At 41.1% G+C, this 144,179-nt stretch overlaps 2 protein-coding genes across 4 annotated transcripts; both read left to right on the top strand.

Annotated features, from left to right (window-relative positions):
- The first annotated feature begins 11,088 nt into the window (after positions 1-11,088).
- CNOT2 (CCR4-NOT transcription complex subunit 2) lies at positions 11,089-107,832 on the top strand. Of its 3 annotated transcripts, none has more exons than XM_076332864.1 (16): positions 11,089-11,139; positions 67,830-67,952; positions 69,301-69,348; positions 80,709-80,775; positions 84,086-84,233; positions 84,855-85,037; positions 87,865-87,944; positions 89,101-89,226; positions 91,825-91,949; positions 93,542-93,662; positions 93,774-93,930; positions 97,749-97,810; positions 97,907-97,956; positions 98,801-98,901; positions 99,470-99,614; positions 107,338-107,832. In XM_076332864.1, exons 2-16 carry the CDS (start codon positions 67,842-67,844, stop codon positions 107,422-107,424), a joined length of 1,611 nt encoding a protein of 536 aa, XP_076188979.1. In that variant the 5' UTR covers positions 11,089-11,139; positions 67,830-67,841; the 3' UTR covers positions 107,425-107,832. The 3 variants fall into 3 exon arrangements, with proteins under 3 accessions (XP_076188979.1, XP_076188960.1, XP_076188970.1); XM_076332855.1 differs by lacking the exon at positions 69,301-69,348 and adding an exon at positions 47,910-47,982 and having other exon boundaries at positions 11,096-11,139; XM_076332845.1 differs by lacking the exon at positions 69,301-69,348.
- Positions 107,833-115,155: 7,323 nt separating this feature from the next.
- Positions 115,156-142,213, top strand: KCNMB4 (potassium calcium-activated channel subfamily M regulatory beta subunit 4). The gene is made up of 3 exons (XM_076328658.1): positions 115,156-115,494; positions 128,149-128,276; positions 141,853-142,213. Exons 1-3 carry the CDS (start codon positions 115,156-115,158, stop codon positions 142,019-142,021), a joined length of 636 nt encoding a protein of 211 aa, XP_076184773.1. The 3' UTR covers positions 142,022-142,213.
- Positions 142,214-144,179: the final 1,966 nt, after the last annotated feature.

Raw genomic sequence — 144,179 nt, forward strand, 5'->3', positions numbered from 1 at the left:
TCTGCAGTCCCAGTCAGCAGCTTTACCCCTGCACTGGAGCTTGGGAGAGGAGACTATTACATGACTTTTAGCAAGTCACTTCAGCTCTTTTTTATCATCTCCTCCATTTCTGTCTTGTCTGTTTCGATAGTAAGTGCTCAGGAAAGGACTGTCTATAGCTATGTATTTAAAACACTAGAACCTTGATCTCTGGAGCTCAAAACAGCTCTTTATGCTGGTGAATCTGAAAAAAAAATGCCTTTATACTAAAAAAACCCAGAAATAACTTAATCAGTATGAAAACAGTGGATGTTCGAACTCCTACTTACATTTTAAGCAGCTAATAACAATTTCACATTAAAAAATTGTTTTCCTGCAGATGATTTTTCCAGCCCTGAACAGTACAGGGTCCTTCTGAAATTGTTTTTAGGAATATACTTTAGGATTACATAGTTTTATATCTAGGATCTTCCTATTAAATTAAATCTCGCAATCAAGAGAACACTTCCCATTCTCTTATGCCAACATACTACTTCATGACCAGACTTACTATACAGTGCATGAGAGAGACCTTCTTGCATACTTTCCAAACAAAGGTCCTGAGCAGAAAATCTTTATATTTGTGCACAAACTTACATTTAGTAAACACCTCCTAAACATGCAGAACAAGTAATATTCAGGCTTCCCATTTGAGTAATCAGGCTGTATAAGGCAGAATTCCTCCCAGCTAGCGCTAGCCATCCGAGTGCCACACATCCCATCTATGCCAGTCACCTGCAGCCAGCAGAGAAGCCCACCCTCAGGAGGCATCGGCGGGAGTAAAAATTCCCTTCTCTCTCCATTGACTTGCAGAAGACTGGATGAATAACTTAGATTAGGTGCCTAATTTTCAGACAGCTAAAGGTGGTGAGATGAATCGTATCCCTAGCTTTCAAATTCATCTGACAACATCAAAGGAAAAATATAAAAAGTAAAATATATTAGCTTATGTGAGATACATGACTCCTGCCAGTACGTGATACCATATCGTTTCAGTTACCAGTGGGAATCAGTGTTACACCATTGCTTAGTTATAAGGGGAAGTGCATATACCCCATGGACTTGCTGTAAATATAAGCTTGCTGGGACCATATCTAGAAAAAAAAGAATTTAAAATGTGCAGGGTTGTCTCGGTAGGTCTGTCCCTGTGTGCAACCCAGGCACCACCTGCCACAGCTTCTGCCTGAGAAAGTGCTGCAGAACTGGGGCTTTAATGTTTTCATTTGTAGCTATCACAACGTGTAATGAAATAGGAACCATCCTGGATGTAGTAATCGTAATTGTAAGTTTTGCACAATATAACCTGCATGTTTCAGGCCCTTACCGAAATTTGTGGGTCTCCCCAACAGGCGCAGCAGTTTGTTTGTGCAGGAGCCACAGCAGAAATGGTGTTAGTCTCTTGTACTAACAGATACTTGTACTTGTACAGATTTGGCTGCTTATTGCAAGAATATTTATATCACTATGCATGTGATTTAAAAAAGACAGCAAAAGAGACAAATCAAAAGAGAGAGAGAGACACGAGAGAGAGAAAGGAAGGGAGGGAGAGAGAGAGAAAGAAAGAGAGAAAGAAAAAGAAAGAGAGAAAGAAAGAGAGAAAGAGAAAGAGGAAGGAAGGAAGGAAGGAAGGAAGGAAGGAAGGAAGGAAAGGAAGGAAGGAAGGAAGGAAGGAAGGAAGGAAGGAAGGAAGGAAGGAAGGAAGGAAGGAAGGAAGGAAGGAAGGAAGGAAGGAAGGAAGGAAGGAAGGAAGGAAAAGAGGGAAAGGAAGGAAAAATAAAGAAAATCTTACTTTTCTTCTCTGAAGATGCTGCCACTTTTCTCAGTGCCAACCCAAGCAAGAAGCAGAGCTAGATGAGGAGTAGGGCTGCAATAGGAACCACGGGCTCTGCTGGAGGTCATAGGAGCACAGCAGGCCACTGAATTTAAAATTCAGCTTATTTCTGCTGAGAGACACGTCTGACTGGGGAAGAAGCAGACTGCCTTGGTCAGTTGGTCCCCCCATGCAGAGTGGCTCCCTTGCTCTCAGATGTGGGCAGTTCCTCCACTAAGGGTATTGAAAATGATGAGCAGGATTGGTGTGGGAAGAGGTGGGAAAGGTTCAAATGTTTGAGCATGCAATATTTACAGTTGAATTTCTGCATCATGAGATTTCATAAATAGCTTGGCTGCACGGTAAACAACAGTCTGAATTTGTGGTCCTGAATGGGACAGGAGTAGGGAACCATCAGTGGCATCCAAGGCTGTGGGTGCAGTTTTGTAATAAACCAGCATCCTATTAGAATAGAATCATTAAGGTTGGAAGAGACCTCTAAGATCGAGTCCAACCGTCAACCCAACACCACCATGCCCACTAAACCATGTCCCTAAGCGCCGCATCTACTCGTCTTTTAAATACCTCCAGGGATGGGGACTCAACCACTTCCCTGGGCAGCCTGTTCCAATGTTTAACCACTCTTTCAGTAAAGAAATTTTTCCTCATGTCCAATCTAAACCTCCCCTGCCGCAACTTGAGGCCATTTCCTCTCATCCTATCGCTTCTTACTTGGGAGAAGAGACCAACACCCACCTCGCTACAACCTCCTTTCAGGTAGTTGTAGAGAGCGATGAGGTCTCCCCTCAGCCTCCTTTTCTCCAGGCTGAACAGTCCCAGTTCCCTCAGCCGCTCCTCATAAGACTTGTTCTCCAGACCCCTCACCAGCCTCATTGCCCTTCTCTGGACACGCTCCAGCACCTCAACGTCCTTCTTGTAGTGAGGGGCCCAAAACTGAACACAGGATTCGAGCCGGTGTGGCCTCACCAGTGCCGAGTACAGGGGCACGATCACTTCCCTACTCCTGCTGGCCACGCTATTTCTGATACAGGCCAGGATGCCATTGGCCTTCTTGGCCGCCTGGGCACACTGCCGGCTCATGTTCAGCCGGCTGTCAACCAGCACCCCCAGGTCCTTTTCCGCCAGGCAGCTTTCCAGCCACTCTTCCCCAAGCCTGTAGCGCTGCATGGGGTTGTTGTGGCCGAAGGGCAGGACCCGGCACTTGGCCTTGTTGAACCTCATACAATTGGCCTGGGCCCATCGATCCAGCCTGTCCAGGTCCCTCTGCAGAGCCTTCCTGCCCTCGAGCAGATCAACACTCCCGCCCAACTTGGTGTCGTCTGCAAACTTACTGAGGGTGCACTCGATCCCCTCATCCAGATCATTGATAAAGATATTGAACAAGACCGGCCCCAAAACTGAGCCCTGGGGAACACCGCTCGTGACCGGCCACCAACTGGATTGAACTCCATTCACCACAACTCTCTGGGCCCGGCCGTCCAGCCAGTTTTTGACCCAGCGCAGAGTCCACCTGTCTAAGCCGTGAGCCGCCAGCTTCTCTAGGAGAATGCTGTGGGAGACAGTGTCAAAGGCCTTGCTGAAGTCCAGGTAGACCACATCCACAGCCTTTCCCTCATCCACTAGGCGGGTCACCTGGTCATAGAAGGAGATCAGGTTGGTCAAGCAGGACCTGCCTCTCATGAATTCGTGCTGGCTGCGCCTGATCCCCTGGTTGTCCTGCACATGCCTTGTGAGTGCCCTCAAGATGAACCGCTCCATAATCTTCCCCGGCACCGAGGTCAGGCTGACAGGCCTGTAGTTCCCCAGATCCTCCTTCCGGCCCTTCTTGTAGATGGGCGTCATATTGGCAAGCCTCCAGTTGTCCGGGACCTCCCCAGTTAGCCAGGACTGCTGATAAATAATGGAGAGTGGCTTGGCGAGCTCCTCTGCCAGCTCCCTCAGCACTCTCGGGTGGATCCCATCCAGCCCCATAGACTTGTGAGCATCCAGGTGGCGTAGCAGGTCGTTGACTGCTTCCTCTTGGATTATGGGGGGTTCATCCTGCTCGCCGTCCCTGTCTTCCAGCTCGGGGGGCCGAGTACCCTGAGGATAACTGGCCTGCCTGTTAAAGACTGAGGCAAAGAAGGCATTAAGTACCTCAGCCTTTTCCTCATCCTCGGTGACAATGTTCCCCCCCACATCCAATAAGGGATGGAGATTCTCCTTGGCTCTCTTTTTGTCATTAATATATTTGTAAAAACTTTTTTTGTTGTCTCTAATGACAGCAGCCAGATTGCGTTCCAGCTGGGCTTTTGCCTTTCTTATTTCCTCTCTGCACGACCTAACGAGATCCCTGTACTCTTCTTGAGTCGCCTGCCCCTTCTTCCACAAGTAGTAAACTCTCCTTTTTTTCCTGAGTCCCAGCAAGAGCTCCCTGTTCAGCCAGGCCGGTCGTCTTCCCTGCCCGTTCTTCTTGCGGCGTATGGGGACAGCCTGCTCCTGCGCCTTTAAGACTTCCTTCTTGAAGACCGTCCAGCCTTCCTGGACCCCTTTGCCCTTCAGGACTGTCTCCCAAGGGACTCTCTCGACCAACGTCCTGAACAGGCCAAAGTCCACCCTCCGGAAGTCCATGGATGCGGTTTTGCTGCCCCCCCTCCTTACTTCACCAAGAATCGAGAATTCTATCATTTCATGGTCGCTAAGCCCAAGACGGCCTCCAACCACCACATCTCCCACCAGTCCTTCTCTGTTTGTAAACAGCAGGTCGAGCGAGGCACCTCCCCTGGTAGGCTCACTTGCCAGCTGTGTCAGGAAGTTGTCTTCCAACATTGGAATATTCCAACATTCCAATATTGGCTGCAGCAAAACTGAGACCCAGGAAACTGCTGGAGGGCCCTGAGCTCACAGGTGCACATAGTTATATCTCTTGCTGGGCAGCGTAGTGAAGGCAAAGAAGAGCTCAGAAGTAGCTCCTGTTGCTCTGTTACAGAGCGCTATAGTCCGTGCTTCAGCGGGGTTGTTGCTCAGCTGGGAAGGCTCAGTCTCAGCCCTGCGATGGTAAAAGCTATTGGAGATTCCCAGGCATGCCAGGGGTTGGTTTTATGCAAGCCAGAATGAAAAGTAATTAAATTCAGGGTACTGGCTGCAGACACAGATTAGCTTTGATGCAGTAAGTTCCCTCTCTCATCAGCCTAGCAACATGTCGCTGCTTGAATTGGCTAAGGAGGTAAGCTTTGGACTTATGATCTGGGTTTCAGCCTTCATCAGGATGAACAGGCAGATACACCAAGGCTGGCAAGAGCAAAAGGATGTGCTTTTTGCTCTTCCTGCCTAAGTTTGTAGCAAACAAGTCTCAATTTATAACATGAGCTGATGGTGGCTTTGGGAAATGAGGCAGCTCAAGCCCTTCCGAGCCCTTGTAAGCCTCATTCTGACCTGGATCTTCAATCCAGTAACAGAAACTGGTGCCATGCCTCGTGGCTGGCCTTTGGCCTTATCACGGGAAAAATGTAACAGACTCTCTGCTGATGTTCAGAGTTATCCAATGTGGTGATCAGGACCCCAGCAAGGCTTTCAAAGTAGTTTAACAGCTGACTCTCCTCTTCAAACAAGCACAAAGCCCAGACAAATGCTTCCACAGTCAGCAAGCACTCCCAGGGTCTGTTCACAGATGAAACCATTTGCAGGCTGTGGTGCCGGCGTGAGACACAGGTAGCTAACAGCACCGCTGGGGAGCTCAGGGACCCTTCTCCAGGCACCACCAAACTCCTGCCAAGTGGCGTGAGTTGGCCTAATTCCTGTAGCTGCATGCCAGCGACTTGCTGGAACAGGGCTGGGGCCATGCTCCCAGCACTCTGCCCAGTGGGACACTGATATTGGAGTCCTCTGACTGCTGGTGGGATGGCAGACTATCATCATCTGCTGTAGCCAAAGTTCATTTGCCGTGCTTATTAACACTTATTTAGGGGAAAGCACCCTTTTGGAAATAGGCCTGACCGTCAAACCTGAAATACTGTCAAAAAGCAAGAACAAGTATCCAGCACTTTCCAGCCCCCCAGGCTCTGTTCCCTTGCCAAGCTGAGACCTGTTGTCTAGAAACTAATCCCCCTTTTACCTTAGATACTGTGATTGCTTTCCCCAGGCTGCTGGTTATATATTTGCTGATCATTTTTTACAAAGCCATTGTAATAGCTCTTACTTCCTAGCTTAACTTTTAATTACAACTGTCTTAAACACTTAAGTTTATGTTTTTATCAATGGGGACTGCAGCTTAATGGAGAGACTGTCCTACATAGCACATATTCATAGTAACTACATCAGATAGTCACATGGAAAAATCATGCCCAAAAGCCCACAACACCCAAAATAAAACATTGTCGGTCTTTTGACATGATTTAATAGTTTCAGATGAGAAACAGCATTTCTTACCAGGCAGCTCTCCAATGACCACCAACAAGAGCACCGCTGACTGCAATCTTGAGAACTGAGATAGGAAGGGCTCCCCTGTCACCACCGCTGTAACTCCTGTCTCTCCAGGGATAATCATGCTTGGGAATATCAGTCAGCACCTACTCTGGCACTGGCTTGTGTTTCTCTAATTCTTTCTCTCCTCTGGAAAACATATTTCCGTCTGTAGCATTATTCTTCTGTCTTAAGAAACACTTGAAATCGCTGCTATCTCCAATTCTTGATTTAGCCTCTCATTTACTAGCATTCTGGCAGACCTCTTAGTTGCTATACAGCAGCGTGAAGCATCTTATTTTTGGAAGATTTTACATTTTATCTCCTGTTTGGGGTCATACTATTTTCCAGAATTGGCGGATTTCTTTTTAAACTTGGTAATCTTTTTTCCCTGATGCTCTGGTATAATTAGCACTAAATCAGACACTGAAGGCACTACAGCAGAAGGCTGAGATAGGGTTTCCTGGTAGTAAAAATATATGAGAGACTGAGATAAAGATACTTCCGCTCCCAATATTCCCTCCTGGAAACTACAAATCCAGCAGATGATAGGCCATCTGTGTGGATACCTTGTGATACGTTTTAACACTAAAACAGTAATGGAGCTGCATTTCTAGGGCTTCCCTTGCCAGCAGCCATCCCTGGAAATCCCCTGTAGGAGTGAAAGGATAGGTAAGGACAGTGCCATGAAAACAGCTGATCCTTCCCTCACCTTTCCTAAATAAACTAGAAAATGGAGACTAACTTGTAAAAGTCATCCTAACTAACCAAATCCTCCCAAATCTAAGTATTTTGTGCTCCATTTTAGTGTAATAATTAAGAATTATGAGAAAATACAGTAAGAAAATGAGAGGTCTTAGAGCTTTTACTCTTGAAAAAATGTTTTAACACCTCTTCGTGGTGAAATCTTTAATATCAGATTTGGTGTACACTTTGACACACCTTTATCCTTGTGTTTTAAAAATATTTAAAAAATTAAATAGGCTGTATTTATGAAAAAGATCTGCTACGTTCTTCTAGGGTAAAGATTAATGCAGAGCAGTGCTGTAACCCTACAACCTTCTTCCAAAGAAAGCAAACTAACAGACTTTTGAACATCAGTCAGCAAGAAAGACATCTGTGAGAAGCTGCCGCTCCCAATTCATGAGTCTCACACAGTTGTGAGTTCAGCAGAAATCAGAAATCTTTGCCTCCTTCAGAAGCGGTATTTCACTGTTTTGGCGAATCAAGTGCACCTTGCAATCGAGGGGCACTATCTTCTGGTTCCAGCTATTTCTTCCAAGGGACTTAAACCCTAATCTGAGAAAGAAAAATACAGCCTGTTTCACCACTGCTGAAAAGCTCTAAGCGATTGCTCTGTATTTGTTTTTCCTGAGGAATACTGGGACAATTTGTAGGTGGGAGAAGGAAAGATCCTTGCTGCGCTCCAACGCACTTTTTTGTTCTATTTAAAAATGACTTATGAGGTTGACTATTTACCATGTTCTGCCTCTACCCATGATCGATGATGGTGGTCTTCCTATGGCTAATTTAATTCTATGTTTTGGCAAAGTGGAACACCCTAACTGTGCCCTGCACATACTCGGGGCAATTCGCCTTCCTCCCACTTCTGCAACTGCCTTGCCCACATCTATCAGTGACCCTCTGAATGGAGCCAAGGAGCATCCACAAACTCCCTGGAGCAAAGGTTCAGAAAAACTGCAGAGAATTTCCAGTGAACACTCAGAGCCATGACAATAAAGCATTTGGGGATTCTGAGCACGTTCACCTCTCTTGAGGACCTCTTCCCAAATTTTCCAGCCAGATGCTGTAGGCTTTTAGCCCTCTGTGGGCATTAGCAGAAGCAATAGCCAGCTGGAAATCCAAATGCCTACCAGATGAGTGTCATGACTGCTTCAGAACATGCATATAAAGGCCCCAGGCTTTCAGGCAGATTAGGTAGAAGACTGTGTTGATTCACTTTAACAGCACCACATGAATACATGACTGCATGGGCCTGCACATGCAATCAGCTGCAGGACAGGTTTTCTGTAGTTGCTGCCATCATGTATTAAAGTTCCTTCACCTGTGCTATCATAGACAAAAGTTTGCAGATTGACTCCTATAGACATTCTTATATTGATTAAAAGCTGACATGTATCAGCCTAGTCTGTGAAATAAGTCAAGAAAAAACCAAGAGACTGTTGATTAAATGAGATTAAAAATAACAAATGCATATCTGTTTGTAGACAAATACTTACACAAGGAGGTCAAACTGTACCATACAAGGTTCAGAACGGATTAGGAGTGTCCACACATGATTAGCAGCCATTGCATTAAATGAGCTCAGGACACCTCTTTAATTAAGCAGGTGCAACTATGCGAAACAGGCGTCACCATTGTAGAAAAATGTATTGAGCTAAGACTAAAAGTAGCAAATGTATGAACATATACATGACGACACATCCTCTTTAGTGGCTTCAAAGGTTATTTTGAAGCATTAGAATGCTAACAGCTTTCACTTTCTTTAAGAAAACAAACAAGGAAGTCGAATACACACCTACTACAGCCACAGAGACAAAGTTCCTCAAGTAAACACACAGTTTTAGGCAGAAAGGCAAGTTAGATTTTTTTTAATTAACAGAATTTAAATCACAGTTTATACACATTGTGATTGCTAGTTAGGTTGTTATCCTAAGCGAACCAGTCTAAGACAAGAAAACCTATTTTTTTTCCATTCCCTAGCTCTGTTGAACTATACAGGCTTCTTGTCATATAAATGCTAATTGATTTGCATGTAAACTGTAATTTTGTAATGGACAGAGAGATCCGTCCACATAGATGCAATGGCAATGTCAGGTGCTTAGTTTACTTGCATCATATCGAGTAGTAAGCCTTAAATGGCTTCTCTTTGGGGAAATAGAACAAAAATTAGCTTTTCAAAAAGAAACTCAGACCATTGAAGTGTAAAATGAAACATAATGAAGTAAAATATTTATAAATGGATGTAAAACTCAGTAAGACTATAGAAAAGCTTACTTAACAACAGTAAAGATTAGTAAGATTTATTACTGTTCTCAGTCTAACAGTACTGCCTTTGTCCGTCATGCGGTGTAAAGAATTTTTTTTTCAGATTTAACAACAAAAGTACCCCAGAAGTTCATAGATGCTCTACTTGAAACAAGGTGTTATTTATGGTGTTTTATAATGATTTGTTTATAGCAAATGCATGAGTATTTGAGTCACAAAGGAAAGGTTAAAATAGTAGAATAATAAAATGCAGTATTTTCTTGGACAAAGTCTATAGACATTCATTTCAACGACATGGCACTCATGCTCAGCATGTAACTGTGCTGCACAAAAAGGTGGTGGCATTAAGAAACTGGTCTCCTATGTTAGCTGAAAGACTGTGTTCTTTCATCTTCAAAACATGTTTATGGTGACAGACATGTTGCTGTAGGTACTAACGTTTCTATAAAATATCCTTGTGTAACCTACTGAACACTTAAGTTCGGTTTGGAGCTCCAAAATCAAACTTGAGAAGAAAACATGTGGAATTATTGAAAGAAACATGCTATTTCTGGCAAAGTATTATACGCTCATCTTTTTGTTTGAGTATTTTAAACTTTATGATGATTTCGTAACCAAATTAAGGTAGAAGCGCCATTATTTTTCTTGATGGAGCAGAGAAGCCAGTTCACAAATAATGTTGGCCTCGATCCTGTAAACTCTTGTGGACAGGCTTAGCTTTCGTACCACTGATAGTCTCGTTGAATTCAAGGGGATTATTTGCATTATGAGTGTTTTGTGCATCAGCATTTGCATTTGCTTGAGCCATTGTTGTAACATACATGATTTCAGCGTTGATAAATTAAAGAAAAAAGTCCAGTTCTGTCATCTTGGTAATGCTTTTCCATTTTAGTAACAAAGTGGATGGCAAGGCCTGCCTGCCCAATGCTACCTCACCGACAGAGAAAATATGAACTTTCACACAATTTATCTAATCAGGACAGTAGTTCCTGACCTAGATCCTCCACAGGCTAATGCACAGCCTACAGCAAGGCCAGGCCGTTCTTTCCGCGCTCTCTAACCCAGGGAGAGTTGACAGTCCGGGGTCACAGGTGATGGGACACCCCCTCCGGAAGCTGGGGCGCTTCATGGCGGAGCGCAGCCACCCGGGGTAGGTCTCCACAGCCCCCCGGCACCCCTGGGAGCTCCTGCCTCCGCAGGGTGAGAAGAGGACCGGGGAGCCCCGCTGCTCCCGGACCCTGCTCGCCCCCCACACTCCCTCTCTGCCCCGGCCTGGCCCGGCGCACCCAGCCTGCGCGCCGCCCGGGCCGGGCCGGGCCGCCCTCTCCCCTCACAAAATGGGGGCCGGACCGGGTGCCGTCGCCCGCCGCCCCTCATCCCCGGCCAGCAGCGCCTCTGTCAGCACCGGCGCCTCCGGTCCCGCTAGACTCGTGGAGCGCGGCGGGGCCCGGCCGCCCCGCGGCCTACGTGCCCCGCCGCGGGCCCGCCGACGTACGCGGCCCCAAGCCCTGGGCCGCGTCTCCCGCGGGAGGTGGAGGGAGCGCAGCCGAGCGAGCCTCGCTGCTCCTTCTTCTTCTTCCTCCTCCTCCTCCTCCCCGTCCCCCTCAGCCCCTCCGCGCCGCTCCCCGCGGGGCCGTTCCGTTCCGCTCCGCGTCGCGCCGGGCCGGGCCGTGCCGTGCGGCAGCGCCTGCCCCCGCCCCTCGGCGCTGGCTGCCGGGCCGAGCGGCGGCGGGGTCACGGCGGCGGCGGCGGCCGGGTCAGAGGGTAAAGGTTGCTCCCCCAGCATCCTCCGTGCTGGATACTCAGCCATCTTGGATCCGCGGGACAAGAAAATTCATGCGGTGAGTCCGGCCCCAGCCGCCCCCTCCCCGGCCCCCGCCGCCGCCCCGGGCCCTGCCGCCGTCCCGGCCGCGGACCGATGAGGGAGGGCCAGGCGGCGGTGCGGCCCGCGGCGGGGCCCTGCGGGCCCGGGGCCGTCCCGCCGGGTTTCCGTTTGCTTTTGTCTCCGAGGGGGAGCGGGGGGGACGCGCGGCTCCCGAGCCGGGAGCGCAGCCGCAGGCCCGACCCGGCCCGCCGCCCCCCGCCCTCCTCCGCGGCCGCGGGCGGCGGCGGCCGCCGGGCGCCGCTCCGGGGCCGGCCGAGGCCGCGGCCCAGCGGTGCCTGGGCCCCGCATCCTCCGCGGCCGTCGCTGGCAGCTCGCGCCGCGGCCCGCTCGGCCCGTCCGGGACGGCTCCTTCCCGCCGCCGCCTCGCTGCCTGCCCCAGCCCGGCCCCGGGCCTAGCGGCGGTCGCCTCCGCGCCCCCCGCCGGCCCCGTCTCCGCGCTGCGGCGGGGGTGCGCGGCCGCCTAGCCCCCGCCCGCCGCCTCCCCCCGGGCCCGGCGCCGGGACAGCGAAACCTGCCACCCACGGCCGGGGCTGCCGCCGGCCCCGCTCCCGGGCGGCGCCGGGCTGCGCGCCTCGCTGGAGTGGCCTTGCGGCCTGCTCCGCCGGTCCCCGGGAAGGCCCGGGGTGAAGAAAGGGGGTGAGACAGGGGTACTGCTGGTTGGTTTTCTTTCGAAAAATATCTGTTTTGCCTGCGCCTCTTCCACTCTCCTCCTGGCGGCGGTTAAGGTGGTGTGTAAACAGGTTCTGGTGTTCCCTCGGACGTGTTTGTAAAACAAACTTGAAGCGGACCGACCCGCTTTCCCCAGCGCTGCCCCCGGAGGAAGCAGCCGGCCTTCCCCTGTCCGCCGGGGCGGCGGTTTGAAGCTTTGGCGTGAACCTGACCCGGGGGGAGTGTGCAGGTGCGGGCTGGGGGGGGGGGAGGTGGCAGAGGGTGACAGGTTAGGGGTGAGAGGGGGACACTAGAGCGGTGGGGAAGGGTGCGAGAGGCGGTGTTTACACGCTGTAGTTAGTGTACCTGTGCTCCTGGCGGAAACAAGGATTTGCTTACCAGGTGTCCTAGGTTTAGCATTTCTGTTTTGGGGTGGTTTTTTTTCTGAAGTTACAGGTAACTTTGTTTTGGAGGTTTTGTAATATGAGAAAATGAAAACATGCTGGTGTTAGATGTGCTTCTACTGCTGATCCACATCTAACACCAGCATGTTTTCATTGCTGCTGTAAGTCTGTTTTATCGGGGAAAAACTTGTTTCCACCTTTGCACTATTTTATCCCCAGGGGAAGATAAGAACTTTTTGTGTCTCCTTCTTGTATATGTACGTGTGTGCGTGTGACTTGAGTGTGTGAAGCAGACATTCCTGTGTGATTGCACGGCAGTAACATCTGGTGCTGGTGACTGGCTGCTAGTCTTAAACTCCCTTCCCCCAGCTGAAGAGTTAAGATGATCAAACTTGCTGTCACATCAGTTAGTGGAAACCTTCATGTTTCTGGAAACTTGGATGTGTTTCAGACTGTTAAAACTTGTAAAGACCTGCAAGAGCAAAATAATTGTTTAGGTTTATATTGCAAAGGCATCTTTCCTTGGACCTGGAAGAATTGTTATGTGTGTGTTGATGTACTTCGAGTTCTCTTAGAGTGGTGGTGTGTTAATAGAACACAACTCACAAGATCCAGTTTTATGATCCTGAAGACTATGTATGTGTCCAATGCCTTTTTTTTTTCTTTTCCAATTTCCACTATTGTTTATGTTGAGAATTCAGCCGGCATGCTAAACTTCAAGGTGTTGACTGCTTCTGATTTTAGGAAGGGATTTGAATACTTGCTATCATGAGCTAACTGACTTGACTTGCAAGTGTATTTCCATTTCGCTTTCAGGAAGCTGTTGATAAAGCTAAGAGTGTAGTAGTAGATAAACCTTGTCTACACGTCTCTTCTAGAAACTTAATATTGCTGTCAAAGTTGTCATTGTTATTGTAACCCATTTGTGTGTCAGTTCTACCAACAAATGAAAGCAAAAGCCCTTGGCTAAGAACTGAAAATAAAAAAAAAATCCCTGGAATTTATAAAAAATTTGATTTGAATTCTCTTTAAAAGAATCTAATTTTAGAGCATTGGTATTCAGTAGAAAAAATAGGGCTGTTAACATGTCCTGAAGTTTGATGCTAAAAACTGGTCCCATAAGTGGCTGTTTGCACCTGAAAATCTTGGTGTGTACCTCAGTCCCTTCATATGAAAGTTGTGTGTGGCTGCAGTGGAATGCTAGCTCTCAGAAAGTATTTCTGCTGTATTTGCTATACTTCTAAATGTATTTCTGTCTAGATAGAGATTAACTCTGAAATTAGAAACATTATTGCATTTTTAGCCTCTGCTGTAGCTTTTTAAAAAATTTTACTTATTTTTGCGTTGGTGCCAGGGTCTGTCTGTTGCGTAGTAATTGTGAAGTTGTAAACTCATTATAGCTTTAAAGCAGTCTTGTATCATAACTTTGTTTATTCAAAAATATCTTGCACCTCCTTGTTGTTATTGACTCAAGAAGTGAATAGTACTTAAAAATACACCACAGTGTATTAAGTGAATTAAAATAGAGGTTTCTTGCAGCTGGCTTTCTGACTTGATGTGGAAACTTAAGAGAAACATTGAATTGCTTGTTTTGTTACGAGGCAGTATAGAAAGTGCACCTAAGCTTCCAAGTACAGAATTTTGTTCTAAAGTAAGTAGATCCTCGTATTTAACTTTTTTTAATTATGTCTTCCCTTAAAGCTATAATGTGCTTGAATACAGATTTTTAAAAGGCACCTTAAAAAATGTGTTCTTAAAAAAAAATAAATATAAAAAATTCTTAAATTCTTGGCAGAATACTTGTTGTATTGGTTGTGTGTGTTTCTAAATGTTAGCTCAGAAAGCTCTGTGCCAGTTTATATAGAGGTACAGTACCATAGTAAGTCAAAACAATTTTTTTTTTTGCCACAGATTTAAATGATTGCTCTCTAAGTGATAGTCTTTCTCATTTTTTAAAATTATTATTAATACAGTGTATACATGAATTACAGTGGTTGTTGTCAAAAGCCACGAAGTTCAAGTTAGGTTAGCTTTGCTTCATCTGGGCTTTTGAGGTATAAATAAATAAAAAATTGTATGTAAACATTCTTCTACACAACAGAGATCTGCTAATATTTTTGCTTGAAATTTATCCTGATGTCTCAGATACACTGTACTGAGTAATTCAAAACAACCTGTTTCAGTTGTGTTTCCTGAATACGGCTGGCTTTTTTCTTTTTTCTTCTCTTTTTGTTTTTTTTTTTTATTTCAAATGTGCTTTAGCACATATGTTCTGTGTTTGTGTGTGTTGTGTTGGTCTCCTGACCCAGGTTCCTGTAAAAACATATGAACAACTGAAAGTCTGTGGGTAGTCTCGTTGACTTAAAAGCACCTACTTGCATGTTGACAGTTAACTTCGTGTGTGAGTTTTCAGGATGGATGCTGTATGTTGACAGCTAACTATGCTTTTATTGAGCATTATAACAGCATAGGAAGAGTTGTGTCAAATGAAATTATTGCACAGTAGGATGTTTAAAATTGTCCTTATAGAATTATTTTCTTTTTAGAGAAGGTGTGTGTATACCAAACATGGCCTGTGCTAATCGGTAAGAGATTTCTACATAGGATTTAAAATCTATTTGTGTTTGTATCAGCAAAAATTAAAAAAAAACCAACCCATAAAATGTTCAGATTGCTCTTAATTTATATTTTATCTTTCATTTATAATATTCTGCTGAAAATTGAATATTTGTATTGCGGTAGTGTGTACTAGCTCAGCTTCTGGTCTGGTTGTGTAATAGGCCCCAAATCAAGGTATAAATGATCCTTGCCCAAAGAGGTGACTGAGCCCCCCCGATTTGTCTTGAGATAGCATTGGTTATCAGCACTGTTACAGAAAAGCATGTGTTATTTTTTCCCCTTGACTTGCTTGCTCTGCCATCTGACCGCTCTTTGCACTGCTAATACGTTTAATTTCACGACTCTACATTTCCTAGGAGGATTCCTTTCAGATGATGCTGGTAGGTTAAAACTTGATTATAATTGAGACTTTTTTCAGATGCATCCTTCTCTTCTTGAATTGCAATGTGAGAGTTGTTGGTCAGAAATTCATTAGTAAGTAAACCATTGTTTCCTCCTGTTTTCCTTTTGATTTGGGATAATTTTTGGGGGGTATTTTTAAGTATCATCTTGTACTCCATGTCACTCAGGATTCTTTTTGGTTGCAGTGAGTAGTTTAATGAACTTCTGAAGCATTTTCAAAGTTCTCCCTTCAAATTTTTTATGCATTTGAGATCAATGATGGATGAATATAGTTGGCTGAGGTCAAGTTATTTGTATATTTGTTACTATACCTGTAAAAAGGTATAGTTTATTTAAAATGAAAACTAGTATAAAACGCTGGTGTATTTGTGGGAAGTAAAATGGAAACTCCTACTTTGTGTTACTCTCACTTGAGCAGACAGTAATCCAATGGATTGAGCGTGAGCATAAGAATTGGAGCACACTTTCTGTCTTTCTCAGATACCTACTGAAGTGATGGGTGACTGGGTAAGTCATTTAACCAATTCGTAGCTGAGTTCTAGTCTGTAGTAAGAGGATAGTGCTTTCCTGTGTTTTAATTGCATGGTTCAAGGCTTCTGTGGAACTAGATACCGGTAGCAGTTAACATACATAGTTAGAGAAAGCAATGTTAAAAACCCAAAAATGGCCCTATACCAAATTTGGTAGGCGGCAGTTGTATTGTTTGTCCGTACGTATTTTAGAATTGTACGTCCACAACATTTTTCATTACAATCTAAATGTGTGTATTTGAAAACAATAGCAAGGAGTTTCCAGGCACCAAAAACAAGCAGTATGACTAATTACATTAAACTAACCACAAGTATTTTAAATTATAAACTGTTAGTGTTGAGATTTGTAGACAACTTCTTGACAAACAAGTTTTTCTAAGGCTGCCTTCCTAACACAGACGATAATGTAATAAAATATATATCTTTTCTGTCTAAGGATTGTAGGAAGATGCCCATCCTAGTGCAAAATAAGTAACTAATGCTTGCGTCAGTGGACTGTGTACTTGTCATACAGTCTATATGACTGTGTGAGTTTTTTCTTCAAGCTTCACTGGAATAGTATTTTTCCCCTTCCAGCCTACTAAAACCTTGCATTGTTTGAAGTAGACTGACTATTCTTTGTAACTATTTTTAATGCATTTTTTTGTTCTAATTGTGAAAACTGTTCTTGCAAAGGAAGTGTTGCCAGAGAATTATAATGATGGAAAAAAGGTCTGCCAACCTTCCTTCTGTTGCTCTGCTGTATAGGGGACTTGTTCAGGTATATGCTTGGAGTATTTCACCATTCAGTAGTAATGCAGTTTGTGAGAAGGTACTTGTTACATATAAATATATTTAAAAAAAAAAAAAGTATAAAGCAGGAAGATAGCTGTGAAGCAGGTATTTTATGTAATGACTAAGTAGGTGAAAAAAATGTATAGAAGAAGGTCTTCTCTTCTTGAGAGTTTATACCATGCTTTGTGGTGTGGAGAAGTGGAAATCTGAAAGGTTTTAAAAAATAAATCAGAGCTGTATGCAGTGTCAACTTTTGAAAGACTGAAGAGATGATGAGCAATTCTGAACGTTAAAAGTACCTTGCAATATTGTGTCCGCCTGTAAAACTGTTTGCAGTAAAAAATCTTTTTATATGAGATATTTGATTAATTTGTTGCAATGTCGGTACTGTTCTTGTTACTTTGCTGTGTGGTGTACCTTTTTCAACATGTCAAAAGCATCATCATAAAGTATAAAGGTATTGCTGACTTACTGTGGACACACATTTCTAGTGAGTTGCTTCTTCAAGATCAAATTGATTAAGATCAGCATTATACATGAGAATAAGTCAGTATCTCTTCTTATTTCATGGCAGAAGTTGAAGTGTGCTATTGTGATACGGAGTTCACTTTTTTTAGGAAACTTTTTGGCAATTTCAGGATGATATGTTTTGGGCAATAAATACATGATTTGTTTTCCCCCTACTTCTGGAAGTTCAGTTATATAAGAACATGTATATTGTGGGACATCTATGATGAAACAGGAAGTATTCCGAATTTCTTGAAAGGGCAAAATGTAGCTTCCAAGAGACTGGTGCTCTTCTGAGCCCTCCTTATCACAGGTAGGTGTGTATTGTGGCTACTAGCAGTATATGCTTGATAGCAAGTAGTATTTTCATAACAGTTTAATTAGGAATTTGCAAACTGTGAAGTTAGCTGTGATCTTTTATTTGTCTCCAAAAGACATGTAACTTCAGTTTAAATGACCTATTTTTAATTTTTTTTTAAGGCATCTGGCAGTTCTTTTAGGGTCCTAACTGTAGATTCAATTTCAAGCTTCCCTTTCTTAAATACGCTACTAGACTGAATTTGTTTTTATAGGAGCAGGTCAACAAGTCTTGAAAACTGGGATGGCGAAATGTAGGTCTGGTTGGCAACCAGGAATGACCGGCATATTTGACTGCCCCTTAACCGCAGCAGGTTAATACAGCTGCTGGATTTTTCTATGTTAGCGGATACCTGCATCTGCAGAGTCTGTTTTTTAAAACAAAAACATTTTGTGAGGTGTGTTTTAAAACTCAGTAGACTAAGTGTAGTCCGCAGGCCACGCTGTTAATGTACTTAGCAAAGAGCCTGAAGAGGAATAGTGTAGGCTGCAAATGAATAAACAGTGGTAGTGAAATCTGTTGATAGTAGGATACGCTTAATGGATTGTTTTATGTCTGTATCTGCAAGAAATAGGGGAAGCAATATTGATAAATTCAGGTGGGGTTATTTTGAAGAGCAGTGTGATGCATGACCATGAAATTAGCTGTAACTTTTTTTTTTAAATTTTTAAAATAGGTAAAAATGAGAGGAGCGGTGATAATCAGAGATAGTGAGGGAAGAACGAAGTTTAATCTAGGCAAATGCATGCTGAGTTAATTCTGCAGTATCTAATACTGTTTGAAGAAAGCAAACACCTAGGAAGCTTTGATTCAGTTTTTCTCAGGAGGTGTGATTTATGAGATTATTTGGTTTGTCTGTCCTTCCCCCCCAGTGAGTGTATATATGTGTATGTATATATAAAAACTTATAATACATGTATACAGTGTATATAGGTAACCCAGCTTTTGAGTTAACTCAAAATTTAAGCATTTAATTTATAGTTATAAATATATTTATATATGTAAACTTAAATCTGAAAGAGGAATTAAAACTCAAATTATGGTCCTACAAAACTCATAAAATTGTGACTAGGTAGAGGAAGGAAGTCCAAATTAGTGCACCCTCTTGGAAAAGAGATAGTCAGACCTGATCTAGTATGTATTCTGTAGGATGGCAGCTGGTCAGGCAGCCTGTGAGCACATGTAGACTTCCAGAGTGTCTGCACCACAACTCTTCCCTGGAGCAGTAGGGAGAGTCATGAAGAGATGTGGAAAAGGGGGAAGTTGAGGGTTATCGTGGTGTGGGAGAAGTATTAAGAAACAAAAGAACTAATCTGTAAGAAACTAGTTTTTATTCTGCTGCTCATAAAAATGAATATGTCTGTATTTATGATTAGTAGTGTAGTGTGGTTTTTTTTGTTTTTTTAATGAACCCAAATTATCTTTCTTAGTCTCAGATGGCTCAGTAGTTTTTGGGATTGGCAGGAGAGAACTCTAATCTGAATCGAATCTAATATTCTGCTCCAAGTGAGCAGTTGTTCTTTGTGCACATTGATGTAACTGTCCATGGCTCTGCAACAGATTCCAGTGCAGTACTTATTTTTAGAAGCACATTACAAAATTAAGTGCATAGTCTTATGTAACACTTCTTGTATTGTTAGCACCTAGAGGCTTCATCCCCACTGGTATGAAGCAGAACACATCCTACATAATTTTTGATTGTGGGTATTTACATCTGAAATACTTTCCCTGTCAGTGTGGCCAAACAGTAACTTTGCTGGTGTTTTAGGAATATCAAATTTCTTGTTTGGACAGTTAGATATGTTACTCCTCTGCATTTGCAGAGTTTTACAGTATTAATTTGGCATATCTGAGCAAACCAACAGTTTGAAAGTACTGTGTAGTGCGTTAGACATTTGTTTCTCTAATTCAAAGAAGCCGGTGGATTCCTGCTCACAGGTATGTGCACTTCATATGTTACATTTTCTCACAGACCTCTCATATAATCTGGCTCTGCACTCTAACTGTGAGAGTTCTGAAAGTCTGTGGATGTTGCAGATGTGAAAAGGAGATGTTAATTGCATTAATGCAACTTTGAGGGCAAACTTGAAATATGCTTAAAAATAAACCTCATTTTTCTTTCAGTATTTTAGGTGACGTTTATGATCAAATTATACTATTCTCTGAGCTGTTGTACATCTCTTGCTGTAGTCTTAGCAATGTTTTGATCTCTTTAATGTGACTTTTCTCATGCTTTTTGAATTCGGGCTGCAAATAACATGTTAAATTAAATGATAGAATGCATCATGTCTTGCTGATAGGATGACACCTGTACAGAACAAACTTGTCATGTAAATAATTTAAGGGACAGAAATTGGATTTATGAAGAATTATAACTTTATTAGAGTAACTTGGTTCTCATTTTTTACCACTTCTTGAAGTAGGTACTATATTTTTATGTTAAGAGCACAGCTGAAATTTCAGAGTAGAGGATTGAAAGTTGAGAGTCTCAAAATCTGAGGCCAAAACAGAGACATCCATTGTTTGTTCTATTACTGTCCTTATAAAAGTTAATTTTCTCTAGTGTTGTTTACTGATATCCCAAGTGCTTCATTTTACAAGGCCCTTCTCTTTCCCTGAGGGATCCTGTAGTTCAGTGAAGAGTGAATTCAAAGGGATCTGAAATCTGAAGAAATAGATACTTGCAAAACTAAACAAACAGGTAGTCTTTTCATTAGGTTGCAGCTTTAAGAATAAATGAGATTTTGTAGATGCTTTTAATGATTGTTTTACCTGAACAATTCAAATTATTTAATTTCGTAGCAGTGTCTAGGTCAAGTATCCAGAACTTTGGAGCAGGGGAAGTACTGTCAGCCCTCAGACTTCCTTGTCAACCATGGAGGTCATCCTGAAAGACTGAAAAATTTGTAAAGCTTGGTATTTATTACCTAATAATTTATTTATTATAAAGGCCAATGAACCTGGTGAAGGGTCTAGAGCACAAATCTTATGAGGAGTGGCTGAGGGAACTGGGGTTGTTTAGCCTGGAGAAAAGGAGGCTCAGGGGAGACCTTAATGCTCTCTACAGCTACCTGAAAGGAGGTTGTAGTGAGGTGGGTGTTGGTCTCTTCTCCCAAGTAACAAGTGATAGGATGAGAAGAAACGGCCTCAAGTTGTGCAAGGGAAGGTTTAGATTGGATATTAGGAAACATTTCTTCACCGAAAGCGTTGTCACGCATTGGAACAGGCTGCCCAGGGAAGTGGTGGAGTGACCATCCCTGGAGGTATTTAAAAGATGTGGAGTAGATGTGGTGCTTAGAGACATGGTTTAGTGGTGGACTCGGCAGTGCTAGGTTTATGGTTCGACTTAATCTTAAAGGTCTTTTCCAACCTAAATGATTCTATGATTTATAACACCAGAAGCCCATGCTTCAGTATGAGGGTTACCCTTGGCAAAGTATGGGTTACCTTTGTCCTCCTGAGGCCAAACAGCATATATACGTATTCAGATAGGTAGATATGTGCCATTTCTACATGGATAAGTTTTGTTTCTAGGTTGGACTCGGGCTGTTCAGTGGGAGAGTGGGTAGCAACAGTAGGTGTCAGCCTGCTGTAAGGCCTGTCATCCTGTGCCTTCTCCATTTGGTTGTGGATCTTGGGAAACCCTCTTGACCCAGCTTGTGTACTGGGGGGAAAGAACCACAAAGCACTGCACCACCCTTCCTGGAGGCCTGTGGACACCATCCCCCTTATCCTGGTGATGAGGAGACAATCCCTCCTGTTCTTGAGGAACTGATGAGTATGCCTGTGAGGGGAAGGAGCAGGATGTCCAACACAAAATCGTTGCTACTCAGCTTTGCCTTGTGAATAGCTATGTTTTGCATTTTTCTCAGTTCTGGGCTCTCTAGAGAGCCCTGGGACACAGCTAGAGCACTGTGGCTCTGGGAGAAGGAAGGATGTTCATCTGCTGGTGCTGAGGGACTCCCAAGTGCCATGTTCTCTGTGTAGAAAGCCTGGGACTGTGCCCTAGCCACGGTGGAGCAGGCATGCACCTCTGGTAGGCAAGGCAAGGAACAGGAGGGCAAGGGTGGGGGAAGCACCCCAGAGAGAGAGCGCCTGCGCAGGTCAGGCCATGTTGTTCTGTGCCTGGTGTGTCAGCCCGGGCCTAGCCTGTCAGTTAATACTGCATTTGTACAGGAGAAATGCAATGTTTTTGTAGTAAATATGTTCCTCTGTTCTGTTTGGTATTGTTTCCTCTTTTTCTAGAGTAGTAATCCAGGGAGCCAAATGCAAGAATAACACATTGGTTGTGTATTTCAGCATTTATGTGCCCAGTCTTTTTTTAAGAGTGTATTCCAAAGTTTTCTCACCACAGCTGTCTGTCATCTGTCTGTCCACTGGTAAGAGAGGACTGCTAATGTCGAGGACGCCCTGGTGGTTGTTGGCATTTTATCTCGGAGTCTTCTTGGCCTGCTTTGAGCAGGGTTGTGTCAGGAAACTGTTGGTATCACTAGGTTCACAGGGGTTGTTAGGAGAGGGGAGTTTTGTGAAAAGAACTTCCTATTTATTTTTGTGTAAAGAGTCAGTACACACTATTTACTTTAAGTGCTTAATTGTCCTGTTAATATAATTTAATTTTGTGAAGTTAGTTTGTTTATCCTACGCTCCTCATATAACTTGCTATTTATGAAAAGTTTTAGATTTTTGTGGAAGATGGTGTAACCCCCCTTCCCTCTGTAATTAAGTAAAACTTTGAAATTTTATGTCGGGTTTCTTCAGTGTCTGCCTTTTTGACTTGCAACATATAGAATGAATGGATAGTCTTTTCATTGACTAACTCAGGGTCAGAATGAGCTCACATCCCTCTAACGTTGCCCTTGCCATGGCACTCTCTAAAACTGCGTGGGTATGTTTTGATCCTTCTGAGGCATGGATATTTTGGTTGTGAACATGTTTTCTGTGAAAACTCTTAGTCACTAATAATTGTAGTGACACTTTAAAATATCTGTTACTGTTTTTACTGGAAAGGAAAAAAAAACATAAAACCACAAGAGAATGACAGATTTTGTTTAGAAGGTAACCTTCTGAAATTGTTATGCATGAAGAACACTTAAAATAATCCAGTTGTCAATGTTAAACTCTAATACTGAAACAGGAAAAAAAAAAAGTGAAAATTGTCTTGCCTAATCAGTTGCCCTCATGCTTTGTAGTGTCAAACCCAGAAGACATACCAAGTTTTGCCTTGGTTAACAAAAGAAAATTCCCTTTGGTGGTGTTTCTTCTCTCTGAATGCAGCTACCATGGTTCTGCCCACGTTATCCTTTTCTCTTTTCCTTTTTTTTTTCCTCTCTCCTCTGAAGAACAACTCAGTATTTTTCTCTCAGAGGTGACAGTCCAGCTGTGTCAGGGTAAGGGGGCTATCTTGGAACAAGATGGACAGCCGCTGATAGAGCAGGTTTGGTTTGGGTTCCACGGCAAGGTCTTGTCTTTCACTGGAAACCTCACCAGTTCCTGCTCTTGTCAGCAGGCTGACCTCTGTGGACACTGTCAAACTGGCAAAATAAAATCGGCAAAAAATCAGAATTACAAATGGCTAGATTACTGATGGAAATATGTCCCTTGAGTAAGAATGAGACTCCTAGTGGTACTTTGTAATTGTACATCTGTTATGAGGAGCTAATTTAAATTTGGGGTTGATGTATGAAGTGATAGCGATAAAAATCTATGCAACACTGCTGAAGTGGTCATATCCCTCACATATTCATTTTGTAATATTTCCTTTACATTTTTTGTAACATCAACTATGCTTTGAAATTTTAGCTATTAGTAGTTTAAATTTTTTTCACTTAGTGTGAGAAGCTTTGAATTGGGTTACTATATAAATCTAGAGAGGAGCAACTATGTTCCGTCAAGTGATGAAGGCATTCCCAGTGTTAGTATAGGCACATGATGCTGTGAACTTAATTTTTATCCGAAGACAGGGTTTTAGATAAATGCAGAACACTTTAGCTAGCCTTTTTTGTCTCCTGGGCTCCCAGAATGCCTCCTTTTTCTACCTTATGTATTCTTACAGTTTGTTTTTTTGTCCCTGTACTTTTCTTTCTCTTTTTCATCTATTCTTTTCACTCTGTTTCTTTGCTTCCCCAGCAATTTGAGATTGAAAAGCGAAGTTTTGGATTACCTCATTGTTCTTCGTGATACTTAGTCTTTGTATTGCCACAAATTGTCTGATTTTCAGTTCATAAACTGAGAGAGATGTAGGTCAGTGTTTATATGAGCATTTGAAGTTTTTTTACAAACAAACCCCTCCCTCAGTCGGTACATAAAACCCTGCTTCAGTGAATGTTAAAATTGCAAAAGCAAGGCAATCTGAATTTAAGAAAGGCTGGAATAAAGGTTTTCTTTCCTGTCTTAAGAGGTTCCATCTGCATATCACTATTATATAGTTTTTTGATCAAATGCTGTTTTTCCCAGAGGACTCTGGCCTCATTTGCTGGACAGGATGCATGGTGTTTGCTCACTGAGGTTTTTCTTTTTTAATCCCATTGTTCAGATCATGCTATCCAAAATTGTAAGTAAATTCTGGATTAATGTTTTCTCCCAAATTTCCTCACTACAGTTTCATGGAAGTGCTTTATAATACATTTTTGAAAAAGTTATATTTTTATATTGCCTCACTGAGGTGACAGCCATGCATTACAAAGAGAAACTGAGGCATTGGCTTAATATTTCATAACAGAAATACCTTTCATTTAATTTGCAGCTGTGAATGGTTAATGCTTCTGCATAGGCTCTTGAAATTTTTCAAGCAGAAGGCACTTGTGAAAATCTTCATGTGGCTCCCCCAGCATTGTTAAAATAGAAAAAAAAAGACAAACCTTAAGAGACAGGCGTAAAATCAGTTAACATATGAGACATTTAAACATCTTAGCTAGACATGTTTTCTTTCTGTAGTCTCTGCCTCATTAATTAGAAGAGGGTAGAGGTACATCTTGACAGTAGTCCCTGGTCCATTGACTGTACACCAAAAGAATGAGGAAATCCATGTGGTGGATCTGAGCCCAGGGTCTGCTGCTCTGCATGCTGTAGTGGCTGGGTCTTTGGGACTCTCTGCTTTCAGATGCATCAGCATCTTATACGTCTGTCTCTCTCTCTGTGCAGTTTCTTTTTCTGTTCCTGTTCTGAACTCTAGTTCCTCTTCTGGTTTCCTCCTCCCCTCTGTCCTAGCTATCCTCCTAATGGCACCCAACTGATTTTTAAGAGAATTAAAGTATTTCTCAGTCCTAGGATGAAGTGTCCTTAGCTGTCCTGTGGCTAGGCTTACATCCACACCGTTGCACGGAGGTCTCATGCAAGAAGGTGAAACGTGCGTTGTAGATCAGCAGAGAGAAGTTGTGAAATTGTGTACGATCTCAGCGTAGCGTGTGAGCGGGGTGGTGTTGCAGAGCCTTACAGCTGAAGCAAACTTGAGCAGGTCTTCCTTGTGATGGTACACAGCGCCTTCCTAAGACAAGACATGCCCTGCTTGTCAGTGTTGCACAGTGTTCAAGTCCTGGAGCATCCCAACAGACTAGATTTTAAAATGTTTTCAGCTGGAGGGGGGATGTTTTCCTGTTTAAAAACATTCAGAAATGATTGAACTATCTTAGCTACTTAAAAAAAAAAAAAAAAATCTGATCAGTTCGGCCTTAAAGATGGTTAAAGGAGGTATTTGGGCATAAAAGGCTTGTGCATTCTGCAATTTGGCCAAGTGAATGAATATGGGGTCTTAAAAGCAATGACTGAAATTATCTAACACAGTATTACTGCCTGTGCTGTCTGTAGCAATGTAAGTTGCTCTGAAGAGTAGAACCGAATCTGTATGTTTTCATAGCTTTTTCTTCTTCCAAAGTAGTGCATTTGAAGGCAATTTTAAACAAGGCCCAGATTAAAGTGCATTTCATGTGCATGCAATTTACTGTGCAGTTCTCTGAATATGGAGTATAAGAAGAGCTATAGAAAATTTCTGTAAAATTGTTAGTCTGGAAGTGTTGGATAAACCCTCAAATTACAGAATTGTTTTCAGAATTCCTAACTTTAAAACATGATATGGTTTTCAAAGTGAGTTATCTGCCCAAGATTTCTTTTGAAAATAGCACTGGAGTTAAATGCTTAGAAAAAGTATTTTTGCACTCTCAATTTTTTTATTTTGTTTTTTTTTGTTTTTTTTTTCTGAGAAGCAGCTTCACTTGAGGAGAGAAGTTGTATCCATAGGAAGATTACTGGCATTTATGAAAATGGACTGGAAAGCAGGGGTTAGCTATAACTTGATAGTTAAGGAATGACTACCATTGCTACATTAAAAAAAAAAACCAAACAACTTTGTTTTAAATGAAGATACTTCAGTTGTAAGGGTATAGGAGGATTATGTAATGAGGAAAAAGGGTGAAGCAATTAAAAGAGAAAGTGTTTGCTACAAGAGGAGTGAATGTTCTCAGGTGAGGTGAAGGTTTTAGTTTTATTTGGTGTGTTTGCCTACGTTAAAACTATCGTGAAAATAGTAAAGATGTCTATTCAAGTAATATATGACTCATTTTCTCCTCTTCTTTGTATTTTACAAGTGAGGCGGTTAATACCCAGACTCAGCTATAAATCTTTGGGTGTCAATTTAAGATCCAGATTTATCTCACACATCTTCCTCCACTTAATTTTAATGCTTGAGGTGAAATTTCTCTCTTCTGACTTCAGCGGGCTAAAAGGTAGGCATCTAGGCCTCTGGAAGTCCAGGGAAAGAAATGGAAGAACTTCTATGTATCCTTGAAAACACATGCATATACCAGAAATGAGCATTTGCTCTCTGAATGAATAAGCATAACTGAAGAGAGTGCATGTGTTACTGTAATGTGTATAACAGATCATACAGTCAGTTTAAGTGCTGCTGTACCCTTTTCCTCCTTTTCAGGCTATACTTGTGGCAATACACATAGAGCAAATCTATATGTTATGCAAGTATGCTGCAGATAATGAACAATCAGTAATTTTCACTAGGATGGACTTAAATGTGTAACTGTGACATTGTGAGTTGCTAGAGTAAAACTTTCCTCCTTTATGCTTCAACTTCCAGGTAGAGGGATTTTTTCTTATTATGTGGATCTTGTTTTCTGCCTGTAACCCAGGGTTTTGGTAAAAATCTTCCTATATAAATACGCAGTAGCGATGCTAGACTTGTGCTAAAGCATAAGAACCTAAGTCTTGTATCACTATAGCAATTACAGTATAATGTATTAACAATTGTGAAACCTTTGTGTTTTTTTTTTTTTTAAAAGCATGCAGCAATGTATAGTCAGTAGAACCCCTGTGGGATTATGCATTTTTTTGAAGACTGCCTCCGTGTGCCTGTTTGAGTAGTGTTTATTGAGATCACAAATGAGAATGTGGTTAGCATAGTTTCCTGTGAGGGATCAGTTCTGGACTCATACTTTCTTCTCCCCGCTTTGTCAGGCCTGTGTTGTGGTGCTTGTCCTTCTCGGTGAAGGGCCTGTATTGAATTATGGTTTGTTTATTGGCTCTTCTGACTCTGGGACCTTTCCTCTTAAAACTTCTTTGTCTGGGAAAACCAGAGTCTGTAGTTTATAAAACTTATTTAGATTCTTTTGGCTGAAAAGTGTGATAATCTTTTAATGTATAATTTTATAATGATGTGCAGTGTTAGTGCATAGTTCCGTTAATATTGCAGACTCTTCATGTGTGCTTCCCCCTGCAGATGCATGTATAAATCATTGCCAGTTTTGACTAAAATATGTTTAAGTTACAGTTTTGTGCTTACTTTTAGAGAATCAGAACAGTGTAAATTGGATTAGATGTAGAATATGCAGAATAAAAAGTTAGTGAACTGTGTAATCTTTGCTCAGTAAATGACTCAGTGTCCTCTAATTTTGCAGTTCTCTTTAGATCTATTGTGAGAAAGCCCTTCCGGGGCCACCATGCTAACTGTATGAAGTTAGCCCAAGGTACTGACCTTGCTTATAAAAACCTTCTTAGAATATGAGGTAGAGTTCTTGTCACCAATTTCTGTGTCCTAACAAAGTTCTAAATCAGGCTACATTGCCTTTGAATTTTGGGGTTTTTTTAAAGTTTTTTTTTAATTGAAGTTTTGTTTGTCTATGTCAAGTCAAGTGTGTAAAATACTCAAGAATCACTAAATTTTAACACTGTTAAAACTCATCTTTATGATGTGTTTGTTCTTTAAATTGGCTATTAGACTTTACAACTGTAGAAATGTGCTTGATACTGATGGACTTACTATAAACATTTACTGTGAAAACTTTTTTTTTTTAAAAAGAAGAGTTCTGGATCAGTAAGAAATGTAATGGTAAAAATCTAGTTTTCTGAAGAGGTAGATATGGAAGTGGTTAAGGGAGCCTCCGTTAGGGCAGCAGAAGTATATTATTCCCATATACATCATGTAACTGACACGTGTTAATCATGATGCACTTCAAAGGAGTAAACTACTGAAACAATTTCTTTCATTTAGGCTTTAATCTTGGATGTTTGGTCATAATTTAGGAAAGCTTTACTCTGAAAGAAAAGTATGAGTGGATTAATTGTATTTAATTGAAAACTTTTTCTTAAAGGATTTTTTACACTGGAGCCATACTAAATGACATTAAATAGTAACTATGCCAGTTAGAAAAATGGTGCTCTTTCATACTTTTAGTTAAAACTTTTAACTTACGTTTCATGTGGTTTTGAAGATTCTTGAAGGGCCAGTTCTTTTAAAAAGTGAAATTTCTTTTGTGTTAAGCATCAGCCTCACTGGATTTAATTTCAGTATTAAAACCTATAGTTTCTCAATATTGCAGATAATAGATTTAATAGTGAAGATGATTCTTTTTTTTTCTTCATCCTGTTACAGAGAAGTCTAGAGATTTCTGGATTTTTTTTTTTTTAATTCTGTGGTGAAAGTATATGTTTACTCTTGATTTTTAAACATGAGTTGCAATCTCCAAACTGATATGCCATCAGGTATATATTCCAAAATTGGGCAATCTATTTTTACACATAGATTTGTTTTGAGGGATAATATAACCTGAGATTGTGGCTTTGCTACATTTTGCATTCTTGCAGAATTTAGTGACAGTTCTCAAGTGAACGTCTTCCTTATAGAACCTTGTTATGGGAAAGGTAAAATTTAGGATTGCATATTGAAAGGTGTCTCAAAACATCTCAAACCCACAGTGTCACTTTCATTAAACCAAGTTAATAGTTCAAGTTTTTATCCTTCTGAGAAATAGCAAGTCTAATACGGTGCAGAAAAATGCTTGTGATATCCCTAGCTATTGCAGAGGACTCTGATCCTGACATCAAGATCAGAATGGTGAGTAAAGGAGATACTGAAATTAAAAGCATGATATCCACTTAAAAATACCTTTAGCTTGCGTCCAGATAGGAGACTGACAGTACTGTCTTCTGTTTGTTTCTAAGCACACATTTGTTAAGCAAACACTTTGGATTACTGGGATGCTTAAAACTACCTGATGGATTTCCTAAGTAACATCTCTGTTAACCCTTTAAGTAAATAATGTCTCTGTTAAAGGGTTAACAGAGATGTTACTTAGGCATTAAGTCTACCTTTTCTCAGTTAGCTCAAAGGACCTTCCCATAGGTTTGTTATGGAAAGTAAATGTTCAGATCCAGGGATTCCCGTGCTGTGGCCAAGTTAGGAGAGGGACAGCTGATTCTGGATCTCCTGTCTTGGAGATCAGTGTCCTGGAAGGTACTAGTGTTTGATAAATAGATAGCATACAAGACTATAGGAGTGTGTCCCCTGAAATGCCGTTTAAGGGTTTATAAAGCAAAAGTCATGAAACTGTTCTTCATTTATATTCCTCTGATTCCTTGCAGCTGGTCTTGCAGCTCGCCATTCCAAGGGCATAGAGGAATAGGCTCTGTCTCTTAGAATTATTTTTACTCCTCTGCCTTTCTTGAAAATGCCAGTATTACCATTCATAGCCTGCAAAAGATGTTTTGTATAGGAAGCGAAAAGCATTAGATGGAGAGATTTTAGAAAAAGTGTGGGAATGTAAAAAGCAATGAAGGTCTTTGACAATGTGGGCTGTTGAGGACAGTGTCATGTTTTTCTCTCTTGGAAAAAAGAGACAGAAACTGTTTATGCAAGGTGCTGGTTTCCCCTAGAAAGAGGTTAAGGAAGAATGATCTAAACCTATTCTGCTTTACTTCTGTGATGTCAGCCTTCCGAATGAAATGTCAACTGCAAAGCAATAGCTTTGATACAGCCGTGTCTGAGCAGACTACTTATGATCATCACTGCCACAGAGCGCTTTGCTCTTCCTTTTATTTTTTCCTTCATTCATAAAAGCTTCCTGGCAAACAGTGGCCTGCCAGCACAGGTACCTGTATGACAGGGAAGTGAGCAAATAAACATAAACCCAGGAGATCCTGCCAGTCTGTAAGCTGGCTACAAAGTTGCTGTGAGAACCAGTGAAGTTGGTTGGCAGAGCCTGCTCTGATAAATCTGAAAAGTCGTTTTTTCACTGTTCATTGCTAGACAGGCTTGCAAGCACTGCCTTAGGCTCTAACAATTATCTCTGATTTCCAGCAAGGCAGCTGAATTAAAGAGAACTGCTACATCAGGGAAAGATGGGAACGAGTTTCTAAAGAGATATTGCAAGTAGTTTGCTGGGCTCTTCTCCAGCTTAAACGTCATCTAGGAAGCTATTGCTGTTCTTGGTCCTTCTCACAAAATTAGATTTTGGAGGTCACAGATGGAATATTTCATAGATGGAGCAAGATCCTGGCTCACCAACTAATTTAAACGTGTCATTGAAGTAAGATGTTGTGTGTCTGTTCATGATGTGACTAATATGATACTTCCCGGACTATCCATTTGAAATTGCCCGAGTCTAGGTGAAGTCCAAGATCCTTTTCTGTATAGGATGCCTTTTTCTGTAACTGTCTGTAGCGAGTATACTTCTTTTGCACATTTCCAGAATAATTTCTGCATTATTTTCTGCTTTGATGCCCACTTAAAGGTGAGTATCATGCCAGTAAGCAAATGGGTAGAAAGGTCCTGTTGTTTTCCATGTCAGTATCACCTTTTTACAAAAGTCACTTGATAAGCTACTAACCCAAAATAGAAAAGGTCTGTTGGGACAAATCTGCAAAATGAGTTATGGTAAAATAAACTTTATGGGGGAGAAACTTCAAATCTGTCGTCTTGCATTGCTGTAGACTCCTCTCAGGTTTTTTTTGTTTTGTTTTTTTTTTTCTGTTTTTATCTATATGCCTGTCTTATCCAAAGGTAGCTTTCTGATATTTTCCTAACAGTCCAATTACTTCTCAGCTTCTTTAAGTGTGTCTGTTTCCAGGAGCCAGACCTTCTGCCTTTCTAGTAGCAAGTCCTAAGTCTGGCTCTTGGCTGCTGCAGGCTGAGTATCCGTTATAATAGGCTCATAGAATTTATTTCTCTAGGAATAACAGTTTTTATAATAAATTCTGTTTGCCTCTCTTCTCAAACTTTAGATAGAGAAACAGAAGCTGCATTCCTTGCATTCTATCCATAGGGAGGGAATGAAGGAGGGAACCCGTGCCTTTCAGTAGAGTATAAACCTGGAATTTACTCCTGTATAGTAGCAAAATATGCTAACAATTACCCCTAACTTTTGTTTGTGTTACTACTCTCAGCTGGTTAAGGTCTATCCAGTACTAACAAATATTCAGTGCAAAATTTTAGCTTTAGAGACTCACTGATAATATGCAAAGAAAGGAAAAGTAGAATAACTCGTATCATATTAATTCTCATTGTCCATCTTTGATAATACTGTCAGCCTTGTTTTCCCTATCTGTTGCTTTTGGTGTTTAAGTGATACTGACTGAGACCTTTGGGTTTTTTTCTCTTGTCTCAGTTGTTCTTTATGCTCTTGTCAGGAGTGAGTGAAAATGGATATAGAGCATGTCCAATTCAACTCAAAGCAAACTCTAAAAGAGACCTAATATTTAGTCATCTTTTTATCTAAACATAAACTGTTCTAGTATGCTTTTTTCCAAATCATTTATTATGAGAATTTATTGAACTTTCCAAAAATGGTTTTGCATGTTGATATTGTAACTTAAGATGTATTCGGAAGTCCAGCTATGTACAAGAGCAGCAATTATACCAGCATTATTTTTTAATTGATTTGTCATGGAAGGTTTTAAAATACTTTTTTGTTACTATATTGTTACAGGAGCTATTTTTAAGGGACGAAAGGCCAGCAAATACATAGCAAGAAAAATTTGAATATGATGCAGCCTGGGGATGATACTATTGGGAAAACTTATTAAAAATATTATGTATTTTTGTATTTAAATCTATGTAAATATCATTATCTCTAGCATTGACTTTGGAGTATTTTTTTGGATGTTTTATTATGCATACATATCTTTTAATCTTAATTACATATAGTCAGTCAAGAAGATCTCTGGGTGCTCATTCCTAGAAGCTTAATTAATTTTAAATACTGCAAGAGAAGGGTTTAGCATACATAGTGACATTTGTAAAACTGAAATTTGATGCAAAGCCTTAAGTGTTCTAATGTACCTTCCCATAAAAGAGTGGTTCTTAATATATTGTAAGATAATCAAAGCAGTGCTCTCGATAGCTCTATTTATAAGCGTGCCTGTGTAATGACACGTTTTTAATTACAAGATCCTTGTGCTTTCAGATATATCTGTGCTTACTTTAGAAAGCGAGCTTTTTTTTCTTTAGCTGTCATCTATATATTACTAGTGCCTCTTAAGAACTGATGAGTGGAATTACTGTTCTGGTCCATCAACAAATTAAGAGTGTGGAGTGGCATAGACAATACTGAAACAATAATTTGACCTAACGAGTTCTGCAATACCTCAAAAGAAAAGTTTGCCATTTAGCTCTTCCAATTTAAAGAGCAAAAGGCTGAATAGTTTTCTGGCTTGAGAGCTGAGCGTGTTTATGAGAGAGGAGACGAATAAGCTTCCTGCTGTTCCTAGGTACTTTGGATTTACCTTTCAGGAATAAAGAAGAGATTTCTGATCAAAGGCAAAATAACCTGGACTCTGAGCAACTGGAAGAGATGTGCAGATTGGTTAATTGACAGTGCTACCTTCCTCCTTCCTATAAAGGGAATGTAAAATCTGGATGCGCCTTAGAAGGAGTAGTTGTAGCCATACTTTTACATGTTAAATGCAATTAGGTTTTTGTAATTTTGCTTGATAATTATAGGTACTCTGCAAAGACTGAAATGTTTGAAGAATTTTAAATTGTTCTCTGTTTCCCAGTGTTGAAACTTAAGCAGTAAAGTCCAAATTTCTAGTGCATCTGGCCAAAGACAGTTATGCAGGTGAACATTCAGTTGTGAAAGAATACGCTATATTATTTAATGTGAAAACCAGCTTTTCTCGAAATTCCTGTATGAAGGAGATGTTATTAGTGGGGAGTTGTAGATCACGGTGCTTTTCTTGTATTTTCTCCTTGAATTTTTTTCCTTGCTGTCTGTTTAAAACAAGAGGAAGGAAAAATGACGGGAAAGGGAAAAATCTCTTCTACAACCCTCTTTCCCTCCTTAAAAAAAAAAAAAAAAAAAAAAAAAAAAAAAAGCAGGTGCAACTTAGTTTTCAGATCTTAATTTAGAATAGGCTGGACCATGTTGGTATTGGTAGGATTCCCTGTGTGTAAAAGCACCTGCATTCAGGGAGAGATTGGCCCCAATCCCACACTAAACATAGCTTGATTTAAGACACACGAGTTTCTGATTTGACTTCAGTGAGGCTAATTGTGTGTATGGTGTTTCCACTTAAGGAGTAGATTGTGTAAAAAGAAAATGGAAGAGTGATTGAAGGGGCACTGCTGATTGTTTTAAGTTGGTATTTTCTAATAACATATTTTTAATAATTTACCATGAAGCCTTTGCATTTATTCAAATACTTTTTTCCCCATGCATCTCAGTTGCTAACCTACAGTTTGCAGCAGCAACTCTTTTATATGTCAGCAAAGGTATCTTGCTAGTCTGTTCTCCTCCTCCTCCTCATGCACCCTCTGCTGCCTGCAGGCTCTTCAGGGGCAGGGTTGTTTCTGCTGTTCGTTGCCGTTGGGTGCTGCGGTTGGTCTGGGCGCGCGGGAGTGCATGAGCAGCACACAGCGTGGATGGACGAACCAGGAAGTGCCAGTAAGAGTGAAACCAGTGATCTGCAAAGTGCTTTTAAACCAAATAAGCAAAAACATTGACAATATTTTGAGTAACTTTCGCTGACAATTAGGCATTTGTTTGCAAGCAGAGCTGGCAAATGCATAAACCACTGTTTCATGGTTTTAACAAAGTCCACAAGAAGTATTTGTTGAAGTCCTGTACTCTTGTCTCTCTAAGGAGTATGTGTATATTAAGGGTGACGACATGTCTCCTTCTCCATGTAATAGTAGGTCCTACTTAGGAGATATGTAGCTGTTTGTCATGAATTGCGCTTTTATTTTGCTCTGTTACTGTTGCTGCATTGCTGTAAAATTGCTGTACTGGTGACCTAAAAATAAGGGCATTTTGGGGTTATCTAATATCCACTTAAATAGCAGTGGATAAAATGTTTGAAACATTCATGGGATATTGTACTGTGGTGTCGGGTTAAATGGAAAGATTGGAGAAGAAGGATACACCTGTGTCTGGGATACGTTGTTTGAGTAAATTAAACAAAATAGCTCTGCACTAGCACAGTGCATGTTTGTAGCTCCACATAAACATACGATGCTTGAAGAATTAAGGAGAATGAAACCTGGAGAAATATAATCCATTAGATGAAACAGGATGAAATCCAGTTTCAGTGTAAAATTTGATTTAGCTGCAATGATGTATACTGACCAAATTCAAACAAGAAAGCAGGAATAGTGCAGGTGTGCTCAGATGAGTGGTGTTGATTTGTGCTGAACTCCCAGTGTGCAGAAGCTGAGTTGTTGCTGTCAGGACTGTCTCAGTTCTGTTTCTGCAGACGCTGTGCCAAATGCTGCTTGTGCTGTAAAGCCGGGGCTCAGATACTATGTCCAACAGTTTGAGAAATATTTAGTTAACTTGCTAACATCTTTGCCCAAACTTCTTATTGAATGTAATACTCCTTTAACTATACTTGGAAAAAAAAGAAGTTACTTTTGCAGGTTTCTGACAGATGTGAGGATTGTTTTACCTTTGAGGCATGAGCCACGTGTGTTTGCACAGATATCCTTGTATGCCCACAGCTACTTGAACCAGAGACCTCTTCTCCTTTGCAGTTGGTGTTTAGCTGAAGTATTCTTGGTGCCCTACCCTGTTTGCTGACAACACTTTGCTATTTTTGTTTTAACCTGAGCTGCACAGTTTTTCACTCGGGAGTTTCTGGCCTTTAAATCTACTTGCCCTACTTGTCATTGGTATCTGTGGTAGTGGCTTGATGGTCTCTTCAAGCTGTGTATGGTGTAGGGCCAAAAGATGGTGGCTAGGTGCAAAAGCTTCTGTTTACCTCTTTCTTAAACAGCAGATGAGATGGATGCCTATTAAGTTAACCTGTCTGGGTATGTGCTCCAGGCTGTGGATTTGTGTAGTACGTTAGTGAATCCCTGTCTTTCCCACATCATCTGGGAGTAAAATAACTTCTCTTTGCAATACAGGTCTGCCATCTTTGTCCTTCAGAGAGAGCACCACCCCCAGGTGCTAGTGGGACAATGGCTGTACTAGGATTCGACTGCAGGCACTGCAATGACCTGTGTATTAGAAACAGAAGAGGGAAGGGAGGCATCCCACAACCTCACGGATGTTCTGCAGTAGCTGGCGGTAGCTAGGCTGTTCTTACTTGCTGGTGTGGCCAAAGCACAACTGTGCTTTGCTGCAGACTTCCGCTTCCTCGGCTGTTGGAAAGAAAGGTCAGAAGTTCCAAGCTCCTAGGAGGATATTTTTGGTATCGCCTTCATGTCTGGCTGTCTTGACTCAATCAGAGAAGTTTTGATAGTCAGAGTTTAGGGATAGGTGTTCTAAGAAAGCCCAGGATACGCAAGAATATACCTGTGTTTTGCCAAAATGCTTGTATCTGTGGTAGAAGATCTGCCTTCTAATAAACCTGTGCCATTTGGCCTGAAAACAGATGATCTTTCACTTTGTCAGGGTTTCTAGCTGACAGTGACGTCCATTGAGCATCTTTTCTTTTGCCTCTTTATTATTTTTTTTTTTTACCCAAGTAAGGTGGCTTTTACGCTGCTTGAAGACCTCAGCTTCAGCTTTTCCTTACTCTCTGTTCAGACTTGCAGAAAAATACTGTCAGAGTTGAAGGCTTCACAAGTGTTACCTCCGCTACCTATGACCCATCTATATTCCCTCTGTTGGTATCACTGTAGGTGTCCCAGCAGGTTCATATTGCCTGCTTTCTCTCCCCCCCGCCTACAGTTTCCTTTCTCTAAATTAAAAAAACCAAAACAACAAACCACAACAAACTCTCTCTCCTGTTCTTGATACACTAGCCACAAGTCTTAACAGTCATGCTACTATTGTCCTACAGTTCATCACTAGCTTTCCCTTCTGGAGTCAGAGTGTGGACTTTCACTGTATACTAGAGAAAGTTTCATTGCGCTGCAGAGGGAAAGGATTTTACAGCCTGTTTTTCTAACATCAGAAAGGAGGAGAAAGATGGAGTCATTTCAGACTTAAGCATTCATCTTCTCCCCTCCCTCTTCCTTAGGGCTTCAGGACTGGCTGTTCTTTTGGCCAGTCAGGAAAGAAATCAGTGTGTATCTTGATTTCAAGTAACTGGAATGGAAATACGGAAGTGAGCCTCACAAAGGAAGTATCTGTATTTTTTTTAGTGATGCAAATCTGCTAACAGTAAAATATCTGGTTGATTGGCTTCTTTATGTCACTAAGGTATGGTGACGTTGTCTCCTTTCTCTTCATAATAATGAAATAGGGGTCTCTTAATTAAGAGACTCAAGAAACTGTATGTTGACTTGAAACTTTTTTTTTTCCTTCTCCAGTGGAAGACTAAACTTCAGGCCCAGTGCCCAGAAATTTTGCTTACGTCCTATCAGTTGGATGCAGCTGGCTGGGGTGATTCTGGACACAGTATCTGTGAAGGCTTTTCTGCCTTGGTGGATTCGGAACCCTTAAGTCTTGGTCTAGATGCCTATCCTACCACCTAGAGGAAGGCCCTTAGGATTGTCTTCATAATGGGTTACTCCTTCCAATTTAAAGTTTAATTTGAATTAGTTTTACTTAATCTAGGATGGTATGCACAGGTCTTGCAGTTTAGAGTTGCTCATCCCAGCGAAGCAGAAATGTCACATCAGCTTTCTGGAGCTCTTCAGTGAAGCGGAGTGGCTGAGAGGTCACTGTCTTTGGGTGACGGTGATGGTGTGTATCGCTACAGTATAGCAATATTGAAGAAAATATTGTGAAGTCACATGGTGTTTACCAGGATCAAATAAATTAACAAGTCAGGGGTTGAGTTTGCCTTTAGTTTTTTTTTTCTGGGTGTTTAGAGTACCTTAGCAAAAGTCTGAGTCACTTCATGGCTTTGAGTCTGAATGGGAGACTTGGACCAGTGTGTTAGAGGTGGACATCTACAGATGGATCTCTGTCAGCTCTGTTACACATTCAGAGAAAAATTCTTGAAATACCAATTCTGTTAATTTTAGTGCTGCAGTGATGTGTGTTGGTATTGGCACACCTTAGAGAGCCCAGCAGGGTCAAAATTTGCCTCAGACCAGTGAGAAAGTTGGTTGCTTTTTTTAAGTACTATCCGTGCTCCTGTTTGGACCTGCTTCTGCATTTTGTTGGGAACCTGAAGGTACTTTTCAGTTTCCTTTTTCCAGCAATTATGTCTTCCAATTTTTAGGATAATATTCATTTAATGTTTCTTGAATTAAAATTTGGGATTACAATACTGATCGTCTACAATGGATATTTTGAAATGTCCTTTACTGATAGGAGAATCACTGAAAAACAGCTTGAATGGTTTGGGAAGCTGTAATTTCCAGGTAACGGAACAGATATATGAGACCATAAAAGCATGTAGTGTCAACAGGAAATTGTGTAATTTCATTGACATTGTAAACACTTATCTATACTGGCCCAAACCAGATAGTTACTTTCTTTTTTTAATTCCTTTTTGACCATATACGCTTTTGAAGTTCCTTTTATCTGCATGTTTATTCATAGGGGAGCCTGTGTTACGTCTGTGCAATGTGGACTGAGTCAGTGTCTTTGGAATGCTGCAATTTTATGCATTTTTGTGGTGACATTTACTTGCCTTTTTTAATCTGTTTAGAAGATCTTTGAGAATCTGAAGTCTAACTAAATGAATGCTTCATCATTTTTAGTCATCTTTATTAAAAGTAAGTAGTCTTCCCATAGGAAATTCACTGAAGACAGATGAAGTCTTCAGTGTATATACCCATCCCAGATACTGAGGAAGACATCAGTTTGTGCACAGATAAGAGATGTGAATTTTAAAGTGAAGTTGTCAGAAGTGCAATATGAGGAATTAAAAGTGACAGATGAAAAGGAATTGTCAAACCATACAGGCTAATGAAGAAATTTGAAAGGAGCAAGTTGAAAAATGTTATTGAATGTGAAAATTGTTAGCCAGAAATTGAATATCTGCTTAGGTTTTATGACTCTGAATACCCTTCCATTACTCTTTTGTGAACTTTTCAGGGCGAGGGGGATAAAAGGAAGCTTACATTATAGGAGTCTTATATTATCAAATAAAACAAAAAAACCCATAAAACCCAAACCACAACAAAACCAAATGTAAGTGCTGCCAGTTTGTAAAGCTTTTGAAATCTGTAGTCTGCAGGGAGACCTTTTTATTGAGATATGCAGGCACACACATATTTGTATGTGTGTGTATATCTTGATATATGGGTTGTTACGCCCCTGCCCGCTAACTTTGGTGAAATGAAAATCTTTGTTCTGCTAGGATTGTTCGGTCATCTGCCTGATGCAAGTGAACAAGAATGTGGTTGTAAGGTGCCAAGTAGAGAAGTTTATTTTTTTTGTTAAGTAAACTGGACAGAAAAGTATGCAGAAATGTGAATACTTTAGCAAGATCTCTCCATTAATATGCTAAAGCTATTAATTAAAACTTTCCTGCATTACTTTTCTTCATAATAGTCAGATGGTGACTTTTTGTGAATGGAAACTGTTATTGTATTTTGGATTTTTATATGGAAAGAAAGGTAGTCTTTTTGGTTTTAATTCCTGAAGTGGTTAAAGGGGAAACTGATACTAGAACAAGTTTCAAGTATTTCTTTTTCCCCACTTCATTTTACCTGCATAGTAGGAAGTTTTAGAAGCCTTATTTGGATATTTCTGTGCATCTGTACTTACCAAGTGTGACACTGGGGTCACACAGGTGAACTTGTCCGCAAAGTAGCGGTGGTTCTGCTTTGATAGCTGTCTCCCACTCAAGTTAATAGCGGTAACATCTATGGTAAAAGATAATTCAAGATTATGGGTCCTTTGTGTTTAATACTTGTTTTCTGTTAACTACCTTTTGTGTAGTCATTTTGTGCTCCTGCCAAACTTCTGCATGTTTGAGCAGTTTGTAAACCATCTTTGACTGTTTTAAGTGCAGATCATTGGTGTCTCTTCTAATTCAGGCTTCATGTGCTGCATCCTGAGGTACTATTGGCAATTTAGAGCCATCTTAGATGAGTGTAAGATGCTGTTGAAATAGAGTATGTGAGAGCATAAGTAAATGAGCCGCAGATAACTACAGTAAGTGGTAAACTTTGTTTTAGTTTATTGTGCATGGTTAATTAATCATTCATTTTAGATGGTGGTTGCATTTCTGTGTGACAAATAAAACAATGATATTCTCTTTAGCATGAACCATTAGAATTCTGGTATGACAAATTTAGGATTATTGGATTTGTTCCAATCAGTTAGATCAGAGGAAATGTAAAGTATGCTCAGCTAAATGCAGTGAGTAGGTCTGCCTTGCTTTATATTTAATTACTAACAAGTTTGAAATCTGGTTCACCTACCTCTTCAGTCTCCCTTTATAGGCAGTGGATAGAGGTCACTCTAGGGAGCGATTCCTCCACTGATACTTCTCTTGACTGACCATAAAGCAAGCCTAAGTGTTGCTTTTGAAAGCAGAATTCTTCATGCAGCTGTCTTTTTCTAATCTCTTCCATTACTGACAAAGACCTTGTGCTGCAGATTTGCTTGGTTTGGTGGAGCATGCAAAAGGGCCTCATTACCTAGAGAAACCTTTTCTTTTTATTTATGCATTAGTACAGACAGGAAGGAACTATTTCTCTGTTTTAAAAAAACAAAACAAAAAATTCTCCCAACAGTTCGTTCCCGAAAATGACCTGAAGTGGTTGGGATTAGGATCACTGATCAGCTGAAAGGTTTTGCAAGTATGTAAAGTTAAAGCAGTATAGGAATATCTGAATTTGAAGGAAGATGCCAAAATAAATTTACTTTTTAACTATAACAACAGCAAATCAAAGTTGAAAATAATGAAACTGTTCATCAGTCAAGACTAATGAGTATGAGACTACAGAGAAAATATCTTTTGAAGTAATTCTTCTACGGGAAAAAGTGCAGACAACCTTCCCCAGTATTCAAAACACAAATAGAAGCAGGCTATATTATCTGAACTTGGTGGAGAGGAATTGTTATGCAAAATGACATGCATATTTTTTAATGTGTTTTAGTATAAACACTGTTTTGACATTTTTACTGGGATTTGTAAATTAAATAATGAAACCTTTCCAATAGTGAAATACTTCCTGTTGTCCTTACTGTATATAACCTAAGGTCTTAACATCAGAGGCGTGTTTGTTTTAGCTTTGCATTAATCCATGTTAAAGTTTGGAATGCTTGCAGAACTATTTTCCAATTTTCCTGGTCTGTAACGTGTATGTTTTTGCTAGGACTGGTTTGTATGGAGACAGTTGTCCAAGCTGTGCAGTCTGGAATTCAAAGTGGGACTGGGTCAATATGAATACTGCATAGTATTTCTGAAAATCAAAGGAAGGGGAAAAAAAGGGAAGCTGATGTTTGAGAAAATATTTGAATTTTCTGTGGTTCTGTCAAATTTATTGTTAACACCCATTTTCTCTTTTTAAAAAAAACAGATTGTTACTTATTTTTCTGTAACCTTTACTCCTCTGTGTCTAACTTTCTTTTAAAATAAGATAGTTCTTGGAGTGTGTCGTCTTTGTGGGGTTTTTTGTTGTTTTTTTTGTTAATGCTTTTTCTGTTTGTTAGAATGGAGGGTCAGTCACTTGGTTGAGGTTTTGGAAAACCTATTGCTGTAGATTGAATTTGACTTGGGTATTGCTCTTGAAGCTTAATCTGAAAGAGATTTAGTACAAAACCAAACTGTGCTAAAGCAATCCAGTATCCTCCTGTGGTGGAGCAGAAGATCTGAGTAGAGGAGAAGCAGTAGATACTGTGTATTTTAAGAAGAGATTTTGGCACACGCTGGTATGGTCTATATAACTAAGCTAAGGAGGTATGTGCTAGATTGAAGCTACTACAAGTTGTCTGGAAAACTGTAGTAGAAGTACTTCACTGTGAAACTGTAGGGAAACTGTAGGTTTCATATACATTTTCTTGAGTTTAGTACTTGTCGATATTTTCCTGAATTCTATTCTAATGATAGAAAAGGAAGTAAATGTACCCATTTTGCATAAAAAGGTAAATACAGAGATGACAAACAAATAATGAGGAGTACTGATTAATTAGCAGGGAATCATGTAGTGCTTGTAGCGTGTAATAAGCCATTCAGACCGGCAGTACGTTGTTGAGGGAGAGAGGGAAGCAGATGCTGTTCCAGGATGTATGCATAGGAATGCCTGTATCCAAATTATAGTGAAATACTGTTGCTGTGGTTGAAGATGTTAGGACCTCACATGGAGTACTGTACTTACAGAAGTACGTTAACCGTTAAAAGGACTAAAAAGGAACATGGGCCTTGCAAAGATGGCCTAGAAGAGCAGGGTGGAAGAACTGGAGCTGCTCTCCTCTGGGAATGAGTACTGTGCTGTGCCTCACGAGTGCAAAAGGAGAGGGAGAGGAAAAGCTGTTCTGTACCCTCTGGGAAGGGATAAGATCTTCATGATGTTTGTACAAAGGGGTTTTTCGAAGGTTGGAGGGGCTTTTGGTAAGTATAGTCAGACACTGGCATGGTTTCCTCAGGGAGGTTGTGTAAGGTAGCTCTCAGACTCATGACAGACCTAGTAATGGTGTTACCAAGTAGACAATGGCTCCTGCCTTCTACAGAAGTGAGAGCTCAGCAGCAGCCAGGGACTACCATCCAGGAAATGGTAGCAGCTGCTAGCCTCTCTTGAGTATGAGGTATCTCTTTCCTGGGGAGAATTTGCCATTTCCTGCGAAATTCTTAATCAACAAATTAACATCTAATTTGGAAAAGAAGAATACAGCTTGATGCACAGCCTTTGGGCCGAAGAATTCTCATTTCTCATAAAACACGGAGAACAAAAGCCCTGTAATGAGGTGGAATTACAGTGATTTTAATCAGGGTGTATATGAAATAGGCTGATATTTGTATTAGCGTGTTGTCTTCTCAATATAACATCATATACATATGTAACAAGATGATGAAGATTGGCATTTTCTCATTCAAAATGTATTTATTTTAAATTTGTTTTGACTATAGCTCTCTCAAGTCATATTTTGGTACTCTACTAAGGTTATTCCCTTGCTTTCTTAACCCCAGTCCCAGGGATGACAAGGCTGGAGTACTGTGGAATTTCATCAGCGCTGTTTGAATTGGCCTGGTAAAGGTTGCGTTATAATGTTGTGATGTTTTTCTTCTGCTGGAACTGAACACAAAGCTGCTTTGGTGTCGTTGATGCTGTAAAGAGATGAGAGGGAGGAGCTGAAACCCAGCTACTTCTGTGGCACTGCCTAGAGAACCTTTGCAACCTGAGTCCTTTCCGTTCTTGCAAGGGAAAGGGAAAGTCTAGTTTTGTGCTGAAATTGTAGAATCATAGAATAGTTTGGGTTGGAAGGGACCTCTACAGGTCATCTAGTCCAAACTCCCTGCCGTGGGCAGGGACATCTTCAACTAGATCAGGTTGCTCAGAGCCCCGTCCAACCTGACCTGGAATGTTTCCAGGCATGGGGCATCTACCACCTCCTGGGCAACCTGTGCCAGTGTTTCACCACCCTCAGCATAAAAGATTTCTTCCTCATATCTAGTCTAAATCTACCCCCCTTTAGTTTAAAGTCATTCCCCCTTGTCCTGTCGCAACAGGCCCTGCTAAAAAGTCTGCCGCCATCTTTTTTATAAGCCCCCTTTAAGTACCGATAGGCTGCAATAAGGTCTCCCCAAAGCCTTCTCTTCTCCAGGCTGAACAACCCCAACTCTCTCAGCCTTTCTTCATAGGAGAGGTGTTCCAACACCCTCATCATTTTTGTGGCCCTCCTCTGGACCCGCTCCAACAGGTCCATGTCTTTCTTTTGCTGAGGGCTCCAGAGCTGGACGCAGTACTCCAGGTGGGGCCTCACCAGAGCAGAGTAGAGGGGCAGAATCCCCTCCCTCGACCTGCTGGCCACGCTTCTTTTGGTGCAGCCCAGGATACAGTTGGCTTTTTGGGCTGTGAGCGCACATTGCTGGCTCATGTCCAGCTTTTCATCCTCCAGTACCCCCAAGTCCTTCTCGGCAGGGCTGATCTCAATCCCTTCATCCCCCAGCCTGTATTGATACCGGAGGTTGCTCTGACCCAGGTGCAGGACCTTGCACTTGGTCTTGTTAAACCTCATGAGGTTCATACGGGCCCACTTCTCGAGCTTGTCCAGGTCCCTCTGGATGGCATCCCGTCCCTCTGGCGTGTCGACCGCACCACTCAGCTTGGTGTCATCTGCAAACTTGCTGAGGCTGCACTCGATCCCACTGTCTATGTCATTGATGAAGATATTGAACAGTACCGGTCCCAATACGGACCCCTGTGGGATGCCACTCGTCACCAGTCTCCCTCTGGACATTGAGCCGTTGACCACTACCCTCTGGATGCGACCATCTAACCAATTCCTCACCCACCGGACAGTCCACCCATCAAATCCATACCTCTCCAGTTTAGAGAGAAGGATGTTGTGGGGGACCGTGTCAGAGGCCTTACAGAGGTCCAGATAGACGACATCTGTAGCCCTTCCCATGTCCACTGATGTAGTCACTCCAGCATAGAAGGCCACTAGGTTGGTCAGGCAGGACTTGCCCTTGGTGAAGCCATGCTGGCTGTCTCCAATCACCTCCCTGTCCTCCACGTGCCTTAGCATAGTTTCCAGAAGGATCCGTTCCATGATCCTCCCAGGCACAGAGGTGAGACTGAGTGGCCTGTAGTTCCCTGGCTCTTCCTTTTTTCCCGTTTTAAAAATGGGGGTGATGTTTCCCCTTTTCCAGTCAGTGGGAACTTCACCGGACTGCCATGACTTCTCAAATACGATGGATAGTGGCTTAGCAACTTCATCCACCAGTTCCTTCAGGACCTGCAGATGGATCTCATCGGGTCCCATGGACTTGTGCACCTTCAGGTGCCTTAGCTGGTCTCAAACCTGATGTTCTCCCACAGTAGGCGGTTCTTCATTCTCCCAGTCCCCACCTTTGCCTTCTGTGGCTTGGGTGGTGAGGCTCGAGCACTTGCCGGTGAAGACCGAGGCAAAAAAGTCATTGAGTACCTCCACCTTCTCTGTGTCCTGGGTAACCAGGTCTCCAATTTCATTCTGGAGAGGGCCCACATTTTCCCTCATCTTCCTTTTATCCCCGATGTACCTATAGAATCTTTCCTTATTGCCCTTGATGTCCCTGGCCAGATTTAATTCTATCAGGGCTTTAGCTTTCCTAACCTGATCCCTGGCTGCTCGGACAATTTCTCTGTATTCCTCCCAGGCTACCTGTCCTTGCTTCCACCCTCTGTAGGCTTCCTTTTTGTGTTTGAGTTTGTCCAGGAGCTCCTTGTTCATCCGTGCAGGCCTCCTGGCATTTTTGCCTGACTTCCTCTTTGTTGGGATGCATCGCTCCTGAGCTTGAAGGAGGTGATTCTTGAATATTACCCAGCTTTCTTGGGCCCCTCTTCCCTCCAGGGCTTTGTCCCATGGCACTCTACCAAGCAGATCCCTGAAGAGGCCAAAGTCTGCTCTCCTGAAGCCCAGGGTAGTGAGCTTGCTGTATGCCCTCCTCAGTGCCCTAAGGATCTTGAACTCCACCATTTTGTGGTCACTGCAGCCCAGGCTGCCCTTGAGCTTCACGTTCCCCACCAGCCCCTCCTTGTTGGTGAGAACAAGGTCCAGCATAGCACCTCTCCTTGTTGGCTCTTCTACCACTTGGAGAAGGAAGTTATCATCGACGCATTCCAGGAACCTCCCGGATTGCTTATGCCCTGCCGTGTTGTCCCTCCAACAGATGTCGGGGTGGTTGAAGTCCCCCATGAGGACCAGGGCTTGTGAGCGTGAGGCTGCTCCTATCTGTCTATAGAGGGCCTCATCTGCTCGGTCTTCCTGGTCAGGTGGCCTGTAGCAGACCCCCACCATAATGTCGCCTGTCCCTGCCTTCCCTTTAATTCTGACCCACAAGCTCTCGGTTGGCTCCTCATCCATCCCCAGGCAGAGCTCCATGCATTCCATCTGGTCATTGGCATAGAGGGCAACACCCCCTCCTTGTCTCCCCTGCCTGTCCTTCCTAAAGAGCCTGTATCCCTCCATTGCAACACTCCAGCCATAGCAGCCATCCCGCCACGTCTCCGTGATGCCAATAAGGTCGTAGCCCTGCAGGCGTGCACACATCTCTAACTCCTCTTGTTTATTCCCCATGCCATGTGCATTTGCATAGAGGCATTTAAGTTGGGCCCCCAGTGAAGCTGACTGACTGGCTGGAGTTCCTTTGTGCTGCTCTTCAGGCGCTCTCCTGCTGACCTGTGCTCCTTCTCCAGGCTCTGGGCATCTATTGCTGGCCCTGGCATCAAACTGGTAGGAGTGGGATGGATTGAGGTTCCCCTCCCCTGGCATCTCTAGTTTAAAGCCCTCTTCACCAGCTTGGCAAGCCTATGACTGAAGATGCTCTTCCCCTTCTCTGACAGATGGACCCCATCAAATTATGATACTTACTTAGTGGTTATACCCTAAAACCAGTTGCTTATGCTGTGACTAACTTTATAATATCTATTCAGGAAAAGAATATAACCCTTTCTCTCTAGTTTCCCTTACGATTTTACTATATTTGCATGTCAAGTATGGTGCATGCTCCCACCAATAGTTTTACAGGACTGGATGAAGGAGCCATTCCACGTGTAGCAAGTCTGAATTTAATGAAATAAAAGAAACTTAATACAGTCTGACTGATTACAGTGTTAGAAGAAATACTTAATATTGTCAAGTGTACGGGTGCTAGAACTGAAATCATAACATTTTAAGACAAGTAAAGAAAGCAGCATTACTGAGTGTGGGGTGATGCATTCTGAGCTTAGAACCTGCATGGAAGGGAGTCTTGGAAACTCTAAAGTTTCATGTCTTACGGTGTTGGAGCTCTCTAAGGGTCCAGTCCCTTGTCAGGCAGAAAGGATCAGTCTGCCTGTAAGACTTCAGTGATATAATTTGTATTTTTATAGCAAATGTAATTCTTATAAAAATCCCTCCCTCAAAAAATAAACCTGTGGGTTTTCCACAGTATTTGATACCATTTCCATTTTGTCAGGTGAAGAACCAGCTGTCATGCACAACCTTATACCAATGGTGCCAAGTCCTACTTGCATCGGGCAGTGCTACTGCTCTTTGCTAGTGCTGGCAAAGGGAGAGTGTCTCTGGATCGTCTCACATAGACACTTGACTTGTGAGGCCTGGTCTCTTCACAGAACCAGGCAAATTTGAAACTTTCTGCTGACTTTATTGGTGGTGTATATTGACTTTGCAACCTTTGGAGGTGGAAGGAGGAGGACAGCAGCTTGCCTGGTGTCCTACGGTTTCTTTGTGGGACATGACGAGGCTGGGTGTGCACCAGGGCAATATAGCCATGTCAGAGATAGCAGCCTCTCCTGCTTTGCTTCCTCCCATCACCCCACCATTGGCAAACTATGGTTTTGGTTGTGTGGTGCAGCCCTGGCACTGGGGCCACACTTGAATCGCTCAGGGACCACAGGGGTAACTGCCGTGGGCCTGGGGAACTTGGTTGCTTTCTTCAGACACTTAAGTCCATGTTCAGTGGTAACCACTTTGAAGTGTTTTTGCTGAATTGCTTAAAGCTGAAGAAAAAGGTTTGCAGAATAAGTGTACGCAAATTATTTAGCAAATCTACTTTGACATTTTGCCGCTCTTTGAGGTGAGGAACCTTAGGAAAGTATTGTGAGAAGGGACAGTGCAAAATGCTTAGTGGAGTTTTATCCTGTAGCTGCAGTACCCACAACTGGTTGTGCTGTGCCTCTTCTGGGCATCACTCTTAACAGTGTGAATGTGCCTTTTGTTTTTTTTTGGTGAAAAAAAATTACAACTTTATCATTGCATGTAACAGCTGGTTCCTGCACTAGCTTAGGGTCCTAGAATATTGCTTTGTGTTCAAGGCTCGGGTGATGTGGTTTTTCACTGATGTAGTTGTTCATTTCCTGTACCATTACAGCCAGACCATACTGATTCTGGAGATCCCAAAAGGTCAGAGCTTCTGCTTTCCTAATTGTTTTTTGGTGGTGTGTTTTTTTTTTTTTCTTTCCCATTATTTCTTCAGTGAACCAAAATTTCTGTCAGGAATGGTTTTTGTTACCTTCCTTCTCCTTTGGATTTGGAAACATGGATTCTGTGCTTCCAGCTTCTGGTTGTGTTTTTCCAGTCATCTCTGAAAACTGTCGGGGCATGAATTTGTGCTTGTTCCCCTGCTGTCCCAAGGGTGCTTCGGAAGCATTTCTGTATTTCTTGTAAGGAGGGAAAGTTCCCTTTAAGGTGTACAATAGAAAGAATCGGCCTGTATTCAAGTTTTATTGGGTTTAGCAGAGAATAAAATACAGCTAAAAATAATTTTGGGAGCATTTGTGATTTCTTATGTGGTTTTCTTATGAGACTAATTCTGTATTTTTTTTTTTTTAGAATAACTTGTCTTTACAGGATCAAGGCATCTGTGCCTTTCTGTTTGGACAAAGGATCTGTAGATACGTTAAATCTCTGTAGCCTTTTAGTTCATGTTGTGAACTCCTTTCTTTTTCTGGGGGGAAAAAAGCTTGCTACTGATTCATCTTTTTCCTAAGTCTCCAAAATAGTACTAGTTTTGTTTTTAAAATGAAATTTTGACAGTTAATGACTCCTGCTTTAGTTTGTGTGTGACTATTGCTTTTTATTGCATTTGCTTTTTGCTTTAAAACTACTCAGAAGCTTTTTATTTTAAGTTTATTTTTATATTATTTTCAGTGCACAAAATGTTTTGAAATGGATTTTTTTTTCCATTTATGGAACAGTAAGAATTGCAAGAAGCTTGGAAGATAATATATTTTTACTAATAATGTTTTATTAATCTACTTCATTTACAGGAAGTGGTCATCGGTCAAAATTTGCTTACCACAGCAGAGACAAAAAATTAATGGGCAAAAGTACAGTGTGTAGGTAGGTAGCTATTTTCAGTGCACTTAAGGTTCTTCGAGGAAAACCTCATTCTAAGGGAGTGGGATAGCTATCAAAGCGTACGATTTTGCTCTTTAAAATATTCAGGTAGTAGACTCAACGATGAGGTGTTGAAGGAAGTGGCTTTGAAGGATATTAACATGCCCCCTACTTTTATGAGATTTTATTGAAAAGTGCCTTGGAATGATGCATATGTGCATTTGTGTGGTAGAGAGAAATTGAAACAAGTATATTTACTTTTATGTGTGCTTTTAAAAATTTTGCAAATACTTTTCTTTAATATTTGTAAACAAAGTGTTCTTTCTGATAATTTTCCCAAATTTGAACATAACTTACCTAATGTAAGTTATGAAGTGATTGGGCACGGGTATCTTTATTTTGTTGACTGTTGGTGTTTTACTACATTCAATGCATTGAAATGTAGTGCAATAATTGTTACACTTCAGTATATTCTTTTCTTTTACAGTATTCTCTAATCATAACAAAAGTTAGTCAAGGTTCCATGACTGTAACTTTGCAGTAGTACTGTACAGTGGGTGGGCGAGTTCTGCGTTTTGGCATGTGAATAACAATCACGTTTTATTTATCCCCTTAAAAAAAGAAATAAAATAAATCCTTGATTAAAACTTTCATATTAATATAGTCTGCTCTGCAAATAAATGTTCTTTGGAATCCCTAGTGTTCCTTCAGCTCAAATGGCAAAGGCTAAAAAAAAATCCCCGAAAACAACTTGGTGTTGTTCATGCAGAAATGTATGTTGTTAATGATTATATAGGATATTTCAGGATAGCATTGCATTTAATTCAACAAAATCATCTTTGAAGATGGAAGGTTCAATTTCAGGACTGTTTTATCTTTACATCACTAAAGTAAAAATTCAGTGGCTTTGTTTTTTATTGCAAGTCTCAAACTCTGGTGCTATGTAAGGTAGCTAGTTACTATACGTATGGCCTAAAAGTAGAGTAGGAAGGAGGTGACATTTCTAAATGGGGTATTATGCCATTGTAAAAGTAAAATTTGTTAAATTCCTGTGAGTTAAGAATGAATTTCAGTGGACTGCAGACTGTGGGTTAATTAGACCCTACAAATTATTGAGGAAAAAGAACAAACAAAAAAACCCCTGAACATGTTAAGAAGACATGAAGTTAAAACATACGAGTTAACTTTGGGGTTTTGCCAAGTAGCATGTTAAAGTAGCATGGACACGTTCCCAGGGACATGTCATGACATGCTTAAGAGTCATTAAAATAAGATGAGCAGAAGAGTCAGTAAACCTCAAGAATAGCTTGCTTTTGTGATTACTCTGTTTTACATTTTGGCAATATGTGTTTGAATTTAATGATACACTGCGGAAAGTCCCAGAAGTAATTTTGAAGAGTTTTTCCTTTTATTTGTCATGTATTGTTTGTTATGCTCAGTTAGGCTTCCATTTGAGGATTTAAATGTGAATGTGAACTTTTCTCCTATGCGCTCATAGCTCTTGTCCCAGAATCCCAAATTGGTTGGGAAAAAGTTATGCTTGGCACAGGTTGGTTTCTTGTTCTTCAGAATAATTTATCAGTGTGTTGCTTTTGCTTCCAAGGCAGTCTCCAGACTGTTTTGGCTTTCCTAGAGCAAAGCTGGGTAAGTAGTTTACCATTAGAGAGCGTGCCTTTTCGCTAATAGTTTCTGAAAATGTTTTTTGTGGCAAAACATGTTTTTCTTCAGTCTCCCATGTAGTGCTTGAAAGAAACTGAGATCTGAGCAGCCTGTAGTGTGGAATTACAGTTCCCTACACAAGTGAAGGCTCAGCTTTGAGAGCCAACATTTGAAGTGTGGCAGTGGAGGATGCAGACTGGTAACCTGGAATTTGAGAAGTTGCAGTTCCAGATATCCTTGGTATCAGGAAGACAAAAGCTGTCCTGACTTAGTTGCTGTGATAAGGAAGGCAGGTGACTGTTCCCGATTGTGAATTTATTTGTTCTCAACTAGGCAATAGGATCACTTCTTAAAGCCAGAAATCCTTGAGACAGATGCAGACACCAGGGTAGGGGGAGTAAGGACTGGTATAGCTTGGATGCTCCTAGGCATGTCGTTCAGGAGTGGCAGTGCAGCCCTGCTTATTTAAATTTGGACTAGATCTGATACTTCATGAAGCAGTACCAGACAGACCTGTTCTGAAATACTGGATTCACAGATGAAAAGTCATTCATTTATTGAGAGTAATTTTCAGCTCTGTTCTTTTTGAAGTATTAAAATGGGTTTGTCTTGTAAAAGAAACCTGCTTTGGTTGCGCACTCTTCTCTGTTGTCTCTTTCCCAGTCTCTAGCACTTTTGATACCAAGAAATTTTACAGAAGCCTCTCATAGAAGACTATAGCTAATGTATGTTTGCTTCCCTTAAAAGTAGGTATTTTAGAACACAACTTAGAACAGAGGGATGCTTTTGTGAGAATGTTTTCAGATGTGGATTTTTGTTTGTATTAAATCCTTGAGAACAGATTTGTTGCTTTGAACAAGAATGAAGTAGTTATATTTCAGAGATCCTGATTTAGAGGATATGTCAGTCCCTATGAACGTATATGGGAGAGAGGGAACAAACTAAAATTTTACCTTAATATAAAGTGCAAGACCAATTATAAAAGTTAGTAGTCTTTACAGAAAGAAACTGGAGAATCCTTGTAGAGAACAGCACGCATGCTCTGCTCTTGAGGAGAAGAAATTAGGAAGCATCAATACAGAGCAAAAGATCAGATAAGAAATGTTGGAAGTCAGTAAGTTCCCAGAGGGACTCCTGTCTTTCTCCTTATTAGGCTAAGCCCCAGCTTTTCTTCCTTAGAAATTTGTTGGATCACTATAATAATTGAGATTTGAAAGAATTTTTCCTCTGAAATTTATCAGAATTGTGATAAGAAAGAAAGCTGTTAAACTGGAAAACAATAATAAAAGGAGGAAAATGTAACTGACCAAGGATGGACTTTCTACCCAGAAAGTAAAAAGCCTAAATGGTTTCATTTCAATCTTCTGTGAATTAATCGGACTATAGACTTCACAGGAAGCCCAGAACAATGAATACACAGAGGATGCAGAATACTTTTCAAAGTTCACAGAGCCATAATATACGAAAAATCTTTGTAGAATTACTTCATTCCAAAATAACGTGAAAAGTAGAAACCTTTTAGTTCTCTTTTAAAGTTTATCTTTTAAAAGAAAATTTACAATTCCTTAGTTTTATCTGTGTAACTAGGGCTATGCATGCCCAAACCAGCTATCTAAGCATTTAATCTAAAGTTTAGCAAATTTATCTTTATTAAAAAAAAAAAAAAAAGCTTCAAATCATGCATCTTTTCTCTGTATGTCCTTCGTGGCTTGCTGACAGATTCTTTTCCTTCAGCATTATTTTCTCATAGCATACTTTTTTTTTTTTTTTTTTTACCTGAAGCACAAATTAACTGGCATTAGTCAACACTTTCTTTTTCCAACTGAAATTTTAGACTGACTGTTAACACTTTACTGTTACCTTCATGCTTCTCAATAGTTAAGGTCTTTTAGGATGCGTGGCTTTATTGGGTTTTTGTTGTCATTCTTTCCCAAAGAGAAGGCAGTTGAGCAGATACAGGAAAACAGCACAGGCAGGTGCTGCTTGGCAATTTGCACCCTGTGGAGTGAAAGGTGGGGTGGTTGATGTGATTACCACCCTACTGTCCCGGAGGTGGTTGTACCCCACTGTAGGGATGGTTGGACAGGCTATGTAGGAAATCCTGTGCGAATTTCAGTATAACTTAACAGGAGTAAATTGATGGTAGCTCAGTTGATACTGGTATTCTGCAACTTGTCAGCAGCCCCTGGGGAAGGGGCATGATGGAAAAAGAGGACGGCAGCTGTATTGGCCAAGTTAGTTCAATCCGCTACTGCATGTGATCAGTTACTTGTTACGCTCGCTTAATAGTGTTGTCCATCGTACAAGGATTCATCCTTTTGGTAAAGTGAATTTGGACAACAGGGTGCTTGCCTTCCTTCATTTCGTAGTACCTTGATCTTCAGATACTGTTTCTTGGCTGTTAAGATACTGTAAATTGGAGCTGTGGGTATTACATAGTCCTGTCTCTATGGTGTGGTGTAACCGTGGCTGTAACCATGTAGCAAAGCTGCACCACGGAGCCGACTGGCTGAAAACTGGCCAGCCAGTAGCGGGTGTGATGGTAGACTTTGCTGCTGTGAAACCTTATGCCTTGTGAAAATCCTGCTCGGTGATGATTCACACTGTAGTGAATCTTTTAAAAAAAAAAAAAAAAAATCTTCCTATGCAGCCCCTTACTGTAAGAACTGTCCAATGAATGTGTAGAAGGCTTCTCTCTGTTACTTCAAAATCCAAAAACCTTGCTTACCATCAAATTTTTGTAACTGCAGCCTGTAGTGAATCATGGTTATGTGTTTATATTCTTCCCTCCCCATAACTGACTTGCTGTCACTTATAAACTGATTTTAGAGTATCCTAAACAGCATTCCTGTTCTCAAAGAACACTTTGAGGTTGCTTTCTACCAACCATCAGTAGTATATCTGTTTTTCCTTGTTCTGCTTTCAAAGCTTTCATCAGCTACTTAGTTTACTGAGTCACGTAGACCCTTCTTTGCATCTGCTTAACAAAATTCTGGTCAGTACTTCAGAAGCAGTGAGTGCTAATGGATCCTCCCTTCCAGGAATCTCCAATTTTGGAGGCAAATGGTTTGTCTGCAACAGAATTTGCTTGATAACTGTTTAAGTTCAGATTCCTGAAAAATCACTTGTTTGTGACTGAATTTTTTTCTGCATTTCACTTAGATGTGGGTGATCCAGCAATCTCGTCAAGTTTTTTTCGGTTAATAAGCAGAAAGCTTTTGATGTATGATATATATCTAGTCACAATAAGGAATATATGGGTTTGGCTCTTTTATTCTTACCTGTATACATTAAAAGTATTGCTGTTTTTAAACTAGCTTTTTGAAGATAAACTCTGGGCAGAACTAGAAAAACATATGTTTTTGTGCGTGGCTAGCTTTTGGAAGTTGTGAATTGTGCACAGTGCTACTCTGTATGGGCTGTTTACGTATGCTGCCTCTGGGAATGTTTTTCTTTGTAGCAATAAGCATTTTGATAACTTCCCTTTTTTTAAAAAAAGGAGGGGAGAAGGGTTAACAAGAATGATAAAGAATACATTTATTTAACAGTGCAGTAAAAAAGCTTATGGCACCACAGAGATTCAGAAACCTTTTTTTTAAAAGTGATGACAGTAATGAAGGAGATTAAACACGAAGAATACTTCAGTATTTGTAAATGCTTTTGCCATTTGTAGTTTTTGAGAGCTAATTATTGTACACTTCCTGTCATTGAAAGAGAGCTGTACTACTTGAGTGATGTTTTGTTTAATTTAAGAATAGTTACAAATTTGCAAACACGTAACTGCCTCCAGTTATCCAGTATATAGGTTCATGATGAAATGTATCACCCTTCATATTCTCACCAGCCTGATGCTCAGAGAAAGACATATCCGTGCCTTTAAAGTACTCATTTGGATTTTGAGTGCAACTTTTTTTAATATTTAATATATAGATGAATATAGTTCTCTGAAATTTATTTTACATTTTGAAAATGTGGTAAAGAAATTTAGTCTTTCTTTATCTTTCCTGAACAAGATTTAGTGCTGAAACGGTGTCTTTTTTTAAAAACAAAACTTCTAAGAGTCCTGCTTCAAGATTGTGCAGGGTGGGGGAGGGCAGGGAAGGGATTGTATCACTCAAGAAGCAAGAACTTCTTCCAGGACTTGGCTGACCCTGAGAAGTCTTGAAAGAATTTGGCATCAGATTGTGGCGTAATGATTTAAATCCCTATATTTTTCCTATCTGCAATACTGGTAAAATGGGTTGAGACTAAAATTGATTTGAATGTTTTGCTATTGCAACTGTAGATGAAAGCGTAGTAATGCTGCTGGTCACAATCACTTTTGAATCTTATGAAACCATCTGTAGGAAAAGAAAAACTGAAAGTTGAGGTCTCGTATTTGCAAGCACTTCACCAACTACAAAGCTTTCATTGTGAGCAAGACTATATACATTAACTGAAGATTGAGTAGTCCCATTTTCAGTAAAAATACTCTTTTTTTTTTTAATGAGAACAGAATAACGGGAAGTAATGCCCTGTTGCTTGTTTTACCAGGCTGTTGAGGCGCTAAACATTGCTGTCCTGTCTTGGAGCTCTAAATACATGTGACTGTTTTCTGAGAAACTGTGAGGAAGGTATGAGATGGAGGGGACCATCCCATGTCTGGGACTTGGGCCAGGTCTAAGCAACACTTGCAGTCTGAGCTTAGACTGCCAGTTTGAGGTAGCTCTATTTTAAAATGTTGTGGCACAAAGTCTGTCGCTTCAAAGGGGAATTGCTTTAAAATGAAAAATGATATGTTATTTCAGTTTCTGATATTTGAACAAAGTTTACAGTACATATTGAGCCAAAGTTTTACAATATGGGAGTCTGACTGAAGTCCACCTGCCTTAGATGAGAGAGTGTATAGTTAGATTAATTTGGTTTTTGACAACCTTAATGGAGAACAGAATGATTGAAGAAGTTTAAATTAAATGAGTGGAATATTAGTACAGTGGAAAGGCATGATAGGTGCATTTACCGCTTTCTTAATTTTACTTGGTGATTGTATTTGTGATAGCATGGTAGGGATCTCGGAGTCTGTAATTTATCTTTTCCAGTATGGAATAGTATCTAACTCTGAAAATTCTTTACTAACATCAATTAACACTTAAATAGTAAAAAATCAATGAAGAATTGCAGTTCAGCAATTTAAAGTCTTAAATAATTCTGGTACTTTTTCATTATCTTTAAAATAAATTCAGTAGGTTTTTTTTTTTTTTTTAATTTTAAGACTGGTTGTGTCCTTGTTCTTTAGATATGATGTAAAATCATCAAAGTTGTTTTGTCATACTTTATTTTATGGCTGAACCCAGTACAGCTGTAATCACAGCATAGCCTGTCTGTGTAGTCAGAAGGTTACAAGAAACAGGCCCTGCAATATTTGAGAATTTGAGAAACATGCTTCCTAAAGCGTCTTAAGGCTTTAATTTAAAAAAATAATAAATAAATAACTGAAGGATAGAAGTCTTTAGTTTTAACTTTGCATTTTTGCGTTTGCCCTGAAGAGTCACACACTCTCTTAAGTATGTTTTAGGAGGACACGCTAAAACGCCATACATTAATTTAACTTTAACCTGTCTGTGCTCTTGGGAAATGTTTCTGCTTTTGCAGAATGTACCATTAGTCTGGAGAAGGAGAGTCACTGAGAAGCAAGTATGCTGCCAGGAAGTTGTGGCAGCTCGTAAATACTTCTTTCTATTCAAGGATTCAATATATTAAACATACTTAATGTTTTGAATTTTCCAGTTGTATTTTATGGTAAGACAAGATGTTTGATGTACTATGTGTGCAGAATGAATTTTTTGGCCAGAATATTCTCAGCTATTTCTATTTTCAGAATACCTCTGGAAAAAAAAGAAACCCAAACCAAAAGGAACCCTGTATTTCTTAAAATTCAACATAAAGTAAAAATAGTGTTATTACCTCTTTCTTGAGGATGCTTCAAACAAATGGTCAGCAGCTTACATTAAATACTGTATGTGTGAACGTACTGTTGGATAAATCTTTTAAAAAATTAGTTGTGTTCTTTTTTCAGTTGTCCTCTATCTTGTGATCTCTAAACAAAAAAAACCCCAACAACATACTCCCCCCCCCCCCCCCCCCCCCGCAAAAGCTAGAGTAGAAATGGGTCTAGTACTGACTTACTTAACATCAACAAACTCCATCTGAATAATGAAAGGAAAAAAAAAATTCCTGTTGCTACTCCATTAATCATGATCCACATCTGACTAGTATAGTGTTTAACTGCAGGAAATGCTTGGGAAACCAGGGCTTATTTAAAATACAATGTTTTAGATTAACCAAACAGGAAAGTTTTGGCTGTATCCAGGAGGCAATAGGTAGGCAGTGCTGCTGTCTTAAAAAGTTAGTGGAATCAGTTGTTATGCAAAAAAAAAAAAAAAAAAAGGAAAAAAGACAACTGCAGTATTCCTGGAAAGAGAAGCCTGTTCAAAATCAACGTGGAAACATGCCGGCTGGAGCGATGGTTACCCTTCTTTTAGCTGAAGCACAGATGCAGAAATCTGGCCTCCTGGCCAAGAGTCTCAGCTGAAAGCAAATAAAAAGTCAAAGGAGTCCTATTCTTTAATTTTTTAATCTTTTACTCTTCTCCCACAATGGGAGAGATTTGACGTGATGAAAACATCTAAATTGTGAGATCATGAACCAGATTTGAATTACTTTAAAGTTTGTTTTTTCCTCTTGGTTTATAAGCTTTATCTCACTGTCTGATATATAGTGCAAAAGTTTTTAAATGGTAAATGAACTAATAAAAGACAGTGTCCAGTGAACAGATGCAGACTACCTAATAGTTATTGCAACATACATCATTTAATAAGGCTTAATATTTTACAGAAGTACAGATTTAGAAAACTTATCAATGGGCATTTTTGGCTTCAACTGAATTGTGTGTGTAGGAACTGTTAAGAAATATTGCTTGAAGAGTATGTAAGGTAATGACTCTACATAGAAAGCTGGAGGACACTTAGCAGAAGAAACAATATCAGCTTGGCTTAGATGTGATATAAGGAACCACATCAAGATGAAGAGAAAGGGAAAAAACACTGTCCCAGCGATAGAGCGTGCACGTGGTCTTCTTACTTGCTCACTGTGACAAGTGTATCGACGCCATTGTCCTAATGCTGCTCGAGAGTCGCTTTTCAGCTGCACTATCTATCAGCAACCATCTTCCTTTGCCTGTGAGGCCCAACTGACCTTCATGTTTCCGACTCATCCACTCCTGTCCCCGTGCTACCACCCCCTGCCCTGCCAGTATCGTTGCTGCTGGCGGTCTTCAATTTTGTGTCCCCTGGAGGGATAAAGCCTCCCTGAGACCTTTGGGAGTGTTGTTTTCTCTTTCCTCACCACCAGCTTTCCTTGTAAAAGTTTCTGGTTTGGCAGATGCAAGAAACTCAGCGAAGGTTTTGAAGCAGTGGGATGCAGTTTATGTGTGAATTAAAAGGCTTTAAATTGTACAAAATGAGTAAGATGTTTGGCTATCAGTACACAAGCTGTTGTTCTAGTGTGCCACTTTTATTTAAGGCTATTTTATTTTAACTATGTCTTACCGTTTAGGAGGCTTAAGTATATACTTTTTTTTTTTAAGTCTAATGTCACACTAGGCTGGTGTGTAACTAAATGTGTAGATGTTTTAAAAAGAAGGAGCGTAATGAAACTTGCAGATGAATTTGTAGAGTAACACATGGTTGTCTGTTGTGAAGTACCAATAAGTAGACCCTTTGTTTGCAACGTTGGCAATCAAATATGTATCTGCCCTCCACGTGGGCAAATTGCTTTTCTGCTTTCAGTAAGTGGTAGCAGGGAGTTGGCTTGCAGAACAGTTAAGGACTCTTTCTTGGGAGGAGTATCAGCTATTAACATACTAGTTACAATAGGCATAATTCAGAAAAATGGTTACCACCTTATTTCAGTGCAAATTAAGGTTTGCATGTTACTCTGCCAAGGGTTTTCTTTTGTTTTTATAATTTCTTAGGGGAGTCATGAACATAAAAGGTTTCTGAGATGCTCCTTATTAATAAAACCTTTATATCATTTCTGTAATATTGGGAGCAATTCTCTCTGCTTCACAAGTGGGACCTTAGTGAGAGCAATTGGCTGGTTTGGACTAGATTAGGAGCTGGTTTGTTTCTCAGGTTAACCTCTGTTGGTCCATGTGTGCATCATCTGAGTTGTCTGTCATTTGTGGAAAAGGTGTTGAGTTGCTAGGAGTGATACCAAGCATCAGAGGTGGCAAAGTATGTCATGTTGATATTAAAGCTGTAACACTTGGTAGAGAAGAAATATTTTAGCATAGCAGGTCTCTTGATTGTGAAGCTGAAATCCGACCTACTTAATCTTACTTAGTTAACTTCGTGTTGTAATTGCTATTAAAAAATACATGTTTTGTGAATATGTGATGACTATTGAATACCAATGAAGAATGAAAACCTGTTAAAAGTTTTTTCTTTTTTTTTCCCCCCTTAAGCTCTTCTGAGCTTTTAATCAAAAATCATACTTAATTTCTTTGCATTTTTTCACATATTTGTCCTGTCTGGGGATTCTGTGAATTAAGATGCTAGAATTCCAAGCCTGGTTTACTGCCTGTCTGATTGTCGCTTAACCTGCTTAATTCCCTTTATAGGAGTGCATTTATGTCCCTTGAGGATCTTTTCTCTGCTCTATGCCCGTACACATATTGTGGAACATATACTAGTAAAACAACTGTCCTGTTTTGGTGCATTCTAGCAGAGGGGGAGTACAGTAAAGAGGGAGTTGATAGTACCAGTACTGTTACAGCAGACTGGCATTTCCCTGTTGAAATCCCCTGTTTTCTGTTGCTTATACAAATTGCAACAGTTGTTTTTCAGGCTGAAACTTCTTGTTCCCTGTATCTGCTTCGCCTCGTTGTCTTGCATCCCTCCTTGAGTTTTCAGCTGAAATTACTTAGATTATAACTAGTTCTTCGACTTACTTCATATAGAAATGAGTTTTTAGAGTAGGAAGTGCAAATTTCTTTAACTGTTGGCTTTTTCTGTCACTGTTTCCTTTTTTGCCTCCATGAGAAATGCATAGAATCTGTCACAGTTCTAAGTCTTTGAGAAGAACGGTTTGCATGTGCTTAGTATGATTTTATTTTATGGGTTCATTTCTCTAGTTACCTGATCCAGCTTTCAGACTGCATATGTGAGTTTGGCCATATGCACGACTTGCTGCAGCAGAATTCTGCTGAACACAGAAATTGCATTTTTTATCAATTTGCTCCGAGTATTGCAATGCTTAAGAAAAATGCCGAATTCCAACTTCTTTCTCTGGGGACTGGAGGGAACGATAGGATTTTGTTATTTCTGAAGAACTTGGTGCAGTAGTTGATTACCTAATCTTTTAAAGCTGGGCTTTACCCTTGTATATGCCCTATTAAGGAACTCTCTAGAGTGCATCTGACTAGGTCTAGAATTTCTAACTGGGTAAAGTGCCTTTTTATTTATTTTACAAAAAAAAAAAAGCACCACAAAGCAACAAAAAAGGCAAGGCTAGGCATGAAACTGGAGATAAAATTCAAATAGATTAATTTGCTGAATTAGAGGATATCTTATTCTAATTTCTTATGAAAGGGTAATTTCTGAAATACAGCAAAACTTGTTTTGTCTACAGCAAAATACTCAAAAGCACTAATGCAGTCCATATGGCAAACTGCAATGTTGTTCAATTGCAAAATCAATTTTTAGTTAAAACTGCAAGTAGTTTTCAACCAGTGCATTTCTGAATTACCTAATGGGATGAGTCAAAGGTTATCAAACAGAAGAAGGTAGAAAGTTGTCATTCTGGTATATCCCAACGGAAATTTTTCTTATGGTTGAGGTGCAAAATACTGGTTGAGAGAAACTCACAGAATAAACTTTTGAGGAGCCAGGAGAAGTGCCACTGTAGTAATAAGTTTATTATGAGAATATTTGAAGCAAATGTCATTCTTCCCAGAATGGAATTTTGTTTTTTGCTTATTTATTTACAAACTTGACAGCTGAATTTCTCCTTTCTAAGACTGACCCATTTCCATATTAACTAAATACCAGTTTTCATAGACAGGTTTACTGTAATAGTTACTAGAAATGCAAGTTTGCCTATCTGTTATTTTATGTGCTTGTTTGGGTTTTATTTTAGTTTCCCATGACGACACAAGTTAGGTACTTCAGATGTTTGTTTGGTTTCTGAACTTAATTTTGGGTGTCTGGCTTCTTAGCGTAACTGATTTCTTCTTTGATGGTATTCCCAAAAGACAATGAGTAAATAAATGTGATACACAGACAGCTAAACAGCTGATAATTGTCTTGATGGATCATCAACTGAGAACATACTTTAAAAGTTACTTTTTGTTTACAAATTGAACTGTTTTTTTGGGTTTTTTTAAAAATATTATGGCTGAGAAGTGTCTTAAATAGGTAACAGGAGTATGCCAGCACATGATTTATTTTCAAGATTCTTGCTGTTGTTCACTGCATGCATACTTAAAATAGTATTGAATTTAAAAGTATGAGCCAACATATTGCCCCCTAAAGTTACTGGCACAATTGTCACTTCTTTCTAAAATGCAGTCATCTTTCATGGTGAAACCTTAGAGTTGAAGGGCATTGCATAGCCAAACGTATCGCATTTTTACAATAGTAAGTCAGAAATGCTATGTTAAATTAAATCTAGAACCACTCTTAGTTTTGAATGGACTGTAAATACTACAAATGGCTGAAAGCATTAAGAAGAGAGAAAGTGGGTAAATATACTCACATTTTGGATAAGCTCTTGAAGGTGATACATTGGTTTTGTTTTTTTTTCTTACTATTGAGTAATTAATATTATTTATAATATTATCAGACAAGTAATAGTTGTTCCTGATCAACAAAATCCTTAAACCATGTCTTTGACAGATAATCCAGCTGTGTGTTTTACAGTATGTGTGTGGGTATGCATGTGTGTGCGGTTAGTCAGAACTTGTGACTTCATTGCCATGTCTACAAAGGACACACTCCTGCTTCTCCTCAGGTCACATCACTAAATAAGGTGGAATGCATCTGGCTGCTTCTTGGTTTCTCCCCACAGCTGCTCTAGATGCAGTGCTAGTTAGTTTGCTCTTCTGGTCACTTTTGCAGATCCCTTGCTGCCTTTCTCATCTTTGAAATGTCTCTCTTGTGTGTGTTTGGATTCTATTGAATGGCGTGTCCAAAGACTATTTCCTGAGTGAGTACATCTCATTGATCAGACATATAAAAGGCATCCACACAGCTTAGTGCAAAGTCATACCCCCAACTGCTGTTGGTTTCTCACATCTTCCAAATCTTGTGCCTGTGATTAGTAGGAGTAGAACCTGCAGGAATCTGCCCCAGGATGGGCATGGTGTCAACCATGTTGTGAAACCAAATGGAGCTTTTTGTAATCTCAATTTTCAAGTTTAGCTTTAGTGATTTTAATGTTGGCTTATTTTATTTTAATGTACGATAGTTTTTCTTGTTCTTCCTGTGCTGTTTTATTTTGGGAGTGTTTTAAAATGTTCATTTTGTAATAGTTAAAGATGGTTAAAAGTTTAAAACAGTTAGCATATAGATCTTTGGTCAGGAGAACTTCTGTGGCTTGTTTATTGGGGACTGCACTTACCTGACATAGTTTGCATGCAGCAGAGATTCACTGTTTTAGTTTAGCTTTTGAAAGCATTATTATACTTTATAGAACACTTGAAAAATTTTTACCTTGTAGATGGCTGTTCTTGAGAATGAGTGGAGGATAGTCTAAAATCATAACTATATGTTCTTTATTTCCCTCATGCTCACAATTTTTGTCTGGAGTTTCTGCACAGAAGTTGCTATGCATCTTGTCTGTCATATTATTTCCTTTTTGAAAGGAAAGACCATGCAGTGTTTTAAGGAGACCAGTTATATATTGGACTATTTTGAGTCTTGACCTAAGTAAGTCTGTAAATCAAATAGTTGCTTTATGACTGTTATTTTCTACAGGGCTCTGTGAATTTGGAAAATAATCAAGTTATGAACCATGTGACACAAGTACTATGAGATTATTCTAAAGGCTATCCAACCTTGAAGGTTTTTGGCAGATTTGTGTGCCGTATATTGTGGTGGTCTTCGTTTCAGTCTTTCATATTTCTGAGATTTAAACTTAAAAATACTTAAATAAGTTAAAAGACTATAAAGCCGGTTGTTAAAGATGGACAAAACACCTATTTTACTGTTGTATTCTTAGAATGAGTACAAATCTGTGCCAGTATTAAGCTTATCAAGGAAAAAACTTTTTAACATAAAAGAAATATAGTGAAATGTTCTATTTTCCATTATTATGTACTGTTGATACTACAAAGTTGTTGTCTGAAGGGCTACCGTAGCATAAGCATATAGTATACTGTTAGAGGTTATCAGTCACCTTGGAGAAATGGAGTGGCTGTGATTGTGAAACGAAATGAGGGAACAAAGGATCTCAACTTTTAGTTTTGTTTTGTCTTTCATCCTGAAAATAAAATTTTTCTATTTGTACCGGTGTACGTTTCCTGGTGGTTTTTAATAGCTATAACTTATCACTAAAGGGTTGGGATTTGAGAGATCTTTTGCATCTAGCAAGTTGGTAGTATATATTCTATTGTAGAATAGTTCCAGTTTGGGCCAAGTAGGAATTATCTTTGACACTGAGAAATAGGATCATAAACAGTAGCAGTTTCTGCTGTAAATTTAATTTATGCTATCTTTTACCAACTGATAGAATTCCAAATTCTGTATTTTGACTTAAATTGCAGGCTGATTTGGTCATTACCAGCATGTGACTTTTGATAGACACTTATTTTTTGAGACACTTATTTCTCACTGAAAGGCTCATTAAGGCTCACTTTTGTAGATACTTTGGGTATGCAAGTGTGTTGTCTTATGTGAAAACACTGATTTGTAACAGAAGAGAAAAATAGAGTAAATTATTAACTTCGCTTAGTAAGACCTAAACAGCAGCATCAGAAGCCTTAGTATATAGATGGGCGGAAGCTCTGTAACATCGGACTGAGATTACAACTTCTGATTGCTCTCACGTAATGGTAGTGTGCGTGTTGACAAACACCATAGTCATTGGAGGAGCAGGAAAGGGAAGATACTGCTAAAATTCCTAAAGTGGTTTCTTTTTTTTAACTTGTATTACTGTATATAGTTTTCAGCTCTCACAAAGATGATGAATTTAATCAGTTGTAATGCAATGATCGATTTTTCTGCTCTATGCAGAATTAAAAATACTCATTCTCCAGCGAGATTTTATAGTATCCTCTTAGTTTAGAGTTGGCTATGTTAATGTCATGAATGAGCTCTCCTTGGGCACTACCTGTAGTAATATTGCAAAACAGAAACATAATTAGTTTTCATATTTTAATACTACAATTTGCTTCAGGCTGTTAAACTAATTTAATATACAGTCATAGCATCACTTTATGAGTGATTATAGAGAAGATCTTTTTGCAGCTTAAGACAACAAAATTTTTAATAATTTTTCCTTACAAATTCTGTGTCAATAACATATTTTCAGTTATTGCTAACAAACGAGTTTTTGTGTGCTGAAATATGCTATATTGCGGTGTATCTTGTAATGAAAAGGATTTTTCTTGAAATATATTTTTTTTAAAAAATTTTTTTTTAAATAAGTATTGTTGGTTGTCATGTGTTATGTACTCAGCTGAAGGATAAAGGTCAGTAACCACAGCAAACTGCTTACTAGATGCTTCAAGTTATTAACATTTGTACGGTGCTTTTAGTTCCTCCATAGTGGTGGTTGTTAGGAAGTGTTCCACAGAAGTATTTAAAGGTCTTGTCGGGTTTGGGACTGCATTTTGCTTGGTTAACATTAATTTGAAGTTATGGGCAAATGTGATCTTTAAACACGATGTGCTTGTGCTTCGAAAGAAGCGCTTGTGTTCATCTGATCAGAATTGGGCATGGTTTGTGGCAAGCATTGCTGGTTAGTTCTCTGAACTCCATCCTAATGTGTAGCTCCTTCCCTTTCTTTCCTCTGTTACTATGAATATTTTCTAATAATATTTGTACACGGGTCTACCAGTGGGAGTTGTAAGTATTTTTGCAATATTATGCTAAAGGATGAATTAAATGGAAATGCACCATTTTTACATTTTTAATGAATGGTTACACTGCTAATGTGTCTTGTGCAGCGGAGGACTGAGTTTCCACAGTAGAACAAGAAAAGTAGTTGCAGGATTAGGAGAGGGATCTGTATGAAATTAGGCTGAGTAGACAGGAATTCTTTACTTAGTAAAATTGCCATGCAACTGGACTACCACTTCTGTGAGATTGTGTTGGCATAAGTGTGTGTGTACATATGAATGAGGGACTTAAATTACCTTTCACCTCATCAGTCTAGACCCTGTGAAGCTACAAAACCTTAGGTCACTGTTACTTTCCAAAGGGTTTAAAATGTGTTTATAAGTGCTGCATGAACTTTGCTGTATTTACTTTTGTAGCTGATTGGACACTGATCTATCAGTCTATGAAAAAGAGCTGCAGTCTTCGTGTATGAGGTTTCCCCGTGGCTTCTTGTCCTAAGAAATAAGCAACAAAGTTCTATTTGCAGATCTGCCTGCATTTGGCACAGCCCCAGTTATTCTTACACCTTCTTACAAATAGTACTGCAACAATGTTTTTTCAGTATCTGTGCATATGCTTGTAGCATGACTGACTAATGAGTATATTAGTGAATACTGGAATAAGTTAAAGTAGATAGGAAGATGCCTACTGCTAACTTGGCAACCATCTGATGTCATTACGTAAACCTGCTGTAATATTATAAAAGTCTGCATAGGGATAGGTGCCCTGGTTCAGAAGTTTGCCAGCCGTTTACTGTCAGTGGCGACTACTGGGAAGTAGATAAATTGGCTGCTGGTGTTAGCCTAAGAACAAGCAAGAAGTAAGCAGCCTGGCTACGGCAGCTGCAGCTTCAGTCTCTAATCCCAGTTCCTGCCCTTTCAGTTACTGTTCTTTAGCGGCTGCCTCATTTTATTGTGCTGTTAGTTTTGTAACAGGGCTGGATAGCAGTGTGAATTGCAATGCCACGTTTCTCTGTTGTGATCTGTGCTGTGGTTCACCCTGAGAACAAGTGGCAGTTCTTTCTAGTGAAGTGAAATCTTGTTAGGGGTGCAGGCAGCTGCCAGAATGCCCTCCGGCGCCTGTTCCCTTGGTGGGAGCGTGGACAGCTTGAGCACTGCACGCGACTGCTTCGCTTGGCAGCACTGAACGACACAGAATCGCTTACAGAAATGCTGCTGTGAAGAAGTGTCAGTCTCTGCAAAAAGTTTTTGAAGGTCTTCATAGCAGTTGGGTGCAGCAATGCAGCTGGGTTGCAGGCAGGGCTTCTCCGGCCTTCCCTTCTTCCCCTGCAGCTGCAGCCTGCAATGCACTGCTCTGTTCTCTGGAATTCATCAGCGCAGTCCTGTTAGGTATCATGTAGAAATATGGGTTGCCAATAAAAATATCAATATCTAATCTATCTAATTATTAAAAGTTTTTTTTCATTTCTTTTTTAATAACCATGCTCTTGTAAGACTCCATATTAATATCAGTGCAATTCATCAGTCTTCGGGGCATAATCTTGATTAGTTCTTGGGCCACTGTCTTATACAATTATCAATATAGAAAATAATCTGTTAGACAATTTAAATTTAGTGGAGAGTGTTTAAAATATCTTTCAGCTTTTCAGTGTATAGACTTCATATTTGGACATACTAGCTTTCTTGCAGCAGCTTTAAACATACATTTTGAGACTGAAAGCTCTGACCTTACCCCACTGACTCAGAAATCTTTATGGTGCCTGTGTAGCCAGCCATGTGTAAACCTTTGTTGGAAATAAGATAAAAAGCTACAGGGTCAAAGACAGAATCTTTTTTTTCCCCTTACATAGTTCCCGTACTGTAGCTCAGGGTTAGGGATTACATTAGTACAGTAGGGTGTATGCTTCAGTGACTTGCTTTCTATCACAAATTTTGTTATTCTGATGATGCATCACAAGAGAAGGTTATGTGGCAAAAAGAATTCTTCTCTTATCCCAGGTATTGTTAAGGCAGCACCAAAAAATTCTTTGGGACTGTGAGAAGCTGCCTTTTACCTTCTCAAGAGGAGTAGTTGGTTGAGATGCTCAGCTTCTCCTCATTGCTTGGGGATAGCTTCACCAAAGCATTTCGCTATCCTTTTTACAGCTGTTAAAGGCAACTGCTCATCTCTCTGCACTTCACTCAGGCAGAGCAAAGGACAAGATAATCCCCTTAGCCTGTTAAATGCTCCATCCCATCTGGTAGGTGATAATTGCATTGTAAGGGGATTAGCACAGTGGGATATGCTTATAGTGTAATGAAAGCTTCACTACAAGTGTGAAAGTCAGCTGAACGCATTCGAGCAGTTTGGGATCTTACATTTGCACTTTTTTGTAAATATCATAAAATACAAGTTTCATCTGGAGAAAGTGTGCAGTACCTTTACATGCCTTCACGTGTGTGTAACAGATTATAAACTTGTTTTGAGACATCGGTAGTCTAAATACCTGAAACCCTCTTGCAGGAGTAGTGGAATAGGCTTTTGTTTAGCAGAACGTTTTAGGGCAATTCTGTGATTATAGCTGTATTAAATGCATCCCAAGTATTGACTGTACTTTTACTCAAAACCCCTATGACTTTGAAATCATGTGGTTAAGTTTTTACTGGTATAGGAACACCCATGTTATTAAACACTGCTTAGAAATCTTTGTCAGTAAAGGTGAAATTTGAATAAGCCACACTGTGAGTTATATCAGAGTAATTTTGTGTCAGTAGGGATAAGAGGATTTCAAGCTGAAAGTAACTCTCCTTGCAGCCAACCAGAATAAATGTTTTGAAATTTCAATTTCAAGCATGAGCGTAAGGTAGTGCAAAATGACTCCTTAAAAAAAAAAATTAAAATTGTCCTCTCTTTTTTTTAAGTTTAGCTAATGCTGTCAGTAGTGAAGTTAGTAAATCTTAGGGCTCAGAGCATTTAATAAGTTAACTGTAACTTAACTTCCTTACCTTTCAAGATGTTAAAGATCCGTTTGAAGCTGTGTTATGTAGGGCGGTAGCTTGGGGTTGATTACAATCCCGTTGGTTATGCTCTCTCCAGGCTCCCCGTATGGTACAAGAAACTGGGCAAGTTGCTCAGTGCTGACCAGTATGTGCCGTTGCGCTGGTTTGAACATTAACCTGTTAGGTTAAAACAGGGCTTGGTTAGCCCACGCTGCGCTGTGATAGTGTTTCGTAGCCAGATAGATTAGGAACTTAACAGAGATGTGTGTATTTTTACATAAATAAGAGAGTCAGGTGTATAAATATGCACTGCATGCAGTAGATGCTTTAGTGATGTTGTATGACCTTGCTGTGGGATTAAATTGTCTAATGAATTAAGGTTCTGTGACCAGCTGTGTGGTTGCTGTTTCTTCAGTTTCCAGACCCTGACTTAGCAGCTCTGTCTGTGTTTGTGTGTGCCTCTGGGAGTAGGGGCAAAATAAAATCTAGTGGTTTTTTATGGGCTGTCTGCAGTAACTTTGCTAGTCTGTGATAAGGTGGTTGAGTGTGGTTAAGCTCAACCTTCTCTTACGTAATCATGGCTCTGAGTGCACAGGGTCGAGTAGAAAGTTGCTTTTCCAAAGTTGTGGTGATGAGACATAGGTTTTTTTTTCTTCCTTTTTTTATTATTGTTATTTCTTATAAGGTGGCTGAGCTCTAAAGAACATTCCTTAATTTTCTTCTTTTAGATGGAAAGTGTTTACTTGAGGAGAGGAAAATTTGAGAAATTTGCTGTTTTGTTGTCTGCCATTCCATAGTTTTAAATAAACCTGCGTGAAGGGTCATGGGACTCAAAAAAACCAACCAACAAATGAACACCCTTCCAAAAAATGAAGCGTGTCCCCTCTCCCCGCCTCAGTCCTTTCTGAAATACCAGTTTCTGTCAGGTGAAAATCCCACTTGGAAGAACCATTACGTTGGCAGTATACAGAAAATATTTTTAAAGAGGAATTTTTAAATGTTTAGAAATGGGTGTTTTTAACAATCCTTACATATATACATAAAATATATACTGTTAAAAGTATGTAGCAAACCAAATTGTATATGGTATATAATAGTTTTTCTTCTTATTTAGGTGACAAACAGCATGTTTGGTGCTTCAAGGAAGAAGTTTGTAGAGGGGGTTGATGGTGACTACCATGATGAAAACATGTACTACAGCCAATCATCAATGTTCCCACATCGGTCAGAAAAAGATGTAAGTTGAATAAGCTTATTTTTTCCCCTTTCAATAGTGCGATAGTTTCAAGTATGTGAAATATATGTGAGGAAGGATTTCGTTTAGTTTTAAGCTGTGAATGATGGTGTTTTCAGTGGCAAGTGCTTTAATTTTAGTGAGTTTATACATGTAAACTTCAGCCATATGCTTGCCAGAGTTTTATTTTTTCATCTTTAAGAATTGTATTTGTAACTTAAATTGGGTTATTGATTATATCTTGTGTTTACATGTTGTGTCTACAGTCTTTTTGTTGTGGTTTTACATTTTATATCTTCAACCATTTTTCATTTCTGAAAACGCCTTGTGCAGCTTGTTTGTCTGCTCAAGTATTCTACTTCCCATTTGTAATGACACAAAGTTACAAAACCAACCATTCTTAAACATTTTTTTCCCTTGATAATGCATTATTGTATGTTAGACCTGTACTGGCATTACTGAAGCTCTGCTTATTATTGAAATAAATAAATTAGCCAGTAAAGTATTTCACTTCTATATGGAGTGGCATGTAGAAATATATGGAAGACTGAGAGCATGACTTGAGGTTCATGTCACCTGAAGGTCAGTAATGCCATCTCGTGACAGGCTTGCCTTTAATATGTGTAAGCAACATATATGCTAGATTTTCTTTGTAATTTAAAAAAAAAAACCCCACAACCCTTCAGACTTTCAGAAAGGTGTCACTGCTTCAAGTCTGCCTCCACGGCTGTCCAGAAATATAGTTGTTTAATAGCAGATGTGAACATAGTCTTGATAGACCTTGACCTATGTAAACATAAACATTTCCTATAGACTCTCAGTTAATTGAATTTTAATCCAGATTTTCAAAGATAGAAAGGGAATAGGTTTAGAGTAGAAGGCTTTTTAAAACAAAACAAAATGCTTAAATGCAGCTTTCCAATTCGGTTTCATAAATTATTTTGATGAGAAATTTCAGGTGAGCCAGCAAAGGTTAAAATGTACTACAGTGTAAAGAAAATTAAATAGGCTGCTCTTTTCTGTTTATGTCCATTACATATGTGCGTGTACCACAGATGCACACAGGCACAATGGAATATTTATAATGTTGAACATGCTTTTTTCTGTGAGCACTGAGAGGTGCATCTAGCACTCTCAAAAACAGTAGACACAATTTCTCCAAAGTGATTCTTAAATATTAAATTGCTACTTTTTAGATTTGATGCACTGAGGGAGAGTAATCATTATGGTGTAGTAAGAAAGGTAAAGTGAGATGAACGCTATGCTGTACAGTGTACACACAGTGAAAGCTGATGCTTGGCACATTGTTGACACAGTGGATGAGTGTTTTAGTTGCCTACTCTTTCTGTAGGCAATGTTGCAGAAGTGGATCTTAGAATGGGACTTCACGAGAAGGAAGGTGGGTGTTCCAGACACCAGGAATGACAAATGAGAAATCGTGAAAGCTTGTGGGAGAAGTGGCCAAAATGGGGCATAGAAGCTGCTGTAGTTGGCAGAAGAGCAATACCGTTCCGACAGGAAATGGAAGAGTGATTTTTGCAAAAGCTTTTTAAAGTTTTATTTCCAAATTTTTGTTAAGGGTTTTTTTTTTTTCTTCCCCCCCCTCTGTAGCTTCACTATTGATCATTACAACTTTCTGAGTTTATGTTTATGAAATCTTAAACCATTATATGCTATTGTAATATTTTTTTAAAGTTGATCAAAATAAATATGTGGTGGTGATATTGACATTGTCTGTACACCTTTGATCACTTGTGTATAGCTAAATGTATATTCTGTGTTACATGTTCCTTTTGATATCTCATTTGGCTCACGGTAGATGAGAAACGTTGCAAAGGTGGCTGTATTCTTTTAGTTTCTGACCAATTTTGCAGCTTTGAAACCTTTTCTAATTTAAAATAACCATGTTTTCAAATAGTCTTTCAACTGGAATTCTACTAAAGATGATGTTCTGTATATGAGAACACAATAAATATATTGACTGTGTTGTTATTTGGATAACAGTATTGACAGACAAAAATAAATGCGCTCAGAATCTTCTCTGAGTAAGCTAATAAAGACTAATGTTCAAAACCTGGATCCAGTTTTATGAACGCTTGTGGGGAAAACCTTCCAGCATTCTAGATCTTGAAACACTTCGAATCTTTCTGTCTTCACGTTTATATTGAAATGCAGTAGGTAAATGTGGGGAAAAAATAAAGGTAGAGAAAACTTTGGGAAAAGGAGTAAATCACTTTTATATTCAGAAAATCCAACTGGTAATAAAAAGACTGAAACGTAGCATACGCAATCTCTTTTTAAGCCTACTGAAAAATGGCAGTCTTTATGCCTTTTTTTACAGTAGAATTGTCTAAACAAGGTGTGGTTTTACTGCAATTTAAATTATTGCTCTCTTTTTCATTTTCAGTTTCTTATGTGTCTTTACTGAGAGCAGGTAAAATTAACGTATTGCAGGTTTTGGCTACAAGCCTGTAGAAAATGAGTTAAACGTTAATTTTTTTTTTTTCTCCAATGTATCACATATACACGTGAATCCCGAGTCCTTCATTTATGCTTCATTTATCCTCTAGGGTTCTTCAACTTGAAATAGAGTGGTTCTGAGGGAAGCCCTTTGTGAATGGCCTCAAATTTAAACTGCTCTTTGGGAAGGGCTAAAGCTTGTTTAGCATTTACTGGACATGACGAGGTGTTTTTCTGTTTTTCACTTTGTTGAAGTCTTACTGATTCTAGCCTTAAAAGTTGCTACTTTCCAAGGAATTGCTACTGCGTATGTGTACTCCAAGCAGAAGAACATACAGAATGGTGGAAGCTTCCTAAAATTTAGAGTAGAGTAAGGACTATTACTGCAAGCATATTATTTTGTGTAAACTTCAGAACCTGTTTTTCACTTTACTTTCACAGTAGGGTTTCTGTCCTTGTGAAGAGGCATTGTCTTCAGGTGGGATATAATGATGACTTGTGCAGAGTTTGACTGGGTTGGGAGCTGTTCAGCTTTCTACCTTGTTTTAACACCGAAGGTGGAGGTTTTAATTTTTTTAAATTATATTAGGAAATAGTTCTTCACTCATTAAGTGAAAGAGTAGTTTAGAACCTATCTGAAAAAGATGTGACAAAAATATTTTATGCCTTTTAATAAACAATTTTCATAGCACTTACTGATGTTGTATTCTTGTGACTTGTTGCTTTGGCTAATTTGAATTTTAAAAGAATTTCCTGTACACAAAGGTAAAGTGAACTAAGGCTTCTCAAGTCCTATCTTAAATTTTGAGGACTTTTTACAAGTGGGAAGAAGTAGCAGCAAATAGTTTAGGACATGTTATTTTTATTTCAGAGCCTTAGTGTAGCTAAAAACTAAAAGCCTTCTTTTGACTTACCTGCTTTTTCATTAAGGAATACAGTTCTAGGCAGTCAGGGTTGATATGGTAATTGAAATGGAAAAGTTGCATGTTACTCGTGCACAAGTGCTTCCAAAATCATACGAATGCTGTTTGGGTCTGTTTTACGCACAAAATTATGGTTCCTTAGATGAAATTAGATCTTACTCAAGCCATCTAATGCTTCCTTTTTACTAAATGAGTGGCTTTGCCTTGAGTCATCCCAAACCTTGCTGTGCTAAGTAGGAAAGTGGAACAGGCTATATATCCATGAAAGCTCTGTCTGTGAATTCTGGGCACTTAGAGTCAGTGCGTGATAACCAGGTCAATAATACTTTGGCAAAGAAATTAGATATTTTATAGAACTTGCAGAAATTAGAACAGTTTAAGAAAATAGTTTAAGATTTGACTTGAAACAGATGTGGTCCTGTAACTTAAACTGACAACAAGATGCACAATGTGCCCACAAAATAATTGCAGAGCTTATTTGTGGCAAATTTCGGCAACTTAATTGAGCTGTCTATGCACTCAGCAAAATCATTTTGAGAACAGGGGTACATGTATTTTTATTTGGATAGAGTGACAATGGTAGAAATTGGTGACTCAAAACCTTCATATACTTTTGAATCTACTGTCTTCAAATGAGCAAAAAAAATTATGATGAGCTTTGGGAAAAGACGAGACCTGTTCAGTCTGAACTTCTTTGATTTCTCATGTATAAGAATGTAAGAAGTGCTCTACAAGGTTTGACCGGTCTAGCCCAATCCACTGAAGATACCTATGTGGGAATATAAGATCAGGGCATCTTCTGTTGTTCTGAACTGCAGTTATAAATCTGACAGTAGACAGACATGGCTTTTAATGAGGATCAGCCCAAATTATGAGGAAAGTTAGGATAATTTTTTTTCAATGAATGCTTTTACCATTTCTTGGCCCAGTGCTTTGCTGTTCATTTTCTCTCCCAGCTGCTCAACAGATGAAAAAATGCTCACAGTAACATAGTAATAATTCTCTGGTTTGCACTTCTGATGGGTTAGTTTGCTGAGCTTATTCTCCTCTCTGAAAAATCTTAATGTTTTAACTAATTCTGGACTTTCTCAGTTGAGACCTGATGTTCTTTTGCAACTCAGTTCTTTTCAAAACGTGGGTTCTTGTGAAGTCAAATATATTTTTAACAACTGGGGCAAGTAAGATCTAGCCTGCAGATGAGATTTGGCTCATTACAACTATTAATCTAGCTTCTTGGCACTACCTTTCCTGAAGTAGGAGGTCCTCAGATTTGGATATTGAGCACAGTGAAATGGGTTATTGTTTCTGGGAGCCTGCTTTCCAGAGGTTTCTTCCATCCTGATGTAGTAGAAGCATGTCTGTGATGGATCGAATTCAGGTGTTCTTCTGTCATGAGACAGTTGCATGAAGGCAGACATCAGTGGGTTTGTCTTGTAATGCGCACGATGGTGGTGATACAACGAGAAGGGGTGGTCAGAAGCTGTTATCAAAGCCTTTTCCTGCAAACTTTCATTAAAGTAATTTGTAGAACCTTTACCTAACTCTTGCTGTATTTTGAAATACATGGCCTTACAAAGGTGTGGTACTTCTACAAGAGAGAGAATCCTGAAACAAGACTTAGCTTACCATGGAGATAGAGATCCAGAACCTTGCTGAGTTTGGGAAACTGAATGTGGGAAGGGTTTAATCAGTCTTCTGGAGACAGCTTTGGCTTTAGGGCTGCTGAACACCACATCATTCCAGCTGCATTGTTAACTTTCTAATGCTATTTTTTTAGGACTCTGAGGAAACCTATCTTGTTTCCCAAGGCATCTTGCTTGCCATTTGCCTTAGTCATTGCACGAGAGTTTGTTAGCTTAGTCATAATATAACTTCAGATGCTGCACATGGAGTTGTTTTTAAGTATTTAAGAATTCCCATGGAATCCTCTTGTATCAGAAGCAGTCACAGCATTCTTGCTAATGCTGGCTTCTTGAATAGAGCTACTTAACATTAATGTAACTTTTTATAGTCTGAATAGTTTTGATCCATTTGTGGAGGAAAAAAAAGTAATGCTTCTTTTTGGGAGAAAATAGATTTCTGTCTTTATGGAGAATGAATATTTTCATATGCATTACTTTGCATGGAAACATTCTTGTAGATTTGGCTGAATAGTGGGTTGGTTTGCTCTGCTTGCTTTGTGAAACACTTAGCTTAAGCTTTTTTTTCTTTGAAGTGAGAGTTGCAAAGCAACAAAGTTGCTTTTTACCTTCCCAGAGAGTGATTAATAATGCTTTGCATCTTTTAGTGTGCATGTAAAGTTTGGGAAAAAAAAAAAAAAAATAAAACCAAACTTTAAATGAATGAAAATTGCAATGCCATTAATTGAAAACAGTTGGAAGGACTTGCAGGGGATGAGACTAGAAAGAAATTGAGGGAGGTTTTGTGCTTTAACGCAGTATACCCTTTCAGAGCCTATTGTCATTCTACTTACAGCTTGCATTTTCATAATAAAGTTATACGGTATGAAGAAAACCCCAAAAGTTTAGAATGCAAAGTGCACCCTTTTACTCTGTCACCTACAAGTTAGTACTTGGATAGGCATATCAAATAAAACAATACATGATAAACTAATTTTACTTAGAGAGGAAAATGGGTTTCTTACTCTGTCACACAGTTTGCAAGAAGTATATATCTGAATTAGTCAAAGTTATTTCACGTCACTTACTTTACAATTTGAAATTATGTCACAAGGAAATTAATTTCACTATTGGTGACTGAAGTATGTACTTCTTGCTACAGTTGAGTTTGTATTTAGATTTTTTTTTTTACAGAAGGGCTAAATGACTGTGTTAGGTATTGTTTCTGTACTTTATCTAAAAGCTATGTTTTACTGCATCACCACTTAAATCAACAATATATAATAGCTTTTGTATGTCAGCTTTAGCATTTGAAGTGGTTCCTCGGGCCAGATTAATTCCATGCATAAAATCCTCTGCCTTTTCTAGAAGGGGGAGGTTATGGTTTCTTACACAATAATTCAGTTCACTAAACATATTGTATTGTAATATTGGTGGTTTACATGCTCAGTGTGTGGGTGGCTTTTTTTAGATTTTCATATGCAACTGGTTATTTAATTAAAATTAAATATTTGCTTTGTTGTCCTAGTTCTTAATTGCTTATGGCATTTTTGGTAGCAGCTTTCAATGAGTTTTCAGTCATCTTTTGGCTCATTAATACACTGTACCATCAAACTGAATGTCTTTACACAGGGAGAATTTGTTTTTACAGTTTTACTTTAATAGCCATGTTAACCTCATGTTAATAATGTCATTGTCATTCAAAGGTAACATCTTGCCTTTAAGATCTTGAGATACTGCTGCCAACAACAAAAAATTTCCAGATAAATGTAATGCAAAAGGTGATGCTTGCAGTGCAGTCCTACCTCTGTGTGCTTCCCAAGTGCCACTGGAGGCAGGAGACCACAGCCGTAAATGGTGAAATCTGAAAGATTGAATAAAATTTCGTATGTTTTTCAGTATTGTATTTGGTTTTGTATTTCACAAATAACATATCAGTAGCAATTTTCACTTGCAAATAATACCTAGCAAATACTAGGCTTTCAAAATTTCTTCATTGGTCGCTGATTTTGAGATTTGGAAATATTTTCTTGTAACGTGAATTTTGTGAACACTGTATTAAAAAAGTGCTTTGTAATCTATAGGAGGACTAATAGTAATACTAAATATTAAACTGGCAGAGTATAGAAAAATCGATAGGGTGGGTTTTTTTTAATCTCTTATTTGTTGGCTTGACTTACTATTATTTTTTTACATCAGTATAACACTTTCTCCTTTTGAGGCTGTGGGTCAGCTGTTTTATTATGAAATTAGTGCAGCACAGATGGCAGATACCAGAAATAAAGTAGTGCAAATACGAAATGATGCTGATGTTTGCACTTGTGAGAAAACCATCATTTGTCAGGCCAGGTATTACTCACAGACTTACTTGCTTATTCTAATATGTTTTGCTTTTAGTTGACTTTCTAGCAGTGGATTGATGTATTTTAACTTCAGCTTGCTTTGTGTTTAAGAAAGCAGCTTTAGGCTATAACTGCATAATGTAGCAGTCTTCGCAGAAGTGTTGCTTTACGGAGTTTTCTTGGTGCCGCCTTGCCGAGGTGTGCTACCGCGGCAGTTATGGTGACAGGCAGCTGTCCCTGCAGTAAGTTGGGGGTTTGCTTGGAAGAGGCAGGATGCTGCAGCGCTGGGGGGGAGGCAGGAACCCTGTCAGCCAGCTCTGCTGCTGGGCCTCCTCCCGCCACCTCCCTCTGCTTTCAGGGAGGCTGCAGCCTGTGTTCGCGGGCCTCCCAAGAGGGTTGTAAAATGCAGCAGGTTTTTTACAGTTCTGGCAAATTTAAGCAATTGCTGCAGCTGTTTTTTCGACATTGTCGACAGTCTTAAATGAGCTTACTGCAGTACACCCATCAAGAGTTAACGAAAGCAGCTACAGTAAAATCTCGTTCATCACTAGGGGTAGGAAATTGCCCGATAGCATGTTACAGCTTACTGATTTTTGGTGTGGACCAGTCCAGAAAAATTGGACCATCTGCTTGCATCATCAGTTGGTTTGAATTTAGGAGCAGAGTCTTCCATGATCGGAACTGCACTGTGACTATTTGAGACTTGTGAGTAAAATGATGGTCACATTGTAGTTGGCTATCAACTCAGTCCTTCAGCCTGCCAGTACTGAGTGTCGGTCCTTCCATACGCTAGCAGAATGAAGTGTACCCTTCATGTTACACAAGGTCTTGTTTGCTCAGTTGCCTCCTTGCCCTGTGGGAGATGCAAGTCTTAGGCCTCCTCTGTCTCATAACATGTACAGGGAAAGCCAACTGAAACAATCTGTGTAGTTCAGTCAGACAAGGTTGGAATAGAAGCAGAAATCCCATGCTATCTCACAACTGGGTTTTGTAGCTGTTAACCACTGGCAAATTGATTTAAACCTAAATGCCAAAGTTTGAAGATTGGGTTTCTTGTATGTGTACAGCAAAAGCTATAGGTGTCAGAAGCTTGGTCAATTTCCTTGACTCGATCAAAGATTATTAGTCACTTGCTTTAAAAAGTTGGTATTGTATACATACTGCTAGAATATGCTGTTCATTGACGTGATCTCAGAAATTTGGTACAATTTGTTTTTCAAAGGTTGTTACAGGTATAATTCTGAGCTTTATTTCCCTAAAATATTGACATAACTGGGTAAAGCTTAAAAGATCTTTGAACTGGAAGAGGCTTTAGTGACCTTAAGGGTTAGACTGATTTAGTTTTTATTAAGATTATCATGACCTTTGGCTGTTGTAGACTAAAAGAAATTCAAGAGTGACTTCCAGCCACCATTGCAAGTACACTCTTGGAGAGTTGTTATATTTTGTGTCATGTGGCTAGTAGTCCAGTCAGATAAAATAATGATAGCAGAATACCAGAAGGAATGTTCTTAATACTACTAATAGCGTTCATCTTGAATCTTCATTATCTTTGGTAGACCAAGTTTGAGTAGACTATAATAGCGACTCAGAGGTTATGAATGCAAATAAAGGTCCTGGTAGCATAGGTTAAGGTTTTGGCTAATTTAGTTGTTTTGTTGTTGACTTAAATTATAAGGAAATAATAGAATAAGAAGACAAAATTTTAAACTGCTCCTTACTTAGCTATGACAGAAAAAAGTGTTTAATACTGGGGAGGGTTTTTTTTTGGCATATTACGAAATAAACTAGAGAGAGAATAAGTGAGATACCCATACAGCATATTCCTTCTCCATGAGACTTGAGAAATGCTGCATTTAATCAGCCTGGAACAGATCCACAGAAATCTTTATTTCTTCTTCAGGCTTGTTATCTTTGATGTTGTAAGTATATTATGACTTTAAGACTAGTTGTTAGACTTACTGAATTTAATACTTGGCCTTTATTATGGTTTTCTATAAAGGTTTCTCTACAAGTCATTTTGCGATTAACTTTTCATGTAAAAGCAAATGGCACAATACATGTGACCCACTTTACAATGCTTCAAAGAAAACCCAATTTCTAATAAGCAGTGTTCATTAAATACTACTTGCCATTCCTTTTCTTTTAACTGAATTTAAAAAGTCAAGTAGTACTCAGTATAGAAGAGGTGGGATTCTTTTTCCTCCCTTTCAAGTAATCTAGCACCTCTTAGGTCTGTGATTTTTTTTTTTTTTTTTTTTAATCCAATTAACATTATAAATAAAAGGCTTTCATGCTGAGATTTGTATCATTTTCTGCTTATTATATCACATGCCATCACAGCAATTTTTGAATGCCCTGAGCAGCCATTCTTACAGGATCTACTCGGCACTGGTGAGGCCGCACCTCGAATACTGTGTTCAGTTTTGGGCCCCTCACTACAAGAAGGACGTCGAGGTGCTGGAGCGTGTCCAGAGAAGGGCAACGAGGCTGGTGAGGGGTCTGGAGAACAAGTCTTATGAGGAGCGGCTGAGGGAACTGGGGTTGTTCAGCCTGGAGAAAAGGAGGCTGAGGGGAGACCTCATCGCTCTCTACAACTACCTGAAAGGAGGTTGTAGCGAGGTGGGTGTTGGTCTTTTCTCCGAAGTAACAAGCGATAGGACGAGAGGAAATGGCCTCAAGTTGCGGCAGGGGAGGTTTAGATTGGATGTAAGGAAAAATGTCTTTACTGAAAGAGTGGTGAAACATTGGAACAGGCTGCCCAGGGAAGTGGTTGAGTCCCCATCCCTGGAGGTATTTAAAAGACGTGTAGATGAGGCGCTTAGGGACATGGTTTAGTGGGCATGGTGGTGTTGGGTTGACGGTTGGACTCGATGATCTTAGAGGTCTTTTCCAACCTCAATGATTCTATGATTCTATGATTCTTTTTGGCTTAACTGTTTTGCTTACCTGTCCCAAAGCTAGTAGTACTTTTTGACTGCTGTTTCCATCTCAATGTCTGGTTGATTTGGGGTTTTTTGGGGTTTTTTTGCTTGTGTGCCCTTGTCATTGTCTTTGAAGGTGTCTCATAACTTTATCTCTCTATTTTCCATGGAATTACAATTTGCCACACGTTGCAACATGTTCTAGGATTTTCCAACTTGTCAAACTTGAATGGGTTTTTTTACCTCAATATTTTACTTTGTCTTTCCTTTCTTAAAACTACGGTATCAGCTTGTTTTATCAATGTTTAACAAACATCATTTTGTTAGTTTGGTTGGGGAGTGTGCTTTCAAAGTCTGTCTCCCCAGTGTCCCCACTTCTGCATGCTGTGATTTGCGTTGCAGAGCAGTCTTGGTGTGAGTGAATTTGATTCCTTCTGGATCAAAATAGGCTGGAAGAGATGCTCCAGGAGTGCACCAAACATGTTCCACTCACTAATGGGCAACCAGTCCATGGCATCAGGTGTTTTAGTCACGGCTAACTCTAGTTAGAAATGCATACAGTATGTATGTTAGGCCCTCAGGACTAACTTTTTTGTTTTACAAATGCAGTTCTCTCTGTTGACATTACTTGCTGATGTAGATGTGGCCTGTGAACTTTGCTATCTGAGTGCTGAGCTGAAGCCACTGGTAGTTATTTAAAATGTTCTTTTGTTCACAGCCAGTTCTTCACTTAAGAAAGGAGAACTTCGGTCCAGTTTGGCATATATTTTAGTTATATCTTTTTGTGCAGGAAGTTTTTGTCTTAGTATTTCAAACCTCTTGTGTATGTAAGTGTGGTTGTTTATTGCTGTAATTACTTACTATCAAATATATGCACTTTGTTCAAAATATGTGTGAGTATATAGTATTTTGGGGTGATATTTCTGATACATTTTCTGATGGTCTACAGTAATTGCCTGCTGTAATTTCTCTTCTCATGCCTTCTGTATGAATTAAAAAAATCATAACTACTTTGTGATTTACAGACATGAATACTACTTTTGATATTTAGTGTCTACACTGCATGTCTTCTTTCTCATTTCTACCATCTAGATTTGGCCCCAGTATAGACAACTAGCAGACTCAGTTTATAAGGTTTGTTTGAGTTTTACATCTGTCTAGATTAAGTCAACAAAGCAATTTGCAATTTATCACAGTAAAAGTTATTTTGATTTGAATTCTTTACTCTCAAGTTGAAAAAGCTTGAAATTCCCTTATGTATAAGAATCCAGACATTCCTTTCCTTGAAACCATACCAAAATTCAATCCGAGTCCAGATTACTGCACTAAACAAGCAGACATTTGCCCATGGGTTACCAAGTATGAGTAGCGTACTCTGTTGTGAGCTGGATGGATTAGGTCAACTAACACCTCTTCTTGCTCCAAGGAACAATCAGCTATACCTAATGTTGATGAACATCTAATCTGTTCTTTAAAAACATCCAGGAATGGATGTTCCACTGCTTAACTGTCCTTAAGATTGCAAAGGGCTTTTTTTTCCCAAATCTTTAGCCTAAATCTCCCGTTTCTCAAATTTATTAATACTTTCCATTTCTGCAGCAGCATGGAGAGTAGTTTATTCTTTTCCTCTTACAGCAATGACTGGAAGTCTGGTGTCATGTCCTTACCTTAGTTGCCTTCTTTTTGGAATATGCAAACCCAAATCTCAATCTTTCTTCGCAGATCATGAGTTTTTTTAGATCTTGCTCTTCTCGAGAGTCTCTTCAGTTTGTCACATTTCTTGTGTGATGTCTGAAAGTTCACAAAGTTTTAATGGAAATATTTGGTTAATATGTGGTGTCTCTAAAGTGGGCATAATAGAACAGGAAAGATTACTTCTGACATTTGTACATCTTACCTATTCATATGGTGTCTACAAGCATGAAGCTAGCTCTTAGGGAGGTACATTATAATTTTAACATTGGAATCTTATCTGAAGTTCTTATCTGTTTCTGTATACCTGCTGCTACCTAGCCACTCATTTCCCACCTTTTGCTATTGTAATTGATAGTAAGAAACTTTGCGCTCGCTGTTATTACATTGAACAGGGATTGATCTGCTTGTATGATGCATGTTTTGCAGGGGAAGAAAAAAAACCTCTATCTGATTTAAATAACTGAGTATATCTTCTTCTGTAAAGATGGGTCTCTTAGCTACAAGGCTAGAAAAACTGAAAGCCTTTAGGTCTTCTTCCTCTATGCTATTTGTCGCAAATAAAAGAAAGTCTGTTTTTATACATATAAAGTCATCCATTTTTATTGACATGTAATATACTGTTACAGTTGTTACTGTGCAGATATTTTGGGGAGTTTCTAAAACTTTTCATGACTTAAAAGGAGTTTTCAGTTGCTGTCTTGGCTTTCTTGGCAAAACAATATACTGTTGTAAACTTTCAGAGCAAGATAGTGCAATATCTTTGTGTTTTTAATAACCTTTTATTCTTACATTTTAGATGCTGGCATCACCATCAACATCAGGTCAGCTGTCTCAGTTTGGGGCAAGTTTATACGGGCAACAAAGTAAGAATCCTTTTTATTGATGATATACTTATTTTATGCTAAATATGTTCTATTTTCATGCTCTTCGGATAGAGAACGTGCATATGGCTTTGTTTTCTGGTGATTGTAAAAAAAAAAATGTCTCTCCTTATTTGCGTAATTTTTTTTTAAGATACATTTTTGCTTTGCTTACTATGCATTTTTGCAGTATTTAGTATGCAAAGTGTCATATATTGACACTGTATAGCTGTTAAATATCCAAATATAATCATCCTATAAAGAACATCTATGACTTAACTGTGACCCTCTGAAGGAAAAACTAAGTAAAGTGAGCTGGGCCAAAATGAGCCTAGTTCAGAAAAATGTGTAAGGAATAGAAGGAAATTATACCTTAAATTATAACTGATATTTCATGCTCTACAGGAGCAAATTCAATCTTGTGTACATGCTTGGCAACTCGCATTTGGCAAAGAACTATGCCAGTAAGATTATTGCCTTCTGCACCACTGTTTTTCTTTCCCGTACCCTGAAGGTTGTTTTCTGTATCTGCCAGTCTTGTGTATACTGTTGCAATAGAAGACCTGTAAAGCAGCAGTCACAGTGTGTAACGCTAGCTGCCTAACTTAAGGGCCAGCGTTGAGAACTGAACCTCCTTGTAGTTGAGACGTGCATCCAGAAAGTGACTCAGAATATCTGAGCTGGATACAGTTACACAAGTAAAACGGGTTTGTGAACATCTCTGTCTTATCACTGTACGCTTTTGAATGTTTGCAACTTTCTTGCCAAGTGCATCTGATTTGGATTCTAAGAAAAAGTGTCTTCAGAGTACTTTAGAGAGTGTGGACTTTTTTATCTGGACAAACTAAAAGCTTTGTCTGCTAGATGCGTGGCCTTCACGACTTCTTTCGGCTTTCTTCAAATAGTTTAAAAATTATAGTGATTTTTTTTACTATCTCAGTGGCTGTTGATGAGTGATCAATGTCAAACTGATATTTGATTATGCTACTGAGATTTATATGAGCAATCTGGCCAGTCTGAGAGTCATGTTTGGCTCTTGGCTTTTTGGGTCATGAATCTGGCACTATTGAACCTTTCAGACTTAACTGTATAAAGATACTGAAGTAGATTATTCGTTCTGTTTATCACAGTTATTTGTTGTTTATTTTTAAGGTTAACTGTTTTCATCAACTTTGTTCATTCAGTTGGTTGTGGTGCCTAGGACATAATCTCTCTAACATGGAGACATGCATGGCTAAAAACTAGAAAGTAAATATTATCGAGGTTCAGTTTCTACCAAATACTGAGAAAAAGGCGCAAGAAACTTCTCTGTTCAAGTCAGTGCTATGATTAAAATACTTTTAGGAAAAACAAAGCTGATAATGCCTATGCGCTTTTAGATTGGTAGCTGTCAGTCATTAAGCAAGATGTCATGTTATGGAGTTAACGTAACTTAAACTTAACTATTAGGCAGGAAATGGGCCACTTCATTGATAGGTCTCCAATATAGCCCATGCAGATCTCTTGTCTCAGTTAAAAAAGTGGAACAGGGAAGCATAAGAAAAAAAGATTTTTTTTTTTTTTTCTTATGGGGAATATTTCAACTGCCCCTACTTGCCAGCCGCAGGAATATGGTTCTACTTCACTGTAACAGCCCTACTTGTTAAAAATTCTAGTTTAAAGAAAGCCAACAACAAGAAATAACCATCAGTGTAAAACTGGCTTTGCTGAAACAAATACTTGCACAAAATTAACCTGAATATTGTAATCATGTTTTTCAGTGTACTGTATCTAGTTTGGAAGTGTATGTATTTATTTCTTTACCATTTTATTTTTAAAATTCCATGTAATTGTTAATCAGCGTGAAATATTATTTATAATATATATTTATGCTCATTGAAATTATTCTGATGCAGCAAATTGCCAAAATATTTACAGTGAACACCTTGATATAATCAGCATTTAATGAAGTCTTAGGAGGCTTGTTATAGCAAGTCAACACTACCTCTTTGAATGTATAGAGATAAATTTGAGTGTTATCAAAACTTTGTTATTGCAAACTTCCTGGGTTGCAGATTGTAGGGTAGGACATGGACAGACAGCAGTTCTTAGTGTGAGAGCTAAATGGGAGGTTTCTTCAGACCTTGTCCATGATAACAACCTGAGCATATGCAATGTCCATTCTTTGCATTCTTAGTGTTTAATCATGTTAGACCCTGGCATATTCAGGTCTTCTGCAGGGGTGATCTACCATGGGAGAGTGCTGATTCATTATAATTTTTCTTTTGTTTGGTCTGCAAGATAAGGTTTTGAGTTCTGTGAGTCTACCTCAGCAGCCTTATGCCAAAGCAATAGGGACCGTTACTTACAGCTATCACATTTTATATGCTAAGTTTGTTTCTATTGATACATTGCACTAAATGACGTTTTCTTGTCTTTGAACATCATTCTGAAACTTCATAAACACAGAAAAGCGATGTGAGAATGATGATAAACTTCTTCATAAAGTTTTTGGACATTTTGAGACAGGGCAGCAACTGGTTATCTTTTGCTGTTCTGAGTTAAAGTAATTTCTTTTTTTACCTCACTGAAGTGCTTACTTTATTCTGTCACACACAATTGTTTGTGCAGAAAATACTTTTGATCACAATGTTAAAAATCCTCTGTATATTTTTAAATGCCTAATAGAGGGCGGTTAAAATTCTGCTTGCTTGCTTTTCTCAAAAGATTGAACTTGACTTGATCACGGACACTGAAGCTCTGTTATCAAAAAGAAGCAACTTAAACTTTACAGAGAACTGGCCTAAAATGTTGGTTTTGTTGTCCTAAAAGCAATGTTATTGTTAACTAAATATTCATAACTTTCTTTTTTTGTTAAAGGTTTGCTTAATTTTTAACAAGACAGATCAGTGTTCTAAATACTGGCCAAATATATACCAGTTTATTCAGAAGTAATTAACGTGTGCAGTTACTAATTTTCTCAAAATGCTGCCTTTTTTGAGATAATTTGTAGATTTTCATGTCCTCATCAAAAAACTCAAAACTGAACCCTTTCTCTACAGTATACATCTCAAAGGAAACCGAATTTTGTTAGTGACTCAAATACAGAAATTCCTTGAAGAGCCTTTCTAAAGTTTAACAGAAATGGGGCTAAATTTGAGATAATTTGGTTTCTACTATGCAAACAAGGACTTAGTTTTTACACTGCACTTTCCTTCAGTCTTTACACTTTTTTGTAGGTTGTCAGCATAAATTGTTTCCATCTACACCTGATGGAGAAGACTTTGTTCCTGATTGCTCTATATCTCCACCCCTCTGAATTTTTTTTCAATAGGTGCACTAGGCCTTCCAATGAGGGGAATGAGCAACAATACCCCTCAGTTAAATCGCAGCTTATCACAAGGCACTCAGTTACCGAGCCACGTAACGCCAACAACAGGGGTACCAACAATGTCACTTCACACGCCTCCATCTCCGAGCAGGTATTTATTGATAGCCAATATTTCTGCGATTGTGTCTTTCTGCAGAGCTCTTGTTAAATGTTCTGCATATTTTGCCTCAAGTACTTTACAGTCTGATTAATTAAAAAAGAAGAAAAGTAGTTTCTGTTGACCACTGCCTGTGTTAGGGAAATAATACTGTAAAATAGTAAGGACTTACTGTAAGACAGTATTTGATTTTTGTATGTAAAGGACAAATTGCTGGCAAATTCTGCTTCAGAATGTAAGAGGCTGTTTTTTGATTGTTCTGGTAAATGTACGGTTAAAATTTTTGTATGGATGTCACATACCTTGTAAGAATATTAAGGTAGTAGGTCTGAAGTGCTCATTAAAAAAAAGAGCTGTAACACCTTTTCAAATGCATAATACTTAAGTATTTCTCCAAACGTGACCAAGGACTTGATTAGTATGTAATGGTTCATCTGGTATTTCTGAAGAAATCAAAAACTACATTAATTATAGAGAGTAATCCAAACATGCTCTATTGACGCTAAGCACAAATTAAGTTGCAACAGCTCAGAGTCCATCCTACGTTAGTAATCTAAATGAGTAACCAAACACTATTGTACAGATTCATCTCTGTGGATGGTTTTTCTCTTTCAGGGGGATATTGCCTATGAATCCTAGGAATATGATGAACCACTCCCAGGTTGGTCAGGGCATTGGAATTCCCAGCAGGACAAACAGCATGAGCAGTTCAGGGTTAGGCAGCCCCAACAGAAGCTCTCCAAGCATAATATGTATGCCAAAGCAGCAACCCTCTCGACAACCTTTTACTGTGAACAGGTAAGGCTGTTTAGTTGGACCATCCCTGTACAGCCATGGACGTGCTTAAATGCTGCTCTGGAAGTCTAATTTTTATCCATTAGAATAAAGCTGGAAAGCTGCTTTGTGTGTTCTCATCTCCTGGCAATAAACTTTGAAGCTGCTTTTAACTTTCACGCAAGCTTTTTGAGGCCTTTAAGCTAAATTCTGTTTCTGACTATTGAATTTCTACTGCTGCTTCTTTAAAATGTGTGACGTTTCTCATGTGTTCCCAAGTTTGTTTTTGAAACTTCTTGATTTTGGGGTATATGCATCCATTTTAAGACTGTTCTTCTATGAGTTTGGGAAGAAGTAAGGCAAGATTTAAAAGCACAATTCTGGAAGAACAGTTAACTGATTCAGACACAGTAGGGACCTAGTATTTTACTTCTTTAAATTCTGGAATAATATAGAGAACAGTGGTTTGACATTTATTTAAGGATTTGGTGCTCGTTTGGATGCCAAAAGCTTCTCAATCATTTCTGCTCTTTTTCTAACTCTGGGCAAGATTCTAACATAATGAATCATTAGGCTTTAACTGTGTTTTGGTTCTGTGTTTATGCTTAGTTCATACTGATAAACTTGTAGTAAAAAGTGTGTTGATTCTAATTATTTAATGTGTGTAGTCAGAGCTTTGAACAGCTGACTACTTTCCAGGCTTCATTCTACAACCTCACTATCTCTGTGCTCCTGGTTTCATCCTTTTTCTCCCTTCAGGCCCTTCCTTAGGGGACTGACTCTTACACGGAGCACAAACAAGCTCATGGCAGTCAGGTGCCACCTCTGACCCACTCTAGTATTTTACAAAATGGATAAAGGAAGGTGAAAACTAACGTCACGGTTATCTGAAACTTGGTCAGGCTTTTAGTTCTGTAGTTTCACACTGATAGAGGCATAAAAATGCTTTTCTCAATCACAGCAATAGAGATTTGGTAGTAGTGGTTTATGTTCTTGGAGTGTAAGAAGATACTGTACCTGGCCTCTGATTACACAGAATTTGCCTTTTCTTTCCTGTCATGTATAGCGGCAAGTAAAGGAGATGATAATTTAAAAAGATAATTTTTGAAACTTGAGCATCACAAAAGGTGAAATAGTAATATACTTAAAAACTCTACATGCAGAGGACAATGATTTTGGAGACTGATATATGTGTAGAAAGTGCTTGTTTAAGTATCATTCAGCTGTAGGGTAGATAATGAAATCCCTGTCTGTAGGAGCATTTGAATTAAAATCCTCATCTTTCACTGTTTGCATTGTATATCTCATTTTCAAGAAGCTACAATTTTTACAAGTTGAGAAGGAAATATCACTGGAACAATGACAAGTTCCTATTCCACAGTTTATTAGCCTACAGAAGTATAATAGTAGTACATATCCAATTGTTAATTGATATATTTCACAAAATTTTGAAATTATACTTGGAAAACAAAATTTTGGTGTTTCCTTGACAGGTGCGTGAATTATGTCACTTCCAAGAAGTGTTTTCTGAATGGTTGCCTTAGCTGGAGCAATGAAAGTTTTTAGGTTTTTGAACATAAAAAATACTTCACTTTCCCTTTCTTAGTTACATTGGTAAAAAAGGTTACAAGTAATTGTACAGAGGTATGCATTTTGGGGCCTAGTCCCTTTCGTACCTCTGAAATTCTTAACATGGTTATTTCTAATTACTTTAAAAGCAAACAAAAAACCCCTTGCCTGAGAAATACTGTCTGTCATCTGGCTAGATTATATGCCCTCAAGATCAAGTTGTCTCCTGTTGGTGCTTTCACCAGGTCTAGAATTCACAGATGATACCAGGAATGTGTTTCTTCAGATGCATGAGGTGTCAAAGATCTGGATGTCTTTCAAATACACCACCTTGGGGAAGCAAAGCGGGACAGGACCAGTCTTGGCTAACTGTTCCCTTTCTTGATGTCTCAATCCGAAATGAAGCATTTAGGGCTATTTCAAATTGGAATGAAAGGTTTCAGATTTGTAACTGTGGAAAAAGTCCGTGTAGGTAAAATTTCCACTAGGAAAACATTTGACATTTTTATTTACGGAAACTTCTAAAACATCAACTTCCATCCTGTTACAGGGGAAAAATGAATGTTGTGGGAAATGTGTGAAACCACAGGGCAGAAATTCAGAATTTCACTCAGCTGGGGCCTACCTTTGGGCTTCTCAACATCTCTAGCTCACACAGAATGAAGCAGATGATTTGTGAGGGTGTCTTTCCATCCACAGTAGTCCTATATGATACTTAGATGTCTTCAAACATTTTTGCCTGACTGTATGAAACTTTAATTTAGCTGGTGTCCTTGTGTGGCAGAGACCATCCCGATGCTCGTAATAGTGCCATATGTACATGGTGATGATTGCACACCATAACTGTTCAGCTTATAACTGAGTCATGACAAACTTGATCACTTCCATGATCCAGCTTCCCACCTGCAAATAAATGGATTGCAGTCTGACTTTTCACTGTTGCATTTACTGCTGCCTCATTTTTCTATATGAAATTATTGAGCAACGATCATGTTTGTCATACCTTGTTGGTTGACAGATGTCTTAAGACACAGTGGCTATTAAAAAAGTAAGTTCTTTTGAAGTCATTCCAGTTGTCTTGATTGAGCAGTGCCTGCTGCTGCTCAGAGTTTTCAGAAGTATAAAGGAAAATAATTAAAAACTGAGTTTAGGCTAATGTGGGGTGCTTAAGCTTGAAATAATTTAAGTGTCTTAGGGGTTTTTTTCCCCCTTAATGCCTTCCACTGGAAATTACAAAGTATGTGTACCCTTTTGTCTGACTTCCTGGATTTTTTTTTCACAGTATGTCTGGATTTGGGATGAACAGAAATCAGGCATTTGGAATGAATAACTCCTTATCAAGTAACATTTTTAATGGAACAGGTGAGTTTACTCTGATTAATGGTGATCTTAAAGTACAGTAGGGAGATTTTTTGACTAAATAAGTCTAATTGAAAATACTTTGTTCTGTTGGAGTGCAACTTTGTTACAATTTTCAGTTGTTCCATCGAAATGCTGCTCCAAGAGCGGTGCTATGAAACTGTTACTACTTCGTAACAGTGGATTTTAATAGTTCTGAAGTCAAAGTGAAAGTATTCTGCAGAATACCTACTGTACATCACATGACTATAGATTATACCTCGTCAGTTAGAAATTCAAAACAGTTTATGGAATTATTCCAATTATGGAAAAGGGTATCAGAGAAGAAAAGATTTATCCATTTTCTATGAAAACATTATATAGGGTAAAAAGAGTGGGAAAGCATTTTCTGAAATCCCAAACTCCTTTTGAAGAGCTGGTTTATAATGTGATCCTTTCAATCGGTTGTTTCAGTTGTGATTTTTCTCTGGGAATTACTTCTTCACCTGAATTTAATGAACTAGAGAGGGGAAAATATCCTTGTGCATAAATGCCTTAGGTTTGTCCGTGCTGATGTTTCTGTAGGCGGCTGTGAAGCAACTTGAGGTGCTGGTGACATCACAGAGTGGAAGAGTTTGGGCATCCCCTAGGGCCTTGTGACATCTTTATAGAGCCGCCGCTCTGGCCTTGCCTGTGTAGTATTTTTGCAAATCAAAAACTGTTCCCATGTAACTTGCACTGCATTGGCTCTGCAGCTGCTTCAGCTGTATCTTATCTTATCTAAGGACAAAAGAGCTCCTTGATGCTGCTGCTAATATGGGTTATTATCTTCTCTCAAATTTCTTCTTGATAGCTCCTTAAATTTTGAACAGGCTACCAATCCTAGTAGTGTAATTTTGATAGTCTGCCTGTATTTTCTGTACGCAGTCTTTAATTCAAAATTAGTAGACCTTGTTACTAAATACTGTTGACTAGCTATTGTTTAAAAACAAACCCCAAACATCTTGATGCTCTTTAAGCTAGTCTCATAACACAGAGGCTGTAGTTATTTGTAATAATTATAGTAGGAGTAAAAAGATCAACTTGAAGAAAGAAAATATATCCTACGTTTATCTTGAACATAATGAAGTCTTTGAATAAAAAAACGTAAGGGAATTTAAAATACCTGTTTTTATTGTAGATGGAAGTGAAAATGTGACAGGACTGGACCTCTCAGATTTTCCAGCACTAGCAGACAGAAACAGAAGGGAAGGAAGTGGCAATCCAACTCCATTAATAAACCCTTTAGCTGGAAGGGCACCCTATGGTAAGACTATACTTTTGAAAGCTCTTTGAATGAAATTGGTATTTGCTTGATTCACCTTTTGCAGTTCATAAGACAATAGGTAGTCTTTTCAAAAATGCCTGTCACTCGAGCTCCTAAGTCATTTTTTAAAATAAATAATCAATATCTCTGTGATTGGAGATTCCCCTCAGGCTTTTGTAAGTATTAGAGCTCATCTGCTTTAGTTTCCCCATCAATAGAGGTTGTTGGGGTTTTCAGTCTGTATAGTACTATTACTCCGAAGCTGCTCACTCTAGACATTTCTTAGGCAATAGGTTGTTTTCTGATTGCATGTATACAAGAACTGCCGAGGTCTGAGTAGTAAATTTTAGAAATAATATTTGATTACTAGAGATGCTATTGTGTAAAAAGTCAGCAGCTGTAAACATACTGTATATTTTCTCTCTTTATTGGTAGTACTTGCTGTAGTACTGTTCACTGTCACTCTTATGATGAATATCAGATTTCAAAAAATAACCTGTAAGCATCAACTGTTATCAGTCAGATTCCAAGTCTGTGTCTTATATAATTCTTGCTGAACAGCTTTAAAAATAAAAAAAGGAAAAACTTTAAGGTGGATACAAATCTTATTATTTGGGTCTGGAAAAAATTCAGGTAAGCTTAGCGTGAGGCACAATACTTTTTTTTTTTGTGTTACTGCTTTAGTAGATTGTCATGCATGTTGCATCAGCTACTCTGAAAAGTTGCTTTTATAACCTAAAGTTATTTTTGTGACACTTGTCAAATTTCCAACCAAAAATAACCCAGTGTTTTCTAACTATAAACAGCTAGTGTTTTTCAGAGATATCTCCAACTTCAATTGGAGAGAAATAATGGATACTGTCTTATCAGGAGAAGTAGCCTCATGGATTGGGTGTAACGAGGGCCCTCTGCTTAAGATAGCTGTGAGAAAGAGCTAAACGAGTTAAACTGAAGTGCTCCTAAACACAAAGGGAAAAGTCATTTCCCCAAATAAAGACACTGAAAAGTCACACTGAGAGTGGCGAGCTAATACGGCTTGTGGTTTACATGAGATTTTGTCTGTCTCTGAAAGAGAAGCCATTACATGGAAAATTGATAGAAGGTAGGAAGGAGATCCACACAGATGTACTTCCAGCATGGAGATGGAGTTCAACATTCAGCAGCACTGCTGCATAAAAAAATCTGTAATTGCTCCTGTGCTTACACCATTTCCCCGTTTTGGTGCTAGCATAGCTGTTCGCACAACTGTGTGGTGAACCAGGAAAGAAATTTCTCTCTCTGAAGAGTTATCTTGAGCATCTGCTTAATGTAGGGGGTGGGTATGGTGGTAGAAACAATCAAGAAATAGGGATATGAGATGCACTGGACACTGCCTCCGGCAACAAAAAGTGGAGAGCACTTTTGGTTGTGATCAAGGAAAAAAAAGTTTGAAACTGAGCTGAGACATACTTTCTTCATGCTTAGCTTATTTAGGAAAATCAGACTTCAAACAACTTTTTAGATAGAATGAGAATATGCAACACACAGTTAATTCATTATCAGTTTTATTCATCCAGTGGAAGAAATCATAACTCTGAATGAAGAGGGTGAACAGCAGAAACAAGATTAACTCAGTGGTTTTTTTCCCTTAAAATAAAGGAACTTTGATCTCTAACTTCAGCATACTGGAGAAAGTCATATACACTGTCAGCTACTGAACTATTTTAGATCCTATACATCTATTAAGAATCTTTGAAAAACAGGCCCTAGACTACTTCTGTCTTCTCTTCCTCTAGCGCGATGTTGTTTGCAACCAAATCACTGTATTACTTCTCTGTCTCTCAGCAAAGAATATTTGCCCTTGGGTGTGTTGTGTGGGGGCTTTTCTTTGGTTGGTTTTTTTTGTTTGTTTGGTTTGGTTTGGGTTTTGTTTTTTTTAACTGGCATTTAAAAAAAAAAAAAGAATGTTGCTTTTCAGTAGTCGGAATCCATGTTCCAATGTGACTGGCCTACTTTTTTTAAATTAGGGTCAGAGCACTGAGAGTTGCAGGCTAAATGCTTTCAGTTTTCATACTGAAAGTAGGAGTCGTTCTTATGTCACAGGCAAGTATTTCATTGGTGATATGTTCTGTTGCAAGTTAGCTGGGCATCCTTTAAGAATACGTGCTTCTAAAGAGATTATGCTAAGAAACTCTTCATGCAATTAGGGGATGGAGGAAAAATGTATTATAATCTTAAAAGTAGTACATCCTTCCTTCATCAGTGGATTTCCTTAAATACCGCTTTAATAATGCCTGTAAAGATTACTTGATTATTTAGATGTGCAAAACAGGTGCTGTTCCTGGTAAAAGTACTGGGCTTCATTCTTAAAGCAGTGGATGTGTCTATGAATTTAACCCGGAGTGTTTCTCAGCTCACGCTTAAATAAGAGGCTTTAGGCTAATATGTGTGGATGTTTTAAATGAATATGCTTTGTTTTGGTTTACCTGGTTTTTTTTGAAAGTCATTTCTGCTGTACAGCTTGCACATAATGAAAATGGACAGTAAGCAAGATCAACAGCAGAAAATTCTTTACTTAGCAGTCATTTAATGTTATTCCTGCTTTCATTTTGATGATAGTTGGAATGGTAACAAAACCAGCAAGTGAGCAGTCGCAGGACTTTTCAATACACAATGAAGATTTTCCAGCATTACCAGGCTCCAGCTACAAAGACCCAACATCGAGTAATGATGACAATAAATCTGTAAGTAAACCTTAAATCTTCTTTCATTTTGAGTGTTCTTACTTCTTTTGATGATTGTATTTTAAAATGGGCAGTGACTATATTTGTAATATAAGATTTTCAAATTTGCCTCTCTAAATTAACGAGAAATTTTGTGTAAGCAGCATTTCATATATAACTATGTAAATGGAATTTCTCAGGAAGTTTTTTGTCCCAACAGTCGCTGCGACCTTGCTTTCTTAGTTTCATATGACTTCTGTATATCCTTTTGTATTTTGGGGAGGGGCCAGGGAGGCACTTGCAAGAACACCTCCAAATTTATTTTTGAGAATTGATATATATTTTTCAAGTTTTGCAATTCATAATTTCTTTTTCTACCAATTCCAGCTCATTTTTCGCTGTTGATGCCTCTCATCAGTAGTAGTAATTTACACATTATAACATCTTTCTTCAAAGCTGTCAAATCCTTTAAAAGTTAGGGGGTACAATATCGCTTCAAGGTAAAATTCTTGATGGGGAAATGAAATCACAGGGAACAAGCTCTTTTATTAGAGACCGTTGCATTCATGGGTATGTTGTAGACTAGTGGGATACACTGTATCTTAAGTATTGTTGTAATTATCATGCATTAGATATATAGCTTAGATCATAAGATTATGGGTTTTTTTCATTGTTTACTCTGAAAGATTTAGATAAAAGTTGCTTTTTTATTACAAATGAAAGGTGAGTAAAATTTGGATGGCAGAGAAGAGTTTCCTACAGTATTTGACAAAGTGTTCTAGTTTCTGATTGTTTTGTTACTTATAATTACAAAATATATGTTAATCAGGGTGGCATTAATACTGATGAGTAGGTAGTAGATGTGACTACAAACTCATGTGAAAACTGAAAAATGCAGCTGTTCAAAAAAGGGGCAGGGGGAAGCCTAGCCCCCAAATGTTGTGGCCAGGTTTATCATGTGGAAAATGTTCTGATACAGTTAGTGTTGAATACACTAAGGAAGGGAGAGAGTAGATGTGATTACATTGTGTTATTGTAGACTTGTGTTAAAGAATAATAAAGAGTAAGAAATAATAGTTATGGAAGATATCTTTTGTCAGTATATGGGCTCCTGGAGTGCAATCACAGTTTTCTTGCCAGACATAGTGTTTACGTCTCTTTCCCGATAGTTGCAAATGTGCCAACTGTATATTGCTTGCACCTGAAATTGGCTTGAATTACCTGTTGCTACCTTGTGGAGTGTTACGTGGGAGCAAGACTGTATGGGAAAAATATATGATGTGATGAGTCCAAAATATCCTCTAGTCACAGGCACTTGGCATATCCATTGTATTCAAACTCAGGTGTAAAATATCTTCTTATCCTTTTAGACTGCAAGCTGTAGGGTCATTATTAGCTTTTTTACTGTATGACAGGTATACTTTAGGAAGTGGTAAATATTACATAAGGTTTGTCAACAACTCAAGAGCTTCAGCTTGGTTCAATTGTAGTGCCTAATTTATTAGAGTGACTTGACGTATTGGTTTAGAGCACTTGACTGAAAGATACGGTCAACAAGTTTTTCCATTTTGGTTTGTTTCCATCATACCAACTCTGCAAATTATTTTTAATAGAATTTGAGTACATCAGGCAAAACATCATCCAGCACAGATGGGCCCAAGTTTCCTGGAGATAAGAGTTCAACTACGCAAAACAACAACCAGCAGAAAAAAGGGATCCAGGTGTTACCTGATGGTATGTGTCATTCCACTTTTTCTTCTTTAAAAGTTTTGACGGTCATTTAGATCACCTTGTTGATTGCTCCACTTCTTGAAAGGAGAAAATTAATTTGTTCTTCTTGCCCAGGTCGGGTTACCAACATTCCTCAAGGGATGGTGACGGACCAGTTTGGAATGATTGGCTTGTTAACATTCATCAGGGCAGCAGAGACAGATCCAGGAATGGTACATCTTGCATTAGGAAGTGATTTAACAACACTAGGTCTCAATCTCAACTCTCCTGAGTAAGTTTCTGGTTTTTAGTACTATCTTCAGTTTTGGTTTTATTATGCTGTTATTCATAATAGGCTCACTTAGGTCACATGACTATCAAACCCACAAGATATTTTAGCGAATAAAATTTGAAAATGTAATGACAGTAAAATAAAATTTTCATAAACAAGAGAATTGTGCTTCAAGGCATACTGAGATCTTGTTATGCAAGCTTTCAATAAACCTAGTGGCTTTGCTTATTCTCCTGACTTCTTTAGGACTTTCTTCAAGGAATTGACAGTGTATTGTTAATAAATTTCATGTATACATTATTTTTCAAATAATAATATTCCTTGAGGATATCTACACTTAACTGTCAGCAGTTTGGGGGGTAAATTCGATTTATATTGATGTAATAACGAACAGAGCATCTGCAGTGTTACCCTGCACCAAGGATTATTTTAAATGAAAATGTGGTTTTATAGTTAACTTGCAGTCATTCAGTTCACCTAGGTTTAGTCATCTAGGCTTCCTGTAGAGGCAGTGGGGAGAAAAGCAGTTAGCGACTGCACTAGTGGTGAAATAAGTGCTTAAGATAGATGAGATGGGATGAATCACCAGCCCAGGGTGGCTGTCTTTCTCCACTAGTTATAGAAGGAACCTAGATCAGTTTGGACAAAAATGCTTATTTAATTTCTGGTACTCTGACTTTCAGCTGAGAATCTCCCATCATTTTGTTTCAGCAGGGATTTACATAGTGTTAGCCTTATAGACAGAGTAGTATATGCATTTTAAGTTTTGCACATAATGTATTACCAAAACAAAGACCAAACAGCATACACACACAGTTTCCATGTTTCACAAATTTATATGGAGCTGCACTCTGAATGCATGAGTTCAGGGAAGACTGATGAATGTGGATATCAAGGTGAGAGGGAAAGCATAGGAAAAATGCCTCCTGATTTTTTTCCTGTCTTGAAATAATTGGCATGAATTTACGTATGTATTTCTAGAGATGTAACTTTTTAGAAATTGCCACTTCTAGAAATTCTTTCTGTAGAGCTTGCATCAAAACTTAGTCAAATTGTTATGCCATTGGCATTTTTAAAAATATTTCAAAACAATCATCCAAAGTCAGCCTTCTAAATACGATTGTCTGTAGTTATTTGCAGAATGTGTTAACGTTAACGTAATATCTTCTTCACTTGTAGTGTTAGTCTCGCAGGTCACTCCTCCATTGAATCCCGTAGTTTCCCACTCCCATCCCCTTCTCCCACAACATAAAGAGAATGCACAAAGAACAGCTATACTGACCATGGGTTGCTGTTTTTCCTTGGTAGTCCCAGAGCTTACAGCACTGACTGGGAGATGGGTCTCCTGGATCTACATGATACTGAAGTAGTTTGCTGTTCTCAGTATGGATTGCTCAAACATAATTTGATGATGATCAGCTGAAAGTAGAATGCCTTTGCTCATTAAAATAATTTCGAGTACATCGGTACCTGAATTCTTGAGCTGTTCCTAGATACAGGTGGAATTTAGTTATGTCGTTTGGTTATATAGCTACTTTCTCTAGATGTTGGCATGCAGAATAGTAGTAGTGATTCTGATAGTGTTATCACTTTTGGTGATACTATTGGATATTTTATTCAATGTTATTTATTACTTTTAATGACTAACATAAAGTTTAAGCTTAAACATACCTATTGGAAAGTCTACGTAAAACTAGTACCTCATTGCAGAGGAATACTAAACATGCTTTGATGTGATGACTTGTAGCTGTGTTATGCAGCTCCTGAATAGATCATCAAAATTATTAGTGTGTCTTTGTACATAAGCAGTATATATACCTGGCATGCTGCTGCTTTTCTTTAGCAGATATGCTGTAAATAGCTGGATTTTTAGAAGTTTTTAACATTTAATTTCTGTGTATAGGGTATTAAGGGTCTTGGAGGGGCTAGCACTAATATTTTATCCAGACAGTTCTATATCAGAAAGCTGGGTTTATTTTATACTACAGAAAAGATTTGCAAACAGCCTGTGCAGTCCTCAGTGTCTGGCCTGCCATCTTGCCTTATGTTAAACATCCTTTGCTTCCTTTATGAACTGTCGTTTGAAAAACTAAAAGCACTTCACATGTGGAAAGCCAAAATTTTCTGCCTTGTGAGGTACTTCTGATGGTAAAGATACCTGTCTGACTTAAACACTTAGCACAATAAATGTGCTGTTAGAAACAAAATTTTAGAATTCTGTATATATCTCTAATGGTTTGAATTAACCCTTCTAACTCCTAGTTTTATATAGATTTTTCCGTGCAGGTAGGTTAAGATTTATTTTGGTTGTTGAAAGAATGATTATGTATTGCCTGTACAGTCCTGTATTTCTTTGTTAAGAAATATGCTTCTAATTCCTTAGGATAACTTAAAATTCTACATAAACAAAAATTTAAAAATGCAGCATTAGTACATTTAATTCTTCAGAGATTATGTAGCTGTTTCTTCATGTTCAGAAGCTTTCCGAAATATTCATCAAATAGACTGTAGGCTGTCCAATACTTCCTTGAAAAATGTTAAATTAGTAGAGTTTTATTTGTATCATAGAGGGAATGCTGTGCACAAACTCTTCAGTTTTTATTGCATACAGAGGTGCAGTCCCGAGTCTGTAAAATCCTGGATTCTTTGCCCTAGGAAACCAAACCTCTAGGGCACGCATGAGGTGATGGCGTTGCAGGACGCTCCTCTTCTTGGGGCAATGCCTATCCATGCTTTCAGTAGAAGGAATGGTTTAGTTCTTTTCAACATCTGCAGATTCTGCCACGGAAATCTTCTTTCAGGCTCTAAAGCATAAGTTTTTGCTAACAGTAAGATTAACTAGCCTAGAGTAAGGTTGACACCACTTGATCAGTGTAGTTTTTGGCCCATATAGCTCAGCTGGGAGTTGGTTGTGTTCAGGTAATTTGGTAGGTTTCTGATTTTCTTTTTTTTTTTTTTTTTTTTTAAATAGTAATTATTAGGCCCTTGACAAGAAGGAAGCAAGATTTGATTGGGTGTATCATACTCAAGTTTCATTTACAAAACTTGCCGTAATAGCATGTTATCATGGATAATTAAAAGCAGGCTGTAGCTACCTGCCAAAAGTACATTTTGCTCAGTCCTTTTTTTCACTTTTTTAACTGTTAATTAGAAAACTCATTCGTCAGTACATCGGTCATTGTAGTAGAGTTTGAAGGTTCATAATTTTCTCTTTATTAAACTAATGGCTTCCTTTTTTTTTTTTTTAATATATGTTAGCAGAATCTATATAAAAGGAAAATATTAAATTATAATAGACTTGTGTTCATGTTGTGCTGGGATTCAATTTATTTGTTGTCAGTGAAATTTAGAAGAGTAAAATCTTTACTGGTTAGTTTTAAAAAAAATAACATCTGCCAGTATAAGCTTTTCCTCACCTTTTAAATCATAGGCTAATAAATCAGAACCCACCAGGCTTGTGGCAGCTGTTCCTACGCAAATTGAAACCTTGTGTAAAATTGGATCCCTAAAAAGGGTTGGGATCCCTGGCACCTAAGTTAAAGGAATGATACATTAAAAAGGAAATCTTGGCTCTGTAGATTCCCATGGCAGTTTAAACGCAATCTTACTCTGCGTATTAAAAAGAAAATGAAGAAATGTAACTATTTTAGGGTAGTGGGCTGGAAATTTCCTTTTCTCTTTCCTTCTCATGCCAGGTAGCGATTTTGGTTGCGTAGTATGGTTTTTAGGTTTGTGAGCTTGGTTGTGGGGATTTTTTGTTTGTTTGTTTTGATTTTTGTTTTTAGTTTTGATAAATTTGTGCTTTTCTTTTTCTTCAGAAATCTTTATCCCAAATTTGCATCACCCTGGGCATCATCACCTTGTCGACCTCAAGACATAGGTAAGAGAGAAATAACTATTTAATTCAATATTAATATTTGCAAATTATATTCATTTACATGTCTTAATAGTTGCATCAATTCCGATTCTTTTTTAGACTTCCATGTTCCATCTGAATACTTAACTAACATTCACATTAGGGACAAGGTGAGTACGTGTGTGTGTGTGCTTGTTTTTTGTTAATTTATTACCGGTAATATTCTAAATTTTCTTTCAGATAGGTAACGTTCAAAATCAGTGCATTTTATGGATGTCCTCAGTCTTTTTAGGAACAGTGATGCATTAACTCGCTAATTGGACACATCATGCACGCATTCCACCTTAGAAAAAGAAAGGGAAGACAAAGCTGAGAATGTGCATGGTTAGCTACAGAACGCATTATGTTTTTAAGTGTGCCCTTCGTGCAAAGCAGAAGTTCGTTATAATCCATATACTGTAATATTCAAATGCCATATTAAATTGAGATATTTCTTCTTGAGATAAGCTCAGAATTGTGGTTCAAGATATTCTCATGTTTATCTGTTGCTTTCCATATCTACATGAATAGGGATTTTTTTTCTTAGATGTATTTTCTTTCAACTATTGTAGTTCTGTAAGAAGGATCACTGAGAAATATTGTAAGAAGTTGTAGTAATGTTACATAATAGAGTGTGAAGTGAGCAAATACATGTAAATGTTTGGGTTTTACTTTTTTTTATTTAAAAAAAAGTAGATGAGGATACACAGGTGCAGGGAGAAAATTCTGTCTTGCTGATTCATTACTTCTGTTTATTTTTCTGTTGTATCTTTTAAGTTGGAAAGGTTAACTAGAAGTGAAGAAAAATTGTTGTTTTAACAATTATTACTCTTGTTATATTAGAGTATCCTTTGCAACACACGTAGGATGGAAGCACGTTCTGGATGTATCCTTGTGTTATTTAAGTGGGATAGTATGTCTTAAAACATTTATCTATTGTGATTTTTCATCCTCGTTTTCTTCAATCTTTTGCAGCTGGCTGCAATAAAACTTGGCCGATATGGAGAAGATCTCCTGTTTTATCTCTATTACATGAATGGAGGAGATGTATTACAGCTATTAGCAGCAGTAGAGCTGTACGTTCAAACTATTTTGTCAGTCTTATATGATTTAATCTATTGCAGTAATGAAGTAGTAGATGTAAAAAAAAAAAAAAAACAACCCAACAAGTTAAGACACTGAAAACAGACGCTTAGTCAATCTAAAGCTGGAAACCTTTTTTTAAATACCTCCTCCAACCTTGGTTCCATTTTGTACTTTTTTTTTTCATTCATATAGCAGAAATCAAAAGTTTGTCTCATGAATTTTGCGTTATTATGAAACACTGTGGAAAAAGTGGCAAGTGCCAGTCATCATTAAACATCTAGCTTATCTTCAGCAAAATGAAAAACAGTAAATAATCATAAAAAGAATTTGTTGTTTGAACCTACCAGACTTCTTAAAGTTTCATATGTGATTAGTTTGAGGTGTAATAATTGTATGGAAGAGGTATGAGATCACAGGTATAATGATGTCTTAGAAATTTTGTTTTGGTTTTGAATGCATTGCATAGTTTTGATCTAAACCCTTAAAATTGTATTTTACGAAGTCAAATTCAGATAAATAACACTAAAAATTATTTTTCCTTCCTATTCAAAATGAAAGATTTAACCGGGATTGGAGATACCACAAAGAAGAACGAGTATGGATCACCAGGGCACCCGGCATGGAGCCAACAATGAAAACCAATACGTACGAGAGGGGAACATATTACTTCTTTGACTGTCTTAACTGGAGGAAAGTAGCTAAGGTATCTCTTTTCCCTTGTGCAGATTTTTTAAGTCTGTCAACCATGTATTTTTGAAAGGACAAAAGTAAAACCCAACCTCCTCCCCAAAAATCTCAAACTTTTTAACCTCCTATTGTTTAAGTTCATTGTCTCAATTTCGGATGTGTGAGGGAATAGAGATTGCCTAAAACACTGGCTTGTTTGTGGAAAAGGAGGAGATGTCTCTCTATTTGCTGTGTTCTTTGGGAGGTACAAGGATGTAGTACTCATGAGTTTTGTTGAGATTGAAACCTTTTTTCAAGTACAGAATTATAGAATAGAAAGCATTATTTGGCACTTCAGAAACTGTGCTTGCAGATATTTTATTGTTTTGCTTTAGAAAATTCAATAGGGAGCTACCGCCTCTCACTTTGGAATTAAAACTAGCTATGCGGAGTGTTATTTGGGGGGTTGGCTTTTTTGTTTTGGTTTGGGTTTTTGTTCTGTGGTTTTTTTGGTGGTGTTCCTCCCCCGCCCGTCCCCATCCCCCCCTCCCCGCCCCGATATTTTCTGTCCTTGAGCATACTGCAGGACTTTTGTGCTCTGTTGTTTCAGTGTCAGAGTACTTTGAAATAAATCACTTCTTTTAGGGTGGAGGCATATTTTCATGGTGCTTGTTTTCTGTATTCTAGGCCAAGAGGCTTTAAAAAAAATCTGAAAGCTATGGTCTTCTCCCTTCCCACTTCCGATAATCTATTTGTTCCTTTCTGTCCATGAATATCGTCAGTAATGTTCACCCTTTACTTGTTAGCTGAAGAAATTCATAGAATTGTGCTTCATTTTTTCCACCTTCCCCCAAAGATAATTAATTTTCAGCATCTTCCAGCTTCAAAGACCATCCCACTTCCAGTTCCAGCTTTTAAGACCATCTTGTACAATGCCTTTTCCTTGCTGTATCCTGATTCCTGTGATTTCTCTTCTCCACTAAAGCAAAGATTTTTCTAATGCAGATATGTGCGAAAACACTATTTGAGAAATCAGGAGTGCTAACATTCACTAACCTGGCAAGAGGTATGCTCTTTTGAAAATAGCCTGCCCTACTAGGTGATGCATTCAGCTCCAGCTGGAGCTGAAAAAAAGATAAATTCACAATATACATGCAACCATTACACCTACCTAGAGTCTGTTTGAGTTAAATAGTTTGTCAAGAATCTCATTCCCCACTTAAGTTTGGTTATGTGAGATTTTATGGATGTGGCATGATTTTGCTTCAAGTTTTAACTGACATGTTGGATTCATCGATGAAACGGCAAACATAAAACTTCCATGTCAGACCTTCTTTAGATACAGTATCACACTGTTGCTTTTCTCTAAAAAACACTTAACAGATCAGACCAGATTAATCTTGAAGCCTTCAACTCAACAGATGTGATTCCAGTGTGTTGGAACTATGTTTTGTGGTTCCACGTGCTTAGGTATTTCATTTAATCAGAAATCTTTTCACCTGAAGCCTAACTTACGAATTGTTTGCTGAAAAGGCATTTCATTTCTGTGAGCAAGTTGCATCTATACACTTGGAGATTATGAAATATTGCATTAGATAGTTAGATGTCTGTTGATGTGTTTTTTACATCAGCTTTAAATTAAAGGGAGTAGAGTTCAGTGTCCTCCCCTCTATTAAGTGCATTACATTTCTTCCTAGCCAGTATACTGGTTTGCCATCATCTAGAGATTAACTAGATATGATGATCTTTTTTTTTCTTCCCCCCTCCCCCCAGTAGATTTCCTTAGCCTGTGCAAGCTCCCCTCAGAAATTAGTGGTTTAGTTGCCCCTAATGATATGGGAGGCTCTTCAGTCCATTTGCATGCATGACTCGTTGCCTCTGCTGCCTTTCCTGTGACCGTAAGAAAACCAAGATTTTTCATAAAAACTGAAGGTTTTAATGGCAAGTCCTACTTTTACGGTTTTTCATCTGTGCAAGGTAATGCCAGAACTTTTAAGCAAAAGCATCACTCCCCTCAAAAGAAAACCCAAACAAAAGGAAAGTTTTAATTTCTAGTCGAATTATTTATTTGCTGCTTGGTATACTTTCTTAGGTTTCCCAAGACGCTGTTTAAAGCTAACTTATTATTACGTAAGATCATCAGAGGGGAAGTAGTTACCTTTTGAAAGGATAGATTTCTTCTTTGGAGTCAACTGAATATGTTCCATTTATTTATGAGCAATAAGAGCCTCACATAGGTGCATGTATTGATGGATCAGATTGAGGTTTTTACCCTATGTGGAAACACAACATTTTTTTTTTTTTTTTTTTTTTTTACTAGGAGGTAGTCATGCCCATTGTATAAGATTTAGTAACCTCTTTAGTGTCTTTTCTTTTTCTACCTGTAGTAAATGTGTGAAGCTGTTACTTGATGCTTAAGCATTACTTTTGAAGACAGTATTTTCTCTGTTTGGAGTCCTGAGTGCTGTCCCAAAATTCAGCACCCAGTGCTTGAGTTGTTAATTAGCACATTACATCCTTCCTCTTTAAAAGTAGAGCTGGCTTCATCTGGTAGGCATTGCTGGAGATACTGCGGTGAAAGAGAGAGATGAATCACTACTGTTCTCCAAATGATTTTGCCCAAGATCTACACAGATTCTCTTCTCTTTACTTTGCATGCTGAAAATAATTCCCCCAACTTTAAGAAGCAATTGGTAGCTAGTAAGGAGAGGGATAGTATTTTCTAAAGATTTGCACCTCCAGCGGTAAGCTAACAAGGAACGTGATTTCCCCACCACACACAGAGTAGTGTCCATAGGAAGAGACAATATCTTTTCTTTTAGGCTTGCGTATTTCTTAATGTAAAACTTGGAACTGGAATATTATTTTGAAATTTTTATTTAATTTTAGTTTGGTGCAAAATACAGCAGGCAAGTTGAGTATTGATCACAGGAAGCTAGAGAAGGATTTGGGGAAAAATAGCTATTTTGTTACATGGAAAAGGAATCACTTGCTAGAAATAATTCTGTGATGTTTCCATCTATGATAAATAAGAACTTACGTATGTCAGGTGTAATCTTGGCATTGTATGGCAATGTTGTTACCTCTGATATTTAATTTCTGGAGTTGACATTTCCTTGGAGGAAGACTAACATAGACTTACCATAACAAGAATGGCAGTATTTGATAACTCCACGTTGCTTTGAATGCAAAGAAAAGTATGGCCAAGTAATTTTTTTCGAACAAACGCAGAAGTACTAATTAGTGTTTCAGGAAATTAAAAATATAAGTAGCTGGAAGGAAAAGAGAATTCTGATAAATTGCAGTCTCTTACTAACTGCTACATTATTAGTGAATGCTGGGAATATCAGTTCCTTAGAAGGCCACAATAGTAATTGCTGCTTAACGATTTCATTAGTCCTTTTTTGAAGCAGTCGGACAAGAATTATTTCTGGTAAATTACTGTCTCTTATATATGCAAATTCGATTGTTTTTCAAGGTGCTTTATAAATTTGTCTGTTGTTCTAGTGTATATGCTCAAATATAGGGCAGCGCATATTTTAACGTGTTGTGCTTTGCAGATACGGTGCATTATGCATTATGAGCTTATGTATTTATTGTGCCTGTTTTAAATTATACTGCATTACGATAGATGCAGTGAAATATAGCTGTTTACTTTGGATAATATTACTCAATCTTAAGACTAAGTTTGTAAAAACATAAACCAGACGTGGTTTAACAGATTTTTTGATAGTGTCCTAGAATGGTTTTAACAAAGCCCAGTAAAGTAGACTGGATGACTTCTTTCAAGAAAACATCAAATAAATATATTTATCTGTTTTATTAAGCCGTAGGCTCTATTTTGGTATTCCTAATGGATAATAGACCGAAGATGGAAATGCAGCAAAACAGCTGAGTAATGAGACAATTTCTAAACTGTTAGGAAATAAAATCAAATTACTTCTATGGTGATACATGGTAGTAAATAGTGAAAAAATATGAATGAAAACAAACTTCAAATTCACCTTAAATGCAAAACAAAATGCAGGAAAATGCTGATTACAGATATGTCTGTATATATGGTTTTTCATCCTAGGGCATGTGGAAAGTACAGTATGGTTAAAGACACTGATTTTTTCACTGAGGATTTGGCTATAGAGTTTGCTGTTGTTGAGGAGACATGAGAGAAAGACAAATGAGAGAGGAAGGGAAGTGGATATGGGACCAAAAATGCCTTCTACAATTGCACATTTACTGAAATCCCGATTTAAATTGTCTGAAGGAAACTGTCTGGAATTTCTCCTTTGAAAAGTAAGGAGAATTAATCCCTTTTAAGGAACAAGATTATAAAACCCTTTTAATTTGGTTTTGTAGTTACAAAACGTGGAATTCTTTATGGGAGAGAAGGTTAAATTTCCAAGTGTTTATTTGCTAGTAAGGGTTGCTGCCTATATTAAATGACTCCCCATCCTTTTAAGATCAATATTAATTGAAATACTTTTATAATTGCTAGAAAGTTAAACTTGTTCTTCTAATAGAGATGTGCCATAGCATTTTAATTCGGCCCCTAATTTAAATTTGGATCTCTGCATCTATCTTTAAGCCAGTATAAATGCTGCTTTTTCGGTCCCATTTGGAATTTTTGAGCTAACTGTGGGATTTCTGTCATCTCCTTTGGTGGACTTACACAGTCCGGAATATTTTGTCCTCAGGACACTTCCTATTCGGCTAACTTTTTGTTTTGTTTTGTCTATTAATGCTATGGATCACCTTAAGCAATTCTCTTCTATCTTTAGGATTTTTACCTATTATTCTTTGTACACGTGCAGGCTGATGTAACTTTACCATCAAAACAAGTTTTCAGGATGACGCGAGAAGTGATTGATTTCTTTGCATAGAACAATTTAGTGTCGTACATGTGCTATAAGTTTCCACACACATTTAGTATTCATTATTCTTGGTTAATAAAAGGTATTTAATTTTTAATAATTACTTCCATGTGGAAAATAAAACAATTTAACAGATGTTTGTCAATGGATAAATGGCATTTTTACACTTTATTTGTATCTGTTTATATTAAAACATACAAGTGCTACTGTGCACATCCTAAACCACAGCGGCCCCTGGAATCAAAAGCAAAAACATAAAGTATGCCTGTAATACAAGTATTTTTCTATATGTAATAAATAATTGTCTTTTAGTTTTCAAAAATATTTGGTCAATGAGTTCTTTTTTTGGTATTGTCAGATATAACTTTAGGTGTTCTTACACACTACTGAACATTGGACTTGAGCATTGCTGACACTGGGATGCAAATCAAAAAGGCTGTTCTAAGCCTGTTTATTTTAAAAATCGATGACAGTTTGAAGTATCAACTCAGGTACTTCTAAAGAAACTTCAGTAGGAAATCATATTCCTTCTTCTAAATGAGGGGCTTCCAATTTGTGGCACACAGAGGACTGCTCAAGCTACTGAGCATTTCTTTCAGACACACACTTTGCTCACAGCTACTACTGCCAATAGGAGGGACACAACCACCTCAAGTTTGGAAAGCCCTTTTTAGGCTACTGGTACTGTCTTACCAGTTTAGGTAGCCGTTTTCCATGGGTAATTTTGAAGGCATTTCAGAGCGTGTGGAGGTTCAGGTAGCTGACTGAAGCTTTTGCTATTAACCCTTCTCTTTGTTTACAATTTTGTTAAAGAAGCAATTCCCCGACAGCTGACCACAGATTGATAGTGATCTGCAGACCCTTCCACGTTTATGTGCAAAATGGCAACTTCGAAAGCCATGAATGGGAGAAAAGTTTGAGTGGTATTTTTTCTGTTATAAAAAGACTTCAGAATTGCTGAAGATCCGCCCAACCTAAACCAGCCTTTGACACCAAAATACCCGCATAGATCTGTACACCTTCATCTTGCTTCTGTCAAAAGGAGGGAGCAGGCATCTCTTCAGTATCAGCACATGCATATGTATCTGCACAACAAGAGAACATGCACCAGCTGGCATGCAGTGTTAGTTAGGAATGCCAAAAGCAATTGACTTGTGTATATATAACCTAAAAAAGCCAAACAAACCCACCACCAAAATAAAAAAAAACCAACCAACTGAAAAAAAACCCCTTGGTTGGAGTAGCGAGCAGGGAACCAGAAATGAAGCAGATGTGCAGCACTTCAGTGCAGATGGCTGTGACCTCACATAGGTTTTGCTAGGATTTTCCAGGTTTAGGGACAGTGTTCTCTGGGGAATACAGGCTCACTGAATGCTTAGCATTTTCCCCTACTTTGTTTCCTTACCATGCTAAATGTTCTTTCTATGCTAGATGCACCTTGTTTCGCCTTAAAGAAGAGAAGTCAGATTTCCTAGATTTTATTTCTGGTCTTGCATTGACTTGGTCTTTAATTTAGTTTGTCTACCTGTAAAAACTGAAATATTACACTATTTAATCACTTTAGGGAGTATTCTAAAATGATCTACTCACTACTCCTGTGTTTCTATCCATATATAAAAATAGCGGAGTAAGTTTGCTCTGCAGATACAGGTGATGTTCTGCTGAGGTTCTCCACTGAGTTAGGCCAAATAAGTTACTGCGTGTGTCCAAAGTAGCTGTTGTTGAATTACCAAGTAGCAGCATTAAAGAACAATTCTGAAGCTTCTGCTTGCTCTGCTTCTTGTACGAAGATAAAATGGGGATGAGACACAGTTAAACTGCTGAAAGGATCTGAAAAATATGAGGCTTAAGTAAGTCCTTGTACATTTTTGCATGAATGAAGTAACAAGCACCAAATGTCCCAGTGCACTAATTAGGATTGTGTGCACAAATTAAGGTCACAGGGAAGGAAACTGCGCTTTTCACTATAATAATCAGATGCATTTAGACATCGGGGCGGTTACAGTCTTAGTAGTAGTAGTAGTTGCTATAGTCAGAATACGAATTCCTACTGGATCTGTGAAGTGTTTTACAGTTATGCAAACCAGACATCCTCAAACAAAAGTCAGGTGATTTTGCCAGTGAGACGTAAAGCTGCTTATTTATGAACCAAGTAACCTGTGTGGCATCCAAGCACATGGGCAAAGATTCTTATTCTGTGTGGTTGTTTATAAAACACCAGCAGAATTCCTCATGAAAGACGTTGGCAAAGCATGATGTAGGAACAAGGAGCTCAAGATGTACAGGAGGGTTGGGTGAAGCTTAAATCTGAGTGTGAAATGTGGTGGAATATTTTGCTGAATTCTGGCTTGAATAGGTTGCAGTAGTTTGTCTGTAGCATTTTAGATAATGTTCCCCAATTTTGTACTAAGAAGGAGAAACCTAGCTGGTTTAACTTACAGTTGGGTCTGGTAGTATGGCACAAAACACCCCAGAACTTCATGTCAAAATAAGTCTCTGTACACCTGAACTGTGGAAAGACAGAAGCTTTTATTCATAATTCAGCTCATGCCATGATTGTATATTTGTGTGTTTTGTGTGTGCGCGTGTGTATATATATATAAAATCGCTTGAGATCGTACCTAGGGTTCTGAGAGTAATGTAACATTAAAAAGAATAGGAGAGCCTACGTGTTGCAGGTGTAATGGCTGAGGATATTGACTTTTTCCTAGTTAAAATATAGAATCCCAGAGGGCAAAATCATGTGTTTCTGCCTTGAGATAAGTTAGGACTTGATCTCTTCCGTATTTGTGCTTTTCAAGTACAGCTGGTAGAACGAACGGTTCTCGACAGGTAAATGATATGTTGTTTTATTTGGTTTTGTCTTTTTTTTTTTTTTTATTTTAATTGTAGGAGTTCCATCTGGAATATGACAAACTAGAAGAAAGGCCTCATCTGCCATCAACCTTCAACTACAACCCTGCTCAGCAAGCCTTCTAAAGACTTCCCTTTTCTTGGGGTATGGCTGTCTCAGCACAATACTCAACATAACTGCAGAACTGATGTGGCTCAGGCATCCTGGTTTTAATTCCTTGAGGATCTGGCAATTGGCTCGTGCGAAGGGTCACCATTTGAGGTCCTGCCTTACTAATTATGTGCTGCCCAACAACTAAATTTGTAATTGTTTTCCTTTAGTTTGAGCAGGGTCTGAATTTTTGTTTTTGTTTTATTTTTTGCCAGCAGACAAGCTTGGGTCTGTAAAGACAAGCGAGTACACTGACAAAAGTTTACCATTTAGTTTTCCAAAATGTAAAAACAAAAAAAAAAGAAAAAAGACAAAAAATTAGACAACAAAATTTGCATTGTTCATTGTAGCACTATTGGTAATAAAAAATGTTTGTGCATTTTTATGTGAAGATCCTTCTCGTATTTCATTTGGAAAGATGAGCAAGGTTTGCTTCCTTCATTTTACTTCCCCTTCTGTTTTTGAAAGGCAGTTTTCGCCAAGCTTAATGCAAGAATATCTGACTGTTTAGAAGAAAGATATTGCCACAGTCTCTGGTTAGTTTCCAGAGTTGTGTATTACTGAGCTTCATCTTTCCAGAATGAGCAAAACACTGTCCAGTCTTTGTTACGATTTTGTAATAAATGTGTACATTTTTTTTAAATTTTTGGACATCACATGAATAAAGGTATGTATGTACGAATGTGTATATATTATATATATGACATCTATTTTGGAAAATGTTTGCCCTGCTGTACCTCATTTTTAGGAGGTGTGCATGGATGCAATATATGAAAACGGGACATTCTGGAACTGCTGGTCAGGGGACTACTTTGTCGCCCTGTGCACTAAAGGGCCAGATTTTCAGCAGCCAAGGACATCCATACCCAAGTGAATGTGATGGGACTTAAAGAAGTGAACTGAGACAATTCACTCTGGCTGTTTGAACAGCAGCGTTTCATAGGAAGAGAAAAAAAAAAAAGATCAATCTTGTATTTTCTGACCACATAAAGGCTTCTTCTCTTTGTAATAAAGTAGAAAAGCTCTCCTCACTGCAGTGTTGACTTTGATTTGAGATTGTGAAATTATTTCTTCAACAATGAAAAACGGAAAGAAAAAAAGTTGAAGTATTAAAACCATCGAGCTGTACAGTGGTTAAGACACTTGAAGAGTCTTTTTGCTGCTGACAAGTAAATTTATGAGAGGGTTTTATATTCTTTTCCACAGTAAAGTTTCCACAGCCAAAAAGTTTGGTTAACCTTGGTTTCAGATCCCCTCTCTATAAGAGCAAATGGCAAATCCTTTTTAGAAAGGCGGGTGGGTAACGTTGCGAACGATAGAAAGACGCTTCAAGAATTCACCACAGAAGGAACACTTGGAAGAAGCTTGGTTTAGAACGGATCATAGCTTAGTTCCAGGTTGGTATTTTCCCCACTTAAAACAGGAATACATTTCATTTGATGATCACTAGTACTTGAACTTCCAGACACAAACGAACGTGAATATACACCAGTTCTGAAAATCGTAACCGTTCTCTAGAGCGGAGGAAGAAAAACCTGAACCGTTTGGATAGTTTCCTTTTTCTTGATGTGACTGCCACTTCTCATTGAGTTGCCTCTGGTGATGCAAACCATTTCAAAATGCCTGAAGTTACCAAGGCAAGAAAAGACAACAAAACACGTTATCACTGAATCCGTGGGGTTTTATGTTTAGGTTTTAACCTGTTTTTCTCTGTAGTGCAAAAACACCTTGTTGGCATGTATTGAATTATGCTTGGAAATTGGACCATTAATGGCATTGCTGTGGTTCTGTATCAGGCATATAGCAATTTTAAATTCTACGCTTTTTAAATATCTATTTTAAGATGATAGACATAAAATATAAGTCTATTGATTATAATTTTTTTATTATTATTAAACCAAACTGCTTTCTCAACTGGAAAGAAGAGGATGGTTATAATCCAGATGATGGCTAACGCAGCTGAAAAAGATGGTGGCTTTTTCTTTTTCTCAAATTAGAGCTGATACAAACATACTTTTGACTATCCAAACATGAATTTATATGTTTTAAAAATGATAATTTTCCAAAAGCATCTTGCTCACTTGACAGTGTTACATTTTTTCCTGTCAGAGGTCTGCTGTGATCTTTGCTTTTTTTTTTTTTTTTTAAAAGGATCCCTGAAACCGATGTTTACATCTTCAAATCAAATGTGATTATTTCTTATTATATGGGTTTGGGGGGTTTTAATGTCATTTTGCCTCTGCATAGCCAATCTCATGGAAACGAACAACAGATACGGTAAAGGGAGCAAGATAAGTTACGCTAAAAATGTTATCTTATACTCCTAAATACCTGTGGTACTTTAAAAACAATTAAGCTGAAATTGAGAACCTAAGTTCTCCAAAAAGTTACTTTGATGATACAGTTGCATTCAACTGCATGATACTGCAAAAATGTGAGATGCCTGATTTTAGCAAACTTCTCACCTGTGAGCAAGGAACTGGTGCTTTGCTCCTTCCAAGGGGAAGAACAGTCTGGCTCTCATTTGTCGATTAAATAAGCATATATGGAGACTTTAAAACCTGTGACTTCATTTCATGTTGCACTCTGGGTTGAAGCAGGAGAAACAGGTTTAAACAGAAAACAAGGTGTAAAATTGGAAATGCTTCTTAGCTGATACCATATTAATTAAAAAAAAATTGAAAAAAACCCCCACCATACTGCCTCTTTTTTCTGAAAGGAGGAAAACCTCAGCCCTCATTTACAACATTTACACACGTGGCAAATTGGCAACTGAATTGACCTGGAGATTTTTAACACCGACAATTAATGTCTGAGGCTTATTTAATATGTTTGTACATTCCACTAACACTGAGTAAGGGGAGAGAATAGAATACTATTTTAAAAACATGTTTATTTGAGGTGGGTTTTTTTTCCCCATAATTATAGCGTTGTACAACAACATGCAAGGTAAGTTCTGAGTAGTAAACCTGGTGTTCTTGGAAACAAGTAGAAGTATTCCTATTTCTGGCCTGTTTAACACGCTCTCATATTCATTGCTCCTTACTGCATATTGTTTATTAATTTTTATGGAGTAGTTAGCTCCAGTTTGTCTGGAAATCCACTACCCTGAATTTCCAGGGCTAAAATGGGTTTCACCCACTTGACTATCCCGAGTATTGCAGAAAACACTTGCAGTTGTTACTTTAACAGTTACTACTCAAGCCACCCTGCTTGTGGGAAAATCGAGGGTAGCAGGGAGTCATGGAGGAAGGAGGTAAGGACACTCCACCGGGGTGTGTGAAAACGAAGGAACAAACAAAAAACCACCCGGCACTCAATCTCCTCTGCCTTGGTACCTGGTGCCGCAAATACTTAAGCACGTGACAACCTTCATGGGCTTGATTAATCTAATTGAAGACCCAAGTAATCCAGGGAAGCCTGCAGATACTCACAGGGGTAAAACTATTTTGCACATGACTGTGCCCTCCGTTCAAGTGTCGGCTGTGTGTGGGTCAGGATTCATGACTGACCACACTGCTCTTTCACAGACGTGACATCTGTGCGGTACAAAGATGTATAATCTTGTCACTTTGCTGCGTGTCACATCTGAAATCCTCTCTATCCCTAAGCCAGTATTTTTTGTACTTTTCTGTTTCCATTTTACAGTTTTCATGGAAAAAAAAAAAATACTGAGAATGTACCCAAAATAAGAACTTGTGTATTGTAGTCAGATGCAAAATTGTTTGCAGAGCGCTGAGGGACTCTTTCTGTTGACCATAAGGAGACCAGAAACTCTCTTTGGCATGACCTAAGCAGTGCTGGAAGTCATAGAGGTCTGTGGGGCAGTCAGCTCGATCCCACGTGGCTCGTGGGTGGCCATGGCTATTGAAGAAAGATGTTCGGTTTCTAAATAACATTGTTTTAAAGGTATTTGTCACCTAAAAGGAACAGTTTTTAAAATTAATTCCTCGCAATTTCTGATTGAAAGTAGTTCCGTGCCTGGATGTTGACTGAAACAAAAAAGGAAAATTTGATTGCTATCTGTCACGCTCAAGAAGAGCTGCTACATGCACAGTTGCCATCCTAAGCATGAGGTAGCCAGACAGTGCTTTTGATTTAAGATCCTAAATATAACAGTTGCCTCTATTGAAGCAAAATTTCTGAACGTGCTTAGTTTTCAAGTACCATACCCTTTCATAGTGTTCCTCAAAATTTGTCACTACCTTAAAAATTACGCTCGTAGAAGTTGAATTCTGGTAAAGGGTGCAGATTGGGCTGAGCAGTCTGGATTGACAACAGGTGCTTTTATTTTCGTATAGTATGAGAATTAAAATGGTGTAGCTGTTTCCACTTCTCTCCTGATAACCGTGCGTGCTCTCATTTCCACAAATCGGAAAGCTTCTAGTACATTTAAAAGACCAGAGGAAATGCAGGTGGATGACTTATTTTGAAACTGTGGTTTGAATTACTTCAGTAGGTTTACCTCTTAAAACCACTTCACTGTTGGAGTTAAACTTTATTTTTCTGAAAGTAATGTTAAAGCACATCGAACAATAGTTTGAATATTACTGATTCAACCCACTTCAGAATCTGCAGCGCTAACCGAGCTTGCATATTATTTTCCTAGACTTCGGTTTATCGTTTGCATTTCATGTTCCCTTGTCGGTATTAACATGCTAATATCGGACATGGGTATACGTCAGAATTTCCCTGCTGAAGCTGCCAAAATAATTTTCTGCAAAATGGCTTCTTTGAACTCCCTCTGGTTTAACAGACAGACAATCCGGTGACGTGGCCAATTTTCACGATTGCACCATCCTGCATCACCTGTAAAACAGTCCTGATGAGGAGCGAAGGGAAGGCAGGCATCCCGGAGCTGCTCTGTCTGCTGCAGACATCAAGGAAATTCTGTGGAACCTCTTCAGCTTTCTCTACAGCTCTTCTTTTGGTCAAAGGGCGGTTTTGGTTGTTCCCCTGCCCCAGGTGTGTTTCTACCAGCCAGCTGGGATTTCCCTCCCTTGGACGGCCAGTCTACTTTCTGGTGGGCATCGCAGTATTGGTTTCAAAAAGGCATTTTGTTATTGCGTATGTAAACATTTACTATTCGAAAAGGCGGTTCGTTGCTGGCACTTTCATGGAAGACAGCGCGAGGCAGCTCCACGATCGACATCACGAGGACCACCGCTAGACTTCTGCAAGGAAACAGGGATGTGTCAGCCCGTTCCCGTTGGCCAGCCCTTGTGGATGTGTGGTGACAGCCCCACCACGGACCGTCCAGCCTCGAGGTACATAACCAAGGTGGAGGCATCCTCATCACGGGCCGTCCGAGCTGCCTTCAGGTGGGTGATCAGCAGCTAGCCAGAGGTAAGCCTGGCCCTCAGTCACGAGGCGAGGAAGTGCCCAAAAAAGCAGATAGCAACCTGTTTTCCTGCCGCTGAAAATTTCATACAGACATTTAACTTTGTGTGCTGGCTTTCTCAGCCCTGGCTGCTCCTGACGCAGCCCGTGGTCATGGATCCAGCATCCTGACTCCTGCCCTCAGCAGGTGACAGCAGAGCTAAAATCTTCGCAACAGCCCCCTAGTACCCAGCTTTACCCTCTTACAAACTGGGCATTAATGATCATTTTTCACTTCCAAATGATCCAAATAGACTTGGAGTCCTGACTGAGTTACCTGTGCAAAACTTCAAAAGCGATGAGATTACCTGGTAAATGTTAAACGCCGTTCCCAGTTAAAACACAGCCTCAGCATCTCCTCCGACCATGGATGATGTAGGGGTTGGATGTGTGCTGGAAGACTAACTCTCAAGGTTACTGTGTTACCCAGTGAGCTGTTGCCTTAATTTTCGGCTGATGGCACTTTATGTACAGGGGACAGCAAGGAATTGAACCGAGTACCGAACGCATGGAGACTGAACGCCAGCTGTTCAGAAGGTGAGAAAGACGAGAAGTCACAGCCGCTCTAAACTGGGAAAGCAGGGTTGGAGCTTTCCTCAGGAAGGTGTGGTTTCAGGTGACAGGCAACTAATCTACCCAATTAATTTTTTTTTTTTTTTTTTTTTTTATAATATGCAAGCTATACACAACGAGCCCCACCATTAAAGACAGCAAAGCCTGACTGATGGGAATGGATGAACAGAGCCAAGGACTAACCAAGATTAGTTTGGTTTCTAGTACAAAAACCTACTGCAGGTTTAATTAAAAAAAAAAAAAAAAAAAAAAAAATCCCTGGCTTAGAGCCAGAGTATGTTTTCTGAAACCTTTTGGTATTTGGAATGGCCACTACAGAGCAGCTGGCCTGAGGGCAGCGTGGTAGCGCATTGGTGCAACCAAGGACAATATTTACATCCGTTTATATTCGTGTCACAGCGTGGCTTCTTAATAGCCTTCCTGCCAAACCTTGCTCAATAGTCCATTTGGAGAACCTATGGATCAACGTTATTTTTAAAAGTTTTGATGACGCACTCTGCAGTGGGAAAGTGATTGAAAAAGGTGGCCAGAGGAAAGTGCTATTTCCCGCATTTATTTTTCTATTATTTTTGTACCTTCTTGTCTGCTGTATCATCAAGTTCAGCTATCGGCTCCGAAACTGTCACACTTTGTTCTACCTAATTGCCTATGACAAAGACTACGGAATAAAAATATAACTATTGCTTACGGTGCTTTGGCACCGAAGAACTTGTTCTGTTGTGTTGCCGTGGTGGGAAATGCTGGGTAATAACCAAACTTTATTTGCAAAATAAGTGGGTTTTCTTGGATCGGCTGCCTTTCTGCAGACCTGCTTCAAAGAAGGCACTTCTCTGGGTGACCTTTCAAAGGTCAGTACCTTCCTGTAAAACATGTTGACAGCTGTCATCTTGCTTACCTATTATCTTCAAACGGCGATGAACGACTCGGAGGCTGGGTCTGTCCCTGCTCTGCGGATGCTGGATTTGGGGCTGGCTAGAGCAGAGCACTTGCCCTGCATCCCCAAAAAGTCCTGTTGAGGCAGGATAACGTTCGGCTAACTCCCGTTATTTCCCTTCTCGGTTAACAAGGTGAAAATAGAAGCCGCATCCTCGCTTCCAGATGCTTAATTTCTTTAATTTCGGGTCCGACACCGCGTGTATTTCATAGAGACCTCGCAGATTTTGGCACGTGGGGTTACTGAGCATAAGTTCACATGGGCTCTCCCGGGACCTAACCAAGCCGGCGGTGAGAATTGGGAAGGACAAACTATTTTCATGGCCTGGCTCAAGCCGTCATTTTATTCTTCTGGATTGGCCTGCAGGCTTGCTTACCCCATCCTGTGGGGGGATGTTGGTTTAGAGGGGGGCGGGCGGGTGCGGGGGGCCGCAACGCGCCCCAAGGGGCGCGTTGCGGCCCCCCGCACCCGCCCGCCCCCCTGCACCGGCCCGCCCCCCTCTAGACGCTGCACCTTTCACGGTACCCGGTATTAATCCGGACTAGCCCTCCCCACGGCAAATCTCCCGGGCCAGATAATCCCGTTGCAAGCTGTCCCTTCCACCCCCGGAGGGGCTTGAATTAAGTCAGCCGGGTTTACGCTTGCGTTTTATCGATTTACCTAATTCTTTTTTTTTTTTTCGCGTGCTGGTCACACGCATCACCCACCCCCGCGGGTTCCCCCGGCCCCGAAGGAGGCGGGGAGGGAGGCGGGGGGAGCGGCGGGAGCTTTAGCCGATGGCAGCGGCTGCCCGGCGGCGGATGCCAGCGGCAGCCGGGCGATGGCGCGGAGCCGGCTGGCTTACGAGTACACGGAGGCGGAGGACAAGAGCATGCGGCTGGGTTTCCTCCTCATCGCCGCCGGCTTGCTTTCCCTGCTGGGTTTGGGTTGCTGCTGGCTGCGCCCGGCGCTGCAGGAGCGGGGCGGCGGCGGCTCCGCCAACTGCACGGTGCTGGCGGTGCGGCAGCTGGGGGAGCGCTTCGCCTGCACCTTCTCCTGCGGGGCCGCCTGCCGCGGTACCGCCCGCTACCCCTGCCTCCAGGTCCTGGTCCGCACCTCCCGCTCCTCCGCACCCGCGCTGCTCCACGAAGACGAGCGGCAGCTCCGCACCAACCCCAAGGTGAGACCCGCGCAGCGCCGCGCTCCCAAAATGCGGGGGGGGGGTGTGTGGGGTGTGTCCTGCAGGGCAAATCCTGCCCCCTCGCCGCGGTGCTGGGTGCCCTTTCACCGCCCCTTGCGCCTCCCTTTGGGGTCGGGGTCCCCTGCAACCGCCCTCCGTTCGGGCGCGGGTTTTTCTCTGATGGGGGGGACGGATGGGTGAAGCGGCGGAGCGCCCCTCCAAAATGTCCCTGTGCTGTTACTCAGCCAAAAGTATATATAGAGAGTATATATAAAAAAACCCCTATACGTGGTATGTGTATATATATATGGTGTGTATATATATAGCGTGTACATACACACACACTATATATAGTACAGTATAACACTGTGCTATATATGTGTAGCATAACACTATATATACACGCGCGCACACGCTATATACGTGTATTTTTCCCCGAAGGGCCCCAGATCATCCCTCCCGCGGGAGCGGTGCGGCCCCGGCCGCGGGCGGCCCGAGGGGGGAGCAGCGGGGCGGCTCCGCTGCCGGTCCCCGCTGGGAGCCGGTGGGAAGCCGGGGAGAAACTCCCGCTGCCGGCGAGGAGGTCCGCCCGGGCGGTGACCGATGCTGTTGCACGTCCCGGAGGGTGAGGGGTTTCCCAAACCAGCTCCCCGAAGCGCAAGGCGACGTTTTAACGGAGCCGCTGCCGATGGGGCGCTGGGGAGGGGGCTGCGCTGAAACAGAGGTTTCCTCGGCGCTGTTCTGATTCTTAAAGTTCTCCGTCACCCACACGAAAACGGACTGAACGGAAGCGTCTTTAAAGTTGCATCTTGTAGCAAACTAGGAAAGTCTGAAGGCGATGTGCGACTTGTGCTTTTTCTTTCTTTAACGGCAGTTATTCCGCTTTCTCCTTTTTCTTGTCGTGCTGAGTAAAGATCACCTTGCCAGCATGCTGCCCGAGTGGAGGAGATTTTGTTAAGTAGTTTCCAGAAAATAAAAAACACGGTAGAATCCCCTCCCTTCCCTCTGAAAGAACCTGAAATCGGGAGTGTATTGGAAAAGCAAATTTCGGCTCTTTAACCGGGATGTGGATGTAGCGCAGTGCCCAGGGTCGTGCCAAGCGTGGTGCAGGAGTCTGCGTGCAGGGGCTGGGGAGCAGATTTGCGTGTCCAGTTTGGGATGTGCAGCCTCACATCTCCGCAGTCATAGTTACACCGGCACGGCTCTGTCCCTTGGAAGGTGGGTTTCTTAGAGGTCTTTTCCAACCTCAATGATTCTATGATTCTATGGGCATGGTGGTGTTGGGTTGACGGTTGGACTCGATGATCTTAGAGGTCTTTTCCAACCTCAATGATTCTATGATTCTATGATTCTATAAGTTGCAAGCTCAGGGTCTGGGGGTTGCTTTTTTCCTCTTGGCAGCTTGTGGGCTCAGACGGGTGATCGGGGCAAAAATCAGCAGAGTGAGAAGCAGGACGCTGAGTCTGACAGGATTTGGATTAAAATGAAGCTGCACTGCTGGATGGTGCCTGATAGCGAAGCGGATGAAATGTTGACCTGTGAGGGAGCTTTGCAAACTTCATCTTTCCCTGGGGATGCTGCTGCCAGGCTCCCCGCAGAGAGGGCTGTCGTTACGGAGACGTGCGCTCTGAGCGCCCTAGCTGTCCAAGCGCCAGGATGTCCCTAAATTTCTCTCCCATCTTCAGGTGGGCAGGAGGTAGTTGGTGAAATGCAGGAGAAAAGCCACCCTTTTGACCTGGGGCGAAGATGCCGTGTTGCTGCAGAGGGTGCAGCGTGGCTGTCCCTGAGCACGGCCCGACGGCCCCGTCGTGAGCCGTGCCACCAGCACGCCTGGGCTCAGCAGCTCTTGCAGCATCCTCAGTTTCAGCAGAGGCTTTCAAACTGGGCTGCAACCGCAACGTCTCTCTAAGGAGTCTGAGTGTTTTGCTTTGTTTTTACTTCTTGATCTCGTCTTCTCCTGCCTTTCTGGAAGTCCGGTGGGAAGAGCAGGATTGCACCTGCCCGGGGGCTGGATTGCAATTTCTGCAGGGAGGCACCCAGAGCTTCAGGAGCAATGCCTGTAAAAGTCACTCAGAAGCCTATTTTTATTTAACAGTTAATAAGGAAACACAGGGCTGTGTGTTGGCAGCACGTTGTACTTGCATTCTCTTAGAAATATAAAGTTTTCTCTAGCTTGCACCTTGCATCTCTAGGTGTGGGCTGTTTACCCTGGGATATTGATTGCTGAGGATTAAATCTGATTTACCAGATGAGACCAAGGAGAAAGGTAAAACCAATACAAAATAAGAAGAAAAGTTGTTTAGGTTTCATTAGGAAAACATACCCTTTTAAGGGAATGAAGTATGTATCGCTGTCACTTTGGTTTCCCCTTTTTTCCCTAGTTTAATGTCTGTGGAGCTGAGTAGTTATACTCTCCTTTTAATTTTTGCCCTAAAGTCTCACCGTCTTTAAAAGCTTTCAGGATTTTATGCTGAAATAGATTAGTCGTACCAACAGAGTAGGAATCTGCTGGATTTAATGCTTGGGATCCAGTATGTACTTATGAATGAACACTTAAGGAGACATTTAACCCTTCCCATTTCCGTCACCTTCTTGCAGCACGCTCACTTGTGTTCGTGCAATTAGACATAAAACACGCTAATCAGTTCCAACTAACTAAAAGGAAAAAAAAATTGACCAATTTTGTTTTGAACAGTCTTTAAATTTTACATTTGTTTAGCCGCTTCTCTGTGTGGGGTCGCAATTCTTCCTGGTAAATCAATAGTGTGGAAAAGGCATAGTTCAGGCTCCTTACAACATGCAACAATACTGAATCAGTTGGCGGCTTCACTCTACCCCAAAATCCCCAGTGTATCGGACTAAAAATATTCTACTTTCTGTAGTAGAGTGGGCTGGCGTATAAACACATCGGCAGCTACGAATCTGTCTGTTCTAGCGAGGTCTAGCTGCAGGGAAAAGAAAATTTTTTTTTCTCTCTCTCTTGCTTCCTAAGATAATCACATCATTGTACAGCCCAGGATTCATTTTAGCTCTTAAAAGATTATATAGCTGGGTCAGAGTTAATCCAGAAATGTATATATAAAGCACCGAGCATGATTACATTCGTGTTCAGTCCGAGTGATTTGTGGATTTCTTTTTTTTTTTTCTTTTTTTTCTGTTTAATTGTTGTCTTAGAGGAAGAAATTTCAGTGGAGAGACGGTAGCCTTTTTTCAGCTGCCTTGATAGCAATAATAATCTCTGAGATAAGGCTTAAGGGGGATTAATTCCAAAGTCAATTTGTCGCTCTCGTTCTGGCCATTGAGTGCGTCAGCGGTGCATGCAGCCAGCACAGCGGCCAGGCTATAGGTTTGGTTGGGTGAAATGACAGTGGAGTACGTCAGCTGCTAAAAAGATCTGCTTTCTGGCTTTTTAGACTGTTTTAGACTTTTCTAGACTTTTTTCAGACTTTTCCCTTTCTATGCTTGAAGTTAAGCGTAGTGCTGGAAAAACTTGCCGACTGTTTCGCTGAAGAAACTTTTAGGGGAGTGAATGGTGAGCCTGATGTTAGCAGCTGTGCAGCAGGACCCAGTTCTCCCTGTCCCTGTCCCCGTCCCTGGGCAGGGGAGCAGAGCAGCCAGCCGCTGCTCCTTGTCTGCGCTCTGCATCTGTGTGTGCTCCTGTCATGCTTCTTTCTGTAACCACTCAGCCTGATGAGATGATGTACAGTTATCTCTTCTGTGCACTTGTAAATAGAATTGGTTTTAGTTTTTTGACTCTTAAGTATGACCCACGATAGAGGAGGTTTAATACCAAAATATGCCCAACTCTACAATAATTTTGGGAGGGTCTGGTGCATCTGGTGAAGCATCAGATCTGTGTTTGGGCTGGCACCTCTGACAGGCAAACTCTGCAGGTGCTGTTTAGCGATTCCTCTGGAAGCAGCCCCAGGTGCTGCGGATAAACCCCACTGCCCTCCCGTCTCACCTGGGGTGCCCCTCGCTGCCTCGAGCCTCTGTGAGGGGTTGTGGGTTTGGTCACTCCTGGTGGGTTTGTCTGTGCTGATGGATGCAGGTGAAAACCAGACGTGACGCTGAGCTCCAGCTCCCTTGGTACAGTCAGCTGGGAGGGGGGCATTTTTTTGTACTAATGAGGTGAGTCCCCCCGCTCATCTCCTGCCACAGCGGGATGGTTGTGGCAGCGCTTCCTCCCTTCCAGGCCAGTAATGTGCAGAGATGCTCACACACAAAGTTAGGAGAAGCTCATACACTGCTTGGTGTGGGGGGTTGACCCTGGCTGCCCGCCAGGTGCCCACCAAGCTGCTCTATCACTCCCCCTCCTCAGCTGGACAGGAGAGAGAAAATATAATGAAAGGCTCGTGGGTCGAGAGAAGGACAGGGAGAGATCATCATGAGCAAAACAGACTCGACTTGGGAAAATTAATTTAATTTATTACCAACCAAATCAGAGCAGGGTAATCAGAAATAAAACCAAACCTTAAAACACCTTCCCCTCTCCCCTCCCTTCTTCCCAGGCTCAGTTTCACTCCCGATTTCTCTACCTCCTCCCCCCCGAGCAGTGCAGGGGGATGGGGAATGGGGCCTGCGGTCAGTTCATCACATGTTGTGTCTGCTGCTCCTTCCTCCTCAGGAGGAGGACTCCTCACACTCTTCCCCTGCTCCAGCGTGGGGTCCCTCCCATGGAAGACAGTCCTCCATGAACTTCTCCAATGTGAGACCTTCCCATGGGCTGCAGTTCCTCATGAACTGCTCCAGCGTGGGTCCCTTCCACGGGGTGCAGTCCTTCAGGAACAGACTGCTCCAGTGTGGGTCCCCCACAGGGTCACAAGTCCTGCCAGAAAACGTGCTCCAGCGTGGGCTCCTCTTTCTCCATGGGGCCACAGGTCCTGCCAGGAGTCTGCTCCAGCGTGGGCTTCCCACGGGGTCACAGCCTCCCTTGGGCGCATCCACCTGTCCTGGCGTAGGGTCCTCCACAGGCTGCAGGTGGATATCTACTCCACCATTAACCTCCATGGGCTGCAGGGGGACAACCTGCCTCACCATGGTCTTCACCATGGGCTGCAGGGGAATCTCTGTTCTGGCACCTAAAGCACCTCCTCTTCACTGACCTTGGTGTCTGCAGAGTGGTTTCTCTCACATATTCTCAATCCTCTCTACGGCTGCTGCTGGTGTTGCGCATGTTTTTTTTCCCCCTTCTTAAATACGTCATCACAGAGGCGTTACCACCATCACTGATGGGCTCAGCCTTGGCCAGCAGTGGGTCTGTCTTGGAGCCGGCTGGCATTGGCTCTATCGGACGTGGGGGGAGCTTCTAACAGCTTCTCACAGAAGCCTTAATTATTAGCCCCCCTGCTACCAAAACCTTGCCATGCAAACGCAAAGCACTTGGAGATCAGGAGTCGGAAATTGTTGGCTTTAGAGGTGCATTGTACTTTTGCAGTGATACTTATCTAGAGCGTCCTTTCCACTCCTTCATTTCATCACAAGCTTCCCAACCTGCACGGCACATGATGTGAGGGCTCTCTGCCACACCAAGCAAATAGTACATGCTGTGTCTTGTAGTTCACCAGCAGCCAGGAGGATGGTCCTCGACGAGTCGCTTGGAGACTGAGGCTGGAGACTTGCTTCTTAGTGCCATCGGTTTGTCTTCTGATGGGCTGACTTGCTTCTACTTTGGGCCCTTATGTCTGTTTGCATTTGAGACTTTCTTGGTCTCGTCTTGTAGACAGTGTCTTCCAGGCTTGAGACAACTTCTCTCAGAGCCTACCAAGTGTGGTTCTTTTTCATAAAAATGTGACTGAATTAGGCAAGAATTATTCTCAGAAAAGAGAGATCTACCACCTATGTGGATCAGAAGGGGCCAAAATGATCATCAAGTTCAGTGGGGAGGCAAACCAGCTCTGTGCAGCAGGTCATAAGTCCAGGTTGGAGTTGGACCTTGGGTGTTCACTGTGGCTCAAGGCCTTCATCAGGTTGAGGAGATGTTTCAGGGTGATGCCTGGGATTCATGTGATGATGATTTTGCCTTGGGCAGTGACCACTCCTCTCTTCGAGATTGTTAATCCTCGACAGGCTCAAGCAATGAGGTCCCAAAGATTTATCGCAAGACCCTGGGTGTCTCCTTTGTGGTTTTCACATGAAGATGAAGAGGAAGAGGTGGAAAACAATGTGTTTTCTGTCAGCTGCTGTTGGGATTACTTGTGCAAAGAGTGGTGTGAAATGCCTCTACACCAATGCATGCAGCACGGGCAACAAACAGGAGGAGCTGGGAGCCACCATGCTGCTAGAAAGCTACGACCTAGTTGCCATTACTGAAACTTGGTGCAACAAATCCCATGACTGGAGTGTGGCTATCGATGGCTACAGGCTGTTCAGAAGGGACAGGTGAGGAAGGAGGGGTGGAGGGTTGCCCTCTACATCAAGAAATGGATAGAGTGTGAAGAGCTCTCTCTGAAGAATATCCACGAGCGGGTTGAAAGCTTATGGGTAAGAATTAGAGACCGAGGCAACAAAGGGAACCTTGTGCTTGGTGTCTACTACAGGCCACCCAATCAAGAGGAGCCTATTGACGAAGCCTTCTTACTCCAGCTACAGGAAGCATCGCACTCTCAGGCTCTCGTCCTGCTGGGGGACTTCAACCATCCTGACATCTGCTACAAAAGTAGAACGGCAAGCTGTAGGCAATCCAGGAGACTCCTGGAGTGCATTGAGGATAACTTCTTAGGCCAGGTAATAGACAGCCCTACCAGAGGAGATGCAATACTGGACCTGATGGTCACCAATGCAAGTGAGCTAATCAGTGATGTCAAGATTGGAGACAGCCTGGGCTGCAGTGATCATGCACTGGTGGAGTTCGCAATCCTGAGGGATAAGGGTCAGGCAAAGAGTAAAGTCAGGATCCTGAATTTTAGGAAAGCAAACTTCCAGCTGTTCAAGGAATTAGTCAATAAGGCCCCCTGGGAAACTGCCCTCAGGGACGAGGGAGCAGAACAGAGCTGGCAGATCTTTAAGGACACTTTCCATAGAGTGCAAGAGCTCTCGATCCCCAGGTGTAAGAAATCAGGCAAGGAAGGCAAGAGACCGGCATGGCTGAGTCAAGACCTGTTGGTCAAACTAAAGTGCAAGAAGGAATACAGGCAGTGGAAGTAGGGGCGGGTATCCTGGGAAGAGTATAGGGACACTGCCCAGTTGTGTAGGCTTGGGGTTAGGAAGGCCAAGGCATGGATGGAGCTGAACTTGGCAAGGGATGCAAAAAATGGTAAGAAGGGCTTCTACAGGTAAGTCAGCCAGAAAAGGAAGGTCAAAGAAAGTGTACCCCCCGTGATGAGCAAGACTGGCAAACTGGTAACAGTGGACGCGGAGGAGGCTGAGGTACTCAACAACTTTTTTGCCTCAGTCTTCACTAGCAACCTCTCTTTCCACACCTCTTGAGTGGGTGGACTGCAAGGCAAGGATTGGGGGAGCAAAGTCCCTCCCACTGTAAGAGAAGATCAGGTTCGTGACCACCTGAGGAACCTGAACATACTTAAGTCATAGAATCATAGAATAGTTTGACTTGGAAGGGACCTTTAAGGGTCACCTAGTCCAAGCCCCCTGCTGTGGGCAGGGACATCTTCAACTCGATCAGGTTGCTCAGAGCCCCATCCAACCTGACCTTGAATGTTTCCAGGCATGGGGCATCCACCACCTCTCTGGGCAACCTGTGCCAGTGCTTCACCACCCTCAGCATAAAAGATTTCTTCCTCATATCTAGTCTAAATCTACCCCCCTTTAGTTTAAAGCCATTCCCCCTTTTCCTGTCGCAACAGGCCCTGCTAAAAAGTCTGCCGCCATCTTTTTTATAAACCCCCTTTGAGTACTGATAGGCTGCAATAAGGTCTCCCCAAAGCCTTCTCTTCTCCAGGCTGAACAACCCCAACTCTCTCAGCCTTTCTTCATAGGAGAGGTGTTCCAGCCCCCCCAGTCATTTTTGTGGCCCTCTTCTGGACCCGCTCCAACAGGTCCGTGTCTTTCTTATGCTGAGGACTCCAGAGCTGGACACAGTACTCCAGGTGGGGCCTTACCAGAGCAGAGTAGAGGGGCAGAATCACCTCCCTCAACCTGCTGGCCACGCTTCTTTTCATGCAGCCCAGGATACGATTGGCCTTCTGGGCTGCGAGCGCACATTGCTGGCTCATGTCCAGCTTTTCATCCACCAGTACCAAGTCCTTCTCGGCAGGGCTGATCTCAATCCCTTCATCCCCCAGCCTGTGTTAATACCGGGGGTTGCCCCCACCCAGGTGTAGGACCTTGCACTTGGTCTTGTTAAATCTCATAAGGTTCACATGGGCCCACTTCTCGAGCTTGTCCAGGTCCCTCTGGATGGCATCCCATCCCTCTGGTGTGTCGACCGCACCACTCAGCTTGGTGTCATCTGCAAACTTGCTGAGGCTGCACTCGATCCCACTGTCTATGTCATTGATGAAGATATTGAACAGTACCAGTCCCAATACGGACCCCTGCGGGACGCCACTCGTCACCAGCCTCCATCTGGACATTGAGCCATTGACCACTACCCTCTGGATGTGACCATCCAACCAATTCCTCACCCACCAGACAGTCCACCCATCAAATCCATACCTCTCCAGTTTAGAGAGAAGGATGTTGTGGGGGACCGTGTCAGAGGCCTTACAGAGGTCCAGATAGACGACATCTGTAGCCCTTCCCATGTCCACTGATGTAGTCACTCCATCATAGAAGGCCACTAGGTTGGTCAGGCAGGACTTGCCCTTGGTGAAGCCATGCTGGCTGTCTCGAATCACCTCCCTGTCCTCCACGTGCCTTAGCATAGTTTCCAGAAGGATCCGTTCCATGATCTTCCCAGGCACAGAGGTGAGACTGAGTGGCCTGTAGTTCCCTGGCTCTTCCTTTTTTCCCTTTTTAAAAATGGAGGTGATGTTTCCCCTTTTCCAGTCAGTGGGAACTTCACTGGACCGCCACGTATATACTCCCTGGTATCAATGCAGGCTGGGGGATGAAGGGATTGAGAGCAGCCCTGCTGAGAAGGACTTGGGGGTACTGGAGGATGAAAAGCTGGACATGAGCCAGCAATGTGCGCTCGCAGCCCAGAAGGCCAATCGTATCCTGGGCTGCATGAAAAGAAGCGTGGCCAGCAGGTCGAGGGAGGTGATTCTGCCCCTCTACTCTGCTCTGGTGAGGCCCCACCTGGAGTACTGTGTCCAGCTCTGGAGTCCTCAGCATAAGAAAGACACGGACCTGTTGGAGCAGGTCCAGAAGAGGGCCACAAAAATGACTGGGGAGGCTGGAACACCTCTCCTATGAAGAAAGGCTGAGAGAGTTGGGGTTGTTCAGCCTGGAGAAGAGAAGGCTTTGGGGAGACCTTATTGCAGCCTATCAGTACTCAAAGGGGGCTTATAAAAAAGATGGCGACAAACTCTTTAGCAGGGCCTGTTGCGGCAGGAAAAGGGGGAATGGCTTTAAACTAAAGGGGGGTAGATTTAGACTAGATATGAGGAAGAAATCTTTTATGCTGAGGGTGGTGAAGCACTGGCACAGGTTGCCCAGAGAGGTGGTGGATGCCCCATGCCTGGAAACATTCAAGGTCAGGTTGGATGGGGCTCTGAGCAACCTGATCGAGTTGAAGATGTCCCTGCCCACAGCAGGGGGCTTGGACTAGGTGACCCTTAAAGGTCCCTTCCAAGTCAAACTATTCTATAATTCTGTTCTATGATTCCATGATTCTATGATTCTAAGTTTGAGTTATGGAGAGCATATTCACTGTTGTCCCCAATTTCCAGGTATTCCTCATGTAGGTGCTGGCAGTACTCTCATATGCTGTCTTGCCTTGGTGTGGGGAGAGATGGACATGTTGGTTGGGGAAGCTTTCTGTGGGCCCTTTTTACATCTTCCAAATCAAGCAAAATCCCTGCCCTGAAAAACTCTTATTTTTAATAACTTCATACTAAGCTCAAAGCGTGGGGACCGATGTCAAAAAACGTGAAGTCCTCTGTGATGGAGCTGTCCTTGGGGACTGTTACAGTTTGCTGCTTGTCTGTTCAGGTGGACATCTCTTGGAAAAAGAGATCTCTGCAGTTGTTTCTAAGTCTGAAACTCAGGATGGGAATAAACAACGGTTGACCAGGTTGTGAACTTTGTGAAGGATTCACGTGATATTTGGGGGAGGTGGAAGGTCTCTGAAGGATCCAGAGAAAGTTTGGCCAGCAGAGGAGTGGTGGGGTGGTCACACTTTCATAGCAGATGACAGGAGTAGGCTCAGCCATGAGGAAGAAACATTTCAGAGGAGAGAGAGAAGCTGCGTACTGGAGCTGGTACCACAGGAAGAGGAGTTTTTGAGGTCACTGAGGAAATTTAGGCAGAAGAATGTATATTGGTAACTAGTTGTTTTGTCTAGTTCTGCCTTTTGTGTGCTGGCTAAATAGTGGTTGGTTGGGGGGACTCTGAGTAAAGCCTGCTTACTTCTAATCTCTTGTGTCCCTAAAAGCTGGGGGCTTGGGGAAGAGCAGGGTGTAGATTACAGCCGACACAGGCAGGAAAAGTACAACCGGTGGGATATGGTACTATTTCCACAGCAGCATATGAAAGGCATCATGAAGAAAAACACTGGATTGGAGAAGGTTGGGAGTGCTGGACGCTGGGCCGAGCAGGGAGGACTGGCGAGGGACCAGGTGGAATGGTGCAGCACGTTGGTGGCTGTTAGGTGGACAGAGCAGAGTCAGCGTTGCCCTCAGGTGTCTTTGTGCCAACTCTGCTGACTCCATCCAGCTGCTGCACAGATGTGTTTGTGCACTGGGAGGTTGGAGGAAAGAGGAGTGTGGCTGATGCTTCCCAAGTACGCAATCAAACCAAAAACATTGCCGGCCAAGGAATATTATCTAAGATGGAAATAACTGTGTGTGATAAATACTGCATTCTGGTTTCTGAAGCAGAGTGGTGTTGCTGCTCATTTCTGTCCTTTGTCATCAGTGGGAGAATCCTTGTTTAAGGTCATCTGAACAGGGATCTAAAGGGAGCTCTGTGCCGTGGCAACACCAGATGCGGGCCCATGTGGAAACAGAGGCCCTTGCATGTGAAAAAGGCAAGTTTCAGCTTGGAAGCAACAAGCAAGACCTTGCAGATCCTTCCAGTCTGAAGCATGGAAGCTACTGGCAGCAATTGTAAGTGCTGACAGAAGTGGTCAGGTTTTACATGATCAGGCCAATAAAATCGTGAGATTTCTCCCATCCCCCTGGAATGGCAAAGATTCAAGCTGTTGTACAGTGGAGATGGACTTTTAGGTCTGTACATCTTGGGTATAGCATGTATCTGGGGGCACGGTAGGCCCCTGTGAAACCTCACCAGATGGAGAGGGAGAGGAAAGCACTCACTAGGCACAGTGAGTCATGGTGATCTTTATTTTCAGGTTAGAGAGGATATCTCTCTCTTTGTTGTTATTGCCTTCAGGATACTATGAAGAAACCCATGTTGTGATCATATGTGGGGATCCCTTAAGGGGCTTCCCACACCCTGCATCTCCTGCTTCCTCATCCTACCTAAGTAGGAGGCTTTTTAGCTACCTTCCCAATCACTTTTTTCTGCTTGCTGCTCCCAGCTTTAAAGGAATTAAAAATCTGTGTGTGCACCTGGAACCTCGCTGTCTCTGTGTCCTCCAGGGCAAAAAGCCTTTATGCTGTCCAAGGATCAGTTAAGCTGTGTTACTCAGTTTGGTTCAACGTCTCCTGTAACGATCTCCCATATGGATGCCTGGTAACAATAGGAGGGATTTTGCTTGGACACTGAGATCCTGATACGGCCAATATTGGATTCAGTGGACTATTTTTTTTTTTCTTGCTTAACATCCTGTGGCTGGGAGGGAAGGGTGGTGTGCCAAAGACGAGACTTGGAAATAAGGTATGTGGGTTGTGTGCTACCCAGAGCTGAGTCTCTGAAAGCGCAGACCCAAGTGCACTGAGCTGGGGGAGGAACTCCCCTTGATGTCTTTGGGCTTTGAAGCAGATGTCTGAGGGTGAGATCTACAGATAGCTCAGCTGCACGCTCAACTCTTGTTGACTTCTATACAGCAGAAGCAGATGCTGAGCCTTTCTGCTGAAGTGGGGCTTTGAACTTTCTGTGCTTGTTTCCCTCTGTTGTAGCAGTGGAAGAATACCTGTCTTTTGCCAAAGGATATCAGCCAGATATCAGATACCCCATCATCTGGGAAAGCTTGCTGGAATATTTTGGTTATTTATTAGCATGGTGCTAAACAAAACGTGTGATTACGTGCCTCACTGAAAATAGGAAGTAATTCAAATCCAATCCATGCAGCTGGCTAGGAATATGTCAAAATGAAATGATCATTTTTACATTCATCATGCAAAAATCCAAGTTGTTACGTGGCAGGTTGGTTTGATAATGGAACAAAACATGATAAAGCTTTTATTTTGTTTCTGAATGCTGGCATATTCTTTTCCAGTACTTGCAGGGAGTAACTAGCAATTGAAGTAAAGTTCAGCTAACTTTTCTTTTTTGTGTCTTTGGAGCTTGTACTTATAATTCTTTGCCCATTTCGGTCACACTGGTATTACGACGAAAATGCAGAGGAAGTGATGCCCTGCATTCTTGAGCGCAGAAGTAACTCTGTTTTGCACCGTGTGTTGGCAGTGTTCATACATCCCTCCCTGTGCAAGAGACGATCAGGAGAACTCTGAGAACGTCACGTACAAGCAGAAATACTGGAAAGAGAAAGTGGGTTTGCAACCATTTACATGCTATTTTAACCAGCACTTGAGGTGAGTAATCTACATTTGCATAAGCAGAAGTGCTTATGCATCTGTTTAACAGCTGTCCATTGGTTCTCTTTGAAAATATATATAAGTGCATGCATATGTATATATAAACACACCCCATATAGTGATGTGGTTTAGCACACAGAGTTTAGTGCAGAACTTTGCAAGACAACTCTATTGATGAAAAGCTACATAGAAAGCAGAAAAGCTTTTTTACCACTTGAAGTAAAAATATAAAACTCTGAGGAAAGTTTCCCTTAAAACATGTCATTTTATGGCAAAAAGCATCTTGGCTTTTAACATTCAGATGGCAAATTTCTGGCTTGGATATTAACGTTCCTTCCCTCCGTGGAAGAGAAATCCTATTGTGTTCATGAGGGGCTGGAAGAAAAGGGGAGATCAGTAAATAGTACAAACCAACTCAGGAATTGTGTCCATAGGGATTAATGAATCAGATACGTGTAATAAACGTTCACAGAACTGCCAGTTTTCATACATGCTTGCAGAGTAGAAAGTTGTAACTTAAAGCATCTCCTCTTCTGTTTCAATTCTTACTTTTACTACTGATGTTGATGTGACTTACATGTGCATAAGGGTGACGTGCGGTTTCCTTCCTTCAGTAAATGGGAAGAGGAGGGAGTCTTTTTGCCTGTCTCTTTCTGATGATGATGTGCCGGGAAATAAAAGGTGATGTGGCGGCAGCAACTTACTGTTACCGCAGTGTGCAGGCTCACTGAGAGGCCTTGGGAGAACAGCAATGATTGGGATGATAGGTCCATGCAGACAGGGAGGCAGAAAGAGAATATTTAAGATCTCCAGATCAGCCAAGGTTTTATGGGGTTTAGACTCCAATTCTGGAGGCATATGACACTTGCTTAATTTGATCAGCATGAGTAATTTTGGTAGAGCTGGGGAGAGTGTTCTTGGTTGCTAAATTAAGCACTCAAATAAATATCTGCCGCGTCAGGGACTAAAGGAAGAGGTCCTACCCCACCAGCACTTGGAAGTTAAACAGATGAGGGAGACCTAGGTGGGAATAGCTCGGTGCTTGCTGGTGCAATTCAGGGCTCAGTGTGGGAGTGTTGGCATCAGATATTTAAGTTTATTAAGGCACACAGGAGGAAAATGGATGCCAGTGTGTGTGCTAGGACCTTGGAGGAACCGGGGAGCTGGAGCAGGGTAGCAGGCATAGAGATGCCCGACTCTCCTGTGGGTGGCCCGCTGAGTGCCTTGGGAACTTCAGGTTTGTCCTAGGTTGGCTATGATTGTTGTCCCCTCCCTGGAGAGACCGTAGACCTAGTCAGCGTGCCCAGGATGACAGTCCGTTGTCCCTGGTTAACTCTTTGCAGAGGGAAACCACCAATGTTTTGTAGCAAAAACTAGTTGTTTCTTGCAGTGGGGAAAGAAGCACTGTCTACAGCGTGCAGAGGTTAAAACTTAGGGCACCCTGTGTGGTGACATCAGACCTGGCAGGGACCTTCTTGGGAGCTGCTTCGGTCCGCAAGGTGCTAATGCTTGGGTCTGCTAACCAGGAGCCGAGTGATGATTTTGGCTTCTCTGGGCAGGCAGGTGCTTCCAGTTCCCCACGCTGCTGAGACCTGGGACCTGCAGCAGCCACTGCCTGAGTGAGCAGGATAGTCAGAAACATGGGATCTTCTGCAGGAGACATCATGGCTAGGATTCATCTGAGCTGGTGTGGACAAGATGCTGTGAAAGTTAGCTTTTACAGTCAGAGGAGAGAAATAGGAGCCTTTAATCTTACCCAAAAATAAATGCCTAATATAGGTTGGATGCCCAGGGGTGTTTATTTCTCTCCTGTAAAGGAGCTTAGGGTGATCTGCTTGGGTGCAGGCACCTAGGTGGTAGGTGTCCAGAGCTAGGTGAGCTGGTTCTCACATCACATCTGTAGGTGAAGCAAAGGCAAAATTTTTCTGAGGCTGTATACTGCTTAGGGTCTGCCATTTATGTAGGTTGACACTGAGGAATTGTGCAGCAGTCAGGCAAGGTTTTTTCCTTATACTTGCTGCATCCTATACTGTTAAATATTCTTGCCAAATGCAATGGCTGCCTCGAAACACTGCCTTTTGCTGATCATACAACAATTTATATAGAGCCGAAGAGAGGCTCGCTGCCAGAGATACTTGAAGATAGTCTAAGCTGAAATGCGTACACCATCTATTTTCTTCTGGAGATAGTAATAAGCTTTGAGAGATAAGTTTTGCTGACTAGGAATGTGCTTGCTTAGGTATACTTTTAGAGCTATAGTGACTAAACAGCTTGTGAAGTGGTAAAAAACACACAAACTGGGGGAAAAATCTGTTCACTTCAAAATAGAAATGTGCATATTTTCTGTCAGTATCTTTTTAACTGTGTGGATGAGTTAACTGTTCTGTGTGAGTCTGTATAAAACATATAGAATATAGTGGTAGGTTCCTTAGAGAGTGTGGTATTTGCAATATTAATACTCTCTCTTTTGAAATGACAGAATAAAATTCTAGGTAAATATCTAGGCAATGAATGAATATCATCTCCTTTTCATCAAACTTGATTTAGCATCATTCTCAGAATTGTTGCTGCATGCAGAGCGCGCTGTTAGGTAACACTTCCCTTCGGTTTGGTGGGGCACCATTTATACAGTTCAAAGTTATACAAAATGGGTGAGAAGCAGACTTGGCAATTTCAGTCATTCTCGGTTAATAAAAATAGAGAGGCCCAGCACAACCAGCTGTCTGACATTTATCTTAGGGAACCAAAGCGCAGGTGGGGTAGCCCTGTATGTTAGGGAGTGTTTTGATTGTCTAGACCTTAATGATGGTGACAATAGGGTTGAGTGATTATGGGTAAGAACCAGGGGGAAGGCCAACAAGGCAGATATCATGGTGGGAGTCTGTTATAGACCACCCAACCAGGATGAAGAGGCAGATGAAATATTCTATAAGCAGCTGGGAGAAGTCTCACAGTCGCTAGCCCTTGTTCTCGTGGGGGACTTCAACTTACCGGATGTCTGCTGGAAATACAATGCAGCAGAGAGGAAACAGTCTAGGAGGTTCCTGGAGTGTGTGGAAGATGATAAATTCCTGACACAGCTGGTGAGGGAGCCAGCTAGGGGAGGCATCCCGCTGGACCTGTTGTTTGTGAACAGAGAAGGACTTGTGGGCGATGTGACAGTTGAGGGCCATCTTGGGCATAGCGATCACAAAACAATAGAGTTTTTGATTCTTGGAGAAGTAAGGAGGGGGGGTCAGCAGAACTGCTACCTTGGACTTCCAGAGGGCAGACTTTAGCCTGTTTAGGAGCCTGGTTGACAGAGTCCCTTGGGAGGCAGTCCTGAAGGGCAAAGGAGTCCAGGAAGGCTGGACATTCTTCAAGAAGGAAGTCTTTAAGGCACAGGAGCAGGCTGTCCCCATGTGCCAGAAGACGAGCCAGCGGGGAAGACGACTGGCCTGGTTGAACAGAGAGCTATGGCTGAAACTCAGGGGAAAAAAAGGAGAGTTTATGACCTTTGGAAGAAGGGACAGGCAACTCAGGAGGACTACAAGGATGTTGTGAGGTTATGCAGGGAGGAAATTAGAAGGGCCAAAGCCCAACTAGAACTTAATCTGGCTACTGCTGTAAAAGACAATAAAAAATGTTTCTATAAATACATTGGCAACAAAAGGAGGGCTAAGGAGAATCTCCATCCTTTATTGGATGGGGGGGGAAGCATAGTGACAAAGGATGAAGAAAAGACTGAGGTACTTAATGCCTTCTTTGCCTCAGTCTTTAATAGTAAGACCAGTTGTCCTCTGGGTACCCAGCCCCCTGAGCTGGAAGACAGGGATGGGGAGCAGAACGAAGCCCCCGTAATCCAAGGGGAGATGGTTAGCGACCTGCTACACCACTTAGACACACAGAAGTCTATGGGGCCGGATGGCATCCACCCAAGGGTACTGAGGGAGCTGGCGGAAGTGCTCACGAAGCCATCATTCATCAGCAGTCCTGGCTGACCGGGTGTTGTGGTTTAACCCCAGTCGGCAGCTAAGCACCACACAGCTGCTCACTTGCACATACCCCCCGGTGGGATGGGGCAGAGAATTGGAAGAGTAAAAGTGAGAAAACTCATGGGTTGAGATAAAGACAGTTCAATAGGTAAAGCAAAAGCCGCGCACGCAAGCAAAGCAAAACAAGGAATTCATCCACTACTTCCCATTGGCAGGCAGGTGTTCAGCCATCTCCAGGAAAGCAGGGCTCCATCACACGTAATGGTTACTTGGGAAGACAAATGCCATCACTCCGAACGTCCCCCCCTTCCTTCTTCTTCCCCCAGCTTTATATGCTGAGCATGATGTCATATGGTGTGGGGTATCCCTTTGGTCAGTTGGGGTCAGCTGTCCTGGCTGTGTCCCCTCCCAACTTCTTGTGCACCCCCAGCCTACTCGCTGGTGGGGTGGGGAGAGAAGCAGAAAAGGCCTTGACCCTGTGTAAGCGCTGCTCAGCAGTAACTAAAACATCCCTGTGTTATCAACACTGTCTTCAGCACAAATCCAAAACACAGCCCCATCCTAGCTACTGTGAAGAAAATTAACTCTAGCCCAGCCCAAACGAGCACACCGGGGAGGTCCCAGTTGACTGGAGGTTAGCAAATGTGACGCCCATCCACAAGAAGGGCCAGAAGGAGAATCCAGGGAACTACAGGCCTGTCAGTCTGACCTCAGTGCTGGGGAATGTTATGGAGCAGATCATCTTGAGTGCCATCACGTGGCACATACAGGACAACAAGGTGATCAGGCCCAGTCAGCATGGGTTTAGGAAAGGCAGGCCCTGCTTGACTAACGTGATCTCCTTCTATGACCAGGTGACCCACTTAGTGGATGAGGAAAAGGCCGTGGATGTGGTCTACCTAGACTTTAGTAAAGCCTTTGACACCATTATACATGTTCCCCAGAGCTCAGTTTTGGGGCCGGTCTTGTTCAATATCTTTATCAATGATCTGGATGAGGGGATCGAGTGCACCCTCAGTAACTTCGCAGACAACACCAAGTTGGGCGGGAGTGTTGATCCGCTCGAGGGTAGGAAGGCTCTGCAGAGGGATCTCGACAGGCTGGATCAATGGGCTGAGGCCAACTGTATGAGATTCAACAAGGCCAAGTGTCGGGTCCTGCACTTGGGCCACAACAACCCCGTGCAGCGCTACAGGCTTGGGGAAAGTGCCTGGCGGAAAAGGACGTGGGGGTGCTGGTTGACAGCTGGCTGAATGTGAGTTGGCAGTGTGCCCAGGTGGCCAAGAAGGCCAATGGCATCCTGGCTTGTATCAGAAATAGTGTGGCCAGCAGGAGTAGGGAAGTGATCGTGCCCCTGTACTCGGCACTGGTGAGGCCGCACAGGCTCGAATACTGTGTTCAGTTTTGGGCCCCTCACTACAAGAAAGACGTTGAGGTGCTGGAGCGTGTCCAGAGAAGGGCAACGAAGCTGGTGAGGGGTCTGGAGAACAAGTCTGATGAGGAGCGGCTGAGGGAACTGGGGTTGTTTAGCCTGGAGAAAAGGAGGCTCAGGGGAGACCTTATTGTGCTCTACAACTCCCTGAAAGGAGGTTGTAGCGAGGTGGGTGTCGGTCTCTTCTCCCAAGTAACTAGCGATAGGACGAGAGGAAACGGCCTCAAGTTGCACCAGGGAAGGTTTAGATTGGATATTAGGAAGCATTTCTTCACCAAAAGGGTTGTCACACATTGGAACAGGCTGCCCAGGGACGTGGTGGAGTGACCATCCCTGGAGGTATTTAAAAGATGTGGTGTAGATGTGGTGCTTAGGGGCATGGTGTAGTGGTGGACTTGGCAGTGCTCGGTTAATGGTTGGACTTGATGATCTTAAAGGTCTTTTCCAACCTAAACGATTCCATGATTCTATGATTAGCTTGCAGCTCAGCGCTTTACTGAAAAGCGAGGTTTTGCTTTGCCACTGTGGACACTTAACTTTAGTGTCCCACTCTTCTCTGGCTAGCTTTGGGCCAAGTGGTGCAAGCTGCATGGGAAAGCTGCTTTTCTGGACCTCTGGTGAAGGTGCCTGTCTGTTGGCGTGATGATACTCTGGTCTGAAGGGAGCCCTGCCCAGCAGAAACCAATCCCCAGTGTTTCAGAGCACAAAATAAATGACAAATTCAGATAAAGTTCTCAGGCTGTTGCCAAAGGTTTGAGAAGACACTGAGCTCTAGTGCTTCAAGTATTCATGGATCTCACACCGAGTGTCCCAGACGGTCTGTAGTCATGACTACATGCAAACAAGGCTCACAGCTGCATGCCCTAAAGTGGGAGGTCTGCGGGAACGGGTGGGATGGAGGAGATTCTGTCACTTTATTTCTTCATGTTTCAGGTCTTATTGACATCAACAACAAGAACAAAAAGAGAGAAACCAGTATCTCCATCAGCTCAGCCCCCTCAGTCTCATGCCATGCAGAGATAGGCAGAGCAACACGTGTCAAGCAGTTTCTTATTGGTGGCTCGTTTATGTGGCATTACTGTTTTTTAGCTCTAGGTTCGTCCAGTATGGCAAGAAAGCTCTGGGGCTCCTTTGCCGCAGCGCAGCAGATGAGCCAGCCATGCTTTATACTTCTCTGTGTTTGCTGCAGGATGCTGTACACAAATTCACCTGAGATTTGAAGAGCAAACACTGTCTGGTGATTAGCGACCACCTGTATGGCGTTGGGGTACCTGCAGGCCATTTATCTGGGAATAATTACCTGCAGAAGCCAAGGATGCTCAGGTAGTAGGGCTGCTCATTTATAAATGGTGGAACAGAAATCTCGGTTTGCTTTGATACTTCACAAAGTTTTCTAAATTAATTCCCTCCAGTCAGAAGATGGCATTGCTATTTCCTATTTTTTCTTTAACTGTATCGCCTGTGGAGCAGTGCGCGGGCCCAAGAGCGAAAGGACTTTACTGTTAGTAAGACATAGCACTGCCCCTGCAAGCAGCCATCCAGCTGAAGATCTCTGTGTCTTGCAACAATAGGGGAAAAAAATGCTCATGAGTGCTTGCCATAGTGAAAGGATATGAATCATTGTGGGCAAAGTAAGTGTATGCAGATTGCAAACATCTTTAAATCCAGATTGTTTGAATACAAAAAATATTTGTAAGGTTTCCCTATCCCATGCCCCCACCTCGTCAGCTTTCACTGTGTCATGTAAATTGCATGGTGTGGTGCATAAGTGATGTGAAATGTTTATGTGCCTGTAACCTTTTGGTCCTACATGACTTTTTGGTAACCCCTGCACTGCAATTCTTCCCATGATGTTCAGCAATTGCTCCGAAGGCTCTGATGGAGGCCTGCTTTATCCAGTGTCTGTTATGAACTGCTTGGCAGCGCCTAACAGGGATGTGTTGCATAATGCAACAACTAATCCACTTACCCCTGGTCAGAGCCCCACAGGGCTCTAGCCCTGAGCTCGAAGTCCTGCTAAAAATAAGTACTGGTCTCACCTTTTAGCAGTGAAAACAGAATTCCTCCCTCTTTTTTTGCTCAGTGAAAGGGAAAGGTGTGTTTTCTGAGTTAAGGTAGAGACTTCTTTAGGGCTTTTTTTTAGTTTGTTCATCCTTCTTTCACCCTGGGGCTACTGCTGGGTAGTGGTGGTGGTGCTGCACAGTGGCCATCACCGTTCGCAGCAGAACCAGGTGTCGATTCCTGAGCAGGGCTTGAAAGTATTCAGGTTTTTTTCCCCCTTTTGTCCCACTAGGTCTCTCTCTTGCCCCTGCCACTGTTTTGTGCACTGATAACTGGTGTTAGGAGTTTGGGTGCATCCTCTCGAGAGGCTTTGCATTTACTGGAGTGCTGAATGGCAGCGTCGCTAGAAACAAGAGTGGTCGATAACTGAGCTTAGGGGGAATATGTGCAACCCCTCTGGTCAACATCTTTGAACTGAAGAATTATATGGAAGTCACAGAGCAAAGATGGGTTTATTAAATGCACTATACTTGCAGGGACAAGGCAGTATCTTTAATTATATCTGCTGATTTTCACAGGGAAAAGAAACACATTTCGAGGCATGACATACCTCCTTTGGGTTCGGCATTGCTGCCTCAGCACCAGGGGAGTGATGCTGTGGGGGCTTCCAGCAAAGCCGCGTCCTTGTCATGAGAAGGTTTCCCCCGGGGACAGGGGCACCTTCCCTTTTCTGTTTCCAAGCGAAACAACAAGTCTTCAGACTCTGGGAACAGGGAGGTCACCTCTACAAAAGTAGCAAGAAAGAGTCAAAACTGCAGTTTCGATACATGCTGACCTTGCCATGCAAAACCGAAACAGTTACGTTACTGTGTTTCGGATGTCCTGATAGCTATTTATTTTTCTTTCCGAGGAAAGGGGTTGTTTGCTGTGGAATTACAGCCCCCTCTTCTCTTCTTTTTCCTGCTTGCCTGTTAAACACATCTTGCTCCCTTCCCCCTACCACCACCCCCTTGTTTTCTCTGCCCAGCCCTGCTAGCCTCCTCTGCCACTCCCCCTGATCCCACGGCAGATCTGTGGCTCCTTTCCAGGCTCCTGCTCTCCTTGCTTCTGCTATTGTTAAAAGTTATTGTTTTAGAGGTGGAATCCAGAGATTTCAGCTAAAATTTTCTGCTCCTTTGGCCTGTACCTAGCGTTCTTGGGTGGCTGCAGTATTTTCCTGCTGCTGTGGGTTTCTGTTTCGGGGGCAGGTGATAACTACGCAAAGGCTCATTCTCCTGCAGGCCCTATAGGGTGTCTGGTTTCTGAACTTCTGGTCTTCTGCATCGTGGTGCAGCACAGCCTGGCTCTGGCTCCTCTCGTCTCACAGCGCAGCCGTCATGATTATTGCAGGGCTCCCAAGTAACTGTGATGGGCCACATAAACCTCATGGCTCACTGCCAGCAACTTTGCTCTCCTGGTGATGCCCTCCATCTGTGCTTGGTAAGACAAGTATCTCTGTGTGCATATTTCTAATTCAAAAACATGCGGGGCAGCTCCCTTGTATTAATCACTGTGTAAGCCTTGGAGCGAAAGCCAAAGGTTTTTGTACCAGGACAGCAGGATGGATCCAGCTTTTGCTGATCCCTGAGGGGGGCTGGTGCAGCGCCCCGGTAACGAGCTCAGCCCCAAGCAGGACGCTGCAGCGAGCCATCCAGCAGCGTGGCTATGTCCCGCGGGCCAAGCAGGGCTGCAGTCCTGGCTGCTGCTCTGGGTACTTTCTACAAGCAGATTTTGTTCCTTATCCCTCAGGGTTCATTGCAGGATCACTTAGGAGCTGTCCCAGGGATGTCCCCAAACACTCTGCAGACTCAGATGTCAGAGGACAGCTGCTCTGCGCACCTCGCTGGTTCCTTCGGAGGCTCACTGGGTGGTGGTGGCTGTTCTGCTCTGCCTGAGAATTCATTTCTTCAGGAGGTGGAGGATAGCTCTTCCCCTGAACTGATGCCATCATGTGAGGATAACAAACAGCCTGGAAGAAGTGAAATCCAGCCTCTGTAGGCTAACCTGTTAATTAATCACTAATGACTTTGCTATATTTAACTCATCTGATTAATTCTGATTCTAACTCCCTCTATCTCCTCCTAATTTTTCCCCAGTCCTTTGTTTTGGACCTTACAAATCTCACATGAAATACCTATGTTTTTTAGCCTGGCATGGATCACCTGAAAATAAATGCAAACTTGTCTATTCTTCAGGTTTTTAGCCAGGAGACCTCCTAGGCCCTCACTCACACCGCCTGTCATGCCAATCCCTGGCTGCTGAGCCAGGACTTGCGAGTCTGGCTTGCAAGCCACCCACCTTGTGCCTCCCTACCCTTCTTTCCAAGCAGCAAGCAAAAACCTGTGGATGAGCCCAGTTACCTTGTTCACAGGGTGCAGTACGTGAGGACATGACGAACCCCCAAGCCCCTGCGATTACCTCTGCTCATCTCCTGCAGAGCTGCGGGGCTGCCGGGGCTGCGGCGTTCCTGCTGCAGAGGATGTCTGGCTGCCCAGCCCCCGTTCCTTGGGCTGCTCTCGCCATGGACTTGCAAGTCCAGTATAACCCATGTGCTGCTGGGGTGTTTTTCCTGGTCAGGGGTGTTTTCCTCTGCCTGGATGGTCCTTCTCAGGTCGTGTTGGCCAGCTCGGCTGCATGGGTTCCCTGCCAGCACCAGCCCAGTGCTACGGTACCAGGGCAGTGGGCTTGGGGTCTCATGCAGCGCGTTGTGAGAGTGCAGCAGGGCTGATTTTCCCTCCTCATTTTGGAAGCCGTTATTTGCCATTGTTTGCAATCTCAGCACCAAAAAGCAGAGGTGAAAGGAGTTATCTTTAAAGGAAAATAGTAAACATTTTCTTTTTCAATAACCCCTCTTCAGGTATTTCCCTCTGCTGTAAAAGCTGCGTCTCAGTGGGACCCTCTGCTGCCGTTACACCCTCTAAGCTGTTTTCCAGAGCACTTTCCATAACTGCTGTCAGCTCCAGTGATGGATCTGCAGGGAAAGGCTCCTCAACTGGGCACCACCGAGCCCAGGCTCCTGTCCTCCACTGCCTCCTCCTGCTGCCCCAGCGCTCCCCAGTGCTCTCCACTATGCCCTGCGACATCTCCGTGCGGGTCAGCAGATGCAGGAAAGAGGAGCTGGTCCTGATGGGAGAGGGAGGGAATCGTACAAATGCAAAGAAACAGCATTATGCGCTGCCAAACTTGATCTTGATAAGTTTCCATGGGCTGTTACAGGCAGATAACCAGGACGCTGCCATCCAGGAGCATGCAGTTTATCTGCTGTCTGCCTTTATTAGCTTTTCTCATTTACTGCTGGGGTCCAGCAGTGCTTATCTGCACTGGAAAGTTAATTTGGGGTAAGATAAAGAGCAGCTGAAAGCATGGTAGCAATTCTAGAATAACCACGCAGATTAAACCAAGTAGGAGCAAGGCTGTGATTTGTCCTACCATTTTTTGGCACCAAAAGTCAGTACTGAGAGGCTACATCCCAGAAGGTCCCTGAGCTCTCCCATGCACTGGGTCACCCTCCAGGAGTGCTTCTCCCTCCCCTCGACTAAAAAAAGGCATTTAATGTCTTAAATGTGGTGCCAATAGTCATTTAATGACATATTTTTGGGGGACCCAGTCATGACTTGATGCATTGTCTGAAGAGATGCTGTGAGCAGTTGACAGTGAATTGCTGCACACCTTCTGCCATGTAGGAATTGCACAGGGACTCTTGCTGTAGCTAAGAAAGCAATAATATCTATCTGAACCCAAACCTCATCCTGAGGCTTCATTAAAGGCCTCTGTAAGTCTTTGACTCTTCCAAAAGGAAAACTCTTTTAAATTGCTACGGTGCAAGAGTTACAGTCGCACCTATAATGAGTGTTTGGCATCCATCGCAGCTGCCTTTGGTACAGATGTTTTCTAAAATATCTGAGATTCAGTCAAAAGGATATCTTGCTCTCCCCAACCACACTTTATTTTCTTTAACTGAATCCAATTTTCTAGTTTGTTTGCTTGCCCCTTAATTTTTAACTCTTTGAGTAGTATCCACTTAAAAAAAAAACCCTTAAAATTCAACCTCACTTGTAAGCTGAGAGCTGCAAGGATTGAATGCTGCCTACTTATGGCCTCCTTGCCAATTAGCACTCTGTTATTCACAGATGATGATACAGTAAGTATGAAGGAAGCAGTATTATACCTCTTGTGAACGGATTTTTCTGTTCGGGTGCTGCCACTTATATGGCATAGACTGGTGAGTTTGTGCCTATAAAGTTAGTATTATTTTATTCAATTTACGGTCTCCACATGTGCCTGATTATGTGTCTGGAGGATTTCAGTTGAGCAGACTTCACATGTTCTGCTATTGAATACACCTGGGTTTCTTTTGATCATTTTTTATGTTGCTGAGTTTCAACTTTTATATAGCTGAGCTGCTTGTAATCAGAGTCTTATTCTGCTCCTTACTACACAAATAAAGAGAGGTGTGTGGTGCTGGCCTCAGGGACTTGCAGGCTGGCACGGTGCAGAGGAACCTCCACACAGCAATTTTGGGGGAGAGACCCTCAAATGCAAATGCGGGTGCAATTAAATTGGGGATCAGGTGTAGCCTGGCGGTCTGTCTCCACTGACTCCTTAAGGATGGATAAAACCCTGTAGATTTGCAGACATCTCCATTAATTAACTTCTTGGTAAAGGAAAAAGAGTTTCTTCTTGTTTCCCCTACAGGGAATGCTTTCTTAGTGCTGCTTTCTATTCAGCATGAAGCTGTTGGGGGAGAGACAGCACAGTCATTGCACAGGTATCTGTTCCCATGTGCCACCACATTAGGAGAGCTTAATTCCCAGGACCTGGCTGGATAAGCCTGGGTTGCCAGGTTTTTAGGCTGTGAGGTTTGTTGCTCCAAGGAGCGTCAGGTAGCGTTGATGAAGCAATGTGGGATGGGGTGTTCAATGTAAGTGAGGACCAATATGAGTCAAGACTATATGTATTTTCCTAATTAGAGAAAGTTCTGTTTCCTTCCTTTGCAGATAGTTTTCCAGCAGACTGTGTGTCTCTAGCTGTAGATGGAAAAGCAGCAGCAAAGTGCAAATGCCACGAGACTGGTTTAATAACTCTGTTAAACTTCAGGGAGAGCAGAAAGAGCCAGAGCTGAGGAAAACCTGCCATCAGATTTCCCAACCATCTTCCCAGACCCGGAAGAGGCAGATGGACACCTGATCTTTCAGACATGTGGCACGGCTGAATTTCCAGGCCTCTTGAGATGTCTCCTCCTTGTTGTTCTCCTCCCTCCATTTCCCTTTGGAAATGCATAAATCCATCACAGACCCAACCGTGACTGTGTGTCAGATGCTGTTGGTGGAGGCATGGGGGTTCAGATCTTCAGGGGGGGCTCCCCAAAGTGTCCCTGTAAGAGCGTACTCAAGTCCACTGAGCAGCTGGTGTTTGCAGTACCAAATCGCAGCTTATTGCTCAAGTAGCCTCTGCTGGAAAGGAGCTGAGTCGGGAGCCTCTGGCACCCCAGGGCCAGGTAGCAGTCCTCCTGAGGGTAGGTTATGTGCAGACCCCTGCCTGCTGGTGTGGCTGGGCTAGCCTGGGCCACCAGTGGTGCAGCGCTGAGGACAGGGACTGGGTCTCCATCCAGACCCAAACCACAGCCAGGGCTTTGTCAGGAGCCTCCATGCAGCCCCATGGACACATCAGAGCTCAAAGCTAAAAGGGAAGTTTTAATTGCACTTTAAACTCATTGCGCAGTGTCTGATGCCACTTGAGGTAGATATGTATAACTGCTGCCTTGGATTATGTTTTCACTGGAGTGGTTTTTCAATCCACAGTGTGATACTGTATCTCTCACGGCTGTTTGTGATGACCACGACCCCTGGAAGACCTAAAGTACCAATGCTTTTTTTATTTTTTTTATCTGAATGAACTTGTTAGCCTGTAAACGCTGTGAGTGGAAAGCCCTCGTGGCCTGCCACGAGTGCTGGTGATAGATGGGCAAATGAAAGCAGTGAATGAAATGGTCCATTTGATCATTTTCTAACACTGTTGCAAATAAAACACCTTTATTGTTTCCATGGCAGATGCTTTCCACTTATGATGAATTGGTTATGTCAGGTTGATTTATATTTTCTTCCTCTCCTGTTCCTCCTCTTTGTAGGCCAGATGATGTGATGCTGAAGCGCACCCATGATGAGACTGTCCTCTTGCACTGCTTCCTCTGGCCTCTGGTTACGTTCCTGGTTGGAGTCCTCATCGTTGTCCTGACCGTCTGTGCCAAGAGCTTGGCTGTCAGGGCAGAGGCAATAAAAAAGAAGAAGCATTTGTAAACGGCAAGGCTCCTGATGGAAAAGAAAAACCTGCAAGAAGGTCTCAAGTGGGGCAACAACACAACGGCAGGTCTGCAGGGTGCCCAGCTGTTCCTCCTTCCAGTGTCTCATCAGACAGTGGAGTTGCTCTTGCCTCAGGATTGTTCTCGGGAGGCTGCCCCATGAAATATCAGCTAATTGCATCTTCTGCTATGACAGTAAATAATTATATTCTACCAAAAAAATATCTACACTGCACCAAATATGCTGTACGCTGTTAGTCCCGAACAGCAGCTACCCAGGTCCTAGCAGTTTTGAGAGACAGTTTATAAAAACCCCTGGTGTTGCTCATTTCATCTCCACAAAGTGATCTTTACTATTGTTTAATGTTAAATATTTAAAATATTTACATTACGATAGACTGTATTTCCAAAATAATGAAGTGTGGTTGTTTTGGGGTTTTTTTTAAGCTTTGTTTGTTGGTTTTTTTTAAAAAAAAAAGCTTTAAGACAAAAATAACACTGTGCTGATTTTGTTTTTTTCACTGTGTAGAGCTTCATTTTAAAAACTCAAACTTTAACTTCTGTCTAGACAAAGTCTTTCATCATCACCTGTTCATTGTGAAGAAATGTAGAAATCTCTCAGAAATACTTCTCAAAAAAATGAAACATTTATTGGAAAAGGTGATTAAATACTGGATCTAATTTTATTGTCTCAGTGGTATTCGGTCCCTACAGTTTTTCTTGTCCCCTCTCAGTTACCCTCTTCACCAAAATGCTCTCAGGCTGTGAGGAGCAGGGATTTGGAGTGGTTTTACATGAATACTTTTTACCAGCGATTTCCCCAAATAGTGGAGTGCCTGAGCGCTTGCTGAGGGGACCCTGTGAGCCGTGGTGTCACGCACGTCACCAGGCTCCAGGGATGGCCAGAGAAGGACATCAACTTTTTGTAGGGCTGTGGGTGTTTGCTGCTGAACTGCCTGTCCCACTCATGCCGGCCCCATGCAGGGTCCCTCCGAGGGGATGCTCCAGAAAATGCAAGGCAGGCTGGGCACGGCATCTCGCTGGGTCGCCTCTCTCTGCTTTTCCCTGCAAATTGCTGTGTACAGCGGGAGTACTGGCCCTCATCCACTTGCTCAGTGCAGAGATTTCTGTATGTCTGGCAGTTTCCCTGAGCACATCTGAGACCAGAGTAGCTTCATGGCACCCGTCCTCGCCCCCGCAGGGCCGTGCACCCCTGGGACCAGCTGTACGGCTTTGCAGGGCTGGCACACAGTGGAGAAGAAAAGCCACGTGGCTCAGTCAGGAAAGCATGTGATTACTGGCAAAGCGTTTTAATCTACATTAACAATTCTGCAATTCTAACCATACTGTTCATTGTACTAATCTCTGATATTCTTAGTATTATGTTTAAATACCTTGTGTTTCATTGTGCTTTTAACACATAGGAGAGGTATTTCCTGAGGACGAGGAAAGTGCTAGATTTGAAAGCCTGAAAGCTTTGTTGGTACAAGGCGCGGTGACAAACCTGCTTGTATTGCTCAGTCTCCATCTCGGATTAATCGTATTGTGCATTGAATTGATTTCCATATGGCTTCTTATTTTGTAAACTTGTACATGTTGTGGGCGTCGTGGTGCCCAGTGATGAGGGCAGCAGGGCGGCTGGAGGTCATTCCCCACTCCCCTGCTTACTTGCTATATATCTTTTGGAGAGTCCTCTGGTCCCGGTACACTCCAAGATAGCTGTTCCTTTGAAGGAGGTTAAGGAAATCTGTTTGTGGAGTTGGGAACTTGATGCTTCTTGGCTAGTTAGTCTGTATGAAAGATCTGATTACTGTTGGTTGCACATGTTCAAGCACTTCCAGTTCTGTGGATGAAAAGTGCTGCTTGCACAAAAATTTCCCAATTCTCTGTGTTAAACATCACCCCTTTGGAGGCGTTGTCAGGCTCACACGGGTCCCCTCTGTCTCAGCCTGCTGAAAAGGATAGCACTGGATATACCGGATGAAGAGAGGTTGGGAGTGCTCAGCCTGTCGGATGAAAGCCTGCCAACTTCTGGAAGTGCTGCCCTGTGAAGGACATAGCGTTTCCTTTCACTCGTGTCTCGCTGCCATAGCCTTGCTCTCATCCTCTGCGATTCTCTTGCCTTGGCAACCCACAGAAACATTGCGCACGTGTGT

The sequence above is a fragment of the Aptenodytes patagonicus genome, chromosome 1 (assembly GCF_965638725.1).
Source record: "Aptenodytes patagonicus chromosome 1, bAptPat1.pri.cur, whole genome shotgun sequence".
Taxonomy (NCBI): domain Eukaryota; kingdom Metazoa; phylum Chordata; class Aves; order Sphenisciformes; family Spheniscidae; genus Aptenodytes; species Aptenodytes patagonicus.

What these genes read in the sequence shown, in the direction of transcription:
- CNOT2 (XM_076332864.1), top strand. Translation starts at nt 67,842, where the DNA reads ATGTTTGGTGCTTCAAGGAAGAAGTTTGTAGAGGGGGTTGATGGTGAC. An exon ending in AGCTGGAAGGGCACCCTATG is followed by an intron (nt 89,227 to 91,824) that starts GTAAGACTATAC and finishes TTTTGATGATAG; the next exon opens with TTGGAATGGTAACAAAACCA. An exon ending in CTATTAGCAGCAGTAGAGCT is followed by an intron (nt 98,902 to 99,469) that starts GTACGTTCAAAC and finishes TCAAAATGAAAG; the next exon opens with ATTTAACCGGGATTGGAGAT.
- KCNMB4 (XM_076328658.1), top strand. Translation starts at nt 115,156, where the DNA reads ATGGCGCGGAGCCGGCTGGCTTACGAGTACACGGAGGCGGAGGACAAG. An exon ending in AGCTCCGCACCAACCCCAAG is followed by an intron (nt 115,495 to 128,148) that starts GTGAGACCCGCG and finishes GTGTGTTGGCAG; the next exon opens with TGTTCATACATCCCTCCCTG. An exon ending in TATTTTAACCAGCACTTGAG is followed by an intron (nt 128,277 to 141,852) that starts GTGAGTAATCTA and finishes TCCTCTTTGTAG; the next exon opens with GCCAGATGATGTGATGCTGA.